Source organism: Vigna unguiculata, chromosome 6, assembly GCF_004118075.2.
Source record: "Vigna unguiculata cultivar IT97K-499-35 chromosome 6, ASM411807v1, whole genome shotgun sequence".
Taxonomy (NCBI): Eukaryota; Viridiplantae; Streptophyta; class Magnoliopsida; order Fabales; family Fabaceae; genus Vigna; species Vigna unguiculata.
This window is the reverse complement of record NC_040284.1, coordinates 4,421,539-4,565,717: the sequence shown is the minus strand read 5'-3', so window position 1 is coordinate 4,565,717 and position 144,179 is coordinate 4,421,539. Positions and strand designations below refer to the sequence as shown.

The 144,179-nt window shown below is 34.6% G+C and overlaps 4 protein-coding genes, 1 long non-coding RNA gene and 1 pseudogene across 10 annotated transcripts in view; 5 read left to right on the top strand and 1 right to left on the bottom strand.

Moving 5' to 3' along the window:
- Positions 1 to 25,683: 25,683 nt before the first annotated feature.
- Positions 25,684 to 36,203, top strand: LOC114188315 (annotated as a pseudogene).
- Positions 36,204 to 44,825: 8,622 nt separating this feature from the next.
- Positions 44,826 to 46,162, top strand: LOC114187467. Its single transcript, XM_028075728.1, has 2 exons — positions 44,826 to 45,413; positions 45,895 to 46,162. The coding sequence occupies exons 1-2, from the start codon at positions 44,988 to 44,990 to the stop codon at positions 45,985 to 45,987; spliced, it is 519 nt and encodes a 172-aa protein (XP_027931529.1). The 5' UTR covers positions 44,826 to 44,987; the 3' UTR covers positions 45,988 to 46,162.
- A 1,553-nt stretch (positions 46,163 to 47,715) lies between these two features.
- Positions 47,716 to 84,624, top strand: LOC114187892 (transcriptional adapter ADA2a-like). Of its 4 annotated transcripts, none has more exons than XM_028076293.1 (13): positions 47,716 to 47,849; positions 48,678 to 48,718; positions 48,809 to 48,987; positions 53,201 to 53,266; positions 53,402 to 53,527; positions 53,614 to 53,686; positions 54,862 to 54,922; positions 55,001 to 55,059; positions 55,177 to 55,227; positions 74,745 to 74,961; positions 82,407 to 82,617; positions 82,852 to 83,142; positions 84,283 to 84,624. In XM_028076293.1, exons 1-13 carry the CDS (start codon positions 47,791 to 47,793, stop codon positions 84,472 to 84,474), a joined length of 1,626 nt encoding a protein of 541 aa, XP_027932094.1. In that variant the 5' UTR covers positions 47,716 to 47,790; the 3' UTR covers positions 84,475 to 84,624. The 4 variants fall into 4 exon arrangements, with proteins under 4 accessions (XP_027932094.1, XP_027932093.1, XP_027932092.1 ...); XM_028076292.1 differs by having other exon boundaries at positions 55,153 to 55,227; XM_028076291.1 differs by having other exon boundaries at positions 55,144 to 55,227.
- Positions 84,625 to 87,814: 3,190 nt separating this feature from the next.
- Positions 87,815 to 89,186, top strand: LOC114188809. Of its 2 annotated transcripts, XR_003605459.1 has the most exons (3): positions 87,815 to 88,004; positions 88,130 to 88,181; positions 88,371 to 88,607. XR_003605459.1 is itself a non-coding variant. In XM_028077453.1 (2 exons), exon 2 carries the CDS (start codon positions 88,387 to 88,389, stop codon positions 88,894 to 88,896), a length of 510 nt encoding a protein of 169 aa, XP_027933254.1. In that variant the 5' UTR covers positions 87,967 to 88,181; positions 88,371 to 88,386; the 3' UTR covers positions 88,897 to 89,186. The 2 variants fall into 2 exon arrangements, 1 of the variants encoding a protein (XP_027933254.1); XM_028077453.1 differs by having other exon boundaries at positions 87,967 to 88,181; positions 88,371 to 89,186.
- A 44,384-nt stretch (positions 89,187 to 133,570) lies between these two features.
- Positions 133,571 to 135,106, top strand: LOC114187213. 2 transcript variants are annotated; one of them, XR_003605211.1, is made up of 3 exons: positions 133,571 to 133,834; positions 134,207 to 134,259; positions 134,345 to 135,106. It is a non-coding gene; the product is annotated as an uncharacterized LOC114187213 (long non-coding RNA). The 2 variants fall into 2 exon arrangements; XR_003605210.1 differs by having other exon boundaries at positions 134,207 to 135,106.
- Positions 135,107 to 142,557: 7,451 nt separating this feature from the next.
- Positions 142,558 to 144,179, bottom strand: part of LOC114187186 (nudix hydrolase 2-like) — a 2,737-nt gene continuing 1,115 nt past the window's right edge. Inside the window, exons 4-9 of the mRNA XM_028075349.1 lie at positions 144,073 to 144,179; positions 143,914 to 143,991; positions 143,788 to 143,838; positions 143,673 to 143,707; positions 143,471 to 143,579; positions 142,558 to 143,069 (exon numbers count right to left, since the gene is read on the bottom strand). The exon at positions 144,073 to 144,179 is cut by the window's right edge and continues 31 nt beyond it. Coding sequence (XP_027931150.1) covers positions 142,878 to 143,069; positions 143,471 to 143,579; positions 143,673 to 143,707; positions 143,788 to 143,838; positions 143,914 to 143,991; positions 144,073 to 144,179 — 572 coding nt within the window. The 3' untranslated portion in view covers positions 142,558 to 142,877. The remainder of the gene's footprint in view (positions 143,070 to 143,470; positions 143,580 to 143,672; positions 143,708 to 143,787; positions 143,839 to 143,913; positions 143,992 to 144,072) is intronic.

Below are 144,179 nucleotides of genomic sequence, written 5' to 3'. Positions count from 1 at the left end.
TGATATAATAAATGTTGTGTTTCAAGTTCTAGCTTGTCTTTGCCTATAAAATTATATAGTGTGAAACTTTATATTCAACCTACCATATTTTGAACACAAAAGGTTGTGATAAACTTTTTATGAGTTATGAAAGAAAAAATGAACGACATTTAAAATATTTCAAAGTGTGGAGGTGTCTTGTAAAGGTTAATATACCTTTTAATGGAAAAAATCTTTGGTTATTTATACTAATAAATTTCTAGAGATGTTTCCTTCAAATGATAAATTATCTAAATTTTTTTGTGATACCTCGGGAACTGTTTTGCCATCTAGTGTAATATTATTTGTATTTTTTCTAGTTATGACAATATGTCCAATTTCTTGAGATTATTGAATGATATATATTAATTTAAATTGGATATGGATTCTAGTTACACAAGATCACCTACTGGTTATGGTTATGTTTTGACCTTGGATGGAGGTGCACTATCATGTAAATATGTTAAAAAGTTGTTGTCATGATCTACTATGCAAACATAAATTATTCCTATTTTCAATGCATCCCGACAATCAAATTGTTATACTTAAAGTTTCTAATAAAAATGTCAATGAAAATTTGACATATGAGAATGAGAGACAAATATATTAGAAACTTAATTACTCATGGTATTGTCTCTTTTGAATTTGTCAGATTAGAAAGAAATATTGCATATCTGCTTATCAAAGGGTTGATGCATCAACAACAAGTATTTGAGTCGTCGAGGGGAATGAGATTATAGCCCATAAATTAGTTGTAACAATGGACACTCATCTCCACATGAATGGCGATCCGATGGAATGGAGTTCAATGGGTAACAACGAAGTTGTTGTTGACTAAAGTACACCAAATAATTTGATTAAATTTTATGTCTCATTCCTATGGCGAGGTGTACTATAAATTGTGACAATAATAAGGTTGAGGAATGTACATTATTATGCTTATTTTATAAAATACCTCTTAATAAACCCAATGGTTGAGGTATGTTCATTATTTTATAAAATATCTCTTAATAAACCCAATGAAAATTATTGTAGGGGTGTGAGTCACAAACCACCCTTTGAGGGTTTACCTAGTGAGTGTGATGGTGGGGCCGCCATTGTGAGACATGGGCAAGTCTCTAAGTGACACTCATGAAACAAGATACATGCACAAGGCCGTAATGTGCACCCATTGATTATAACCTATAATGAACACCAATATATTGTATGTGTTATTTACTAAAATTCGGTCACAGGGAATGTAGCTCAAGGCAATTAAGTCTCTGCATTTTCTTGAGTGGAAGTTTATAAGCACTAGGTTTTTAACTTGTAAATGACAAAATTACTAACACAAGTTAATATTCAAGCACATCATAAAAAAATTGTCATGTCTTTGTGATAACGATGTCATTGACGTGATCAAATTAATACTACTAAACTATGGCAATGCCAGTATTGCTAAGATAGTAGCCAACAAAATAGAAAAGGTAAAGTCAACCCTAAGTTGCCTCCCAACGAATATGGAATTGATTTCTAACAAATTAGTTTTTATAAAACTATAAAAAAGTTTTAGTCAAATAAATTATATTGGAAAAAAAATAGTAGAAGAAAATAGATTAATTCCACTGCTTTTTCAAAATAGATTCATCATCAGTTATCTAGAGATTATTGCTCAATTAATTATTGTTTTAGATTTGCAAATTAATCAATGTAAAGTCTCAATTAATTTGTTGGTATTCTCACTTTTAACCAAAGTACAATCTTAATTAAAAGTTAGAACTTTTAGATTACTCACAGTAAATTCAACCAAAGTACAGTCTCAATCAAATTTTACTATGCCTAATCATGTCTATTCTTTTATCTGCTCACCAAATAAAAAGCTTACTTAATCAAAGTAAAGTCTTTACTAATTTTAGTTAGAGTAAATACCTTTAACCAAAGTAAAGTCTCAATTATTGGTAAAAACACATTTAATCACATGAAAGTTTCTAAATAAAATCAAATATAAAAGTCTCGATTAAATTTAAAATCCCTTGCACTTATATGATCAACATGCATATAAATTTAAACACTTCGCTTATTATCTAGCATGTAAAATCATTACTTTTTACGTGATTCAAATATAAAAGACATAGAAGAATGAAAACCACAACAATAATAAAAAGAGCAAACAAATTATTTCATTCTAACCTCAGAATTCATAATGAAATTACAGTCGAACCAACCCAAGAAGCTTAGTCCTCCATGAAATCAATATAACATCAAAATAAAATAAAAAGTGCAGAGAGAGAGGAAGAAATTAGGCCCCCCTAAAGGGTTCCTAAACTCCGATGCTCCGAACTTCCTTTTTCTGCTTCCCCTTTGTCTTTTTATATAGGACTTGAATTTGGCTTTTATGTTGCTAAAATCTCTCAAATATATTTTAAAATAAAGATAAAGATAAATATTATTTATCTTTATAGTGATTATGAATATTTAAAAATATTTGGAGAGATATAAACTATTTGACAAATATAGTTGGTTGAAAATTTATGATATAATTAAATAAATTAATTACTTAAAGATATCTGATAAATTATTACTAACCAATATTTGCATTAATTTTCTAAATCAACCCTCTGCAACTTTGTAGTCCAAATTTGCAGGAAAATCCAAATATATCAATATTTGCACTTTACCTCCTATTGTTTAACTAGTTGACTAAATTTGACTAACTTTGACCAATTGATGCAATGAGGGTCTGACACGTGGAATCCCTTTCTCTCTCCTAAAGTAGGGTTTCTGCCGCAGTGGTGTGCTGAAACGTGAAGCTTGGATGGCTTCCTTTAGAACATGTTATGTTGCTGCTTTGTGGTGAATCCAACGGAGAAGATCGTTTCGTGTTCTGCTGTAGTTATTATTCTCTGACGAGGGTTTCTGTTAAGTTGTTTGTGATGGTGTAACATGTTTCTACGTGCACAAGGAAGCTTTATCTTTGGCGAGTGCTGCCATTGTGGTTCACAATGCTGTAGTAGAGGTTTCGTGTTTCTGATTTGTGCAATTTGAATGGAGGTGTTGTGCATCTTCTCTGGTCCTCCATCTCAGGCTGATATTATCTAATTAATTATCTAGAAATCTCTTTTAAATAATCCAAAAGATTTGAGTAATTTTAAGAATATTTGGTAATTATCCTCTATTTATATTTTCAGATTATTAATCAACAAGTGAATTTTGCCCAAAATTCCAATTCAGCCCATGCCATCCTGCAGTCTAAATTTTCAGAGAAATCCAAAAGATGAATAATTGCATTTTAGCCCTCTTTTTGACAAAACTTGCAATGTTTGACCAACATTGACTCGTTGACTATCCATTGAGAGATTGCCACGTGACAAAATTTTTCTCAATCCCAAATTAGGGAATCCGCTGTAGTGTACGTGTGGTGGTTGTCTCATCTTTGTTGTATTCATGTTGGCTCGATGATAGTGTTGTAGGTTGCTATCGTAGGTGCGTGAGTGTTGCGTGTGGTTGACATCGTGATGGATTTGTTGTAGGTGCTGCGTTTTCATTTCTGGCGTGGTGGTAGTGGCAACGTGCATGTTTAGTCACAAATTGATGCAGGAACACAAGCTTTGAATGGTGGTATTTTATGGTGCTCGTTCTTTTAAATTTTCCCGCGTTTTGGGAATAATAATATATTTTATTTTATTTTCTTTCTTTTTTTATTTAAATTTGTAATATTCCTTAGGGATGTTATAAAGGTTTGTGCGCATTCTGGTGGAGAACGTTGAGCTTTTATGTGGCGTAAGGAATTGTAGTGGTGTTGAACGATGGTGGGTCTCTACATCGCGTCTTCTGTAGTTTGTTCACGCTTCTGGAGGAGTACAAAGTCTGCCATGGATGGTGTGATTCACTTCGTACTGACATTCTGATAAGGTTGAAACAGAGAGGTATGTGCACAAGAGAGAAGAGGAGAGAAAATACAAAGGAGGAAGAAGAGAGTAACACAGAATGAGAGAAAGGAGTAGTTACGAAAAAGAAGAAAAGATTATAAATTGTATGTTCTATGTGTTATAGTTCCTATTTATAGGAATTGACAACTGGTATAACAAACGAAAACTAACAGAGTTATAATAATGTCCCCTCCATGAAATAAACCTTTTCCTCAAGGTTTGAATGAGGGATAGCGTTGCTTAATATCATAAAAAACTCCCAAGTGACATCTTTAGGCAATTGATGTTTCCATTTGACCAGGATTTTCGTCACTGGCAAACCCCTCTGTTTGATAATGATTCTATCAAGAATTGTTTCAGGTTCCTTATCGAAAGTTGTGTCTTGCACCTCGTTGGAAAGAGATGTGGCAGTAACTATTGCTCCCACATGTTTCTTTAATGGGGAAACATGAAAAACATTGTGTATGCGAGATGTTGTTGGAAGGGCTAACTTGTAGGCAATTGTCCCTACTGTGTTCGTCACTTGAAAAGGTCCATAAAACTTTGGAGAAATTTTCATATTAGGACGTTGAGCGACAAAGATTTGTCTATAAGGGTGGAGTTCAACATAGACAAGGTCCCCTACAGTAAATGTTCGATCTGATCGATGTTTGTCTACGCTATGTTTCATTCGGTGTTAAGCTCTTTGAAGATGAAATTTGAGAATTTTGAGCATTTCTTCTCTTTTGACCAAGCTGCGGTACACCAAGTCTATATTGGATTCACCTAGTAAGTATGGAAGGCCAATAAGGGGGTGGCTTCCCAAACACTATTTTGTATGGGGTAATGTTTATATAGGAATGATTGTTTGTATTATACCACAATTCAGCTAAAGGTAGCCATTTACTCCACGGATATGTGGCGTCAGAACACAAGTGTTCTAGTTTATTTATTTAAAGGAAAGCCTAAACAATGACCCAATTTAAATCTAAACTACAACCTTCCATGCATCAATTCATATTTTGTATATTTCTTTGGCACATGTGAATAAAGTGAAAAGCCCATGATTGACTTTATCAATGGGCTTGTTGATGCATTTGGGCATAGGCTTGTTGGGATCACATCATCCACTCCCCCTTGAAGAGGATTTTCCCTCAAATCTTGGTGTTCATCATCCATGGATCCTATAAAAGGAATTAAATGAGATATATTGAAAGTGGAATAAACACCATACTCATAAGGAAGATCTAATTGATAAGCAAGATTATATCTAAAGTAGAGGACAAAAGAAGGTCTTGTTGTTGTTGAAAGTTACTTGAAGATGAACAAGACCTACTTCACAAAAATAATTTTATGTACTTTGAGTTGTCTCAAACCTAGTAGGCAACATTAACTCAAAGTATGATTTTGTAAAATCTTTTAAGGAGTTTTAAACAATAGGAAGGAAAATTGGCTTGAAAAACTCAGCAAAAGTAAAGTTTGGGTTGAAAAAATGAGAATGTTTGATTAAATGAGAAGAGTTAACAGATTTGAGCATTCCCTTTAAAATTCCTGATTCAATGAGAATTGTGAGGGTGGGAGGTGCCTTTAGTAACACTCCCTTCTTGAGTAGGATTTATTTTTCCTCTTTCTCTTTCTTCTCAAGCTTTACTTTTTCTCTCTTTTCTCCCAATGCCCTTTCAGATTCTTTCCTTTCCTCTTCCTCTCTATCTCTTCTTTCCTTCTCCCCTTTCTCTTTTTCCAACTTCTTTGTATCCCACATCCAATCTCTGAATGATATTGGTCATATATCCTCCCTAAAGAATGGAATGTCACTATGAATGGTTTGATGCAACTCATGACTACCATTGGTGGAGCTCCAAAGGTGCACGTCGAACTCAATGGTGCAGCGGAAATTGGATAAATGAGTGGTGGCAAGTTTTGAAGGCACTTGCAAGCTATGGTAGGTGAAAGAGGTGATAAGATTTCCTAACCAATGCTAGCCTAAGGAAAGTGGCTAGAGGTAGAGAAAGGAAATCTCTAGAAAGAGTGACTCTAAAAGGCAATAGAAGGAGGAGTGATCTCAACTCAATTAGAATCTATTGCATAAAATTCAAGAGTGAATACAATGCTGAAAAATTCTGGCTTTTATACTCAAGCCATTACACATGAGGAATCTCGACCCTTGGATAAGAAGGAGAAAGCATCTTGGCCTTTGATGCTAGGTTGGAGAAGAAGGTTTGATCTTGGCCGTGAGATCCTAGCTAGAAAAGAGAGCCAAGTCTCCTTGCCCTTGGATGAAGGTGTGATGAATCCATAAGCTCTCCTCCCTCACACCATGTGATGCTCTCGACCAAGCATAGCAAAAATTGGGTCGAGCCCAATGAGTATCTCACAATCAACATGTTTTTATGTCTTATGCATTATTGAAAGCAAAGCCCAAACAATGGCCCAATTTAAATCTACACTACTAGATTTACATGCACTTCAAGTCTTTGTGATCTCTTTGGACCATGTAAATAATGTGAGAAACCCATTGAATTTGTGATCATCTAATGGGAGGCCCTTTTGAATCTTCTTCATCATTGATCTTGTAATTGGCCCTTTAAGTGGGCTTGCACTTGAAATGGAGCTTGAAGGTGCATTTGGGCTTGTTGGGGTCACATCATCCCCTCCCCCTTGAAGAGGATTTGCCCTCAAATATTGGTTGCCATCCTAATCAGCTACAGTACCTGTAAAAGAAACGAAGTTAGTGATATTAAAAGTAGGATGCATCCCATATTCAGCTAGAAGATCCAATTGATAAGCATTATTGTTGATCTTCTTTATGATTTGGAATGGACCATCACCACGGAGACTAAGTTTGGATTTTCTTAAGTGAGGAAATCTTTCCTTCCTTAGATGAAGCCAAACTAAGTCACCTACATTGAATGACCGAACTCTTTGACCCTTGTTTTTAGAGTTTGCAATCTTTTCCATTTGGCATGAATTTAACTTTTAACCTTCTCATGAAAATCTTTGATAAATTGAAACTTAGAAAGCCCTTCTTTATGAACAAAGTCAAAAGAAGTTGGAATAGGCAATAAAGTGAAGATGATCCAGGATAGGATGCGAGCTACCCAGAGTAGACAAAAGTCTTATGTTGATAAAAGAAGATGACCATTAGAGTTTGAGGCTAGAGACCACGTGTTTCTCAGAGTGACTCCAACCCATGGTGTTTGAAGGGTTCTCAAGTCAAAGAAGTTGACTCCAAGGTTCATTAGGCCGTATCAGATCACTCGGAGGATAGGCCTAGTGGCGTATGAGATTGCATTACCGCCGCACTTGGCGAACTTGCAAAATGTCTTCCACATGTCACAATTAAGGAAGTACATTGCAGACCCTTCACACGTATTAGAAGCGGACGATATCCAAGTTCGGGATGATCTGACGATGGATGCCGGACCAGTACGGATCTTGGACTCACAAGTCAAACAGTTGAGAGGGAAGGAGATAAGGACGGTGAAAGTTCTCTAGGATGAAGCAACACAGGAGATGACCTGGGAGATGGAGGACTTAATGAGGCAGTCTTACCCGCACCTATTCTTTGGTAAGTTTAAATTTTTGAGAACGAAAATTTTATAAGGTGGAGGGAATGTAAGACTCACGAAAATTAAATAATTAAATAAATAATTATTAAATGAATGCGGGTAGTGAGAGCATTTATGACATTAAATGCTAACTTTCATAACGTGGAAAAGTATTAGCTTAAGTGATTAAGAGTACTTACTGATGTTGAAAGGACTTGGGTTCGAGTCCTATGTAACATCCCTAAGGAATATTACTTAAATAAATAAATAATTCAAGAAAAATATTTAAAAAGTCAAGATATTATTATTCCCAAACGCGGGAAAATTTTAAAATATTTACACACGCGCCAAAATTATAAGATAGTAACCTCAGCATCACCACTTGTATCCACATCTGCTCCCGTGTAACGAATCACACGGTCATAAATAAAAATAACATATATACATATATGTATATATGTATATATATATATATATATATATATATATATTAACATAAGATAAATCATACACCCATCTAATTCAACCTACTTATTTCTTAGCCAAACCTTAACCCCAAGGCTTTTCAGCCTTCAAATCACACAAATGGTTAGCCTTGGACTCGTGAATATGATGTTTACACGAACCAGCCCACTCGTAGTCCTGCTCTACGCATCACCCAGACCGCCTGGCGGAACGTCCCCACCGCCAGGCGCCAAACGCCTTCCAGAGTCCCTATTTTCCAGACTCCGCTTGGCGAAACACACCTTGCCGCCATGCGCCTATGCAGTACATGGCCTCTCACGCTGTTGCCATCGTCTGGCAGTTAACAGCAGCCCGCCAGGCGCCATACCAGAGACACTTTGCTACTGGTTTTGGCACTCCAATTTAGTTGGTTCCACCATTCCGATTACTTTATGGTACTTTTCACATTTGTTTTCAAGACCCGCTAGCTATCTAATCATCCCACCATCAATTTAGTTTCCTATATCTCAATCATAGATTCCTTTATTCTTACCACTTGATTCACAAAAATCTCCCTTCACTCATAGTTGTTCAACCAAACTTAAGAAAATTGCCTAATCCCCCCTCCACTGTACTTACTCAATTATGAGCAATCTAATTCCTTCACCACCTTAGGCTACATAACGCATATCAACTTAATTAGTTAACTCCACAGTCACATACTTCTATACAATTCCAACTCCTATGCTTAACCAATTTCATACATCATTTAACATCCAGTCTTTATCAATTGATTTGACCCCAACCCACAATTTCACAGAATGCACCAATACTACTTCTTTCTCATTGTTCTGTTATGCAGATTAATAATCCATTCCTAGAGTCCATTAGTTTCTTGACTTCAATCATCCTAATTACATCCTTGTGACTATCATATTGTCTCTATCCCACTACACTCCTTCCTTTATCAATAGCTTCTTATTCATGACAATTTCATTCACCACTTATCCTCCCGTCAGTTTTCCTCAAGTCCAATTAACCAAACCCACCAGATCAGACCCGCAACGCCACTATCGCCTGGCGACCAATGAGATGCCGCCAGGCGGCACACCAGAATATGGGTAAAACCCAGATTTTCTACACTCGCGTAACCCCCTTCCCGTTCCCCTGGACCTGTTTATCTCGAACACTACCACCAAAAAATTATCCATGCAATACTTTCACAGTTCAGCTATTCCAATCACCGCTCAAAGATCGTTAATTTTACTCGTTAGGGAAATTATTCATTCTTAACATGAATTCCTCATGTTCCCTTCTTCATTGTTAACCATATTCAGACCATACAACAATATCATATCATAATTAAATCAAACAACTAAAACCAAAACGAAATGGAACATCAACGTATCTCAGAAATTCACCAAAACAACGTCAAACCTCGTGCTCTACCTGGCGGATTACAACTCACAGCCAGGCGCCTCATGGCAGAACCCAAAATTTGGGTTAAACTGATGTGCCGCTTGGCGGCACCTTCATGCTCGCCAGGCGATTTTTGGGCGAAAACCCAGAATTTTCGCGAAAAGAGTATAATTCAGCACATGTTTCATATGGTTCATTTCATGCAATTCATAATGCGTTAATCATGAATGAAAACAAATGAAAACAACTCCCCTTATCTCGAATCCTCGCTCCAAATTCGAATTGAACGTGTCCCAAAACCCAAAACGCTCTTGTTCTTTGTTTACTCTCCAAAGACTGGTTTTCCACTCCAATTCCTCTCTACAATGCGTGCCAATTGCCAGAACCTCACTGCCCAACGTTCACACCACTATTTCAGGTCTCTCTCTCTGTAATTCCTCTCCCTCTCTCTAAATTAACTCTCCCTTAATTACCCTTTACACCCTAAAACGAATTTTAATTAAAAAAATGGAGATTAAGGCTAATCAATGGTTATTAACCAAGTGTTTTCCAACCCTTAAGTTACCTCTTTATTGGCTGCTAGGTTTCCTAAACCCTTCATATTCATGCCAAAAGAAAATTTGGCAAAAAGAGAGTTAATTCAACAAGGTTTGAACCCACAACCCATCAATTACCAAGTCAAATGCATAACCAAAACAACCAATTCATATTTGTGATAATTCCTACCATTTTAGGATTTTATTGTCACGTCAAGCATTCAAGTATATCACATAAAAATGCATAAATTAAAATATCGCACAATTGGCATGCATAGGACTCGAACCCAAGTCCTTTCACACAATCAAGTACTCTCAACCATTTGAGCTAGTACTTTTCCACGTCATAGTACTCTGCATTAAATGCCTTAAAGGCTTCTATTACCCGCATTTATTAAATAATTATTTAATTAACTATTTCATTTTCTCGGGTCTTACATCCTATGTGTGCCAATTGTGTATTATTTAATCATATTATTTTCGTTTATAAATATTGGAGCATGATAAGAGAGTATTAATTTCTAAATCTATAGAAATTAACATGAAACATGTATTGGTTGAATTTGTTATGCACTTGCTTGGACATTAGAGGGTTATGTGTTCAAACCTTAGCTTAAGCAAATTTTCTTTTTGCTAAAATCTACTTTGGCATGGATGTGAAGGGACACCGAAACCCTAGCTGAAAGGAGGCAGCTAAAAAGGGTTGGGAAAAACATCTCCTAATGAGTCTTGAATGCCAATTAAACCCACCTTAAAGCCAATTTTCGTTTTACCTTCATTAAGTCTCATTAAGGCAAAACTTAAGTGGGGATTAGGGGGGAGAGAGAGTGTGTTAGAGGTTGTCCAACTGTGAGTATTGGGAGGGGGAGAACTCTGAACGTGTGGGCTGAATTGGGAGACTCATTGCAGTGGGTTGGAGCTAGCTTAAGGGGGGTTCACGTTGCCAACATTACAAAAGGATTTCAGCATTGTTTTGAGAACTAATACTAGGTTATGAGAGCTATCCTACTTTCTATGTGTGAATTATATGCTTTTTGGTTGAATAAACATGATAATGATCTTTGCTTTGAGTGAAAATCCCGAAATTGTTCGCGTTTTCTGGATTTTTCCAAAAACCGTCTGGCGGCACATGAACTGTCGCCAGGCGACACATGTGATTTAACCCAGTTTTCTAGGTTTCCCTATGAACCGCATGGCGGCTGAGGCTGACCTGCCAGGTGACGTATATTGCGTTTCCCAGTTTCCTTATTTTGGTTGGTTTGTCAGTGGTGTTGTGGTGTTTAAATTTGGTTTTATTGTAAGTATACTATTGGCAATGATGAATCATTATTTACAATTATTATTTGGTGGAAATTGCATGAATTCTTGAAAGAATTTGGGAATTAGGGTTCCTGTTGGGGTTGGTGATAAATAAGCATGAGTTCTACCAATGATTGATGTGCTGATTTTATAGAAATGATGTTTATATGAACAAAACATGGAAAGCATCTTGACCTTTGATGCTAGCTTGAAAAGAAAGCCAAGTCTCCTAGCCCTTGGATGAAGGTATGATGAATCCATGAGTTGTCCTTCCTTGCATCAAGCATAGGAAAAAATTGGGCCGAGCCCAATGTGTGTCTCTCAATCAACATGTTTCTTATGTCTTATGATTATTGAAAGCAAAGCCCAAAAATGACGCAATTTAAATCTACATTACTAGATTTTCATGCACTTCTTCGAGTCTTTGTGATATTTTTGGCCCATGTAAATAATGTGAAAACCCATTAAATTTGTGATCGTTTAATTGGAGGCCCTTTTGAATCTTCTTCATAATTGATCTTGTAATTGGGCCTTTAAGTGGGCTTGCCCTTGAAATGGGGCTTGAAGGTGCAGTTGGGCTTGTTGGGGTCACATCATCACTTCCCCCTTGAAGAGGATTTGCCCTCAAATCTTGGTTGTCGTCCACATCAGCTATAGTACCTGTAAAAGGAACTAAGTCAGTGATATTAAAAGTAGGATGCACACCATATTCAGCTGGAAGATCCAATTAATACGCATTATTGTTGATCTTCTTTATGATTTGGAATGGACCATCTCCACGGAGACTAAGTTTGGATTTTCTTAAGTGAGCAAATCTTTCCTTCCTTAGATGAAGCCAAACTAAGTCACCTTTATTGAATGACCGAACTCTCTTACCCTTGTTTTTAGAGTTTGCAATCTTTTCCATTTGGGCTTGAGTTTGACTCTTAACCTTCTCATGAAAATCTTTGATAAATTGAGACTTAGAACCCCTTCTTTATGAACAAAGTTAAAAGAAGATGGAAGAGGTAACAAGTCTAGAGGAGTGAGAGGGTTAAAGCCATTAACAACCTTAAAAGGTGAGAGTTTGGTGGTGCTATGGACCACTCTATTGTATGCGAACTCAATGTGGGGAAGATACTCATCCTAAGATTTATGGTTCCCCTTAAGCACCGCCCTAAGCAATGTGGAGAGGGATCTATTGACTACCTCTATTTGCCCATCAGTTTGAAGGTGACAGGAAGTAGAAAAAGAAAGTTTAGTTCCAAGCCTAGACCACAAGGTCCTCCAAAAATGGCTAAAGAACTTAGTATCCCTATCAGACACAATTATCTTGGGTAATCCATGAAGATAAACCAATTCTCTAAAGAACAACTTTGCAATGTGGCTTGCATCATCTATTTTGTGGCATGGAATAAAATGTGCCATTTTTGAAAAACGGTCCATAACCACAAAAATCGAATCAACACCCCTAGAAGTCAATGGAAGCCCTGGGACAAAGTCCATGCTAATATCCTCCGAAGGGGTGGAAGCCACAAGCAAAAGAGTATACATCCCAACAGGCATTGCGCTAGACTTAGCATGCAAACAAGTCAAACAACTAGCGCAATGTTTTTGAATACCCCATTTCATGTGGGGCCAAAAGAATTTCTCTTTAAGCATTGCCAACGTTTTGGCGACCACAAAATGTCCCATAAGTCCCCCCTCATGCATCTCAATGATTAAGAGTTTACAATGAGAACCACATGGAATGCATAGGCAGACTTCTTTGAAAAGATATCCATTTGAGATATAGAAGTCACCTTGGGACTTAGTTAAGCAATTAGAATAAATATGAGCAAAGAAGGGATTTTCACTATATAATGCACATATATTGTCAAATCCAAGAATTTGAGATCCAAGTTTGGCTAAAAGAGTATATCTTCTAGAAAGTGCATCAGCCACAACATTGGATTTTCCTTTCTTGTATTTGATTATATAAGGGAATTGTTCTAGAAATTCAACCCACTTTGCATGCCTCTTGTTAAGCTTGTGTTGGCTTTTCAAATACTTGAGAGTTTGATGATCAGTGTGAATTATAAACTCTTTAGACACAAGATAGTGTTCCCAAGTATGAAGAGCTTGCACAAGGGCATACAACTCTTTGTTGTAGGTGGGATAATTACGAGAAGGGCCATTGAGTTTTTCACTGAAGTAAGCAATTAGATGGCCTTCTTATAATAAAACCGCACCTACTCCAACCCCAGAAGCATCACATTCTAGCTCAAAAGTTTTCTCAAAGTTTGGAAGAGCTAGAACTGGTGCTTGGGTGAGTTTAGCCTTGATCTCATCAAAGGCGTGTTGTTGCTTATCACCCCACACAAAAGGTGTGTCTTTCTTGACGAGTTCATTGAGGGGTGAGGCAATAGTGGAGAAGTGGGGTACAAACCGTCTATAGAAGCTAGCTAGCCCATGAAAGCTACGGATGTCCCTAACATTCTTTGGCACGGGCCATTCTTGGATGGCTTTGATTTTCTCGGGGTCAACATGAACCCCACTTTTATTGACCACAAACCCAAGAAAGATGACACTCTTTACACAGAAAGTGCACTTGTCTATGTTGGCATAGAGTTTATGGTCTCTAAGGAGAGAAAGGAATACCCTAAGGTGTCCTAGATGAACTTTGAAGCTATGGCTATAAATTAAAATGTCATCAAAATAAACAACCACAAACTTCCCCAAACAATCCCGTAGGACATGATTCATTAGTCGCATGAATGTGCTAGGAGCATTAGTTAGGCCAAAAGGCATGACTAACCATTCATATAGACCAAATTTAGGTTTGAAAGCTGTTTTCCACTCATCACCTTTGGCAATACGAATTTGGTGATAACCACTCTTGAGGTCTATTTTTGAAAAAAATTTGGCTCCATGCAATTCATCCAACATATCATCTAGTCTAGGGATGGGGTGCCTATACTTAATGGTAATGTTGTTGATGGCCCTACAATCACAACACATGCGCCATTTGCCATCCCTTTTTGGCACCAATAACACGGGCACAACACAAGGACTAAGACTCTTTTGGACCCATCCTTTCTCTAACAACTCGGTCACTTGAGTCTCTATCTCTTTAGTCTTAATTGGATTTGTCCTATAGGCTGGTCTATTAGGTAGACTAGCCCCTGGGACAAAATCAATCTTGTGCTCTATTCCTCTAAAAGGTGGGAGGCCTTGGGGGCCATCCTTAGGGAAAAGATCCGCAAATTCATGGAGCAGAACACGGACAGAAGGAGGTAGATCCTTAAGTGAAGGATGTTGGAGACATGTAAGGACATCATGACAAAGCAAAAGGTAGGAATGGTGTTCTACATGAAGAGTTTGTAAAAGAGTTTTATGATTGAGAAGCACTTCATGATGAACATCCTTAGAAGAAGAGACTTCCTCTACTTTTGTCTTAGAATCCTTGGATAATTTATTAGAGTTGGTGGAACTCTCTTCCTCCCTCCTAGCTCTCATTTGAGCTTGGTCACTAGCAACTTGAGTAGGAGTGAGGGGATGTAACACAAAAGTTTTAGAATGATGTTGGAGGGTGATCTCATTGGTATGGCCATGGTGTGTGGTTTTACGGTCAAATTGCCACGGCCTACCTAAGAGAATATGGCAAGCTTCCATTGGAATTACATCACATAAAACTTTGTCTTTGTACTTTCCAATAGAGAACTTAACCAACACTTGATGCTTGACTTCGAGATCCCATCTTCATTAAGCCAATGAAATTTGTAAGGTTTGGGATGGGGTAACAAAGTCAAGTTCAACTTCTCAACCATTCTTGTGCTACAACAGTTGCAACAAGAGCCACTATCAATGATCAAAGAACAAGTATTGTTCAAAACGTTACAACGAGTATGAAAAATGTTTTCTCTTTGATCATTAAGAGGAAGGGTTGGCTGGTTATTGAGAAGTCTCCTAATCATTAAGAGAGACCCTTCTTGAGCATATGAATGAAGTTTGTCCTTAGATGACTTGTCACTATAGGAGTCACTAGAGGAGAAAGATTCTTCATAAGACTCCCCTTGACTGTTGTAGAGGTCTTGGCCCTTTAGCACAATAGTGCGCTTGGTAGGACATTGTGATGCCATATGACCTCTACCTAAACATTTAAAACACTTGATCTCACAACCTCGCTTGGAGGTCTCACCCTTATCTTGACCTTTTGTTGCGTGTCTATGAACAGTCTCCTTTGCATGAGAAAAATCTTTCTTTTGAAAATCAGATTTTGAAAAAGAGATTGAAGAATCCTTGTGAATAGGTTTCCTCAAGAGTTGTTGCTCAACATTGATGAACATTTGAACAAGTTCATTTAAATTTTGATATGGGAGCAACTCAACTCTATCTCTTATGTTGTAGTTTAAACCACTCAAGAACCTAGCAATAGTTAGATCTTTTTCCTCATCTATCCTAGCCTACAAGATGTACAACTCCATTTTTTCCTATATTCCTCCACAGACATGGTTCTTTGTTGGAGCCTTTGGAGTTTATCCATAAGCTCTCTTTCGTAGTATGAAGGAACATGGCGAGCATGGAGGGCCTCTTTGAGATCAAACCAATATTCAATCTTGAGAAGGCCTTTTTTTCTCTTTTGGATGACAAGGGTTGTCTACCAATTTAAGGCATGACCTTGGAAGCTGAGGACAGCAAGAGAGACACGTTTCTCTTCCTCAACCATGTGGCTGTCAAACAGTTGTTCAACTTTTGTCACCCAATCTAGATATGCCTCAACATTGTCTTTTCCATGAAAGGGAGGCAAGTCGATTCTTGTTTCTTTGGGGTGAGGAGGAACATGCCTTTGTCTCCTAGTGTGAGGAGATTACCTTGGAAAGGGGCATTGTAAGTCCTCCTCCTCGCCACTAAGATCATGGTGATGTCTTGATGGGGGGTGAGAAGATCTAGGAGAAGCACGGTGAGTGTGTGGAGGATTCCTTAATTGCTCAAATATGAAGTGCAAATTGGCTTCCATGGCAGCCATTTGAGCCTTGATGTCACTCACCTCTTTGGTAAGATTGTGAAGCACACGAGTGGAAACATCTCCCTCATCATTTGCACTAGTGTTATGTTGTGTGGGTGGTGGTGAATTTTGTTGGGTTTGCACCCTTGCACGTGTAGCCCTTCTAGTCCTCATGATTGACACGATCTAGAACTTTAGACAAAGTGTGAATAAAAGTTTGAAGAACACAAGTGAACCTCCAAGTAGACAAGGTGAGACTAAAAATACCACTTAATAACCAAGGCCAATCCTAGCCAAGGCACACTTGTGCAAGTTTGAAAAAAAATTTCACACAATGGCTAAGTGCTAAATGATGAGAATCACTAGACACTAGTTCACAACAAAGAACAAAGAACAAAGAAAGCTATAAAGCACTAAAGACGGACCCTTAATTAGCCAAAATATGTAGAGACTTTGGTCTCAAAATTTTAAGCCATTAAACAACATGAAAACTTGAATATAAGCTATGTGGCCTAATGTAAGATGAGAAAGCACTTAGAACTTTAAACACACTTACAATTAAAAGTGAATTACTAATGGAAGACAAAGGTTCTAGTTAGGAGATGGGATTGAACACCTTGTGGTTCCCCAAGACACCTAAGTAGGCCAAAATTACAAGTTTAAAAGAATTAAAATTGGTACACAAAAATTAGGCAAAGAGGAGCAACCCGAGAGCACCAAACTTTTAGTGAATTTTGGGTAGAAAAAGAGGCACAAAGCATGCTCCAAATTGACCAAAATAAGCGACCAAACTGTAGAAAAACTAATAAACTAAAAAGATGCAACAATTACAAGCCACAATTGCCAACAAAAATTCTTGAAATTGTTGTTTGAAGCTACTCCCGAGGCCAACTTAAACCCCACAATTCTGGACAGCAAAATTGATGCACTCCCGAGAGCACTTGTAGTGCCAAATGAGGCCTTAGTTGATGGCTTTGAAGTATACACCAATTGGAGGAATATTTGGACCCTTTGTGAACGCAAAATGCAACACCAAACAGCAACAAAACCTGGCCAAAATAATGAACAAAAACAGCAAACAAACTATGCCAAAAGCATTGGTTAGCTCTCACTCAAGCAAGAAATTGAAGGCTCAAAACTTTTCAAAAATTGGTGAAGGTGAGAGGAAGAAAAACAAGCACACTTTCTAGAGTTTTACTTCTCAACCACCACCTAAAATGCTACCGTATACTAGCAACCAATTCGAAAATAAAAATCACTTAATTCACAACCTTGAGGATGGAAGCCAACATTACTTGCCAATTGAAATGTGTAACACAAGAAAAGATAATTAAGAAGGCTAAACCACATTGACTATGAGTTGACAAGACTGAATTGAATATGCAAAAAGGACAATCAAGAAATTAAAGCATGAAAGAAAGGAAAGCACATCAAAAGGAAACCTAGAATGAATTAAAAACTAAAAATAGAAACTGCAATGCTCATAAAATGCTTATGGTATTCATTGCATGTGTGCTAATACGAGGGAACTAATCCACTCCAATTGAAAGCAATTTATGGCAATATGGAATACACACATAAACAAGCAAATGTATAGAGCAAGAGCACTGAAATGTTGAAGCAAAACACACCAAAAATGCACTAAACAGTGATTTTCCCAAAAACACAGCACCCGAAAACGCTGACAGATGCCTTAACTTAGAAGATTTATCATATTTTTTGTACTGGACATATTTGAATGATTCTTTTTGCTATTTTTTCTTCCAGATGTTAAGAAAATTAAGCAAAAATCAGAAAGTGATTCGGTGCTATGAAACGTTCCAGTTACATCAAACAAGAAAAGTGTGCGTCAGGACACAAGTGAAAACAGCAGCAGATTTGCAGTGAAAAACGTAGAAAGTTGCTTCTACTTCGAAAATTTGGCTAAAATTCAATTCTCAACATAATTGAATGATTCTTGTTGGAGAATTTTCGTATATGACTTAGCTTTTCGAAGCAACAATCAAAGTACAATTTGGTGCACGGAGTCACTCGTGACACTTCTCAAACAGAAGGTGTGCAAAGTGAAAGTGGAAGATGTTCAATGGACAAATCAATTTGATTTGGAGCTTGATTATCATCTAGAATCAAGCATAGATGAAGATGAACATCTAGGACACTCTAAGGCACAAACCAATCGGTGAAATGGCATTAAAACAGTGAGGAAAGCTAACTCAAACATCCACACGCATAGCATGAAGCTTCATTGCGTTTTTGAGTGGAGTTTGGCACGGTTTCGCTCAAGCAAGTACATAAATTGATTGTAAACGGTGGAAAATTGAAGAAACATGTAAAAAAAAACATTAACAAGACTTAGAACACAACTTGAATGCTGGAAATGTAAAATAAAGAAGAATCACTGAATAAAAATGACAAGAAACACTATAGAAGCAAGAAAATGGTGTTGAAATTTAAAGGAAAACTAGTAAATGATGTGAAGCATAACATTGAAAACACTTTATCTCTCTTCATTCATTTAGTTATTTTATCTCTTTCTTTTCTTTTTATTCACATGGTGCAGTACTTGGTGTAATGTTTAGTTTTCGTGATTTAAAATATTTTGGGGCAGTGGGTTCTCTTAGGGCGAGTTTCGTTTCTTTATTCTCTCCCATATTTGTCTCTTTCGAAAATTTTATCTCATGATCCATGGAGTCGTTTTGAATCAACATCAGTAGAGTCGTTTCTTCATGTGCGCATGAATCATGGCTCATGTTTGGGTGCTTTATGGGAGATATTTATAAGCATAGTCGTTGATTTATTCACTTTATACGTGCATGAGGGTCACATTATGGTTGTGAAAAGTGGTATTTAGGTCTCACACAGGTCTTCTTTACACTTACACTGAGTTGTAGTAACTTTCATCACTTTTATACTACTTTATACGATTTCAAGTTTAGTTCCAGTAGTTATGTTTTTAGGTGCTGATTGCATATGTGTGCATAGACAATCTAGCTTAAGGTTTGTGGTTTTGTTTTAAAGTCCAAAACATGCATATTATATCTTTCATGGTGCAGAACTTACATTGGTTTGGTGGTGTAATTTAAGGTAGTGTATAATGTAAGGGTAAAACGAAAGCATGAGGAAGTGTAAGGAGTGGTGCAGTATGAGAGAGTGTAAGGAGTGGTGTAGCTTTACGTAAATGCATTAGTCACATGCACATTTAATTTGCTTTCTTTCTCTTTCTTTCTTTATAACCACCACACATAGATGTTACTTTTCTCTTTCTTACTTGCTTACACTTTCACGTAAAGGTTTGGTCACGTAGCTTTTATCTTTTAACACATTATATCTCATTTTAGATGATTGGTAGGACCCACATGAAAATTCTTTTTCCTTGACTTTGGGATGCAGACCCACACTTATGTTTAGTTTTCTTTCATCTTATGTTTGCGTGCAATTTCATAGTGCAAAGTTGCTTCATTTTTTTCCTAGCCATGGATCCCACTTGTTGCTTAAACATTCAACTCTTCTCCATGGGTTTTCACAATTAGTTTCAGGTGTAGTATATGATTTAGTTCACGTAAACCAAGTTCAGTTCACGTAAACCAAGTTCAATTCACGTTTCCTTTCTACCATATATAAAAGCTTGGATTTCTCTCTCTTAATATGTAGTACCTTTTTAGTTGATGGAAGAGAGATGTTCACGATGGTGGATAGCCTACGCAGAGGTAGAATACGTGAGGTCCTGGAAGCCATCGTTGCCATTTAATGGCCACCTAGGTTCTTCTAACGTGGGGGCATAGTCACGTTACTTTTCTTCTCCATAGGTATAACATTTATTCTTTCTTTTAGGTTTGCAATTATAGTATGGATTGATTTTAAGAATGTGTTCGTAGGGATTATTTTTCGTTATTCTTTTCTTAGGAACAAATGTAGTTATGTTTATCTACGGTTATGTGTGGTGCAATACATGCAAGTGTTTATGTTTTAATGTTTTGTATGAATGGTGTGTGAGTACCATGATTTTTGGTACCATTGATATATGTTGATTCAGTTTGTTTATGATATATTTCATGTATGTGATTGGTGGTCCTTCTGGAATTTTCATGGGTTGCATGGTATGGAGTTTAAGTGGTGGTTTGAGGATAGTTACTTGCGTGTGATGTTATGTTGGTGTTTAATGAGTGTCACTCGTTGAGTTCATTGTATGAATGTATTATTTGATAAATTCATGGGTTTATGTTATGGAACTTTATTTTCCATGCATGATGTAGTGTGTGTATTTGGTTGACAATATGTAATCTTCATGTGTTGCATATTGGGAGTGTTTTGCCTTGTTTAAAGACTCTTGTTGGAGTTAAGTGTTGTATGAGGTTTTTCGTACTTAGAGACCCAGTTATGACTCTTTCGCCTGTGTGAAGTAGTAATAGAGGATTGGTTTGAGTGTTGTACTCTCTCGCCTGTGTGAAGTAATGGAGAGGGGAAAGATGTTTCACCTTATTTCTGCTTGTTGCAAGTATAGTGCCTGGTGTACGATGCATCCACGTTTTTACTCATAATTCCTTAAGGAATAAGGGAGACAGTCTGACTACAATAATGGGACACATCAAACCATCTATTTCTAGGAAACTAGATGTTGTTGTAGGGTAAAGGCCGCAGAAAACCAAAGCTTGATTATGATCACTATGTTTAAAGATTTTAAATGAATGCGATGGTTTGTTGGTTTGATGTGGTTGTTTGGACTTTGGGGGTTGTGTGTTCAAAATAAAGTTTGATTATGATCATAATGCTTAAGTGTTACTTGAATGAGATGTTGAGTATTATTTGTCATGTTTCATTTACGAAATTCTTTTATATATCATTGTTTATGATTAGCTTACCCCTATTTGTTGTTAGTGTGTTTGTTTTATGTGCAACGATCATATAACGTGTGTGTTATACGGGAGCCGATGATAATGTAGATGTTTTTGACAAGGAGTAGATTGGCGAGAGGCTGGGATGAACTCGGGAGTTCTTATATTTATTGTTGGTATCGCGCAGCGGAATATTTAATCTTTGGTCAAAAACCAATAAGGGGGTGAATTCCATTTTTATAAGTCTTAACAGGTTTTAAAATTTTTCTCAAAATTTAAATGATTAACTTAAAATCACAGTTACTTTAAATGCAAGTGCAGATAAATAAAAAGGTTAAGGGAGGAAGATGCACACTGATATTTATACTAGTTCAGATCAAAAGACCCTACGTCTAGTTGTTAATCTCTTAAACAAAGAGATTAACTCAATCACTATAATAATCAGATTACAATAGATTATAAAAGAGTAAGGATTAGAAAACACCTCTCTTGAACCACAAGAGATGAACAAAAAAGCTCCCCCTGAATCACACAGAGGATTACCAGTTTTCCTAGCAACAGCGCAACACTCAATCTTCTAAGAAATCACTTAGAAAAAGTTATCACTCACTCACACTAGGCTTTTCAAAGCTATATTTTAAGAATCTCACAGAGCAACACTTTGCAGTCACAGCACAAGAACTCTGAATCTTAAAAAGGTAGTTGTAAGTTTGGAAACTGAGTTCTATTTAAAGAGGTTTTCGCAGGCTGGGTTAGAAATGAAGAGTTTAGCTAAAACTGCCAAGGATAATCGATCACCCAAATTGGTAATCGATTATCTCATGTACAAATTTGAACAAATATTTTTATAACTGCCAGTGGTAATCGATTACCAGAAATGGTAATCGATTATTTCAAGTCGTTTTTCAAGAGCCAAGTTATAACTGCCAGTGATAATCAATTACCATTCGTGATAATCAATTATCTTAAGTGAGTTTTGAAAAATAGAATTTTTTTGAGTTGGTAATCGATTATTATAAGTTGGTAATCGATTACCATACTGATTTTTGCGAAAAAATGAGTTTCTCTCAGAGGAGTTGCGAGCTGGCTGTTGTTCTAATAATTTTGCACCTAACTAGAAAAAGCACTTAACTAGAAAAAATTTAAGTCTATTATAATAAGAATCTTTAAACGTAAACTATATTGTCTTCAATATCTTCAAGTGTTTTCGTCAGTAGTACATGAGGGGCTCACATAATAGTGTGTTTCACTTCCTTAAGTTTTTGGGTTTCTCTTCTTTTTCGCTTTACGTTAAAGTGCAACCACTTTGGGGTCAATAGCTAAGTCCTCTTTCTTGGATATAATTCCATTTGGTTTCACTAGCTTTTCATACTTTTTGTTTGGTTTTATTAATTGTCTTATATTTTAATGTGTTGGTGACCATTGATGAGATGAGAGTGTTGTTTGGCTTTATTTTTTGGCTTATATAATGTGATGATTATTTTGTTGAACGCGAGTTATATAGCCATAGTTTCAATGTCAATGGTATGCCTTTTGCTTGGTTATATGTAATATTCTAGTTGCATGGTTGTACAAGTAAAATGGTGGCTTGGTACTTTAGTTGTTTGTTACTTCTTTTGGTTTGGAAACCACTCGTTGGGTTCGTTGTATGAATGTATTGTTTGATAAGTTGATGGGTTTAGATGTTATGGAACTTTTTTTCCTATGCATGATGTGGTAGTGAGTACTTTGTTGGCAATATGAAATTCTCATGTGTTGCATGTTGAGGAGTGTTTTACCTTGCTTAAAGAATCTTGATGGAATTTATTAGTTTTGAAATGGTGATTTTAGCCAAGAAGGGGGGGTTGAATTGGCTTTATAAAACTTTTTCGAAAGCTTAAACCTCTTTTCAATTGAATCTAATGGACTGGAAAGTTTGGATGTAAATGCAGCAGACCAGTACACTTTCAGTCGATTAAAATATAAAACAGCAGACTAATTTGTTCTTGAAGCTATAAAACAGTCGATTAAAAAGACAAATTATTCGGCTAAAATACTGGAGAATTATGCAGAATGCAGAATTCACAAATTCAACTCAAACAACAATCTTTTACATACAAGACTTGTTCCGATCAATGTTTTTAACAAGTATATAACCTCAGATTACACAAGAACGCATTAAATCACACCAAAGATCAAATTGCTTAGTTTTCTTGAGTTTTTAAAGAGTTTCAAAGAGAGTGAGATGAGGGAAAGAGAAATGCACAGCTATTTTTATACTGGTTCACTCAATCATAGATCTAAATCCAGTTTACTAGGACAACCTGAGCCTGGTGTCCACTATATTCAAAAGTTTTATAAATCACACACCAATATTACACTTTTGAACAACAAAACTCACAAGATTTTTGACTCACACAAAAATCTAGACACACACCCTGCAAGAATCACACTTATAGACCTGAAATCACATCAAGTAAACCAACCAAAGGCACAAGAACATCCAAACTTGATGGTGGTTGTCCCTAGCCAACCATACATGTGTTCTTCAAGCTACTCACAAGCCAAAATGCCTCCAAGATCAACCAAGATCTTCAAAAACGAGTTGTAGTTGTGTATTGCAGAGAGAGTTTTCCAGAGATGAATGACAAAGTTTCATGCTCAAAAACTCATATTCGCATCTCTGCTCGCGAAAACACAGCTTATATAGTTTAGTTTAAGTGAAAACAGTCCATTGAATTTTTCGTACAATCAGCTGATTTCACCTGACTTAAGTGAAATCAGTCGATTGAAAAATAATTCAACTAACTGAATGCATTCATACCAGAAACTATATACATCAAGCCTTTTAACTTGTTAAAACTCATTTTAACAGATTAAAAGAGACACACTAAGGCACACAAGACATCTAACCTATGTCATATAGCCTACCAACATGATATAACCCTAACACATTACATTTAACATGTTATTTACATATTTAACACACTAAAACTTAATCTTCAAGTGGATCTTCATCAACCTTCATCAAACACCTAAGATCTTCATGCACATGGCTTTATCAATTCTTTGCTTCAAGCTTGCTTGTGCCAACAATCTCCCTCTGAATTGATGAATCCAACATCCTCGAGTTGAATTGATGAGCTAAGATCCATAGAGAAACCTAAAAAAGCTTTTGCATGCAAGATACCAATATTCCAAACATACAACCAAGAAAAAGTGCACAAGCATACATACATATCACATATGCATATCTCTCCCTATCACTAATAATATGATTTAACTTCAGATTTTGGATTAAGTTTGTAGTATTATATGATTCCAATAGATTTATTTCAGGTTTTCCAATTTTTACACAATTTTACACATTTTAACTCATTTTTCTCCCCCTTTGGATATATCAAATGAAAGTAAATGCATAGATCATTTTGGAAAGATGAAAATTTTCATTAAAGCATTAACATAGGGGTGTATTAGAGCAACTGATACGAATACAAACACACCAGAATGAAAACAAAAATGAAAGATACATCATGAAGCTAAAACTGATATAATCAGTCGATTGAAATGAGAAAAATAACCGATTATAAAACTGAAACAGACAGACAGACAAAATGCAGCACGAAAATGCAATGCATGACCTATGAGCCATCCCCTTCACTCATTCCTAAGGTTGTCTCTGTTGTAGACATTAGAGAGAAGGTCATGAACATTATGCAGCTGGTCATCCAAGTCTTGGAACCTTGTTGTGCAATAAGCATGATGTGCATTTTGTGCCATGTTGAGGTCTTGAAGCTGATTGAGAACCATTCTCTCAAATTGGGAGTATGTAGGTCCAGTATTATCATGAGGGTTATACAGTGCAATTGCCATTTGTTGTGGTTCATCTTCCTCCTGGTTTCCTCCACTAGTTCTCACTTCATGGTCATTTGCTCCAACTTCAATATTAGCACCTTGATCTCCTTCAACCAGCTAAGTATTGCCAATCTTGGTGAATCCCATCTTATGCATATTCAATGTTGAAACATAATTTAGAAGTCCAGTAGACTCTTCAAGCTCTCCTTCCATATCCACACCAACATGGTCAATGAACTTGGAGATGAGCACCGCATATGGAAGCTTGAAATTCGTGAGCCTCTTTGCCTTCATCATGTGGTCACAGATGGTGTATGTCCAGTCCACCGTCACACCATTTTGAATGCAATACATCACCTTAAGGTCACCTTCATTCAAGGTTGCATGATTATTTCCCTAAGCATGATGATTTTGGTCACCACTATAGTTAGCAACCTTTCCTCCATACGAAGGCTTCCCACATGGAAATATCTAGTTTGCCCACCTTGATTTCGCACACATTGGTTGCAGTATTGCACTTTGTTGAATTCATTCACTGCACTAGTTTCACCTTTGCGGACTTGCACACCTCTTTGCCTTAGGCCAGCCACATCCTTCCATGTTTGCCTAGTGATTTCCATCTTCACACCTTTGACACTTGTTTTAAGAATGCCATTGTTGAATTTGAAGTTGGCATAGAACACCTTCACCAAATCTGGATACACCTTGCCCGAAAGCTTAAGGAAAGTCTTCAATTTTTAAGCTTTGAGATGTTGCTCAATCTTGCCAAAGTTTTCTACCATTAGCCATGACATGTGAATCACCTTAGGAAGGATGATTTGCTTCCTATTGATCTCAATTAAGAAGGTTTGAATTCTTTCTTCATGGCCTTCAAACCATACCTCAAGCCTTCCTTGATTCATGGCATTTGGAGAGGATGAAGTAGGTGGGGTGGAGCTTTCATCATCTGAGAGGGTTGTTCGTGATCTTCAGGCAGGGTGAAATGTAGGTTTGGCTCTTACTAGCAAATGAGAAAGCCAATGCATGATGCTTATCCAAGTATTTATAGAATCAACATGTTGATTTTAAGAATCAGTCAATTAAATTGTGCAGATTTTTTGGTTTCAATACAGTACAGGAAATCACAGCCAATTAAATATGAGGGAATTTGTATTAGAGATATAGTGATATGTTTCCCATACGTTTTATGAACAATCCACTCACAAACAGTTCACATCTAATGCATGCTCATTGGAAATCATGTAATTTAAGCACTTTATGGTAAATACAATCTGAAAAGTTGATTTTAGCTTATGTAATAATTGTTATATACTACTGCTACAATCCAAAAACAGTCATGTGATGCATACTTTGACTGGGTCAATCAATTAAAATACTTTCAAGTGAATCCACATCAGGATAAGTGATTTTAACACATAAAAATATAGAGTTAGTCGACTAAAACTGTACCAGAAAACTGATTTTTGGTGCAGTGGCAGTTTTAAGTGAAATCTATGTGTTAAATTTGCAGTTTTAGCTGCCTAAAAATTTTAGATTACACAAAATTAACACCAGACCAATTTAAATCAAATATATGTGTTGTACCACTTGTGCTTTTCCTATCCAATTTGCATCTTGCATAGTCAAAATCTGAAAAACCACTAAGAACAATGTTAGATTCATTAGGATACCATAATCCAACATTAGTTGTTCCTTTCAGATACTTGAGAATCCATTTTGCAGCTTTGAAGTGTGATTCCTTTGGATTGGATTGAAACCTAGCAAGCAAACACCAAATTGTATATCCGGCCTACTAGCGTTTAGATATGGTAAGGAACCAATTAACCCTCTATATTGTTTTGAATCAACTTGGTTTCTAGCTTCATCTGTATCCATAAGGCAGTTTGTAGCAATTGGAGTGGCAGTCTCTTTGCAATCCTCCATTTTGAAATTTTTCAGTAGGTCAAAATAGTATTTTGACTGGCTTCAAAATGTCCTATGCTTGAGTTGCTTCACTTGCAGCCCTAGGAAGTAGGTTGGCTCACCCATCATAGAAATCTCAAATTCTCCCTACATAGTTGCAACAAACTCTTCACACATGGAGTTATTATTTGATCCAAAGATTATATCATCTACATATACTTGAACAAGTATTACATCACTTGCATGCTTTCTAATGAAAAGTGTTTTATCAACAACACCTCTAGCATATCCTTTAGATAAAAGAAAATTGCTTAACCTCTCATACCACTATCGTGGTGCTTGTTTCAAACCATATAAAGTCTTTTTCAGTTTGAAAACATGATTAGGATAGATGTGATCTCCAAAGCTAGGAGGTTGTGATACATACACTTCTTCATTTAAGAAACCATTCAAGAATGTACTTTTCACATCCATTTGAGAAAGTTTGAAATTACACATGCATCCATATGCTAACAATAACCTCACAACTTCTAGCCTAGCTACAAGTGCATATGTTTCATCAAAATCAATACCTTTCTCTTGATTATAACCCTTAGCAACTAGTCTAGCCTTATTCCTAACAATATTACCATTTTCATCCATTTTATTCCTAAACACCCATTTTGTTCCAATCACATTCATTGCATCAGTTTTAGGAACACGAGACCACATATCATTTCTAGTGAATTGATTAAGTTCATCTTGCATAGCAACAAGCCAATTACTATCACATAATGCATCATTCACATTCTTATGTTCAATTTGAGAAACAAATGCAACATGTTGAAAGAATGCAAGCTTGCGTCTAGTGGATACTCCCTATTCTATGTCACCAATTATGTTGTCCTTTGATAATCCCATGGGTTCAATCCACTCCTTGTGTAAGTTGTTGTCTACAGCTTTTTCAATCAACTGAATTTCCTTTTCAGCCGACTGATTTCCTGCAGCAGATTCCAATTCTGCAGCAGTTTGCTTTTCCTGCACTAAATATTCTTCATCTGCAATCTTAGGCACATGATCTTGCAATTTTGGGTTAGTTTCAACAAATACAAAATGCATAGACTCTTCAACAGTCATCAATCTCTTATTATAGACTCTATATGCATGACTTTGTATAGCATAGCCTAGAAAAACACCTTCATCCGCTTTTGAATCAAATTTGCCAAGACTTTCTTTGCCATTGTTTAAGATGAAACACTTACATCCAAATACTTTTAGGTGACTTAAAACAGGCCTCCTCCCTTTGAAAAGTTCATAGGGTGTTTTCTTCAAAATTGGCTTAATTAACACTCTATTTAAAACATAGCAAGCAATGTTGACTGCATCAGCCCAAAAATACTTTGGTAGTGAATTCTCATTTAACATAGTTCTAGCTAGTTTCTCAAGTGAACTATTTTTCCTTTCAACAACACCATTTTGTTGTGGGGTTCCTGGTGCAGAAAAATTATGCTTAATGCCATGCTTTTCACAAAAGTGTTCAAACTTTTCATTTTGAAATTCCCCACCATGATCACTTCTAATAGACATTATATTGGAACTCTTTTCATTTTCTATCATCTTGGCAAGCCTTTTAAAAGCATGAAAAGTGTCCTTTTTGGCAACTAAGAACAAAGTCCATGTGTACCTAGAGAAGTCATCAACTATGACTAATGCATAAAGATTGCCACCAAGGCTCATGGTTCGAGATGGACCAAATAGATCCATGTGAAGCATCTCTAAAGGTCATTCAGTTGAAACAACATTTTGGGGTTTCAAAGAGACCTTGGTCTATTTTCCTTTTTGACATGCTTCACACACTCTATCCTTCTCAAACTTGAGTTTTGGTAGTCCTTCAACCAACTGTTTTCTATTTAGCCGATTAAAATGTTGCATGTGTATGTGACAAAGTCTCCTATGCCATAACCAAGTGTCATCCTCTTTTGTAAGCAAACAATAGATGTTGAATGATGCATGATGTAGATCAAGTTGATATAGACTCTTTTTCCTATCAAAACAATACTACCATATGCATCATATATATAAAGCAATTATTTGGTTCAAACATGACTTTAAATCCTTTGTCACATAATTGACTTATACTTATCAAATTAGGTTTCAGCCCTTCTACCAACAGCACATTCTTGATGTTGAAAGAAGATTCATTGCCTATGACTCCATTTCCAAGGATTCTTTTGTTGTCTCCATAGGTTACAAATCATTTTTCCCTCAATTCCAACTTTGCAAATTTGGTCTTATCTCCTATCATATGCCTTGAGCAGCCACTATCTAGGTACCATAGATCTTTCTTTTCCTGTTTTATGACCAGCAAAACAACATAGTATTACATGGTACCCTTTGATAGTTTGGGTCCAACATGGTTATGCCTTTCTAGATCTTTTTGGGATCCATTTCATAAATCCCTTAGGTACATCATACTTTCTAGCATAGCAATTCTTAAGAACATGACCTTTCTTCACACAGTAGTTGCAAGAAATGAAGGGCATATCATTTGGCTCACTCTTGGAAAAGAAACTAGAGAACTTCTTGGATTTCTTTTCATGGATAGGTGTATAACCAAGTCCAACCTTTCCGAAAACTCAATTTGAGAGCCAAGAACAGCTTCCAGGTTTGCTTTTCCTTTTTTGAACTTTGCACATGTTTTCAAAAGATATTTCACTTGATTTTTCAAAGTAGTGCAGTTTTCACAAGGTTTTATAGCCAACTATTTTTCATAACAATCGACTGAATTACTATAAATCATTTCCAAATGTTCAAAATCAATTTTTAAGTCGATTGTTTCTAATTCTAGTTCGCTAACTTTATTTTCTAGCCAGCTGTTTAATCCTTTTAAACGATTCTTCATGACAACAATTTTGTTTGCCTCACTATGCAACTCTTCAAATTCATGCAACAATTGGTAATAGTCATTTTTATCCTTAGATGACAAGGAACTTACTTGGCTTGATGAGGATGATTCATATCCGGCCATGAGGCATAGGTTTGCTTCCTCACTTCCTTCTTGAGATGAAGTGCTTGTTGAATCATCATTGTCCTCCCAACCTATGTAGGCACGTCTTTCCTTGCCCTTTTTCTCCTTTTTCCTATCATCAACCTTCTCCTTCTCTTTGTTAACATTAGGACATTCAATCTTAATATGTCCTTGCTTTCCACAATTATAACATGAGAATTTAGAGGAATTACTTGAATCATTTTGTTTAGAAATGTACCTTCTTTGATTACCTTTGTTGCATTTCCTCTTGAGATACTTCCCAAACCTCTTGACTAGTAGATTCAAGTTCTCATTGTCACTTGATTCAGTAGCCTCTTCCTCGGTTTCATCACTCTTCTTAGAGCTAGCCTTCAAGGCTATGGATTTTACCTTTTTCTCACTGGATTCAAGCTCACTTAGCCTTTGCATCTCAATCTCATGCTCTCTTAGCTTGCCAAACAATGCAGTTGTTGTGATGATGGATAAATCCTTGGATTCAGATATGGCAGTCACCTTTGGTTGCCAATTTTTATCAAGACACTTAAGCACTTTGATGTTTAGCTCCTCTTTGTTAAATTCTTTGCCTAGACCCATGAGATGGTTGACTATCTGAGTGAACCTCTTTTGCACTTCAGTTATGGACTCTCCTTTTTGCATCTTGAAAAGCTCATACTCTTGAATCAAGGCATGCTTCCTTGCTCTTTTCACTTCATTCCTCCCCTCATGTGTAACCTCTAGAACATCCCACATTTCCTTTGCATTCTTGCATTGGGAGACCCTAAAAAATTCATCCATACTCAAAGATGAAGTGATGATTTTCTTGGCATTTCAATCATATTGAGCTCTTCTCCTTTCTTCATCAGTCCATTCACTTCATGGCTTGTCCACCTGCTTATTTTCATCAATACATTTAGGAGTATATGGTCCATTAACTATTGCATCCCAAATTCCTTTGTTTATAGATTCAATGAAAATTTGCATCCTTATTTTCTAAAACTGATAGTTTAGGCCACAAAACAGAGGTGGTCCATGAATAGAGGCACCTTACTTTCAACCATTTCAAAAGATTTTTTTATTAAACTTGAATACCTTTCAAGAACCTTGCTCTAGATACCAATTGTTAGTTTCAAAATGGTGATTTTAGCCAAGAAGGTGGTGGGGGTTGAATTGGCTTTATAAAACTTTTTCGAAAGCTTAAACCTCTTTTCAATTGAATCTAATAGATTGGAAAGTTTGGATGTAAATACAGCAGACAAGTACACTTTCAATCGATTAAAATATAAAACAGCAGACTAATTTGTTCTTGAAGCTATAAAACAATCGATTAAAAAGACAAATCAGTCGACTAAAAAACTAGAGAATTATGCAGAATGTAGAATTCGCAAATTCAACTCAAACAACAATCTTTTACATACAAGACTTGTTTCAATCAATGTTTTTAACAAGTATATAACCTCAAATTACACAAGAATGCAATAAATCATACCAAAGATCAAATTGCTTGGTTTTCTTGAGTTTTTAAAGAGTTTCAAAGAGAGTGGGATGAGGAAAAGAGAAATGCACACCTATTTTTATACTGGTTCACTCAATCACAGAGCTACATCCAGTTTACTAGGACAACTTGAGCCTAGTTTCCACTATATTCAAAAGTTTTACAAATCACAAACCAAGATTACACTTTTGAACAACAAAACTCACAAGATTTTTGACTCACAAAAATCTAAACACACAAGATGTATAATGTGTGTGTTATACGGGAGTAGATGATATGGCAGATAATTTTGGCATGGAGTAAATTGACGAGAGGCTGGGATGAACTTGAGAGTTTTTATAATTTATTTATTTGTTTTAAATCAGATACTAAAATATATGTAATTTTCTTTTGTTTGCAATTGTTATTTTAATTTTTTAGAACTATGTAATTTAAATCAAATTAAAAGTTTTTTTATTAGTACATTTTCAATGATAATCCTTTTCCCCTAAACGCTATAATTTTCTAACTTTTCGTGACATCCCAAAATTGGGGTGTTACAAAGTCCATTGCACAAAAACTTCCTTCAAAACTCCTTGCTCAATTAGAGATGCATCATTGAAAATCTACATTATGAACAATTTGAGTTAACAATCTTTTAGTGATAAATACTTAAGATGTGATATATAAATTATACATATTACCATATCCATGAGTCAATAATGTTTGCAGATATAAATTTATGCATGTGCCTCATGGTATAATATCCACACTCATAACTCCTCAGTTGACGTGAGCACTACAAGTTAAATTCATATAATATCATAAATTTGCTAATCTAACTAGACAAAGGATAAAATATCTAGGGGCCTACACCACTATCTTAACCTCTTTAGTGGGCGCAGGGACTCGACCAGTAGCATCTCGAACGTCTACAACCACCACCCTTATTATATCATTCACAATGGTTTCATGGTGTATGATTGATGCCAATGTACACATTTTACCTAAGTTAGCCAAATAATATTTGTAAAATAAATCACACAATATAATTAGGCTAAAAAAATACAAGAAAAACAATATAATTAGATAAATTACATAAAGCCACCAAGCACTGTAAGGAATCATTAATGAATAACTCATATGTTTGCCTCAACAGTGGAAGAAGCCTCTTCAGGGGGAACATCACAACCCCCCTTTATGCATATACAAATAACAGAAGGCTATTAAGGGGGATTACAAGGTTGAGCTGAGGGAGCAACTAACTTCGCTCTCATGTGTGCTAACAATTGTGCCCTCATATCAAAGTACTCCTTCTTTATCTCCATCTTAATCTCCCATCTCATTTGCTCTCTCTTTTCTTCTTTGATAGACATGATAACTTCCTCATTGATATTTGTTTTACGATGATGAGTTGATGGTGTAACATCCTAGGCGGATGTTACTTACTAAAAGAAATTATAATTTAAAATAAAATAAAATTCAAACAATAATGTTGTTCCAAAAAACGTGGGAAATTTAAAATCCTCAACGGTGGTAAAAAAATAATTCATAACAACTTATTGCAAACTTGAAATCCAAGAAAACAACTTAAAAGAAAATTACAAAGTTTATTCAAAACAAGTTCCTTAAATAAAGTCCAATATTTATCCCTCTCTATGTCCTTATGCATTGTCATCCTTACCTAGAATCACATAAATAATGATAAATACAACTCACCCAAATCAACTTAACCATTTTTCTCATTTAAAAAAACATTATACCATGTCACCCTAGTCTCATAACCTATATACACATTCTCACTCATAGTCTTAGGGATTCCCTATGCTTCCATGAACCTGCCTGCTCGTGGTCAAACTCTACGAACCTCCCTACTCGTAGTCTAAATCAACGAACCTCATCGCTCATAGTCTAACATGTGTGAACACCACCTGTTATGAACCTCTCTGCTCATAACAGCCTTAAGTGTGAGCACGAAACATACGAACCTCCACATCCGTATCCATCATGCGTTTCCAACTCCATTATGAACCTCCCCGCTCATAATTTATCCAAGCATATCTGAAACCAAAGACCATCGTCACGAAACACGCAACACACAAAAAAATAGCGACCTTCCCTTTGAGCATCCCCTGGCATGGCCTAAGCACCGCCAGGCGATGTTGTGCTACAAATAGCATGGAGGTTTCACAATGCCGCTGGGCACCACGATTCACTGCTAGGAGCTACACCAATAACGTGATTTTACTAGTTTAACCACTTCACATCAGATTCTAACACTCTCTAATCATTACCAATCCACATTAAAACACCAAATTGGGTAATCACACAATTCAACATGGTTCATATTACACCTCACAAATCCTATGTATAATCATGAATAAGCACTCACACATTCACCATTTTGAACCATGCCCACATTTGAATTCGACCATAAGTTAATCCTAATCATAGTGACGCTAAGACAACAACCAATAGTACATAATCTCAATCAAAATCCAAGGCTTAACGCAATTAGTAGCTACAACCACCCCTTCCAACCAAACCCTCATGCAACCCCAACATTAACATCAACACTTAGCCATATAATTTCACCTTACTCTCAAATTAGGCAACTCAAAAGAGGAACTCCAAGTCAGAAGTCATGTTCTACAGAGAACTTATGCAAAGTCATAATTTAGCTAAACCTCATCTACACTATTTTTGTATTACAATTCTTCTAACCACAAATCAACCTTAAGATTATTTCATGCATTACTCGCCACTATAGCATTATATCCAATGTATCACTAGTCCATATTCATAAACCAAATGGCCCAACAGAATCCCTAGCCCACAACCATCACAACCCAACTCAAAGTGCAGTTGTGCACTGGGTTGTCGCTTGGCGGTAAGTTAAGTACCGCTAGACGGTGCTTTAGATTTTGGGAAAAACCTAGATTTTTGTGCACTTGTGAGAAACCCCAATTTTCCCAAAGACGCAATCTAGTTATCCAAATTGCATAAAACCACATCAAATCACGTTTTTTGGCATGCATACACATCAATAAATCATGCCATTGGCAAATCACCACACTTGAACTTTGCCCCTCATGTATCAAATTCATCCCCCAAGCCCTCACATGAACCCCTTCATGTTCATGCACACATTCGATCATTAATGTATCATTAACAGTAACAATTATCAGTAATCATATTGCAACATACATTCAACAATAATAGAGAACTTCACAGGAACCCAAATTATTACAGAATCCATAAAAAATCGCAGAAACTAACCCATTCAGCTTGTGTCGCCTGGTGGGCCTTCATCGCCGCTAGGAGGATTATAGGCAGAAACCCAGAAAATGCGGAAATAGTGAAAAATGGAAAGAGAAAAGGCACTCATGTTTTAACTCATTACGGAATACATCAAGCACGAATTTAAACAAATAGATACAACTCCCCTTATCTAGAATTCTTGTTCCAAAAGTGCTCCTAAAGTGATCCTTCTTGATTAGTAAGTGGCTTCCTTTTGCCTTTAATGACAAAACTCTCTTTAGCCCAGTACTCTTCTCAGGTCAGGTTTTGTGCATTAAAACCATCCCCTCGCTCAACTGTATCACAAGTGCCTCTTCTTCTCCCTAATTCACTCTTGTTCTTACTTTTCAGTCCTAAAATTAATTTAATAAATAAAAACAACGAAAATAAAGTTTAATTGCCATTACTTGGGAGTTTCTGTCCGATTAATTTCACTACCTCTACCTCTCTAGCTTACTTGAAATCAGTTAGGGTTTCTAGGTTATCCACAACTTGACAAAAATAATGCCACATGAAATTAAGAACTATTTAACACTAGGCAAGGTTCGAACTCTCATCCACCCAACTATTAAGCATATACACAACCATCCAACCAATACATGTTTCATGTTATTTCATGCACATAAACCAATACAAGGGCTCACCACATGTTTATGCATACTTGCAAAAATACAATAAAATCAATAACACACTAATGACATATGCAAGATTCAAACCTAAGACCTCTTAACACCACTCAACACGCTCAACCACTTGAGCTATCATTGTACCTTGTTATGATTAGCCCATTTAATTCCTATAAATGTATCTCCCATCCCTAATTATTTATAATTAAATATTTATTTATATTTAATTTCCCAGGTCATACAGATGGAGGACCAAACAATTGATGGATGCCTACATTTTTCCTAACACCACAAATACATCCAAGATGCTTTGGAAGACTAATGGAAATTGCCAACACAAAATTTTAAAGTTAAGATTAAAAAAATATCTTAATACACATCCAGATATAAATTATTTTGAGCTACTTACAATACGTCTAGCTACGCTTTCTGTTTCTACACATACGTAATCCCTTGATGGTTTTTTTGCGAGCTATCTTCAATTTAGCATGGCAAGGAAGACAAGTGCATAGTCATATATGAGGTCCCCTGGAATTAGAGGTGGATGCCTATTTCATCATCTTCTATTCCAATTTAACATAACCTCTATGAGACAATTTGTAGGGATGGACATTCTTTTTTACCAAAACCAATTCTAGATATTAAGCTAATTCCCAGTGAATAAGAAAAATTCGAAGTTTTTTTCCCAAAACCTATTTCCAAAGCTAAGCCAACACCAAAGATAATCCTTGTTGTTAAGCCTATTTCTATTCCACTTGTTAAGCCACAACCAAAGCTAATTCCCATTGTTAAGTCAATTCCTATTCTTAAACCCATTACAAAACCATTTGTTAAGACAATTCCTATTCTTAAACATGTTCCAAAACTATTTGTTAAGCTAATTCTTATTCTTAAACCTATTCCAAAACCATTTGTTAAGCTAATTCTTGTTATTAAACATGTTTCAAAACCATTTGTTAAGCTAATTCCTAAACCATTTATTGTGAAAAAGCCTATTCCTACCATTGAGTCTGAGGAATTCTTAAAACTAAAGTCTTTCTTCAAAAGGTCCATTCCTAAACTACCACTTGATCCCAAATTTAAGAAACCATTTCTACCCAAATTGCCTTTTTAGAAGCCAATTTTGGCTCCTTAAAATGATAACAAATTGTTTTCTCTACTTCCAACATTGAATCACACCTCTGATTGAAAATCAACAACAAACATTATTCTTGACTTTCTTACAATCTGAAAATCAACTAAATAGTAAAACGCTAAACAAAAGACGCAACGTAATGGGCATATTGGTGGCAATTGCTTTGTGTAATTTCTATCATCAATTAAGCAAACACGACAAACACGTTTACTGTGAAGAAAAGAATAGTGATATTACTAGGGGGAACGCGAGTGAGGCGAGAAAATGGAAGAATAATGAGGTGTGATTGTTGCAACGGTGAGAGACAAGTGTGGTGCGATTGAGCGACGACAAGACACAGGTGTGGCGCGATAGTCTTCCGACGATGTTGACACCAACGATAAAGAGACCAACGACGATGAGGCTAACGACGGCAAGACCAAACAAGAACCAACACGAAGGAAGGGAGAGCGACCGTGACGTGCAGGAGAAGAGAAAGAATGTTGAAGCACAAGAGAGCGAAGGAATGGAGGTAAGGAGATAGCGAGTTTCAAGTAGAAGGAGATAGCGAGCTTTTGCAGACTGTGTTTTACATGTTATTTTTGTGTTCGAGTGTTCTTGGATTTTCTTTCGGGTTTCTAGGTTGCTTAAAAACTTGTGGTCTATATATATATAAGCAACCAAAACAAATGTAAATACTTTTGATAGTCATTATGTGTATATTTCTTGAAGAGATGATTCTTTTGGTTTTTATCGTAGAACCCTAGTTCTTATAAAAGTTTGAGATCTTTGTGGAGAATCTTTATGGACTCATCAATCTGCTAGATTGTGGCATCTCCATCCTTGTCTTATTTTTGTGTTCTTCTCTTGATTTCTTTGTTTATGTTACAGGAATAATCAAATTTTTAGAAAAGATCGTACTCTTCCCTGAATAGAATCAAATGAGAAAAGTCTTTGTTGAAATTAAGCAGCAGAATAATTTGTTAATGGAAAAAAACCAAGAGGGAGGGTAAATTGGTTTATTAATAAAATTGAAACTTTTAAAATTTTTCCAAATTTTACCATTTAAATCAACCCTTAGATCCTTTAAACGCAAATAAAGATAAATTAAAGAGATATGGAAGAGGATTCAACATAGATATTTATATTGATTCAGATCAAAATATCCTACGTCCAATTGTTAATCTCTTTAATAAAGAGATTAACATAAACACTATAAAGATCAGAGTACAATTAGATTAAAGAGAATAAGGAAAAGAAAACACCTCTCTTGAAGACACAAGAGATGAAAGTAAACTTCCTATGAATAACACAAAGAACTTGACTAGGTTTCCTAGCAACAACAACAACACCCAATCTCACAAAAACCCCTCTTAGAAAAAGTTATCGCTCCACTCACACTACGCTTTTCAAAGATCTTTTAAGAAAACTCAGAGAACTCTTCACAAACATAGCACTAGAACTTTGGCTCTCAAAAAGGTAGTTTTACAAATGAAAAATGAGTTTTATTTAAAGCCATTTGAAACCTGAGTTAAGAAGTTGAAAAGCCAAGTATAATAAACAAAAATGAGTTCTATGATAGTCGATTATTCTAGTGCATTTTACATAAACAAAATTTTGAATAGATAATCGATTATCCATGGAGATAATCGATTATTCTAGTGGGTTTATGAAAAATGTTAGCTTAGCTTAGGATAATCGATTATCCAAAGTGATAATCGATTATCACAGCAAATTTTACAAAAATAAGAGAGTCCAAAAGGTTTAAGAGTATGTTGCTGATTTTAAGTCTATATAAGCTACTTTGACTTATTTACAAGATAACTTTAAACATTAAAACACTTGTCTTCATATTGTCTTCCAATTGGCTTTGATATTCTTTGTCATCATCAAAATCATGTTTTAACTTTAAGCTTGTCTTATGCTTTTGCGAACAATCTCCCTCTTTTTGATGATGATCAAAATAATATGTTTAAAGTATCTGTAATGTCCTACATCAGAAGTCTTACAAATATAATGGTTAAATTTCACCGTGTTTAAACTTTTCTCCCCTTGTTTTGATCATTAGAAAAAAAAAATTTGTTATGAGAAAAACTCCCCTCAATTAGACAATCATAAAGGAACAAATAGCTTTTTGATTTAAGATCAAACAATTACATTTATTAATATATTTAAAGCAGTTAAATAACATTGGTACACTCCCCTAAAGTTTTGTACTCATGTCATCATCTTCATTATTTTCATGAGTAAATTCTTCATCAAATCAATTTTCTAGATTTGAGATCCTAAAATCAAGCCCTCTAATTAAGCCATTAATCTCTTCATGTTGGGCAATTGAGAGAAGAAAAAATTATTCAAGTATTTGGTTCATGTTTATAATGTTTTCCTCTAAAGAAGAGGATAAGCCACCAGCCCCACTAGAGGAACCAATATTGGTGTTAACATGAGGGACAAGATCAGTGGGAGGATTTTCTTCATCTTCATTTTCAGATTGTGGCATAAACTTCATTTGTTTCAATTAGTTTTCTAAAATTTTGTTTGCATCAGTGGTGCGATGAAATTTTTCATTAGATGTGTTGACACCTTTGTACTCACAGATGTGATAGATAAGCAAGGAGTATGGTAATGGATACTAAGGGATTCGCTTTGCTCTAAGCATTATGTCTAGGATGACACTTGGCCAGTTGATAAGAATGTAATTCAGCAAAGCATAGATTATAATGAGGTCAGCTTCACTACATTGAGCATGATTTGTGCCTCGAGGACATAAAATCCAGACAATGAGATAATGCAAAAGTCGCTCATCCACTTTTAGATGTCCTGTCAACAATTTTTTGCCTATCTCTTCATTAGGTTTCCAGTGGAAAGACCTATAGGCAAAGATTATGTTAAACCCTTCAATTCCTACAGTTAGAATTGGAGAGGTGTCGTAATGAATGGGAAACTTAGCAACATTTTCCCAGATATAATCATCCAAAATGATATCCACTCCCTTTACCTTTGTGAAACCAACTCCATCTCTGAATTTATAGTTTTAGTAGAAAACTCAAACTAAATCAGGATAGATGCCCCTACATTTTTGCAAAAAACTTCACTACTTGTTTAGTGAGAAGAGCAGGAATTCTAAATCCATAGTTGATAAACCATTGGGATTTAATAAATTTGGGGGTGATGAGAGGCTTGTCATTCCAGAAAGTGATAAACTTTGATCTTCGCTCTTCATCTAAAAACCCACCCCTCAATTGAAGCATTTCGTGTGGGAGGTTGAGTTGGACATGAGGTAGTTCTTTCGCTGGTAGGAATTTTACTCGTGATTCTTCATCCATTTAATCTTAGCAACGTTTTGGAGAAAGGAGGTTTGGAGGTTTTTGAGAGAAAAAATAGGGTTCTCAAAATTTGATGTTTGTAAGTGAAAAATTTGGCCAGGATTTATAGGAAAAAGTCTCCAACGGTCATATTTAAAAATTTCAATGCAAATCTAGCCATTACAATGGCTTGTTTTCTAAAATTTTTTGCCTAACGACTTGAGATAATCGACTATCTAAAGGAGATAATCAATTATTGTTTCAAAACTGTTGAGAAACACATATTATCATAAACAGATAATCGATTATCTTAAGTGATAATCGATTATTCTAGAGAGATTTTGTAATTTTGGACAGAGGTCGAGATAATCAATTATCCTACTTGATAATAGATTATTCTAGTAGGACTTAGAATTTTTTATGAAAGCTGATAATTGATTATCTTTGGTGATAATCAATTATTGACACATTTTTCGGAATTTGAGAAATTTAAGTTTTTGCACTTTTATGACACTTCTAGTATTCCCAAATCTCTCCTAAGTTCATAAAATTTGTCTTTGGCTAAAGGTTTGGTAAAAATATCAGCTAATTAATGCTTAGTGTCTACAAGTTATCTTACTGGATGATGCATTATTAAGATCTATCAAGTAAATTTTATTATGTCTCATACCTTTTAAGGTGACTTCCTTAAAGTCCTTTTGATGAATGGTGCAGTAGTCACTCTCAAATATGACTTTGAGTCTTTTATCACATAGTATTGTGCTTTAATCCTTCCACAAATAACATATCCTTGATCTCCAAGGTATCTTGTCCACCAACATTACCAATTGCAAGTATCTTTCCTTTTATATACTTTCCATTTGGAACACCAAAATGCTTGATATTTCACTTATTTGAAGTATGACCCTTTTTCATGCAATAAAAACAAGTAGCAACACATGTATTCATTGAGTAAGCAGTTCCTTTTTCTACCCATACTCTACGAGTTCTTTTATAATCATTATTATTATTATTATTATTATTATTATTATTATTAGGAGCATATCTGTTTCTATTTGGATTCTTTTTCTTAAAAGTAGGCTTTTCAAAAATTTTATTTTCTAACGTATTTTCAAGTTGTTTTTCTAAAATATTTATATCAAACATATAACTTTTACAGGAACCACATTCAACAATTTCAATTTCATTGTTTTCTAAAATTGAAATTTTATTTTTTTAAATTTCTTCTCCTTTAAGAGATTTTTCAAATTTATTTTGTAACTCTTTAAAATCGGATTTTATTCCTGTGAGCAATATCTAATTTACTAGATTTAACAAACAGTTGTTGAAATGCATCATAATCATTTTCATTGCAAGTAGAACTTGCCTCACTGTTAGAAAGATCATGATCAACCATCAAGCAAAATTTTGCTTCTTCTTGATCAGAACCACTAAAGCTTGATGTACTTGAGGTATTATCCTCCCATGGTACGTATGCCTTTTCTTGAAAAATTTGTTGCCCTTCCTTTCTTTACTTTTCTTTGAATGTGGGAAATCTGCCTTGACATGTCCAGTTTCTCCATATCCATAGAATTTGAAATTTGAGGATGATCCTTGATTCTCCTTCTTATTGCTCTTGAATTGACTTTTACCTTTGGCCTTCATGAACTTTGTAAATTTCTTGATCAATAGACTCAATTTCTCATCATCATCATCAGAATCTTCTTCTTCTTTGTGCTTTTTGCCTTTGACGATCTTGGTTTTGAAAGCAATGTTCTTCTTCCTTTCAAGGTCTTCTTCTTCATTTAAGCTACCCACTTCAACCTCGTGCTCCCTTAATTTTCCAAATAGAGTCGTCATGGACATCGTTGCAAGATTTTGTGACTCTGTGATGGTTGTCACCTTTTGCTGCTAAGTCTTGTTCAATGATTTTATAATTTTTATATTTAACTCATCAGTGTCAAAAGTTTTACCTAAACCCGTGAGATGATTGACGATGCGTGTGAATCGCTTTTGCACATCGTAGATGGTTTCTCCTTGTTGCATACAAAACATTTTTGTAATCTTGGATCAAGGAGTTCTTACATGCCCTTTTTACATCGTATGTTCCTTCATGATCACTCGCAAATTTCCCACATCTCACATGCACTGGTGCAAACAAAAATCCTGTAAAATTCATCAAGGGTCAAAGCAAATGAAATTATGTTTCTAACTTTGACATCATATTGAGCCCGTCGATTTTCATTCGTAGTCCATTACGAAAATGGCTTTGGTTCCTGCACATCATCAACAACATTAATATGAACAAATGGACCATTTATAACAACATTCCAAATACCCCTATCAACAGATTCCAAAAATATTTGCATCCTAACTTTTGAGAAGGGGTAATTTTCACCAATAGAAAGAAAATGTTTATTGATAGACACACCCCAACAAAAGTTTGATTTTGTCTAACCATTTTTGAAAATTTTTGAAAAATTATCAAAGTAAGCTCTGATACAAATTGTTGAAATTAAGAAGCGGAATAATTTGTTAATGGACAAAAACCAAAAGAGGGGTGAATTAGTTTATTAATAAAATTAATACTTTTAAATTTTTTTCAAATTTTACCGTTTAAATTAAACCCTTAGGGTGCGTTTGGACGAGGCAATTCAAGAGGGTAATTCATTTATTTGAAGAATTTAAAATTCTTTGTAATGAAATGCTTTGTTTGGATAGAGAAATTAAAAAGCATTTAAAATGCATGCATTCTTTTGAAGTATTTCAATTAGCTAAATTAGAAGAAATTCAAATACCCTCAAAAAAGTTAGAATTTGAAATTCTTCTCACTCAACCTCACAGGCTGGGCTTCCCATACGATCCAGACGGATCGAATTGACTTGACAACACAAACGGGTCGAGCAGGCCCAACAACCCGGATGGATCAGACGGGCCCAATGACCTAGACAGACCGGGTGACCTGATGACACATACGGGTCAAGCGGGCTTGACAACTCAAACAGGTCGGTCAAGCTTGACAACCCACACCGTTCGGGCGGGCCTGACGAATAAGATGTGTCAAGTTGGCCCAACGACCTAGACGAACCAGGTTGGCCCGATGACACAAACGGGTCAGCGGGTCCGATGACCCAAATGGGACTGACGACCTAGATGAGTCGGGTGGGCTCGAAGACATAGACGGGTGAAAATGACCTAACAACCAAGACGAGTCAGTGGGTTTGATGACCCACATGAGTTTGGAGGGCCATACGACCTAGAGGTGTCGGGCAGGCATGACGACCTAGAGGTGTCGGGCAAGCATAACGACCTAGAGGTGTCGGGCGGGCCTGATGACCCAGACGTGTCAGGCAGGCCCAATGACTTGATTGACCCGTTGATCCAACAAGCCTAACTGACCAGATGACCTAGTCAGGCCCAACTGGCACGACGACCCCGACGACCTAGACGAGTCCAACGACCTTGCCAAGTTGGGTCTGCCCATCGACATAAACTTGTCGGGTGTGCCCGATGACACAAACGGGCCCGACAATTGAGTCGATTTGACGACCTATTGGGGCCAAGCCGGGCCAATGACCTAGACGGGCCGAGTTAGGTCGGGTCGTGCCGGGCCAGGTTGATGAACTTGACAAGCATGACTGGCAGGTATGGGCCGTCAGGCTTGTCTAGATCATCGGGTCGACCCAACCTGTCTGGGTTTTCTGGCCGGCCCGACCCGCCTGGGCGTTGGGTCAGACCAATTCGATTGGGTATTCGGGTGGGTCAGCTCAATCCATTTGGGTCGTCGAACCCGTTTCCAAATTTATCATGAACTTAAAACATAGTTAAGCCTAAAATAAATATTGTAAAAATTAAATTTTATCTCACAAGAAATTCAATTGTTTTTTCCAAACAAGAAATTGAAATGTAAGGTATTTTAATTTCTTTATCCAAACAAGTTATTTAGAAAATGAAGGAAATTTAATTGCAAGCAATTCAAATGCAAAGCATTTCAATTTCTAAGCATTATTGAAATGCCTCATCCAAACACAAGGGTAGTTCCTTTAAATGCAACAATAGATAAATTAAAGAGATGGGGAAGAGGATTCAACACAAATATTTATATTGGTTCAGATAAAAAGATCCTACGTCCAGTTGGTAATTTCTTTAAACAAAGAGATTAACTTAAACACTATAAAGATCAGAGTACAATCAGATTAAAGAGAATAAGGAAAAGAAAACACCTCTCTTGAAGACACAAGAGATGAAAGTAAACTTCCTTTGAATCACACAGAGAACTTGACCAGCTTTCCTAGGAACAACAACCACACCCAATCTCCCAGAAACCCCTCTTAGGAAAAGTTATCGCTCCATTCACACTAGGCTTTTCAAAGCTCTTTTAAGAAAACTTAGAGAACTCTTTACAAACACAGCACTAGAACTCTAACTCTCAAAAAGGTAGTTTTTACAAATGAAAAATGGGTTCTATAAAGCCATTCGAAATCTGAGTGAAGAAGCTAAAAAGCCAAGTCTAAAACTGCTAGGGATAATCGATTATCACTTATCATAATCGATTATTCTAGTGCGTTTTATAAAAACAAAAGTTTAAACAGATAATCGATTATCCGGAGTTATAATCGATTATTCCAGTGAGTTTTTTAAAAAAATTAGCATAACTTAAAATAATCGATTATCCTAAGTGATAATCGATTATCACAACGAATTTTACAAAAATAAGAGAGTCCAAAGGTTTAAAAGTATGTTATTGATTCTAAGTCTATCAAAGTTACTTTAACTTATTTACAAGATAATTTTAAACATAAAAACACTTATTTTTAGATTGTCTTCCAATTAACTTTCAGATTCTTTGTCATCATCAAAATATTGTTTTAACTTTAAGTTTGTCTTCTGCTTTTGTCAACCGTATTGGCATAATAAATCTTCATTCTATTTCAAATTTTAACATTGAAGTTTAATCACATTACCAAAGAGTGAAAAACTGAAAAAAAAAAAAAAAAAGAGATTTCACTATTTCCAAACGTTTCGTCCAACTAGGTTCCATCTCCTGGGAAGAACCATTAATAAAACATTTTTCTTCGAAAAAAGTTTAAACAAACAAAACTAGTAGTTTAGGACAAAAACGGTGGTTTATTCGATATAATCCGGTCATTTTAGCATTTTAAATTTAATAATTTTAAAACGAAAACCAAGTCAAACGTCCAAATCCTTAATTTTTTTATGGGTATAAAAGATATAGGTGGTTTATTTATTATGGCGTTATGTATTCTTTTATTTTTGTTACGTGAGGACGCAATAGTACTGGGGTAAAACAATGGAAATCACGTGAATGTTCTTGAATAGTGTTGTTTCGGGACACGACAGACATTACAATTCACAACGGTTACTTTGCGTGTCGTTGTGGGTGTTTCTCTCTCTTCCTTTTTCCCTTTACCCAACTTCAGAAAGCTTCCAAATTGGTGTTGGGCGCAAAGAAAATTCACATACCCATTTGTGTTTTGCAATGGAATCTCGAAGAAGATCGGTGAAAGAGAAAGCTCAAGAAGAAGAGGAAGAGGAACAAGCAGTGGTGTTGAAAACTACAAAAGTGGTGGAGTATTTGGTGCCAAAGATGTCAATTGAGCTTCTGTGCAAGTTTCCGGATAACTCTGCCTATGACTTTGATTACTCTCAGAGCACAATATGGTCCCCTTTGCTTCCCACACCCTGCAGTCCAATGAATTTGGATCTCATAACTCCAAAGAAGCTTTCTTATGAGATGGGTTTGGGAGCAAGGTGCAGTGTCAAGAAGATGGGTTCAAAGCTTAGGAAAAAGTTCAATCTCAACGTTCATTTCATCAACAAACATGGCAAGAGCAAGAACAAGAAGCTGTCTTCTGATTTCTCACCAACACCCTTCAAAGGTGCTTGCAACCCCATCATGAACAAGGTGACTTTTGTTTCTGTTACATTTTACTTTCGGTTTGAGGAAATTGGTATTTTTCTTTGTAAACAATCATGGAATTTTCAAACTGCCGTTCCGCTTCGTAAGCTTTGGTTGTTCATGCTTTATCTTAGTTTTTTTGTACTCGTTTTGTTACTTAATGTTGCACCTAAAATTAGATGAGTTGCAAGCTAAATAAGGAGTAAAAGTCGTCCAAGGTATATAAAAGTTGAACTGATAATTTATCTGGGTTTCTGGCATTTTTAATTTCATCGTAATGTTTTATGGAAATTGATTTTTTTTTATCCTTTATGTTGAGAAATCTGAAATTCTGAATAAACATGTGAAAAAATTCACAAACCTTCTGTTATGAAATTATTTTCCATACACTTTTTCATACAACTGTTGAGAATTTTGGGGATGAATGGGGCAAAATGTTGAATGTCATTATCTATTGGAAATAATTTGCGTTTTTGGTTTGATCCAGCGATGGGCAAGAGCACTGAAAGCTGCTTCTAAACAGTTCAAGAAATGGAAGACAACGAGAGACCCCATAGCCCATGTCATGCTACCCAAATGATGTTTTTTAAATATTTGCTCAATGTTTTTACTATTTTTTAATTGTGAGTTGGTTTAATTATTTTGTTGTTGTTGCCATTCATTTATTTATTCAATTTAATGCCGACATTAAGAAACTTTAAGTATCAAGTATTTCAGAGAATTTTGAAGGCTTAGAAAGTTTTCCACATCTCTAATTACGGGCTTATTGTTTTTTTCGGAAGAACCAACATCTATTTATTAGAAAAAATATTATTTATGGACTCTTCAAAATTGCTCACCCTATCAAACAGTATAAGAACGTTACTCTCGAATTTCTATAATCTTTTAGTTGGTTTTGTTTTCATTTAAGATTTGCAAGCAACTAACAAATAGACATATTCTACTTCGTTAGTTAATAGAGATATTGAACTTTGCTTTTCGGTTGTTCAGGTGACTAGGTTATCTCTACTTGTGGTTTTTAATTCTCAGCTTGTCATCATTATAGTGGTTCTTCAACTTGAAATGTTTTCGTTTCTTGAACAAAAATACTAAGGTTAATTGTGCAACAAGATATTTGAAGATTCCTTTTGGTTTTCTTTTATTTTTTAATATGTTTGGTTTCACTTCGAAAACATCCGAAATCAATTTCTAAAATTAATTCATGCTAATAAATTATTTAGAGACGTAACATCTCGAGTGGATATTACTAATTTAAAATAAAAAAAAATAAGATATAAAATCAAAATTACATTTATTATAATGATTTTTCCAAAATATGGAAAAATTAAAACATATTTTAACGAGTCCTAATAAACATAATTTAAACTTCAAGTTTACATCTCCAAAACTGATACTGAAATTGAGTTACATCGCTTGGCATAACGAACCTCACCACCAAGCGCCACACATCCCAATAATCCTCTGGAATTGTAGTTATCATAACTCCTCACATTAAATGTCATAAAGTTTTTCATTACCCACATTTATTAAATAATTATTTAAATTTTTCAAGTAGATCTTACAAGAGGCACCCAAAATCAAATTCTAAAATCATTTGTAGATAGAAAATTCACAAAGAAGCAACTCTTTCTAGCTTCTTCATCAACAAAAATTGATTTTCCCACATCAAATAGAATCAATTTTCTCAAAGTGTTTCCAAACACGCCGAGAGTCTTGTTCAAGTTGCTTGAATCCAATCCAAAGATTTGATGCATGATAATCTATTCAGACTTAAGAGTTTAATTATAATCTAGAATCACCAGACTATCCCTTGATTAAAAGTTTTGAAATTAACAAAAGCAAATAATTTAATCAAGGATGTCAATGAAACCAGTAGGGTACGATTAGTAGTTTCTCTGTACCTTACTTGTTCGATAAATATATGTACTATACTCGTTGGATAAATATCTGTCTCGTATATATCTAAATCACTCCACCTAAGGTGTAATAAAGCTTAATTACTAATTTTGTTTGAAATAAAGAAAAACAAAATTGGATTGTTTAAAAAAAAATAGAAGGATTAAATTAAATAAAAAATAATAAGAGGATCAAATTAAATTTTTTAAAAAATTAAAAAATTAAATTGAATCGAATAATAATAAGAAAACCATAGTGAATGAAACTAATAAATTAGAAGATTAAATTATTAAGTAAGCCTAGAAGATACAAGAGAAAAGAACATTAAAAAGAAAAAAAAAATGACCTCCGTATTCTGGTTTTTAAGTTATTTTCATTTATTTATTCTGTATTTCTTTTATTCCTTCAACCTTTTTTTCAAAATTTCACCTATTTTCTTCCGTATCGGAGCACCATTCCTTTTAGCGGCAGTAAGTGGCGTCAAGAAATGGGTCGCTGCCGTGCTGCGTCGGCGTCGGGCCCCGCCGACGATGACCCTAACCACAGGTTGCTTTCCTTTTTCGATTACTACGCTTTTGTTTCCATTTTCGCGTTTCCAACTTCCTCACTGTGAAATTAATCAAGCTTGGTGACAAGGGAAATTATTTACAAAGACAGGGTTTACAATGTCGTGTTATGGAACGTGCTTTGCAACTCTTTTTAATGCTATACTCGTGCTTTTTTCTTTTGTTTCAATTTTGATGTGTGGAATTTGGTACCATGAAATTAGTCAAGCTTTAAGTTCGATGGTCAACTTAAATTAATCGAGGGTTTCGAGTTTTTCACAGACTTGATTGACTGGACGTAGGAGGTATCATTTCATGTTCTAACAATATAGACAGTGTATTGTTTAATTGGTGATGAAGAGGATTTGGGTGTACCGGGATCAAGATTTGAGTTTGGAGTGACTACACACTATATTTATTAATCAAAGTGAATATACTGGCAAACATAAATGTAAGGAAGAGATTTAGTAGTATCTATGATCGTAATTTAAAATGTTGAGGAAACATGGATTTGTAGTATGTTTGGGCATCAGCTGTGAGACATACATGGGCACAGGGTCAAGATTTTGAATGAAAGGGAATCTATAAAAGCTTTTGTCAATAAGATGCTTGTTTTCAGGTTGATGGAAATGAGGAAAAAACTGGAAGTTCTACACATTGTCAGTTTATTTTTTTGCTGACTTAAAAGATAAATGTATACTATTTTTGGTCCTAGAATGTAGATTTTTGTTTGTGGGCATGCCCATGGATACATTGAAATTCTTCTTGAATGCTTCCTACTAGGTGCTACATATTTTTTGTTGTAATGTTTTTTTCATTGCTTTCTTAGGTTAAAGAGAAAAAGGGCTGCTTCAGAAACTTTACCTACAGGTGATTTTGTTATGATCACATCACATGGGTGCCCTTCTTTCCAAAAGGTCCATTAGCATATTCTTTAACACCTTTTTCTAAATGTGGTAGGCCAAGGTATAACTAATAGCAAGGTATCTCTTTATCACTGTAATTATTGTAACAAAGATATTTCGGGGAGGATTCGCATCAAGTGTGCTGTCTGTCAAGATTTTGACCTCTGCATAGAGTGCTTCTCTGTTGGTGCTGAGGTGACACCCCACAAAAGCAATCATCCGTATCGGGTTATGGTAAACTTCTTCACATTGTTCCTTTCCATATTTATGGTACTACTGTAACATAATTTGCATCTTCATATTTTACTAAGATATTGGCTGTGAATTCTAAAATTCGAGAAACTAAGAACTAAAGAGTTCTTCTGTCATCGATTTTCTGAATATCTCAACAGGTACATGTGGTACGGAGATTAGAAGCAGTTACAACTGCTAGTAACAGAGTTGACAGTTATTATATCAGAAAAGTAAACTATAATACCTGACATGACTGCTTTGTTAACAAACTGCTGCTGACATAACTAATTACAGTCTGCAGAGACTAATCTATTACTCACAACAGAAGCCACGACACTTAAGCTAATGTACAATCAATTATACCCTATTATTTTTGTTTTTTATTTATTCGAAGATGATAGTATCCAATAAAACAGTAAGGAAAAGGAAGAGATAACATGTGTATTATTTCAATAACCAAAAACCGGAGAGGTTTAGGGACCTCCCCCTCCTTACAAGACCTCTCCCTCTTTACTTATCCAAGCAAGCTTGTAGGGCTTAGCATAAAGAATGGTCTCTAAGCTAAGCTTTTCCACCAACCTTGTGCTAGCTACATTGGTACTACTTCCTCCATCAATAATTAGAGAGCAAACCCGTTTGTTAATTTTGCATCTAGATTGAAAAATGTTTTTTCTTTGAGTTGGCTCAAGCTCACTTTGATCTTGACATATCATGCACCTTAATAACATAGGGTCTTTCTAAAAATTTTAGTTTTGCTAGAGGAAGAAGATTCTTTTGAAAGAGAAAGGGGAGATGAGTGTTCACTTTCAACATCATTACTCTTCTTTAAGATCACGGTCCTCTTGGTTGGGCAATTTAAAGCAATGTGATTATTGTTAGGAGAAAGAGGCTCTAGAATGGAAAACTTATTCACTTTGCATTGTGTTTATTCATGCCATCAACAATACAATTTATAGGCTTACAATTTTCGTCCGTTGTACTCCCAACGACTATAAACGACTAGTACATTAACTACCCAACAGCTAGTGCATTAACTATCCAACGACTAGTACATTAACCACCCAACGGCTAATATATTTATGTTTATTAAAAAAACCCAACAATTATAACCCAAACATTTAAAACATTTAATGGAACTTGATCTTGAAGAAGTGGAATGGTGAATGTGATTTGTGACTTACTTTTACTTGGTGGTTCTTGATGAGAGTTAGAAGGGAACTTATCATGTTTCTTTTTATCCTTTCCCTTCCATGAGTGACTAAAGTAGTGGTTGGGTGAGTAACTCTTCCTTGCCCTTCTTTTTCTTTTCAATTGAATTTCAATCCTAAGGGCAAGTGTGAAAACATTTTCAAGAGTGGAGTACTCATACAACTCTACTTGGTCTTGTATGTCTCTCCTAAGACCACTCACAAATCTTTTTATTTTCTCTTTGTTAGTTTCTTTTATTTCAACCCTATGCATTTGAGACTCTAATTCTTTAAAGTACTCACTCACACTCATAGAACCTTGGTGAAGCCTTTAGAGCTTCAAAAGAAGTTCCTTCCTATAGGAGGGAGGAACAAATCTAGCGCGCATAAGAGTTTTAATGTCCATCCAAGAAGCCGCTGTTGGCCCTTGGTCATAATTCTTACAAACTTTATGCCACCAAGTATTGGCATACTCCAAAAATCCTAAAACTACTAGATCAACTTGTGCTTGATCCTTTACATGATTTTCATTGAAAATTTGATCAACCTTAGCTTTCTAATCAAGGAAGATTTTTTGATCACTTCCACCATAGAACTTAGGAATCTTTGGAGTTTGCTTCTCTTGTGATGGGTTGCACCTAGAATGCCGTCTTTTCCTAGTCTCTCTTTCTTGCTCTTTAGCTTCAAGCCTTTGAATGTGCTCTTGGATTCTTAGGTCACTTTGCTCCTTTTCTTTTCTCATTGTTCAAAGGACTCCTTCCTAGACAACTCTAAATCCCGAAACACTCTCATCAATGTATTGTTTTTGTTTAGAGTAGGTGCATTTGATGAACTTGTCATGATTCCTACAACAAATCATAACCAAGAAAGTACTTGACAAGCATCTTCGGGTCTTAAATCATGCATACACCAAGAAAGATCATAACCAAGTTAAAGTATGAAACTAATTAGACAATATCACCCAATTCTCAAGTATGAAAACTAGTAGCGTAACACCTAGTGAAAAACACACTTTTAGTTCACCAAGGAGCAAGGTTGCTCTCGTTTTTTAGGCAAAAATTGGTGCAAAATTTTCTTCTTTTACAACTAGTTTTATAAAATGGTGAGAAAGAGTTTTAGGTAGCTTGGACACTTAGTTCCTCAAGATTTAGGCCAAAATCAATTTCATGGAGTATACATCAAGCAAGACATAAAGTGAAAGCAACATTTAAATACTTGGAAACACAAGAACAAGACAACTTCAAGTTAACATATGACATATGACTCAAGCAAAAGTTAGGCACATTTAAAGATTCAACATGACATACACAAAGACACAAACATGTAGCTATCATGCATTTAAACTCATGGATTTGAGGCTCAAAGACTAAGCATCCAAAGACATGTTATCCAACCACATTTAGGAGCTTAAAGAGGTGCAAAAACCTTAGCCAAACTGCCACAATAGAACCTGAAAACGCTGATTCACATATTCTTGGTAGATCTGACCTTTGCTCACTAATTTGATCATAACTTTCTCCGCAGAACTCCAAATGCGTTGGTTCTTTTTTTTTTTCTGGAAACTAGACTCAAAGAGCTTTCTTTGGACACCGAAAACATAATTTTTGGACCGCTGAGTTGGTGCAGTTTAATGTTTTAAAATCGTCACTTTTTTTTTGCCAACACTGTTTTTATGTGTCATGGAAGTGGATTTGAACCATACTAAGATAGCTACAACAAGACAAGGTTAGTACATTAAAAACACCATATTCAAGATAACCTAAGCTCTAGATACCAAATGATGAAGGATTATCTTGTTTCTTTTTAGAGTTATGAATATGGTAAAGTTGTTTAAGAAAGCTTTTTGAAAATTTCCACTAGACATTAAGATAGCATGCTATCTAGATGTGAAGGTTTCTTTCACAAAGCTCATGAGAAGAAGATGATGGATTTCTTCAAAACAAAAAGGAAATGGAAAGCACATAAACCATAGAAAACCTAGAACAATTAAGGAAGAAGGAAACATAAAATGGAATGGAAAGAAATGGTAAAAATGTGAGAAGCACGCCACTACAAGGCTAGGCTAGAAGCCATGGCAACCTTGAAGATGAGTGGATGTGTGCCGCCACTTGCTATGCAAGATAAGGCTTAAAAGTATTCACTCCCTAGGGAGGAAACTCTCACAAATGGTTGAGACACAAGAGTGTTTTTTACTTCAAAATGTTCAACAACCCTTTTACATGTCTAGGAGCACCCCTTATATAGAAGAGTTTAGGGGTCTCTAAGCAAATAAAAGATACCTCATGATGTCTCTACAAAAACCTAACCCTAGCTTCTAGAAACTACATCAAATAAGGTTACAAAAAATGAGAGACAAAAGAGCTAACTATTGTGTGTGCAAGGCTAATTTCGTTCTACCACAAAAGGAGACAAAGAATGTGTCTCATATGTCTCCAAAAAGTGGCCAAAGTGTGCTAAAAACAAAGGAGACCAAAGGTACATAGGTACACTTGTTTTATGCCTTTTACTTTATGCTTTATGCCTTTGCTTTACTCTCTCCTCCACATCATTTATGCTCCCCATTCACCATGCGCCACCTAACATTGCTTTCTTACTCCTAATTAACCTACAAAGCAAATAAACATAGATTACCATGTTGGCTTAAGTAAAGTCAACTATATTCAACAAGTTAAACCTAGTCAAAGGTCAACAAGTCAACTAAAGTTGATTCAACTAAGTCAACTTAGGGAATCAAAAATAACAAACACAAATGAAAGAGATGAAGGATTAGTGAACTTCCTCTCTAAACATGCTTAGTCTTTTTTAAGCATGTGCCTCCATCCTTAGTTGGGGTCAATCCTTCATCAACATAGAAGACTAAGAGACTACAATTAGGACCCTAGGTGCAGAACTAGATACAGCAGTAGGAGGTTTCCCACACTCTACACCCTATACATAGGCTTAATGATACTACATAGAAGTAATAATTCTAACACAACATATGTGCATCCAATGTCAAATTTTACATTATTTTCTTTTCGGTACAGGATAATCTATCTTTTCCACTTATATGTCCAGATTGGAATGCAGATGAAGAGATCTTACTTCTAGAGGTATGAGATTTGAGTACGGGGAAGACTCCTTGTTTCTTTTTCTTAACGTTAAACTGTATCCTAAATGATTTTTGTCTTTTTATTACATATCGCATGTTATGTAAAATTATGTTTCTAAATGTATTTTTCTCATAGGCTATTGAGATGTATGGATTTGGGAATTGGAATGAAGTCGCAGAATATGTTGGAACTAAAAGCAAATCTCAGTGTATTGACCACTATAATGTTGTATATATGAATTCACCATGTTTTCCTCTCCCGGTAAGACAACTTGAGAACTATGTCACGAAATTATTCATGCAACTATCATTTGAATGCATAATGTAATTGTTCATATGCGCACCCAGGATTTGTCTCATGTTATGGGAAAGAGCAGGGATGAATTGTTTGCCATGGTTAAGGGTCATGAAGCCAAAAAAGGTTTGTTTCTCGATAACTAAAAGTCATAATGTTTTGAGATTTTGCATGCAGAACTTGATTAGTTTGTTTCTATTAAGATATTAAATGCATTACTAGAAGTTGGTAAAATTGGAGGAACCTCCAAATCATCCATAGGTAACACCACCTTTGCTAGCATCTTCATTTTCTCTAACTTCAACTAAGATGTCTTCATATGAATCATCTAAACTTGAACTTGCTTCAATTTCCTCCATAGTCCATTCATCGTCAGAAGTCAGATCATCCATGTTGTAGTGCTTTCCTAACATCCTTCTTCTTCGTCAATCTTGAATTAGCCATTACAAACACCACGTTATTCATGGTCTTTTGCTATAGACGATTCCTTTTTTTGGTGTGGATCTAAATAATTACAAAATTAATTAACACCTTATAGTAGCCTCTAAAAAATAATTATAAAATCACTGTCATGAATAGGAATTCTTACCCTTTACAAAAGCACTCCAGTTATGCTCACATATGGATGAACTACAAGGCAAACTCAATACTCTAATTGCAAATGTTTGTAATTTTCGATGTTCATCACCATATGATTCCTTCCATTGTGATAGATTTTTTGTTTTGAGTGCACTTTGAGCTATTGGACTGCCAAAAAATCCAGATTTTGGGCTTGAAATTCTCAATTTGGGAGTTTTGTTTGTGAGGATTGTAAACAAGATCATTGCTGTCCTATGTAGAAGGGAACTAGTAGAGGCCATGGTACTAGTAGAGGACTTTAGTGTTCATGTCTTGTTAGACGACCTGCCGGTTATGCTAACAGGACTATGTGACACCAATTTTTTGAGGTGTTACATATCTTAGAAAGTATATATTAACCTTAACTCAAACTCACAATACTCACTTAGTAAAGTGAGATTTGTATTTACTTACATATTATAATTTGATTAGGTTGATGTGGAATCTCTAACAAGATGATGTCTATTACATGTATTTGGTCATTTTTAAACATTAAGTTCTTTTATAAACATCCAAGCACTAAGGGAATACACCCCTTAAAAGCTAGTTGTTTTGGGAGAGAAGCAGATACTTACATCCTCTACTAAGCATCTCATATTAATGTGGGACATAGGCACTCCCATAATACTCAAGTCCCTATTATTGTTCTACATTTTAAAACCCATTACATGTTATTCTTGCAGAATTTTCTCTAACTGCTGAGCTTATGCTGAAAGAAGAAGCTCCCTTCTCTGATGTAGTAAGGTACAATTCACCCTTTTAAATGTGATTATTTGAATCAATCATTTATGAATCTGCCAATTCTTTGGTGCAACATCTCAGTTATGAAGAAACAAAGAAGGTAGAAATCAATAATCTAGAAATCTCCAGATTAACCTCAGGTACTATCATATAGTGTGATAAAAGTCTGTTTTTATTATTTTGTACTGAAATTTTTATTGGTATAATTTATATGCATGATATGGGTTCAACATGTGGAAAATCTTGCTCAAGTACAGTTAAGAACTCTTCCTACTTGAGCCAAAGTAATGATGATGTCAAGGTTGAAGGTATGTTTTCGGATGCTGTGTGAAATACTGCACTTCATTTTTTGTTGAGTTAGTATTTCTTTTGATATGTTTATTGCTCTTGACTGAATGTAAACATTCGCTAGTTTAGAAATTTTGAATGACTACCTCCAAATCCCTAGTTTGGACTTCATATTTTAAAAGTATATTTAAAGATCAATTTTTTTAAAATATTATTCTACTATAATTTGTGCATTGGGTGATAATTATATAGATAAAAATAATCAGGAGCTTTTGTTATTAGAATAAATTGTACATTATTTAAGGGTTGATTTACTCTAGAACCAATTTGATGTTACCAAACTCTCAACCAATATGAAAATATTTCACATCCCTAATTAGGGGTTTGATATAATTTCTCAGCAAGTTCTAACCTCACTAGACTATGGGATAGTAAAATTTTATACACCCACAACATTGCTTTGGCCTTGAAAGTTAAAGTTGTTAGCTGAAGAGCCTGGTTTATATGTTTTTAACACTTCTTTTCACACTATTAAATATTGGGAAAAACTCCCCCTTAAGATGGTGCATATAAGTCATATGTACTAAAGCGTGTTACAAATATAATTAATTCTCGGCTCCCTTCAAGAGTTAGTGAAAATATCTGCTAACTGATCATTTGATTCAACAAACTCAATCTTGATGTCTCTAGATACAATCTTTTCTCGAATGAAATGACAGTTAATCTCAACGTGTTTGGTCCTCTCATGAAAAATAGGGTTAGAACTGACATGAAGTGCGACTTGATTATTACGTATAAGTGTAATTTGAGTGACATCTCGAAGTTGTAACTCTCTGAACAATTGCTTAAGCTAAACAAGTTTATAAGTGGCTGAGGCCATAGCTCTATACTCTGCTTCTGCAATAGATTTCGCCATAACACTTTGTTTCTTGCTTTTCCAAGAAATCAAGTTACCACCAATGGAGACACAATACCCGAAAGTAGATCTTTTATCAACATTTGAATAGCAAACAATTCTTGTATGATTATTGAAACCATATAACAAACCTTTTTCAGTAGATTATTTATTGTACTTTAATATAAGATGACTACATTCCAATGATCTTGACATTGAGAATTTAGAAATTGGCTCACCTCACTTATTGCAAAGGAAATGTAAGGACGAGTGACTATAAGGTAATTTAATTTTCCAATCAATCTTCTATATTGCTTAGGATCTGAAATACGCTCCGCCTGATTTGGTAGGAGCCTGGTATTAGGATCTATGGGTGTGTCAATACTTGAGTGATGATAGAAAACTGAATGATCGACCTCACTTCAAGTCATGCCAAATTGTTGAGCAACGCTGTTAAATTTTTCAAATTAGGCCCTAGGAGACTATTTTAGGCCATATAAATATTTGCGAACACGATATACAATTCCTGAAGACTCCCCTTGAGCTACAAATCCAGGAGGTTGCTCCATATAAATATCTTATGTTGAGAAGAAAGAGAATAGGGTTTGAGATTAATCTCCCTTGTGTATAAACCACACATAGGTTAATTTATTTATAATAGAGAGATGTACAATTAAAAGAGCAATTGAAAAAAAAAATAGAGTAAATAGAAGATATTGTTTGATATTGTGATTAACAATATCTAACAATATCTTAATATTATCAAACAATATCTAACACTCCCCCTCAAGCTGGAGCATACAAATCGTATGTGCCAAGCTTGTTACGAACATAATCAATTTTAGGCCCGTAAAGACTTAGTAAAAATATCTGCTAACAGATCACTTGAGTTAACAAACTCAGTCTTGATGTCTCCAGACATAATCTTTTCTTGAAAGAAATGACAATCAATCTCAATGTGTTTGGTCCTCTCATGAAAGACAAGATTAGAGCTAATATGAAGAGCAGCCTGATTGTCACACACAAGTGTCATTTGAGTAACATCTCCAAATTGTAACTCTCTAAGCAATTGCCTAAGGCAAACAAGTTCACAGGCAGTTGAGGCCATAACTCTATATTCTACTTCTGCCCTAGATCTTGCTACGACACTCTGTTTCTTACTTTTCCACGAGATCAAGTTACCACCAATGGAGACACAATACCCAAATGTAGATCTTCTATCAGAAGGAGATCCTGCCCAATTAGCATCTGAATAGCAAACAACTCTTGTATGGTTATTAGAACCATATAACAATCCTTTTCCAGGAGATCTTTTAATATACGTCAAGATATGAATGACTGCATTCCAATGATCTTCACATGAGAAATTAAGAAATTGGCTTACCACACTGACTGCAAAGGAAATGTTAGGACGAGTAACGGTAAGATAATTCAATTTCCCAACTAATCTTCTATATTGCTCATGATCAAATATAGGCTCCCCCTGATTTGGTTGAAGTTTAGTATTGTGATCCATGGGTGTATCAACAAACTTTGAACTCACCAACCCAGTTTTCTCCAAAATATCTATGGCATAGTTTCTTTGAGATATAACAATACCATCTTTGTCGGACTGTGCCACCTCAATACCCAAGAAATATCTAAGTTTTCCAAGATCGTTGGTCTGAAAATAATCACAAAGATGTTTCATCTGAGAGATGCCATGGTTATCACTACCGGTAAGAATGATGTCATCAACATACACTATTAAGCAGACACATCCAGCACTTGAGTGAAGATAAAAAACTGAATAATCTACCTCACACCGAGTCATATCAAATTGTTGAACAACATTGCTAAATTTTCCAACACAAGCCCTTGGACACTCTTTTAGGGCATATAAATATTTGCGAAGACGACATATCTTCGGATCTATCCCTGGAGATTCTCAAACCAAGAATTTGCTTGGCTGAACCAAAATCATTCATTTCAAAATTTCCTGAGAATTGTGTCTTCAACCTGTCAATTTCCATCATATTAGCACCAACAATCAACATGTCGTCAACATACAAGGCAAGAATGATATAACTGTAAACGTATTTCTTCACGTAACAACAATGATCTTCTTCACTTCTGTGAAATCCTGAGTTCTCATAAACTCATTAAACTTCTTGTACCACTGTCTCGGTGTTTGTTTCAATCTATACAAACTTTTATGAAGCTTGCATACAAGATTCTCTTTGCCTTGTACTTCAAAACCTTTTGGTTGTGCCATAAAGATTTCTTCCTCAAGATCCCCATGTAGGAATGTAATTTTCACATCTAACTGCTCCATATGAAGATTTTCTATAGCTACTATACTCAAGATAATATTGATGGTAGTCATGTTGACGACAGGAGAGAAAATTTCTGTGAAGTCAATTCCTTGTCTCTGTTGGAACCCTTTCACTACGAGTCTAGTCTTATATCATTTGTTGCCATCAGTTTTTTTTTACCAATAGACCCACCTGTTTTGCAAAACCTTCTTTCCTTCTGGAAGCTTGGTTAAAGACCATGTCTTATTCTTCTAAAGAGACTTTATCTCATCTTCTATTGCTAGCTCCCACTTAATAGATTCATCTCCCTGCATAGCCTCAGCAAAATGCTCTAGCTCACCAGCATCAGTCAACAACAAGTAATGCAATGAAGGAGAGTACCTTTCTGGTGCTACAACTATTATGCTATATCTTCTAATCGGTATTTCAGGAGTTACTGACTCTACTATTTGTTCATGTTCTGACCCAGACTCAGACTCAAACTCTACATCTGTATTCTGCCTTCTGTTGACTACATCACATTTTTAAATTTCTTCTATGATACCTGCTCTAACTGTTTATTTGCATTTGCAAATTCGGCAGTCCTGTTTTTATAGAACATGTTTTCATTAACAGTAACATTTCTACTTCTGATAATTTTCTTATTTTGGTCATCCCAAAACCTGTAGCCATACATGTCAGATCCATAACCAATGAAATAGCATCGCTTTGTCTTAAGGTCCAATTTATCTCTACTATTAGAGTTCAACAAAATATATGAAGCACAACAAAATACTTTCAATGTGAAAGGTTTACCTCATTTCCAGACCATACTTCTTCCGGTAACTAATAGCCTAAAGGAACTGATGGTCCTTTGTTTATGAGATAGGCTGTTGTGCTTATTGCGTCTGCCCAAAATACCTTGGGTAATCCTGACTGGATTCTCATACATCTTGCTCTCATTTAAGGTTCTGTTCATTCTTTCTGTCACACCATTTTGCTCTGGTGTTCTTGGAACCGTCTTGATCATTCTGATCCCGTTCTTTGAACAAAACTCTTTGAATTGACTACTGTCATATTCTCCACCATTATCAGACTTCAAACTTTTAATCTTTAAACATGTTTGAGTCTCAACCTCCTTTTTCCACCTTTTAAACACAGAAAATACATCAGATTTATTTTTAAGAAAATAAACCCATACCTTTCTTGTAGAGTCATCAATGAAGGTTACGTAATACTGTGAACCTCCAAGGGATTTCTGATGGGGATCAAGTAGTAAGCATTGGGCCGGAAGAAAGGATTGTCCAAGAAGCAGCCACAAAGCCCAAAGAGTGGATTGTTTACAAAAGAAAAGGAAAAAAATGAGCTGGCAAAAAGAATTAGTTATAGAGAGAGAATAGAATCCCTTTATTAAGGAGGTACGAGAGTAGTGGGGGGAGGAAAAAAAGGTGTTATGGTTGGACCGAGTAGTTGTTATGCTACTCTGCAAGGAGCTGTGCTCTGGGGTATTAGAAAGACGTATCCTTTCTACTACATCTTTTTTGTCGATTTCAGCGATAAATAATACTATTACCGTATCTATTCCACCTTTACCTAGTTTTTTTCTATCTTTATATTATTTGTTGGTGGCGGTCTGCATCAGTGGTCCGACCTGCCCTGTGGATGCCCCCGAGGAAGAAGACCGGCAAGAAACAGACCGTAGATGACAGCGATTCAACGTCGGAGCCACCGGAAACGGGAATAGCCATGGATTCACGTTTAGATATGTTGGAAAAAGAAATGACCAACCTGAAATATTTCATGGATGCTATGCGTCTTCAGGCGCTCGAGAATCACAAGGCAATGGAGACTTTACGGGTAGAGAATGCTGACAATCAGTCAAGGTTGTTGGAAATCCTTTCCAAAAATGTGGGTGGGTCATGGCGAACTGACAGCGAGAATTCGGGGAACCTTATCCCGAAGATGGATAAAACCCCAGACGGTGGAACCAAATCATCGATGCACACAATGGGTAGCAGTGGTCGAGGCCCAAAGAAGTTATAGGGTGCTTCACTGGATGAATTTCGACAATCTGTCAAGAAAGTGGAACTTCCCATGTTCATGGGAGAGGATCTTGCAGGGTGTATAACTAGAGCGGAAGTTTACTTTCAAGTGCAAGAGACTACCGATGAAGTTCGCCTCCATTTGGCGCATCTATGTATGGAGAGAGGAACCATCCACTTCTTTAATTCATTGATAAATGAGGAAGAAGATTTATCGTGGGATCAATTCAAACAAGCCTTGTTGGATAGATATGGCGGATTAGGTGAAGGGAATGCTTATGACCAGGTCACGGCTTTACGACAAACAAATGACGTTGAACAATATATTTAGGATTTTGAATTTTTGACAGCTGAAATACCCAAAATTCCTGAACAACAATATTTTGCCTATTTTCTGCATGGATTAAAGGAAGACATAAGGAGGAAGGTACGCAGTTTACATGCTTTGGGCACGTTGTCGAGGGCTCGTCTCATGAATGTAACGAGGGCGGTGGATGCAGAATTGCAGGGAAAGGACAATGTCAACCCTACACATGGGAGAATTGCCTCACGTGGTGGGTCCCACGCCACTATGAGGTCTAATTTCACATTTCCTAACAAACCTTCACATACCAGTGATAGAGGTGTCAAGCATTATGGGTCCGTTGGAGATATAAGTGGACTTGGGCCCAACTCAAAAAACGAAACGTTTGACCGACCCAAGAATGGCCCATGCGATAGAGGGGTCAAGCATTTATCCTATGGGGACTTGTTAGAACGAAGACAAAAAAGCTTGTGTTTTAAGTGCGGCGGTGTGTACAGTCCGCAACATATTTGCCCTGACAAACATTTAAAGATTATGTTAGCAGATGAGTTGGACGATAGTGAGGATGACCCAGAGTTGCAGAAGGGCAAAGAGGCTGCCGCAGACCCGTATGATGGTGAATGCAGTACCCTCAGTTTACAATGCCTTTCGCAGCGGCAGGGGGAACAACCACAAACCATGAAACTCGAGGGAAGGATTCACGGGATTTGAGTCTGCGTTTTGGTGGATAGCGGCGCAACACACAACTTTATCTCAAGAAAATTAGTGCAGTCAATGGGGTGGAAGAAGGAGCCCACGCCTAGCATGCGCATTTTGATGGGCGACGACCATCGTGCTGACACAAGCGGCATATGTCGTAATCTCCCGATGGAGTTGGGTAGGTTGCAGTGTGTCTTGGATGCTTTTTCATTTGATCTACAAGACATTGATATGGTGTTGGGGATTGCGTGGTTGACTTCTCTAGGAGAAATGGTGGTGGATTGGAAGCTACAGACCATGAAAATAAATGTTCAAGGTACTGCAGTACTTCTACGCGGAATTTGGGAACATTGGACCTCTTAAACAGCACTGCATGGCTTGGTTGGTAGCAATTCAAGGCAGGTGGATGGGCTCATGATGCGCCTTGATATTCGTCGCCCAAAGGAAGAAGAAGATCGATTAAGCCATCTTAATGATCAACAACGAGAAGAAATCGATGCCATCTTGGATATATTTGTGCAAGTGTTCCAAGAGAAAAAGGGGCTTCCACCCATACGCGCCAAGTCACATTGTATAAACTTGTTTCAAGGACAAGGTCCAGTGAATGTTCGTCCTTATCGTTATGCACACTACCAGAAGGATGAGATAGAAAGGCAGGTCAAGGATTTATTGGATAATGGAGTTATAAGGCATAGCAATAGTGCTTTTTCCAGCCCGGTCATTCTTGTTCGCAAGAAGGATCAATCTTGGCGCATGTGTGTTGATTATAGGGCACTGAATAAAGCAACTATACCTGATAAATTCCCAATTCCAGTGATAGAAGAATTATTGGATGAGCTCCATGGGGCCAAATTCTTTACGAAATTAGACTTGAAATCGGGGTACCATCAAGTGCGGATGCGAGAAGAGGATATCCACAAGACCGCTTTTCGGACCCATGAAGGACATTATGAGTATCTTGTAATGCCTTTTGGCCTAATGAATGCCCCATCGACATTTCAGGCTTTGATGAATGAGGTGTTCCGGGGGAAGCTTAGACGGTATGTGTTGGTCTTTTTTGACGATATTTTAGTCTATAGTCCAAACTGGATTGATCACTTGAAACACTTACAAGAGGTGTTGTCGGTGTTGGAGCAACATACGTTTTTTGCAAATCAGAAAAAATGTTGGTTTGCTCAAAGATGTGTGGAATACCTTGGCCATATTGTCTCTGGAGAAGGAGTGGCAGTCGATCCAGCAAAGGTGCAGGGAGTTGTTGATTGGCCGGTTCCTAAGAGTGTTAAAGGAGTTAGGGGGTTCCTTGGGCTGACTGGATATTATAGGAAATTTATTCAAGATTATGGGAAGGTGGCGAAACCTTTAACAGACCTTACAAAAAAGGATGCTTTTAAGTGGACCGCGGAGGCACAAATGGCTTTTGAAGAACTCAAGAAGAGGGTAACCTCAGCTCCGCTATTGGCCTTGCCTAACTTTGCAGAAGAATTCGTGGTGGAGTGTGATGCATCGGGGTTGGGGATCGGAGCCATACTCATGCAAAATAAACACCCAATAGCTTTTTTCAGCAAGGCTTTGGGAACAAGAAATCTGAGCAAATCAGCTTATGAGAAAGAGTTGATGGCAATTGCTTTGGCTATAAATCATTGGCGTCCTTACTTGTTGGGCAGAAAATTTTTGGTCACTACAGATCATAAAAGTTTGAAACAATTATTGCAGCAAAAGGTCATCACAGGGAGTCAACAAAATTGGATGGCTAAATTGTTAGGATACAACTTTGACATTATTTATAAACCGGGAAGTGAAAACAAAGGGGCGGATGCTTTATCTCGGAAGATAGACGAGGGAGAATTGCGAGTGTTAACACATTTTCCAATGTGGTTGGATTGCCATACTGTCCTTTCGGAAGTCCATAATGATATTAAGCTTAAGGAAGTTATTGACCAGATCAATATGGGAGAAAAGGAGGCGGCGAGATTTGAGTATAGACAAGGGGCTCTTTTCTACAAGGGCAGATTGGTGCTTTCCGAAAATTCTGCTTGGATCCCAAAGTTATTGGAAGAATACCATTCAACCCCTCAAGGCGGACATTCGGGGTATTATAGAACATACGAAGGATGGCAGCTAATTTGTACTGGAGAGGCATGAAAAGAAGAGTTCAAGAGTATGTGCGCTCTTGTGATACGTGCCAAAGGCAGAAGTATCTTGCGACGTCCCCATGAGGGCTCTTGCAACCACTACCCATTCCGGCGCGAGTATGGGATGATATTTCGATGGATTTCATCACGGGGCTGCCAAAATTCAAAGGGTATGAAGCTATATTTGTCATAGTGGACAGACTATCTAAATATGCTCATTTTATTCCGTTAAAACACCCTTATACTGCAAAAACTTTGGCTGAGGTGTTTGTGAAAAAAATAGTGAGGTTACATGGTGTTCCTATCTCAATTGTGAGCGACAGAGATCCCATTTTTATGAGTCAATTCTGGAAAGAGTTTTTCAGGTTGCAGGGCACGACTCTAAACATGGGAACAACTTATCACCCACAATCGGATGGTCAAACGGAAGTCATCAATCGCTGCCTCGAGACATACCTGCGTTGTTTTGTGACTGATCAACCTAAAGAATGGTGTCATTGGCTACCTTGGGCGGAGTATTGGTACAATACTACATTCCATGAGTCCACACAAACCACTCCTTTTGAAGTGGTGTATGGCAGGAAGCCCCCATCGTTAATACGGGGATCTCAAGGGGAAATACGAGTGGAAGTTGTTCAACGGGAGATTTTAGACAGAGATGGGGCTTTGAAACAGCTCAAACACCATTTACAGAGGGCTCAGGAGCGTATGAAAAATCAGGCTGACCTTAAAAGGAAAGAACGCAATTTCGACATAGGAGATTGGGTGTTTTTGAAATTGAGACCTCACAGACAAAAAATTGTCCTATCCAGAATTAATGCCAAATTGTCTGCAAGGTATTATGGGCCTTTTGAAATTATTGGTCGCGTGGGAACTGTAGCTTACCGCTTGAAGTTACCGGAGACAGCTAGAATTCACCCTGTGTTTCATGTGTCTTTGCTAAAAAAGGCGATAGGAAACTACCAAGTGCAGTCTGAATTACCTACAGGCTTGGGAGGAGATTGTGTTGACACATGGGTTCCAATCACAGTGTTGGCTTCGCGAGTAGTGGTTAAAAAGGGTGAACAAGTAAAACAGTGGTTGATACAGTGGGCTGCAAAACCAATTGAAGAAGCCACTTGGGAAGATGTTGTGGTCATACGTAGCCAATTTCCTCATTTGAATCTTGAGGACAAGATTACTATTAATGGAGGGGCCAATGATGGGGATCGAGTAGTAAGCATTGGGCCGGAAGAAAGGATTGTCCAAGAAGCAGCCACAAAGCCCAAAGAGTGGATTGTTTACAAAAGAAAAGGAAAAAAATGAGCTGGCAAAAAGAATTAGTTATAGAGAGAGAATAGAATCCCTTTTATTAAGGAGGTACGAGAGTAGTGGGGGGAGGAAAAAAAGGTGTTATGGTTGGACCGAGTAGTTGTTATGCTACTCTGCAAGGAGCTGTGCTCTGGGGTATTAGAAAGACATATCCTTTCTACTACATCTTCTTTTTTGTCGATTTCAGAGATAAATAATACTATTACCGTATCTATTCCACCTTTACCTAGTTTTTTTCTATCTGTATATTATTTGTTGGTGGCGGTCTGCATCAATTTCACTAGAGCTGGCCCCCAAACATCTGTATGCACTAGTTCTAGTCTTTCAACTTTAGACGACTTACTTGTTTTGGAGAAGCTAACATTTTTTTGCTTTCCAAAGATACAATGTTCGCAAGGTCCAACGTCAACATGCTTCAAGTTAGGTATTTTACCTTTTGAGACCATGAGCTTCATTCCTTTCTCACTCATATGCCCAACCCTCTGATGCCACAAAGAGGAATTGTTGCCAACTTCTGCAACTGATATCATATCCTCATCTGCAATCATGTAAAGAGATCCTTGTTTCTTTCCACCTTTTAAACACAGAAAATACATCAGTTGATGCATCTGAGTCCATAATCCATGAGTCAATAGAACTATCTAAACTACATAATAGTGCAGGTTAAAATACTCCGTTGGTCCTCGTTTTTGTTGCAGAATCTCAATTTGGTCCTCATATTTTTATTAGTCTCAATTAGGTCCTCATTTTTGTAAATCAGTATTAATATGTCATTTCCGTTAGTAGAGAACTAACACCGTTAAGTAGGTGCCACGTGTCAATTCCTCGTTTTTTTGAATTTTTGAATTTTTTTTTTGAATTTTTTGAATTTTTTTTTTAAATTTTTTAAATTTTTTTTTAAAAAATATTTATGCCACGTGTCACTTCTGTAATGTGCCACGTGTCAATCTAATATGGTGACACGTGTCAAATTAATGTATGAATCTCAATTTGGTCCTCATATTTGTTAAATTGATTTGATTTGAGTCCCAACTTTTTTAAAAAAATTTCAATTTCGGGCAATTCAAATTTAGACCAAATTTTACTTTTATATAATGTTATGATTATTTTTATTAAAATTGATATTTTTATTAAATATTTTAATAATATTAATTATATTTAATATTAAAATTTTAAATATATTTATTTTAATTTTTTATAAAATTATTTTAAAATTTTAAATTTGAATTTATAAAATTGTTATTTTTAAGCCAACTCTAAAATATTGTTGATATTGAATATTATACAAATATTTCGAATATAAATTTATTAATTTATATATTTATAATTTTAAAATAAAATTTAAATAAAGTTTAATGTAAAATATAAATTTAAATAAATTAAATGTTGTTAAAAATATGTAATAGAAATATCACTTGTAATAAAAGTATCATCATTACATTTATAAAAAAATAAAATTTGTTCTAAATTTGGAGCATATGAAATTAAAATTATTTTAAAAAAATTTGGGACTGAAATCAAATCAAATTAACAAATATGAGGACCAAATTGAGTTTCATACATTAATTTGACACGTGTCACCATATTAGATTGACACGTGACACATTACAGAAGTGACACGTGGCATAAATATTTTTTAAAAAATTTTTAAAAAAATTTTAAAAAAATAAAAAAAAATAAAAAAAATTCAAAAAAATTCAAAAAAATGAGAAGCTGACACGTGGCACCTACTTAACGGTGTTAGTTCTCTACTAACGGAAAGGACCTAATTGATACTAATTTACAAAAATGAGGACCTAATTGAGACTAATAAAAATACGAGGACCAAATTGAGATTTTGCTACAAAAACGAAGACCAACGGAGTATTTTAACCTAATAGTGAATCTTTAATTTCATCAGTTGTTGCATTTGCTGATTGATCATCATCTTGTTTCTTATTGTTGTGCTTCCTTGGAGCCCTACATTGATTTGTAAAGTAACCCCTTTTCTAACAATTTCAACAAGTAATATCTTTCCAGAATTTTGGTTGTGATCTCCCTCTGTACTTTGATCTGCCTCGGCCTTGATTACGACCTTTCTAGCTACTTCTTCCTCTAGTTTCAGTACTCAATGTTGAACCAAAACTAGAATTGAAAGATTCCCTTGAACTTTTCCTGCGAACATCTTCGCTTAAGATCAAGTCACGGATGTTATCAAGCTTCAACTTATTATTACTTGCAGAATTACTAACTGCTGTAACAGTTGCACTCCAACTTTCCGGAAGAGATAATAATAAAATTAATGCTTTCACCTCATCATCAAATGTTATCTGCACCGATGTCAACCGTGCAATAACTGTATTAAATTCACTAATATGATTAGTAATCGAGTTACCTTCACCCATTCTTAGGTTGACTAGTCTGCGAATCAAATACACTTTATTGGTTGCAGATGACTTCTCATACATATTTGACAACGCCTTCATCAAATCTACGGTTGTGTTCTCGTTCATGATGTTGAACGCAACATTTTTGGCTAATGTCAACCGGATCACACTGAGTGTCTGCCGATCTAACAAATCCCATTTTGGCTACGCCATTCTGCCCTATTAAGGGTAGATACAACTTCTTCTGATACAGGTAGTCCTCTATCTGCATCTTCCAGAACCCGAAGTCACTGCCATCAAACTTCTCAATCCTCACCTTCCCTTCTTCCAATGACATTGCTCTTGCTTCTTTTGACGAAAGCTCATGCTGCTTTTGACCAAAGCTCCCACTACTTCTCTAAACTAAGATTCCGAAGAAGAAAAAGAAACCAAATCTTTTCTGATGTGGAAGATCAAACAATGCTGCAACCACAAAGCATATTAAAAAAAATGGCTCTTGATACCAATTGTTAGGAACAAGGCAATAAAGGAAAGAATAAGGAGAGAAAAATAAATGACACAAGAATTTAACGTGGTTCGGCTTACAATGTGTATGCCTAGGTCCACGACTACACTAGGGAGTATTTTTATTTCTGGTGTATCTCAAACATTACATAGGGTCTCTTATATAGTAAAATAGAGAACCACATCTCACAATTTTAAGCGATGTGGGACTAAATCAAGCACTATAATACTAACAGTCGTGCCTTTGTACGACATTCTGCCTCAGTATGGCCATATCGTTGACAAAAATTGCAGTGAGGATGTCCTCGCCCACCCTAGTAGGAAGATTGGGAGTAAAAAGCAGAGGAATTGGTTGGAGGTACGGGAGAATGACCAAACATGTGACGAACTGAGAGGCGAAGTAACTATTCACTAACGGTGTCATAAGATGGAACAACCGTGCCAGATAAGATTTGATTGAAGATAGAATCAAACTCAGTAGGAAGTCCAACTAGTGCAAGAACCATAAAAACTTGCCACGTTGTTCAGCATGTTTGACTGCATCATTAGTGAAAGGCATGAGCAATTCAAAATCAGCAATTAAGTGATCGAGCTCACCAAGATATGTCTGTATATCATTATTTTCAAGCTTCACAATGATAAGGTTGGAGACAACATTGTAAAGGCAATGAACATCATTGGAGTATACTCTCTTGGCTTTGTTCCAAACATCATAACAGGTAGTAAAAGCGTGGTATTCAGAACCAAAGAATGCTACACAAGGATGCATCAATTTGTATCCATTGGGCTTGATAATTGTTGAGAATAAAGAAATTAGGGATTGAGATTAATCTCCCTTGTGTATAAACCACACATAGGATAATCTATTTATAATAGAGAGAGGTACAAGTAAAAAGAGTAACTGAAAATAAAAAGATTAAATAGAAGATATTGTTTTATATTGTGGTTATCAATATCTAACAATATCTTAATAATATCAAAGAATATCTAACACCTCCCCCTCAAGCTGGAGCATACAAATCGTATGTGCCAAGCTTGTTACAAATATAATCAATTCTAGGCCCCCGTAAAGATTTAGTAAAAATATCTGCTAACTGATCACTTGAGTTAACAAACTCAGTCTTGATGTCTCCAGACATAACCTTTTCCCGAACGAAATGACAATCAATCTCAATGTGTTTGGTCCTCTCATGAAAGACAGAATTAGAGCTAATATGAAGAGCAGCCTGATTGTCACACACAAGTGTCATTTGCATAACATCTCCAAATTGTAACTCTTGAAGCAATTGCTTGAGCCAAACAAGTTCACAGGCAGCTGAGGCCATAACTCTATATTCTACTTCTGCCCTAGATCTTGCTACGACACTCTGTTTCTTACTTTTCCACGAGATCAAGTTACCACCAATGGAGACACAATACCCAGATGTAGATCTTCTATCAGAAGGAGATCCTGCCCAATTAGCATCTGAATAGCAAACAACTCTTGTATGGTTATTAGAACCATATAACAATCCTTTTCCAGGAGATCTTTTAATATACGTCAAGATATGAATGACTGCATTCCAATGATCTTCACATGAGGAATTAAGAAATTGGCTTACCACACTGACTGCAAAGGAAATGTTAGGACGAGTAACGGTAAGATAATTCAATTTCCCAACTAATCTTCTATATTGCTCAGGATCAAATATAGGCTCCCCCTGATTTGGTAGAAGTTTAGTATTGGGATCCATGGGTATATCAACAGACTTTGAACTCATCAACCCAGTTTCCTCCAGAATATCCATGGCATACTTTCTCTGAGATATAACAATACCATCATTAGACTGTGCCACCTCAATACCCAAGAAATATGAGTTTGCCAAGATCTTTGGTCTGAAAATGGTACTAAACTTCTACCAAATCAAGGGGAGCCTATATCTGATCCTAAGCAGTATAGAAGATTGGTTGGGAAATTGAATTATCTTACTGTTACTCGTCCTGACATTTCCTTTGCACTCAGTGTGGTAAGCCAATTTCTTAATTCTCCATGCGAAGATCATTGGAATTCCTCCAGAATATCCATGGCATACTTTCTTTGAGATATAACAATTCCATCATTAGACTGTGCCACCTCAATACCCAATAAATATCTGAGTTTGCCAAGATCTTTGGTCTGAAAATGGTGACAAATATGTTGTTTCAACTGAGATATGTCATGGTTGTTACTCCCTATAAGAACGATGTCATCAACATATACTATCTAGTAAACACATCCAACACTCGAGTGTTGATAAAAGACAAAATGATCTGCTTCAAACCGAGTCATACCAAATTGCTGAACAACATTGCTAAACTTTCCAAACCAAGTCCTAGGAGATTGTTTTAGGCCATATAGGATTTGCGAAGACGACATACCATCCCAGAAGACTCCCCCTGAGCAACAAATCCAGGAGGTTGCTCCATATAGATTTCTTCTTGCAAATCACCATTGAGGAAAGCATTTTTAACATCTAGTTGATAAAGAGGCCATTGTTGAAGAGCAGCCATGGCGATAAATAAACGAACAAAAACCATTTTTGCCACGGGAGAAAAAGTATCTTATAATCTAATCCAAAAATTTGAGTATAACCTTTGGCCACAAGACGAGCTTTGAGGCGATCAATAGTACCATCAGGTCCAACTTTGATAGCAAACACCCACTTGCAACCAACAACAGATTTCCCAGATGGCACCGGGACCAGTTCCCAAGTTCTACTGTTATGAAGAGCACTTAATTCATCTGTCATGGCCTGACGCCAACCAGGATGGGCTAAAGCGTCACAAACAGTTTTTGGAATGGTCACAGAAGAAAGAGAGGAAAGACATGTATAAAAAAGTAATGACAATCGATGATAACTCAAAGCAATATAATGGGGAGAGGGATTACGGGTAGAACGCATACCTTTTCGGAGGGCAATGGGAAGGTCAGACTTAGGTGTCAGAGCCGGAGGAGACAGAGTAGTTGGCACTGGAGTGGAGTCACATGGTGGTGGTTGTGATCGAATACGGCGACTATAAACCTGAAGAGGCTTTGGAGGAGCAGGTGCCTGTGGAGCAGGAACCGAGGGTGTAGAAGACACGGTAAGAGGGTCACAAACAATAGGAACATTAAAGGTATTAGAAGAGTTGTCAGGATTGGATGGAGTCAGAGGTGAAGATTGACTCTTAAAATAAAGGGAGAACTCATTAAAGGTCACATCTACAGACACAAAATAACGGTTAAGAAAAGGAGAAAAACATTTGTATCCTCTTTGTGATCTTGTGAACCCTAAGAAAACACACTTATGTGATCTAGGAGAAAGCTTGTCAAGACCAGAACTAAAATTATGAAGAAAACATGTAGACTCGAAAACTCTTAAAGGTAAGGGATGAAGAGGTTCATGAGGGAATAAAATGGAATGAGGTATGTTATTCTTTAAAACCGAAGAAGGCATACGATTAATGAGATAACAGGCAGTAAGAATGACATCACCCCAGAAATGTTCAGGAACCTCGCCATGAATTAAAAGAGTGCGAGTGGTTTCCATAAGATGTCTATTTTTACGTTCAGCGACACCATTTTGTTGAGGGGTATAAGCACAAGAAGATTGATGCAGAATGCCGTGAGAAGCCATAAATTGTTTGAAAGAATGAGAAAGATATTCACGACCATTATCACTACGCAAAACTCTAATAGAAACACCGAACTGAGTTTTAATTTCATTAAAAAAAGATTGAAAGATATGAAATAATTCTGAACGATGTTTCATTAAAAATAACCAAGTGCATCTGGAATAATCATCAATGAAAGTAACAAAGTATTGAAAACCTAAAGTATCACGGCTAGGACCCCAAATGTCAGAGTGAACCAAGGCAAAAGGGGACGAAGCATCACATGTGACACTACGAGGAAAAGAAGTACGAGTATGCTTGCCTAATTGACACGACTCACAATCCAAACAAGACAACTTGGACAAGGCAGGGACAAGCTGTTGTAACTTGGCAAGGCTTGGATGACCTAATTGAGCATGAATAAGAGAGGGAGACTCCATAACTGCACCAACGTGTGTAGAGGGACGGAGATGATAAAGACCATGAGACTCATATCCTGTACCAATCACCTGTTTCGAACTCCGGTCCTGTAAACAGACAGAATTGTTGGTAAAAGAAACAACACAATCAAGAGAACGAGTTAGGCGACTGATGGACAAGAGGTTAAAAGGAGACCTAGGGACATAAAGAACATTATCAATGGTTAAAGAAGGAAAAAGTTTAACAGTGCCAACACCATGAGATGAGACTTTAGAACCATCATCCAGTGTAACAGAAGGTAAAGGATTAGTAGAGGATAAAGAAGAGAATAAAGATTTGTTACCAGTAATATGATCAGTGGCTCCTAAATCAAAAACCCAAGGACCAGGAGAAGAAGATTGAGTCAGACCAACAATAGATGTACCTGTGTGAGCAACAGATGTAGTGGAACTAGAAAACTGTTGATCCTTATACCATTTGAGAAATTTGTTGAACATAACAAGTATATCGGATGAAACAGAAGAGATTTCAGAACTGAAAGAGGCAGCGGAAGACGCCATGGAGGAACTGGAAGAGACGCGACTTCGAATGGCGCGTGAGGGACGATTAGAACTTTATGGTCGCCGGTCGGAACTAACACTCCGACGATGACGACTCGACGGTGACGGTGGTGGCGGCTCCGACGGCGGCTCTGGCAGCATCTCCGGTGACGTCTCCGACGGGCGGCATCGACAGTGGCGCCGACGGCTCTGGTGGCAGCAGCGGCGGTGGCGGCAGAGGCAGAGGCAGCAGTAGCAAAAAAAAAAAAACCTTAAGCTCTAGATACCATGTTGAGAATAAAGAAATTAGGGATTGAGATTAATCTCCCTTGTGTATAAACCACACATAGGATAATCTATTTATAATAGAGAGAGGTACAAGTAAAAAGAGTAACTGAAAATAAAAAGATTAAATAGAAGATATTGTTTGATATTGTGGTTATCAATATCTTAATAATATCAAAGAAAATCTAACAATAATTACTTGGAATGTCTTTTGCCTGTTTGGTCAAGTGGTCGGCACGACCTTGACCTTGAAACCATAGGTGGACAGCAGTAGCCCAAGAGCCATAGTTGCTCGTCCTGATCAATTTTTCACATGGAATCATCGGAACATTGGTAAAAGTAACTGTAGATGGGGTACTTGATTGTGAGCTTTCGAAAGCCATGAGAAAAGTACCTGAAATGGGCTAAAAACGGGCCACCTGGGTGTGTGGAAGAAGGTAGAGGGTGTGCCGGCAAGTGGGTTGTGCCACAACAGTGAGAAAAAAAAACAAGCAGAGACATGCACATGAGACGGACACGTCGAGAAGAGGCCGCACGTGTAGTGGCAGATCGGAACAAAGAACAAAGCGTGGTGGTTGCCGAAGGAAGACGTTCTTAATCGCAGCAGCAGGGCACCAGAGGAAAAAGAGCTCGGTGAAAGAGCAAAGGGGCACACAGTGGCTGTGGGTACTGTTGACCTGAAAAAAAAAAAGGCCAATAATGCAAACCATACAATATGTATTTATACTATTGAATAGAATCAAATAAAGGCTCATAATAATATAGAATCAATCACTTTAATTTACGAGATTATTTAACGGTTGATTTCCTAGAAATTTATAACCGCTAATTATATTCTAACAAGGCCAATATGGTTGCATAACAGCCCTGAAGAATTTGACTACCATAAGTTTTGAATGACTCTGTTTCCATTTTAGTAAGTGGGATTATGTGTAACTCAACTCTTCAAAATCGGATTGTAAGATGAAATTTGTCCTCACTTATATATTATAATCTGACTTTATTCCTAGTTGATATGGGATCTCCAACGAAATATGGGGTTTGGTTAGGTAGGTGTATGGGTTTGTCTACGAAGAGTTTGTTAGTGTTGCATCAATAGATTATCTCTAGTATGTTCTAGTGTCTTGCGGCTCATCTCACTCCTTTAATTAACCACTTGGTCTATCTATTGTATAGACTTGGAGGATTAAATACCTTGATAATTGACACCCGGTTACATGCGTAGACAACCACATTGAATGATACAATTTGCATTGCTAGTACTTGAATTTAGATATGATAAAAAAATCAGTGAGTAGTTTTGTTCAGTTGATGTATATTGTATTTATATATATGTATGTTGTCTGTGTGTTGAAAATAAAAGAGTACAACAAAAAGGAAAGTTAGATCCTAGAACGCTTAACCCTAAGGCTAGGTATATGAAAGCTGTACAATACAAGAACAATCACGCTTTTAACACTCCTTGTGAAAAATTGTGTAGGCAGTAAGCAATAATTATGGAATTACTTTTCGTGGTCTAAAACGTAAACAATACATTGGTTTTCAAAGGAAAAACGAAATCCTCCTGAAATAAAGGAAATAAATCTCCAAACATAAAGACTCTAAATCTTGGAGCAAATCTACCAAATAAACTCTTAATCCCAGTCCCTTAAATTTTGGGATTTCTTACAAACAAATCTATGTTTATTTCCAATAAATCCATGTAGAGTAAATGTGCAATACACACCCGTATTTCAAACATATACCAAATTCAATTATGATATGACAAAAAATACAATAACAATCACAATTTTATCACTAGTAAATTGAGAACTATTTAATGCATAACAAATGATATGCATGTGACTATGTATTCTGTGTATAACGTATTACTGGTGTTACTCAATTAACTGTTTGTGACAGATATTGTATTAACCAAATTCTGTTTGGATCTAATCTCTCACCAATGTTCTTTTTGACATAGGCATTTTCAATACGAAGCCAACTAATAGTAATCCATGAATACATCTTAACCTACATACTTCAAGTACTTATGACATATGATATGTAAATGTTTCATAGTTTCAAAGAAATAGTTTGTGTTGTCAGCTTCTTGCTCAGATGGGAAATTAAGAAATATAATTTTTCATTAATATGTGGAAAGTATTTTATTTAGGAGAGTCTCGGAGCATTGGAGAGAAGAAACCTAAATTATCAGGGGAAGACATGCTTTCTATCACAGAGTTGAGTGGATACAGTTTTAAGAGAGAGGAATTTGATGTTGAATACGACAATGATGCTGAGCAAGTGTTGGCTGATATGGAATTTAAGAACACTGATACCGAAGCTGAACATCAAATGAAACTTCACGTGCTCCATATCTATTCGAAAAGGTACGTCCGAGTACCTACTGTTTTTTTTTTTTTCCAAAGAAAGAAAACTTCTCACCTTTTTGTATAAAGCAAAACCATGTAGGTTTTATTAAATTATTCTTAAACTGTCCCATTGTCTTTGAAATTCTCTTGGAAGAAATTCTAATTGTCAATTCTATGTAATTATTAAATTATTCCTATATTTTACTTTCTTTTCTATTAGAATAAAACTATTTGTTTATAAAGAGGATCGTGACATAATTCTATTTGTGCAAATTTGAAGATTGTTTAGCATCCAAAATAGTGTCTAATCTTTACCTCAAGATTACCTAATCATGAGTTGAATATTGCATCTTCATTGGTTTCTACTTTATCTATTTCTTGCTTAGTTATTCGTTTTTAGGAATATGAATGAAATCTCATCTCACTTAGGAAATTTCCTGAATGTGCATTGATTTATTTTTAGCAAAAATGATTGCAAAGATAATAATTAACAAGTTCTATTTTCAAGATGTTAGATATTGTTAGTTACAATATCTTATGTTAGTTACAATATTATGTCTACATGGGCTTAGTCCATATTTTCATTATTATAAATATATTACCCTATGTGTTTTTGCTACACAAGAAGAATCAACCATGTACCTAGTTTTCACTATTGTAGAAAAGTTTGATGTTTGTTGGGTCAATTGTTCCCATTATCGGGCCGCTATTAGATCACCTATTAATGTTTAGTCCTACATTCTAAGATGTATATGCATCAGTGTGTGAGAGGTGTGTTGGAAGTCACAAATTGACTAGAGATAAAGCTAATTTACAATATATAAGAGATGCAAAGCTCACCTTAAAAGTTGATTTTATGAGATTAAATTAGACTTAAAGTCCGTTTCTTAACATGATAATCCCATACATAGTTTTTCACTATATTTAACATATTTAAAAACTCTAGGATCTAGGACTATGAATATGGACAAATGCAACACATCCATACACCCGACTAAGAAGACTAGAAGGAAAAGGAACAGACGGATAGAAGGAAGACATTGTCCTTATATAATATAGAGAAAATAGGGTTTGAGATTAATCTCTCTTGTGTAAAAAATACACATAGGGGCTGTATTTATAATAAAGAAAATATGGGCTAAGCCCAAAATACATATGAAGAAGAATCACAATAGAAATAGAAAATAAGATATTAATGATATCTTAACACTCCCCTCAAGCTGGTGCATACAAATCGTATGTACTAAGTTTGTTACAAATATAATCAATTCTCGGTTCTTGTAAAGACTTAGTAAAAATATCTGCTAACTGATAACTTGAGTTAACAAATTCAGTCTTGATGTCTCCAGACATAATCTTTTCTTGAATGAAATGACAGTAAATCTCAATGTGTTTAGTCCTCTCATGAAAGACAAGATTTGAACTAATATGAAGAGCAATTTGATTGTCACATATGAGTGTAATTTGATTACCATTTTGAGCAACTCCTTAAGCCAAACAAGTTCACAAGTGGCTGAAGCCATGGCTCTATATTCTGCTTCTGCATTAGACCTTGCCACAACACTTTATTTCTTGCTTTCCCAATAGATCAAGTTACCTCCAATGGAGACACGATATCCGAATGTAGACCTTCTATCAGAAGGAGATCCTGCCCAATCAGCATCTAAATAACAAACAACTCTTGTATGATTATTGGAACCATATAACAACCCTTTTCCAGGAGATTCTTTAATGTACTTCAGTATACGAATGACTGCATTTCAATGATCTTCGCACGAAGAATTACGAAATTGGCTTACCACACTGACTGCAAAGGAAATGTCAGGAGTAGTAACTGTAAGATAATTCAATTTTCCAACTAATCTTCTATATTGTCCGGGATCTGACATAGGCTTTCCTTGATTTGGTAGAAGTTTAGTATTGCGATTCATGGGTATGTCAACAGATTTTGAATTCATCAACCCAGTTGCTTCCAAAATATCCAGTGCATACTTCGTATGAGAAATAACAATACCATCTTTGTCGGATTAAGTCACCTCAATACCCAAGAAATATCTAAGTTTTCCAAGATCGTTGGTCTGAAAATAATCACAAAGATGTTTCATTTGAGAGATGCCATGGTTATCATTACCGGTAAGAATGATGTCATCAACATACACGATTAAGTAGACACATCCAACAGTTGAGTGAAGATAAAAAACTGAATAATCTACCTCACACCTAATCATATCAAATTGTTGAACAACATTGCTAAATTTTCCAACACAAGCCCTTGGACACTCTTTTAGGCCATATAAAGATTTGCGAAGACGACATACCAACCTAGAAGACTCCCCCTGAGCAACAAATCCAAGAGGTTGCTCCATATAAATCTCTTTTTGCAAATCGCCATTAAGGAATGCGTTTTTAACATCTAGTTGATAAAGAGGCCACTTTTGAAGAGCCGTAGTAAACAAACAAAAGCCATCTTCGACACTAGAGAAAAAGTATCACCATAATCCAACCCAAATATTTGGATGTAACCTTTGGCCACAAGACGTGCTTTGAGATAATCAAATTTAATAGCAAAAACCCACCTATAACCAACATCAAATTTCCCAAACAGTAATGGGACAAGTTCCCAAGTTCCACTATTATGAAGAGCACTCAGTTCATCGAGCATGGCCTGACGCCAACCAGGATGGGCTAAGGCATCACAAACAAATTTTTGAATGGTCATAGAAGAAATAAACGAAAGACAGGAATAAGAAGGTGAAGACAATCTATGGTAACTTAAAGCAATATAATGAGGAGAGGGATTACGTGTAGAATGAATACCTTTTCTGAGGGCAATTGGAAGGTTGCTCGGTGGAAGGGGAGACTCCGTTGTCGAATCCGGAGGAGACACAGTAGTTGGCACTTGTGGCAAGTCACTCGTTGGTTGTTGAGGGCGATGACAGCGACTATAAACTTGAAGAAGTGGTGGAGCAGAAATCGACAGTGTACAAGGCACACTTGGAAGATCACAGATCATAGAAATATTGATAGGACTATGAAAATTGACGTTATTAGATGGAGACTCAATGGAATGAGAAGAACTTTTTCAGTAAAAGACTCATTGAAGGTGACATCTGCTCAAACAATATAGCGGTTAGAGAAGGAGAAAAACACTTGTATCCTTTTATGGATCGCGGAAACCTTAAAAAAAGACATTTGTGTGATCGAGGAGACAATTTATCAAGCACAGGATTAAAATTGTGCACAAAACATGTAGACCCAAAAACCTTGAGAGATAAGGGATGAAGAGGTTCATGAGGAAATTAAGTGGAACGAGATATTTTATTATTTAAAACTGAAGAAGGTATGCTATTAATAAGATAACAGATAGTAAGAATAGCATCTCCCCAAAAAGACTGAGGAACCTCACCATGAATTAAAAGAGTGCGAGCGATTTCAATAAGATGTCTATTTTTCCGTTCAGCCACCCCATTTTGTTGAGGTGTATATGCACAAGTTTGATGCAAAATGTCACGCGAAGCCATAAATTGTTTAACAAAATTGGAATGATATTCACGATCATTATCACTTCGCAAAATTTGAATAGGAACACCAAATTGAGTTTGAATTTCATTAAAAGAAAATTGAAAGATATGAAGTAATTCAGAACAACTCTTCATTAAAAATAACCAAGTACACCGTGAATAATCATCAATAGAAGTAACAAAGTATTGAAAACCTAGACTAGATGCAACACAACTAGGTCCCCAAATGTCAGAGTGAACTAAAGCAAAAGGTGACGAAGCACTGTGTGCGACACTACGAGAAAAGGAACTACGACTATGCTTGCCTAACTGACACGACTCACACACTAACTTGGACAATTTGGACAAGCCAGGAACAAGTTGTTGCAACTTGGCAAGACTAGGATGGCCTAACTGAGCATGAAGAAGAAGAATGGCGGAGATGATAAAGACCATGAGACTCACATCCAGTGCCAATCATCTTTCTCGAACCCCTATCCTGTAAACAAACAGAAGATTGAGTAAAAATCAAGAGATAATAAGTTAAAAGGAAACCCAAGGACATAAAGAACATTATCAATGGATAAAAAAGGAAAAAGATCGATAGTCCCAACACCATGAGCTAAAACACGAGACCCATTAGCCATTGTAACAGAGGGTAAATTATCCGAAGAGGACAAAGAGGAAAATAGAGATTTGTTACCAGTAATGTGATCAGTGGCACCTGAGTCGAACGCCCAAGAACAAACAGACGAAGATTTAGTCAGACTAGCAAAAGATGTACCTGTGTGGGCAACAGAAGTCGTGGAACTAGAAAGCTTACGATCCTCACTCCATTTGAGAAATTCATTGATGATAGCATATTTGTCGTGTGCGGAAACAAATGAAGGAGGATCTGTAGTAGATGGTTGTGACGGAGGATTAGTGTGAGCAACAACAGCAGGTCAAGGAGGAGGATCATGTAAGGCATAACATTGATGGATTTTGTGGCTGAACTTGCCGCAATGGTCACACTTGTGACGCCTTTTTCTGGCTTCCGTGAGCGGTGGCGATCATCACGTTGAGATACCAAAACAGAGGAATCATTGGCATGGACAGGTGGAACAACGGAAGGTTAACAAGGCACATGCAAAAGGGTGGAACAAGTAGAGGTAAAATTGAGTAAAATAGTAGAACCAAAATCTGATCACGGACATGGGAATATTTTTCAGTAAATCCGTGTAATATCACAACCATGAACCGTGATCGTTGCTCAATTTCTTCAACAGGAGTAGAGGCAAGAGGTAATATTCATTAAATTCATGAAAAAGATCACTCACCTTACTCACATAATCTGCCACAGGTTCCTGAGTACGAAAAGCAACAACATTAAGCAGGTTGTGACAAACACCATATAGACGCTGAGTGTGATTGGTGTACATTAATTTCGCCTGTTCCCAGACTTCATAAATTGTGTCGTAGGCACAAAACAGTGGTTTCAAAGAACCGTGAATCATATTCTTGAGAACCATGCATAAGTGAGCATCAATTCTCTTCCAACGAGGAAACTCAGTGGGATCAACATCAGTCACTTTGAGGGTAAGATGATCAAGATACCCCTGACTCTCAAGCCAAAATTTAACGTCGGACGCCCAAGTTGAATAATTCTTGCCATCTAACTTATCAATGGGCAAGTGCACATTGACATTTGGAGGAAAAAAGGACGAATCAAACATGGAGGCGACGGAAGTGGATGAAGCAGCAGCGGAAGACGCAATGAAGGAGAGAGAAACCCTAAAAATTGAAAGTGCGCCAATGGAAACACGAAGCCCAGATTTGGAAAGCCGAGTATAAGGCGACTGCAGCGATGGTGATTGGCGTCAGAAACAATGTCGCACGTGCCGCCACTCACGGCGGTAGCGGACGACGGCATAAACAGTTGGGCAACGTGTGGGACCTCTGATTACCATGAAACCAAAAGCGTATGAGTCGCCTGGCTGAGACGATAACAACTGTGTGGTCGTCGATCGAAACTGGAGCTCTAGTGACGGTGACGGCGGCGAACGACGGCGGAAGATCCTAGCTCAACTATTATGTGACAATCATAGTGTAGTGGCTATAGCAAACAATCCTGTTTTTCACAATCTAATTAAACACATGGAGATTGATGTTTTTTTTCGTCCGAGAGAAGATCCTAGCTCAACAATTGATTGTTTCTCATGTTCCAGCTCTTGATCAGTGGGCTGATGTGTTCACGAAGGCCCTATCTTCTACACGCTTTGCTGTTCTTCGCACCAAACTTAATGTGAAGCATTTTTCTGTTGAAAAATCTTCAACTTAAGTTTGAGGGGGACTATTAGAGAATTAGAATAAAACACTATATTTTGTACAGCTATATGTTTTATACTGTAATATGTTTAGATTTGTTGACAGATGTAAAGGTGTGGTTACAGAACCACTTACCTATAAATACTCTAAGAGTACACGATACAAAATAGTTTTTTCATTCTCAATAAAATCATTATGTTCATTTCTCTTCTTCTCTCTTCTCTTCTGGTTATCTAAGAAACAAAGTGGACAGCGGGTCTAAAAGATGCAACATCGACTTCATATGGACAGAATTAGTAACAAGCTGAAATGGAACACAAGCCACTAGAAGAATAAACATCACATAAATGAGAACATTAATGAAGATTTTCAATTTGCATAATCTTAGAGTAACAAGTTAAACATTGAGCTAAAATGAACATACATTCAATATTAAACCAAGAAAAACATTAACATATGAGAGTTTTCTTAAAAAACTTCAATCTAACCAAAAAAATCAACTTAAGTACATTGATAGCCCTTGAAAAACACCATGGAGCTCTTGAAAAACACAGCACCGACACTGTCCGTTCTAACGTTCTGAAAATACAATACTCCCTAGAAAAACTCTTTTCTTTATCCTCTATCCCTCAATACAACCGGTGCTTCCAACAAAAACAGCAGACTTTATAAGTACCAAAAAGTGCTGATACGAGCTTTTTTTTCTTCTTGTGCGAGTGTATGCTACTACTGCAAATTGAGGATTGTGATTCTGTTTTGTCTGCTGACTTGGTATGAGTGCACTGCCCTAGCTCAGCCTCCTTGGGTTATCCCTTGTGTAGCCCAATTTTACTAATTGCACCAACTTTGCTAATTGCACCAGCTTTCAAAGAAAAGCTTAAGTTGTCTTTGTCCCTTCCAACTGCCTCCAACTTCCAACGTGAACTGCAACTAGACCAGAGCTCCAAAAATTATGTTCTATTACTCGAATTAAAGCTCTTTGAGTCTAGAATCCAACACAACAAACCTCAGCTCAATTGAAAATCTGTGGACAATGTTATAAGCAATATAGTCAGCAAAGGTTAGAGCTGCTAGAATGCAATTTTCAGCATCAAAATTCAACTTTTACACTATTTTAAATTTAGGTCCTAAATTTCCTAAAATGTGCAAAAACTAATCTAAGAATAAAAGAGACGAAAATCCTAAGGTAGTATAAGCCTATGAGAGTATAGATTGAGTTATCACATCTAAAATATTAAGTTATAATAGAATGATCTTTATTGCTATGAATACATCATATATATATATATATATATATATATATATATATATATATATATATATATATATATATTCAAAACATTTGCAATTACACAAGAGTTTAGTGGTTACATCTAACCTTAACAAAAATGGGTTTATCTCTCCATTGTCATGGAGAGCACAAGCTCTTCATATAGAATAAAAACACTTAATGTAATTAGATCAAGGATATAATCAAATTCCTATGATTCAACAAATATAATTAGATCCGAATGATTTAGGAATAATTTTGTTACACTTTAATTGTAATATGCTAAATATGGAATTAATAAAATATGATTGCTGAAAACATTGATTTGGTTTAACTGAACTGCAGTTTTTAAACAACCCTGCATAAGTATATGATACTTTGTATAGGTTAAATGAGCGGAAGCGAAGAAAGCATTTTGTACTTGAAAGGGAGTTACTTTATCCTGATCCTTTTGAGAAATCTCTCTTGCCTGAAGAGCTTCAAATATGTCAGCATTACAAGGTCTTCATGCGGTTTCACTCAAAAGAACAACATCAGGATTTTCTAAAAAATATTATTGAAGAACTCAGACTTGTCAGAAGAATACAAGATTTACAGGTATTACATTCTTTTACACAATATGATGATGTCACCACCCTTTATCTATAGATATAGTAGTTACTTTCTTTTCTATTGCTGTATCCCAAAAATGAATTTGAATGAAAGCATTTTTACAAGCATAGATATCATTTTACTTTATCTATAGCCATGATCAAATTATACTAATTTTAGCAAAGTCTGTTAGGTTTAAGACTAAAAGTGTTGTACATTTCTATTTGAAATATCATGTAGGAAGCTCGAATTGCTGGCTGTGTAACTGCTGGTGATGGTTATCGCTTTATCGAGCAAAAGAGGACAAAGGAAGCTGAATCAAGTTCCTGTAAAGAAAGTGGTCAGATTGGAACCAGTGCCAACACATTACAGAGGCCAAATAATCTCAAAGGAGAACTTGACAGTAGCCCACGGGGTCTTCAAAAGGGGACTGCAGCACTATTTGCTGATTCCGCCATACAAGCCATCACAAAGTCGCTAGAAGAATGGGATATTAGTGGATTTGCAGGAGCTGAATTTCTATCTGAATCGGTGAGAATTCTCTCTTTCTATGGCTTTTATTTTTACAATTTTGACTGAACTGTAACTTTGATCCCTTTTAATTTTTTATATGTTATTTTGTTCTCTATTTTTTCATCATTTTAGTTTTCATATTTTATAAATTTTACAATTTTAATCTTCCAGGAATTTGACTAAAATTACGAACTTTCTAAAATCTGTTAGATGGAAATTATGGAGAAAAATATCAGGAGTATAGAAAGTTCTGATAAAGAATGAAAATGGTATCAAAATTATAGGTTAACATAAAACTTTTTGGAGGGTCCAGCTTCGAGGAACGTGCTTTTCCATTTTTTTCATTTTTTTCGTGGGTGGTGTTTTTGTTGGACTCATCCCACTTTCCTCAATACACATGTCAACAAGCGACAAAGTGCGTATTCGAAAAACTTCAAATAGATGCCATTGTCATGATGGACACATACTAATAATCTAACCCTGGACATCATTTTTTATTGGGGATGCAAATAAAGAAAAACGTGTGAAAACGGTGGAGGAGAAGGAATTTTGGGGGAGAAGAAAAATGGTGCTAGAAGAGGCTGGGGTGTGGTTTTTGATTTCAGAACACCCAATCCGGAAATTATTTCCAAATTTAGAAACATCTTTCAGAATATTCATTTTGGAAAAATATTTTACATTTTGGATTGAGTGTTTTGGAAGATATTTTTTTCTGGAATAACTATTCTATAATACAATTTTAAAACACAATTTGGATTGGGTGTTCGAAAAGATATTTTCATATTCGAAAATATATTTTGGAACATTCAACTAAAATATATTTCCGATTGAGTGTTCTGAAAAAGCATTTTTCAAATTCGGAAATTTTTTTAAATTTCCAATCCGAAAAATAATACAAATAAGGAGTAGTGACTTTTATTGCAATTTTAATAAGAGGTAGTTTGGAAATTATAACTTTTTTGGAGTGCACGAAGAAAAAAAAAAGGTGCAGGAAGGAACACCCTTAGTATAGACCTCCAAAAGGGTACAACGGGCCAGTCGGACCCTCCTTAGGCTCATCGCATCTCTAGTCTATTGGATGAGGTAGATGGCTTTGTCATTCTATGTCGGAAAGGAGTGTTCCATCTTATTGATTTTCTGAAAATGATTAACGTGCAGGAAATAAAACTTTGCAATGAGATCAGAATACTGCCGTCACACTATCTCAACATGAAGCAGACCATTTCCTTAGAAATTTCGAAGGGAAGTGTGACCAAGAAATCTGATGCACATAAACTCTTTAAGGTAGAGCCAAGCAAGGTTGATAGAGTCTATGACATGCTTGTGAAAAAAGGAGTTCTGCAAACATAATCAAACGTAATGTAATGAATATAAAGCTGGCTATTTTTGTACATCTTTCTTCCCTTTCTCCTTGACCCATGAAATGTGCGGAAAATAAATGTATTCTTTTAGTAAGAGTTTTGTGCCTATTTTTTTAGTGGATAGCACATCCGATGTCAAGTCCTCTGTTCATTAGCGATCAATTTCCCCGTTACGTACCCTGATGAGGATAGACCCATCATACTAGCTAGTTAAATGCTAAATTCTTATTTAATAAAAGCGATTCTACAGGACAATCAATATAAAAGTTATATTATGATTCCATGTTAAATTGCAAGTTATTTTGGCACTAAGATATGATCTCAATTTACATGTTTCAAATTAAACACTTATCAAAGATATGGTCCTCTCCATCCAATTCATCCTACATATATCACATGGCTTGGATGATCATATACCAATTGTTGTTAGCTTATACATTTTCAAGGAAAGTTCGAGGAGATTCTTGTCGGGGTTTCGGGCTTCTTCTCGTCTAGGAGTGGTGCGAACCCTCGCCCAGGGTATTCTCCGAGGTGTCCAAGATCGACCTCTATTGTGTCGCCTACAAGAGGGTGATTCATCGTTGAACGTCGAGTGTTAGGTGCATACAATGGGTAGAAGGGTCCTCCAGTCTAGACGAGATTAAGGGGAGGTCTTCCACCCTTTAGATCAACTAGCTTTTGGTTCAACATTTTGAGACCGACCTGTTATTGTGTCTGCATTGCAACAATCTCGTTGTCATGGCGTTCGTGCTCTTGCTAGTTTTCATTGCATCAGATTTTGAGTTTGACCTTGTGGGTTGTCATCGGATTATCTCATGCAAGAGTTGAGCTTGGCTCAAAGCAGTGACCATAGAAGTGTAAGGCAAGGGCAAAGTTTTACTAGGGCCTCATGGTGGGTCCCAAATGTTCTTACTTAGAACTTGAGGGGAGCCTTGGATAAGTGGCAAGATCTTGATGGCTTTGATAGACCTTGATGAAGTGCTTTTGAGGGTGGAAACATAGGTGAATGAGTGTGTATTCCTTGAACAATACTAAATGTATTTATAGAGCTTTTTGGGCCTCAGATCCATGTGGTAAAATAAGCAATGTATCAAACAATATCAGTAAAATAATAACTTACCTCAAATAAGCAATAATAATAATAAAATGACACCTTACTTGATATAGCAAATACCTTAATATTTGGTATTGAGGAATGTCAATTCCTAATTAAACTGTCGAGATTTGTCATAGCTACCATTAATATGTGAATATTTCCTTTGATAGGTATATCTAAGATTATTTTGCTGCTTTTTTTTTTTTTTGTAATGAGGCTAATTCGGCCCCATAGCTTAGCATCATCTATTAGGTTGGGTAGGTATAATAGTGTTAAACATTATAATTTTTAAAAAAGAATTATAATTTTTAAAAAAGAGTAGAAATATTTAAATGTGAGAAATAAAAAATATTTAAATGAAATAAATCATTTGAAGGTGAATATAATTGCATAAATGTTGTGCTAGGAAGAAAAATATCTTCGAGATACGAATGAATTTTATGACAAGTCAAACAATTAGAAGAAATAAACAGAGACAATACTATTGCAAATTTGTGTTTTGTGTTTTTAACTCGCCTTATATGTCTTGGTTATCCAAGAAACGTAGCATATAATACGCAATGACATTTTTGCAATTCTTGCTAATTTTTATGCCTTGATTCACCATACATCCGAAGCAAAAAAAATGCTTTTATGCCTCGGTTCTCAAAAAATCGGTGCCAAAAGACCATCATATGGCCTCAATTTGGGACAAAATAGTAAAAATAACCGTCGTCAAATACCCTTTCTACACTAATGCAGGGATATGGCGGGATAAGTATTATGGTAGGTATGGGGACACTCATGAGACAAATATGTACATCTATATCATCATCTCTATCTACATACCCAATTGAAAAAGTCAGATATTCTCCATACTCATACTCAATCAATGCGAAAATTTCTTATCAAAACAAACACATATTAGAACAATACTCATGGAGCGCGAGTTTATTTGTCAGGCCCAGAAAGCACATCATAATTATAGTTACAATAATAAAAGAAAGAAAAGGATATTAAACAATATATGTGCATCTTATACGGTGACTTTATATAACAGAAAAATATCTCTTAATTAACAGAGTTGTATCTCTCAGAATATTATTGATCTTTCGGGATTTTTTTTTTATGGAGGACTAAAATATATTAATTTTTTACGTTAGCATTATTTTAGAAATAATTATTATTTTTTCTAAGTCGTTGAAGTACCCTCCTTATAGAATATTATTTTTTAAACCCATAATTAAAATTATACTTTGATAATTATGTTTTGAAAAAATAAACTATTTAGTAAATATATCCACCAACCTTAACCTTATGGAGTATCATAGTTTGTGTCGGTGAGTGACGTCAAATCTCATTATAATATGCTGATAAAGAACTTTGATTAAAACCAATTTAAAAAGAATGTATAAAATATATAAAAGGATTGCAACATTTTAAATTCAGCAATTTTTATTTCTGCAAAAGTAGCTAAAGTCGTTCCACAGTTCCCTTGGTGGAGTCTTATTAGAAACATTTGGTTTTGATCAATTTCTTATCCAAAAACTTTATGACTATAATTTATCCTTTTAAGAAAAACAACTGCCAAATGTGTAGTAGGCTTTTAAAACTTGTTGACATTCCAATTTCTAGAATAGTCAAATTTTATTCATGCTGGACCTAGAAAATTTAAGTCAAGATTAAGAAGAAAAAGAGAGGTTCAAAGTAAAGCTCCAAAAATAAAAAATGAAATTTAGAAGTGTAACAATTTATTGTTTACTATAAGATATGCTGTGATAGTTTTTTTCTTTTTTAATCAGCAAATATTATAAATATATATAAAGAGGCACTTTAGAGGTGCCTCAACCCTTAAAGACATGTTGTGATGGATCTTAATGAAGAAGACTTTTGATATTTCAGGTTTAATCAAGTTGTGATACATTAATAGAGTATTTGATTCACATTTTTAATACATAATTTATGAGCAATGCTATTTTGCATGAAACACCCAAATAGATTAATGAATAATACAATTCACCCAATCCAATTGGTTTGTATTCTCACTTACAAATAAATAAAATTGAATTGTAGCAGATTTACAAATACAATAACAGTTACTTTTATAGTTAATTTTTTTGGTAAGGACAAAAATTGTAGGTTGAATTATTGATAGATGAAGAACCCTAGTCCCTTAGGGTAATTTTGTTTTTTATATAGGGAACATCTTTTTACTTTACATAAAAAATTATGGCATCGGATTTGGAGAGGAAATGCCATGTGGTGAGCTCAGATATCTGCACATGGCTTCTCTTATTTCTAGCCTTTAAACAGTGATTAAATAATAAAATTCTGAGTCTAATTGGATCAAATATTGAAGAGAATAAGTGATAGGGTAAGCCACTTAACTGTTGTTGGTTTTTTTAATTCTGAGCAGAACTCGGGAACTGTAAATCTACATTAAGGTAAGCCACTTGCCAGTACTAGGCCTTGTGAAAGATAATAAAAACAATTGTTTAGTTTCATCTTTTCCTTCTGTTTTTGAAATCTAGTTTTATACTTTTGTTTTTTGTTTTTTAATTTTGCTTAGGATGTGAACAACTCAAACTTCGTCTTCAAAACCTTTAACCCTTGGTGAATGGGTAAGTGAATTTCTCTTTCTGTTACTTATCAGTCTTAATCTCAAGAAAGAGGCATCTGAATCACTGAACTAAATGCCAGGGTTTTTCATTCCTCTTGTATTATTTGACTAACTATTTATTTATTTATTTATTTATTCATTCATCGATTGATTTATATGCTTTTTGTCCTCTGATGGGGTGGTGGAAAAGCAAAGTAGCATACGAAATGCATTTGCTTTCATGTTTTTGCATATTGAGGAAGCTAACACGGTCATGGAGGATGGCTCCCCTTGCACTTTTGCTGCTTTTTTCCAGTTACAGACTGGTTGGAGTAATATTCTTGTCTCTCATCTTCACATCTCTAACACTGCTTTGCTCAACTATTGTCTTCATGTGGAAGCATGGAAGAGAAAATGTTGTCCCAACCCGAATGCACAACCATGAAACTGTGAGACATGTGAAGGAAAGTGATGATGTTAGTGATGCAGATCACACGCCCGATTGCTCAGATGGGACAATTTCTGATGAAGACAGCCTCATAGAGATTTCACTTCCAAGTGGACACTTTGTGGGGCATAATCAGAGACCAGACTCCAACTTCTGCACTTTGCAACAGAAGAAGAGGGAATTATCAGCTCATGAGACCCTCATGGAATTGTTGGCAGAGTTCAATGAGGAGGAAAACCTAATTGAGATTGACATAGCCATGGGTTCTATCAAGTGCTCAAGCTTTTGAAATATAAGCATGATCATCATCATATATACATATATATTTTGTTGCCAATGTTTTTTTCATCCACCTAATTCTTATATCTGGTTTGGATTGTTTGGGATGTAATTAGGTTGTGATCTTAATGTTTTAAGTGCTGGGGTGGTGGAGCAGCAGTGTTAATTAAAATGCTTCTGTTTCTGTTGTGCCTCACAAGCTTTGGATACTCATTAAAGTCATTGTATTATGACCCTTCTTTTTGACTTAATGCTCTTTACAAAAATCAATATGAATTAAAGTTCGACAAAGTTGGACAATGTTTGACCCTTGCAGTTTCCTCTTTCTTTTCCCTCCATATCAACAATCATCATTTCCACTCTTCTCTTCCATCATTAAAAGATTAAATCCCAGTTTAGATGATTTTTCTCTTAAAATTAACCTCTTATATTTTATGAATATATGTTTTCTTTTGAAGCTGCATATGATGCTGAAATAGTAACAGATAGAGTTAAATTAGGAGTTATTGACTACAAAATTGTTCATCAAAGTCATTAATAATTTAAGAGTTTGGCATTAGTTGGTGGCGTTAATTAACAGACTAATAAAATGACACTTAAGTCCAATTAATAATACGATTAATTCATAATAAACGTTATTAGACTTATTATGTGAAATATACCCAGAGTTAATAACTGATCTTTTTATCTTGTAAAATATGGACTAATAAATGAATAAACATGCCCATATCTTAATTAATGTTCTTAAAAATATTTTTAATCTTTTTAGTAAAAACGTGAAATGAATTAGTTAATAAATATATCCATCTAATATAGATTAACGTTTTTTATAAAAAAAAAAAAAACTAAATTGTTTTTTTTTCTTTCTAAAAATAAAAAACGTTAAATAACCTGTCAGACAGATCAATCTAACCTATTTAATTAACATTGCTGTAAAAAAGAACTAAAATAAACTTTAAAAAAACATAAAACATCTAATATTTTTAAGACTTAATATACTAAAACATTAAAATAAAAAGAACTAAAAATAACATTTGTCCTAATTATTTTAATTATAATAATAGCTAACTTAATTTGATTGGTAATAATGGTTAAATAGCAATGCTACCTCATCAAACTTTTATTATGAAATGTTATATTTTTTATTAGTGCAGTAATTGTTATTTGGTTAGCTGTGTCCTGGTGATTTAAGTTTTCTTAATTATTTCAGTTACTCACATGTTGATGAATTCAATTGATGCTACCGGTTATGCTACTGTTACGTTAATTTAATATTGCACTCGTTTTTACTACATTCAAGACAACTTTCGGTTAATTTGTCTTTTACTTATGTTGTGCATGCAACAAGAACAATAACCGATAATAATAATAATAATAATAATAATAATAATAATAATAATAATAATAATAATAATAATAATAATAATAATAATAATAATAACTAATAATAACTAATAATAACTAATAATAACTAATAATAACCAATAATAATAATAATAATAATAATAATAATAATAATAATGGGGTACCATCACTAAAAATTTTAATTTTCGTTCGTGTTCTTTAGCGGAGGTTATAATAACCTTCACTGAGAAATAGAAGTGCAGGAGGGTTTTCGAAACTCCTGACAAGTGGCAACGGTTGTTCAATAAACCGCAATAAAATTTGTCGTATTTTGCTTTTCAACCTTCTCACACTCCCTCTATTTTCAAAATTTATCGTATTTTGGTTTCCATCTTTCACCTTCTCTTTTTTTCTTATTTTTCATCTTTTCTGTTTTCTCATTTCACTTGAACTCATCTATTACTATATTAAAATAGGTTAAAATACTTTGTTAGTATTTATTTTTGTAGCAAAATCTCAATTTGATCTTCGTATTTTTATTAGTCTTAATTAAATCCTCATTTTTGTTAATTAGTATCAATTAAGTTTTTTTCGTTAGTAGAGAACTACCACCGTTAAGTAGGTGCCACGTGTCAACTTCTCTTTTTTTTATTTTTTTTTTATTTTTTTTAAATATTTATGTCACGTGTCACGTCTGTAGTGTGTCACGTGTCAATCTAATATGGTGACACGTGTCAAATTATTTATGAATCTCAATTTGGTCATCATATTTGTTAATTTGATTTGATTTGAGTCCCAAATTTTTTTAAAAATTTTCAATTTCAGGCACACCAAATTTAGACCAAATTTTACTTTTATATAATGTTATGATTATTTTTATTAAAATTGATATTTTATTAAATATTTTAATAATATTAATTTTATTTAATATTAAAATTTTAAATATATTTATTTTAATTTTTATAAAATTATTTTAAAATTTTACATTTGAATTTATAAAATTGTTATTTTTAAGCCAATTCTTAAATATTGTTGATATAGAATGTTATACAAATATTTCGAATATAAATTTATTAATCTATATATTTATAATTTTAAACTAAAATTTAAATAAAGTTGAATGTAAAATATAAATTTAAATAAATTAAATATTGTTAAAAATATGTAATAGAAATATCACTTATAATAAAAGTATCATCATTACATTTATAAAAAAATTAAATTTGTTCTAAATTTGGAACACATGAAAGTTAAACTTTTAAAATAAAATTGGGATTGAAATCAAATCAAATTAACAAATATGAGGACCAAATTGAGATTCATACAATAATTTGACACGTGTCACCATATTAAATTGACACGTGGCACACTACAAACCTGACATGTGGCATAAATATTTTTTAAAAAAATTTAAAAAAAAATTCAAAAAAATTCAAAAAATTCAAAAAAAAACGAGGAGCTGACACGTGGCACCTACTTAACCGTATTAGTTCTCTATTAACGGAAAGAACCTAATTGATACTAATTTACAAAAATGAGGACATAATTGAGACTAATAAAAACATGAGGACCAAGTTGAGATTTTGTTACAAAAACGAAGACCAACGAAGTATTTTAACCTCTTAGAATATCGGTCTATCTCTTCAAATCTTCATTTCGCAAATGTGCCCTAAAATATCAATATATCTCTCTTGAATTCTTTATCTTACAATCTGCGAAAAAAAAAATTGAAGCTCCATATCGTTATTCAAATTGCACTTCCAATTGGTTATGGTTTTCCTTTGTCTTCTTTGATTTTTTAAAAATTATTTTTCACTTTCCCAAATTCTCACGTCTTGGATCACTTCTCTGTCCAACTCTCGAGCTCTCAATGAGGTGCTTGTTTTTGTAGAGACTTGTTCTCAAGTGGTGCATTTTCCTTCAAGATCTATAATGCCCTTGAGACCAACTACTTTGCACGTTTGGTGCCTCTGGTCTCTGTGTCATGGGTTCGCTGTTGCTTTGGTGGTTCGTGGTTAGTTCGCTAGTTCGGAGCTCCTTCGCATGTTCATGGCCGCTTCAATTTTAATTGTGTGCGCTTTCATGGTTCATCTGTGTCTTCTTCTTTCTTATGTAAATGCATTTTTTGTTCTGTTTTTGGAATTAGAGCATGAAAATGAAAATTTTGGATCATTTAATTTGGGCATAGCTATATGCATTGATTTCATTTTATAGTTTGCACTTTATAAGGTATCTTAAACCTGCCACTTGATTCACATTCAACTCTGGAAGGTATCTTAAACCTGCTACTTGATTTTGGACCTTTGGACAAAGCTATATGCACTTGATTCATTTTATATGGTGCAACATAATAGGTTTCAGGAATAAGTTCCTAATCATGTTCCCAATCAGGTTTGGGTACTTGTATAATAGCATAATTAGGTGACTAGGCATTATCTTGCTATTAATTGTTTCTAATTACAACTAGAGGTGAGAATTTTGATGTCATACTTTTTCTTATTTTCTGGTATATGATAAAATATGATTGAGTTGAGGATGGTTTTTTCTCACAGATGTTGTTGTGACTGAGGTTTGCAATGAGTCAAAAGAGTTGTCATCAAGGTATATTTGTTTTTTGTGAAATAGAGGAAGCAATATAGTTTCTGAATTTTTTAAGTACATGTTATGTTACTAGCAGTGTTCGGTTTCTATACTAACACAAATATATGTTGAATTTTCTTTTTCTACAAGACAAAAAGAATGTCAATAAAAATTGGACCAAGCAACTTTGCTACAAGAAAGAAGAAAAATGAAAACCATTACATTTAGTTTTGTTCATAAGCCAAATTTATTTTAGAAGAGTTACAAGTCAATTTTTCCCGTGCATGAATCAATCTATGGCCATTCAAATTATGAACAGAGGGTTATGGGTACAATATACATTTACCTAATGATTTTTTAATTGTTTTGAGAAGCTGCTTTATCAATTATATTTGTATTACAAGTAGCATGAAATTAGATTAAATTGTAAGTCTTTAAATTAAGCATTCAATCGATGCTAAGTGTGCTTATAATATAATTTAAGGTCAAAAGCTCTTTATGATGATCGTGTGTCAACTTATTGTTCACATTGTTGTGTCTTCCACATTATAATAATAATAATAATAATTATTATTATTATAATAATAAAATTATTATTATTATTATTATTATAATACTAGTAATAATTAACTATATATAGGTCTTCTACATTATTGTTGCCTCGTATATGTTTTGAATTTACTCACACACACCATGGGTCTGTTTCCACTTTGAGAGATATATACTGCTAACAATATTTAATTAGATTTCATGCATACTTTATATCTTTATAGTTTAATTCCTACGCCAACATTTATTTTTTAATACATTGTAGTCCCAAAATTCCAAAATTGTAAAGACCTAAAAGCAGCACACTTAATGGTCGCTAGTCTTTTTGGGAGTTTGGCTCATGTTACTTGCAAGGTAATGCCCTTAAATATGATATCTATTTTATTGCTTATATTTTAGCTAATTCAGGTAATTTTTTTACTGAAATATAATTAACTTTAGGTAAATTTCCTTGCAATTGGTTGAGGTAGTAGAGGGATACAAAGCTGGTTTTTATTATATCTGTTTATATCAAATTTAGTTTGCGAATTGTCATGTTAATTATAAGATATTCTAAAACATTTTCATTTTCTGCATGTAGATTCATTATGAGACAATGAACCCTAAGATCTGTAGAGACTCGAAAGAGAAAATTGATGCTTTGGTTGTAGGGATAGGAACTAGAGGATCAATAATAGGGCCTGGAAAATTTCTCAAGTAGAAAAACCCAGACATCAAGTTATATTTGTTTTCTTAGCCAGGTTTGGAACCAAAATCTTTTTTCCCTTCTTTGACTATCTATAGATTAATATCATGTTATATTTAAGCATCACTGGTTGTTGCTATTAATATTGGGACTCATGTTACCACTAAACAAAAGCTTAGTGGTTTTGGTTTGCAAATTCATTTTTATAGGTATGGTGTTATCGCTATATTGTTCTTCTTATTTGAATCTATGCACGACTTGGATCAAAAGCTTAGAGATATGATTTTTTATTCTTTTTCCCCGATCTTTCATTTTTAATTGTTGGTACCTAATGATGCTTTGTGTTGTGTGATCGAGTTCACGGAGCTATGAACTTCTGACATTTATAAAGCTAAACAATGATGTGTCTTAAACTTGTTTGTATAGTTCTTCACTATTGCTTGATCCGTTTATTTGCAGGGAACATATCAAGTAGCTGTTGGGTATCAGAGTACCAGCACAAGTACTCACAACTAAAATACAAGATGAAAATAAAGGAACAAAAATAGATAATAGGCAACAAATATAATTTATTCAAGGAAAGGAAAAATTACATATCATTCTCTCTAATCCAAGGAGAAAACAATGACAACCCCTCTCTTGGAAATAGGAGAAACTAATACAAGGAGAACCTTAAAGGAGAAACTAACTTTCTCTCTTAAAGGAGAAACTAATATTCTCTCTTAATTCTTCTCTCAAGCAAGTAAAGTAAAAGGAATAGAAAGGGAGAGACTTTTGGGACGATTTCCTAAGGAAACACTGGACTCCTTTTATAACATTAAAAGTAAGCCCCAAAGTAAGTTCCCATCGATGTGGGACTTCTTTTCTCACAGTAGCTAAATGGCACAAAGGTTGCATTGAAGATACTTGACAAGGACAATTATACGAATCCTGTCTGACTGCATATGTCACTACTTTTCACTTTGATTTTTGGTCTCAAAGATGACCCGAATTACTATTTTTTTTCTGTACTTTCTTACTCAATCTTGGCTCTAATTTTTCACAATATCAATAATTCACTTAGAAATGCTTTCAAACATGAGCTCACATTATTAAAAAGGGTACGGCATCTCAATTTGGTCTAATTTGTTGGAGTTGTAACCCAAAATGTACCTATGATGATTGAGCCTGAGTAACAAGCTAAGATAAGCTTATCCTTTTTTCCCTCTTTATCCTCAGAGAGTAAGCTTCTCGTATCATTGTATATAACTCACTTTTCTTTGATTATATCAACTTTGTTTTTCCAGGGTGATTTGGCAAGCTATCTACAAAAGAAAAGGGTGTTTGTCCCTATATAAAATTCTACGTTTTGCTCTAAATGTAGCTAAGCAAGTAACCATTTCAAGGAACTACACGGTTCTTTGAAAACAGTCATGCCCTTTTCTTACTTTTATTGTCTCTTTTACGGTGGTTGATTTCTAAAAGGCTCCTAAAGTCTTTTTCTTAGCTTTCTAAATTTACAGTGTACTAATTGATTACAAGTTTATTGGAAATTCTACTAGATGATTTATGTAAGTTATCTTGAAAATTTGTTGTTGGCAGGGGCATGAACTATTTCCATGAATGATTTAAAGTCAAAGTAAGATCACTGTGCATCATGTCTTTATTTTGTAAATATGGATTCTTCTTACTTGTAGAAGAGAGGTTAGAAACATTGGAACCAAATTGGATTAATTTGTATAAATAATTTTGTTGTAATGTAAACAATTTATTTCTTTCTTGTTTTGCATTAGGGTTAAGTCTTCCATCTTGATTGGAACATGTTTAATTTGTAAATGTAAGTGTTTTGATGGCATTGAAGTGTTTGGTACCATTTTTAGAGGGTTATCTAATAATGTTTCAGTAATTTTTCTTTAAAAGTACTTTTTCGTGAATGTTTCAACTTTTTGAAATAATTAGAAACAATAAAGATTACGAAATTAATGAAACAAACTTTGGTACAATAATGTTCGGTTTAATAAAATCTTATTATGAAATGTTTAGACAATCTAAAAAAGTATAATACTGTTCACGTGAAGGCAATAGTGGGGGTTTAAAAAAATCTCAGGCAGTAGTGAGGGTTTAAAAAAACCTCAGACAATAGCGGGGGTTTCAAAAAACCCCAGGCATTAGTGGGGGTTTCAAAAAACCCCAAGCATTAGTGGGGGTTTCAAAAACCCTAAGTAAGTTGTGTTTTTCCAAGGGTTGCTAAAAACTCCGGTAATTTGTTAGCAACGCTAACTCTTCTAGGGGAATTGCAAATTTTTGGTAAAGCCATTAGTAGGGGTTAAAACCTCTAGAAACGCCAAATATAACCCCCACTAAAAATAATTATTTTTTTAGTGCATACACGTCCGAAAGCATATTTTGGCTACCTGAGTTGAGATATACTTAACCTAAATATATTTAGTTAGAGCGACATCATACATCATACCAGCCAAGTATTAGGCAAAGTTATAATCAAGGTAATTAGCCAAGTAGATCAAGCCTATCCAAGTAATAACCCATAAACATTGTATAAATAACACAATACACGAAATAAATTAATTGCGTTCCATTATTACAACCTTTAATACTCTCTCACGTACTTGGATGACTTAAAGCGTTAGAGTGTCTTCTGCAGACACACCCCATTCGGTATTGGAGAGACGAGAACCTAGGTCATCTCGACACAAAGATGTGAGGTTGGAGTTTGGAGTACGCGTGGAGAGTTGGAGAAGATCTTTAAGTACATATTTGGCTCTACATGAACATTGATAAGTGTCTAGAATACGTAAAATTTCCATATAAATTTGACATTTATCATGCTTTAATTGCTCATATTTTGTAAGTAAACAACCCAATTTAGCTTAGCATTACACAATGAGGTAATAAAAAGAAGAAAAATAAGAAATTGATGAATTTTTTATGATTTTGCAGCAATTTCTCGAAAAATTAAAACTGATGTAACTAAGCCACAAAATTCACGATTGAGCTCTAGTAAGGCGATCAAGGAAGGATCTAGAATATGACTTTTGGAGCTAAGCCACAACAAAATGGTGCTCAACACTTAAGGAGGCGATGCATGGTTGAGCCACGAGAGAACGTGCTCAACACTTAAGGTGTAAGACTCGAGAAAATTAAATAAATAAATAAATATCTATTTAATAAATGTGAGGGCAGGAATCCCTAACGTGTGCCATCAACGTGTTAATTTAATTATTTTAATAATATGTTTGACCATGGCGTGTGATAATATAATCCTAGATGTTTAAGAATTATCACAAAACATGAATTGGTTGAATGGTTGTGCAATTGTTTGGTAATTGAGTTGTGATGGATTTGAATCTTTGCTAGCACAATTTAGCCTTGACTTATTTGTGTTTTATTATTATTTTTTGGTTCTGCAAAGTTAGGGAAAACCTAGAAACCCTAGTAGCCGTCAGAGAAACCAAAGAGGCATGAAATAATTTGTTACGGTGCATTTTCGTGTGGCTACCAAGCGGGAGTTTTAGAACCCTAAAAACATAACTTGGGAGAGTCTTAGAAGGTTGGAACGAGTACTGGAGATCAAAGGGGAGATCAACTATGGTGCAAGGAAGGATTCTAAGAGCACTTTTGGAGTGGGAATCCAGGTTAGGGGAGTTGTGGTTGCATTTTATGTTTGAATTATATAATTGTGAATTTTATGAATGATTGTGCACGCTTTTTCTAGAGTTCGTTAAGTTTTTGGAAAATTCTAGAAATCGTCTGGCAGGCCTTCAAAGCCATTAGGCGACGCATGTTGAAATTATCCAGTTTATGGGTTTCTGCTTTGAATTGCCTGGCGGTGATGAACTGCCGCCAGGCGATGTGCGTTAGGATGCACTATTTTGATGTTCGTGGGTTTTCTGGAGATTTTAGGGATCGCTAGATTCTTTGGACCATGGTTAACAATGTGAGATATAAATTGTGTGATGTGAACTCGTGATTAAGGCAATTGGATGAATTGATGATTTCAAGAATATGATGTTCGTGCCAATGTTGGGATTAAAATTGTATGAATGTAGCCTAATAGAGTGTGTATGAATGTTAGACACATGATTAATTGAATTTTCGAGCAATTGAATGAGTGGATCACGTATTTGGATGCTTGGGATGCGAGGAATAGGTATCTTTTCAAGAAAAACATAGTTTTTCATATTTTCGCGCAGCAGGGACCTTCGGGCACTAGTTTTATATCGCTAGACGTTAGGTTTTTTACTTTTAGATGTTGGACGCCACCAATTTTTCTTGTATTCACAATTTTTGTAAAATTGCATATTTCGGTTCGTTAACCGTTTGATTTGGGTAAAATTTTGACAGGTGATCTAAAACATGTTTTTCTTTACTTTGAACGGTGGAGATGTGAATGGGTGGTTTGTAGCTAGTGATATATGTTACTCATGATTGTTGGTTTGAATTCACTAAGAGTATGATTAGTAGTGGATGCTTAAGTGTGCTTAAATGTTAGTATGGCCTTGATTGGTGAATGTGTGTGTGTGTGTGTGTGTGTATATATATATATATATATATATATATATATATATATATGTGTGTGTGTGTGTGTGTGTGTGTGTGTGTGTGTGTGTGTGTGTGTTGTGTGTGTGTGTGTGTGTGCGTGTGTGTGTGTGTGTGTGATTGATGAGTATGTTTTTGGTAGTACTTGTTGAGCCATGTTGAATATATAAATCTATATATATTAGCTTGAATGTATGATGTTATAAGTGTGTGAAAAAGGCCATTATTGATGATATCATTATGACCAAGTGTTGCATGATCATGATGGGTTTTAGGCAAGTCTAGGAACATGATAATCATGCTTTAAATGTAATGGGATTGCAGGGGCATGCGGAATAAGTATATAGCTTTGATGGTGTAATTTTGCAATTGTATCAATTCGAGTATATATGAGTTTAAATGACTAAGTGTTGATGTTGACAGAAGGAATTTGTAAAAAGGGGGTTCTTGTACCTACTAATTGAGGTAAGACTTATGTTTTGTATAAATAAATGAGTTATGTGTCTATTTCCTTATTTTTTTTCATAATTTCATATGAGAATGGTTTACTCTTGGGTTCAAATTGAATGTTGGCATTGATTTAAGATGTGAGCATAAATGAATTTATAAAGGGATGGAGATGTGCTTATACTTGAATGTTGCATATGAGCTGCGATGTTGTAAATTTAAGTATATGAAGTATACGAATGCATATTTCAGTTTCTTGATGTTTAAGAATTTAATGGTTGGATGCTAGGAACTGAATTAGAATACCTAAAATCAGTAGTGTCACATTATTAGTGTAGCGCTTGGCGGTGCAGAGTGAACCACCAAATGATTGTAGAAAACAGGGAAGCCTTGTGTATCATGGCGCCCGGTGGTGTTGTGGAACCGCCAAGCGATCTGCACTTTTGCCTAACGACACTTAAGATGTGTTAGGCGATACTACAAGTGGCAAGGTGCGTTATGATGCATTTTGCATGGCTTGTTGTGTTGGTTTTGGTTTGGGATATGCTTAACCATCACGAGCGGGTAGGTTTGTGATTGGTGTTGGAATGTGTGATTAATATGAGCGAGGAGGTTCAGATTAATGATACTCTCGTGGAAGGATACGATCGGGGAGGTTCGTATGTTCTGTGCTCACACTTGAGAGTTGCTACGAGTAGGGAGGTTCATTGCTAGATGGATCACGCTTGTTGGACTATGGACGGGGAGGTCCATAGAGTTGGACTACGAGCGGGCAAGTTCGTAGAGTTGGACCATGAGCGGATAGGTTCGTGAAAGCATTAGAATCCCTAAAAGCATGTTTAGTGTGTACTGATCTAGTATAGGTCAAGTTTTATGAGATTGAGAGCTTTACACGACTAGGGTGATGACTTTAAGGTAGAGACTTGTTGGAGCATTCCTTGAGTTATGGCTCGGAATGACATCCCTTGAGTTGTGGCTCGAGATGGAGGGTAAACACGTGAATTTCCTTAAGTTGTGGCTTAGAATGGTATCCCTTGAGTTGTGGCTCGTGCGGAGGGTCTCCACTTGATTGAGCAATCATAGGTTGTGGCCAATGATGTGCTAATCTTGTGTCGAGAGTATGAATGTGGTTCTTATTGGGAACTCCACTTGGCATTACGAAGTGTGGTCCGTAACATGATATTCCCACACGTGTTTCTATGAGTTATGGCTTGTAGATGGTGGAACCATAAGTTGTGGCTTGTGGTGGCAAGTGTCATTCGATGTGCGAGAGCAGACGATGTTTCAGATGGAACTGATGATGCTTAGAGCCGGAGAGGGGCTAGCTGGGGAAGTTTTTATGGAGAATTTTAATAGTTTTATAAACAGTTATTTTACTAGATCATGAATTTTGTAATAGATGTTGAACCTTATGTAATTTGAATTATGGCGCGTGCATAACGGTTTTTGAATTTTCTACATTTTGGGAACGAGTATTAATAATAAATGCGTTTTGTTAATCATTATAGTTTATTTTATTTTAAAATAGTAATATCCGATCAGGATGTTACATAATGTGGTGCATGGTTAAGCCACAAGAGAATGTGCTCAACACTTAAGGCGTTGCATGGCTAAGACACAAGAAAATATGCTTAACACTTAAGGCGGTGCATGGTTGAGTGCCAAAAGTTGGACTGAGCATTGTCAAAAAATTTCTATAAATAAAGACCTTGGGTTCTCATTAGAAGCATTGAGTGGAGACCCAAAAATGTAGCATTATGATAGAATGGGGTTTGTGAGGCACGAGGGAGGTGCTCTTAGTGTAAACCTTATGTGTAGATATTGCTAGAATTGCATTGTAATATTCTATGAGTAGTTGAACTCCCTCGTGTCCAAGTTTGATGTGATCAATTCTGATTCTATTCACTTCTACTTCTTAGGTATTTATCTTTGCTTTCGATCAATTGTTTGTGATTTGATTTATGCTTAATGATGACTTATCACTCATCTATTTAACTAGTTTAGATTGAGTTGGGAAACTGATCTCAAACTGTGGTCCAATCAAATCATCATACTTGTATTGATGCTTATTTAAGTAGTCAGAGGGGATGCTGGAGGACAGAGTCATGCACATTAAAGTAAGGATTCGTTCTACCATGAGTTGAGGAATCACACTAGGTTTGGAGCCCTTAGGTTCTAGTGTATCAAGTATGAACCTAGATGTACATAGAAAGAGTACTCCCAAGACATTAAATGATTTGCATAATAAGTAAACAAGGTGGTAGTAATGCAGTAGAAGAAAATGAGATGAAATCAATTCATAGCCCCTACTCCACTCAATCTATCTATGAACTACTATCTATTTTTACTTCCACTCTTTATAAAAACCAAAAACCCAAAAATCAAACTACCAATATACTTGCTAAATCCTTGTGGATACGACACTTGTTGATACTACTACGTACCAGTACAGTTGCTGGGAAATGATTGTTGTGAAATAGTCATTAAACATTTTGACACCCAACGTAGGGTCGAGATACACTTTGTGAAAAGAAAGATTTATTGGGTCTACAAGCAAGATGGCAGGGGTTCCCCTTCCAAACAACTAGAAATCCCTTACCATGGACTAGTATGGCTCAAATTTAGCAGCATAACTTTACCAATCTCAAAAGTGATTTTTACATGGGTGGATCACCACTATCTATAACTAAGGAAACGCTAGAGGTGTCTCCAAAAGGGAGAGTAAAAATCCTAATTCTTCAAACATGGAAACCAAGGAAGACACATATGCCAATGGTACCTTGTCGAGTGGCAATAACATGTGTCTCACAAAAAAGAAAAAAGAGAAATTTGGAGACCACCCCTGTTAAGGGGGCCCACAAGCTTCTAGAAATATTTTCCATGTGGCAAGATCTCTCCTACAAGTGGTGCACAAATGAGAGGCTTGGGAGCAACCTTGCGCACTAAGCTGAGGTAAAACACTAAACTTATGTGTTTCCTTAGGACTCATCTCCTCTAGGCCTAGAAACCTACACTACATGCCCAAAAGAAAAAGGCTTGGATCCACCTTCCATGGATGAAGCTCGCCTTCCACAGATAAAGTCCATCCACATATATGCATTTGGCCATTGTTATGGCGTTTGCCATCAATAGTGGTAAAAAATTACAACAAAATATACCAAACAGTAATGTAGCTTAAACTAGAAACACAAAAAAAAAGAAAAGCAAAACAACTAACTATCAATTAAAAAAAAACTAAAAACAACAAATGTGAATTGAAAAAAACTTTGTTTAGAAAACTAATGAAGAAAGAAATAAAACTAAACTAACCTACACTAAAACAGCAAGCTAAATTCAAATTTTTTCCTTTTTATGTAATACAACTATTTTCTACTATGCTATTCACTATACTATATTTACTATTTTAAATCACACAAACTAAAGAAAATAACAACATTCTACTTCTAAAATTGAAAACAAAGGTTGGAAGTTGATTCTGAAGTGTTGCATTCTCACGCTCAATAGTTTTTCTCAATCCGTCCATGCTTTTTCTAAGATGATTTTGCCAGTCACTCTATTGCCGTTACAGCAACACCTTATCTAGTGAAGATGTTTTCACGTATGAAGCAACATCAATTAACCCTATAGTAGAATCTATGACAGCTTCTAGTAGCAACAGTGGCTTCAAATCAGCAGCTATAAATGAAGATTGGTGTGAATTGCTTGAACAAAATTAGCACCAACATTAAAAGTTTCATTTAGATCAAGATAAGCCTTAAAATCAGAACCAACAACTTTAGAATCATGATCATCGACAACCACAATTGAATCCTTAAGACTAGCATTAGCAACAACAAAATCAGAATTAGATTGCTCAAATCATAATGAACATCAACATCACCAGCATAAAAAATTGGAAAATCATTTATGACACAAATAGTTGTAGAAACTAGAATCACAAGCACATGCAGTAAAATTTTTTGAAAGCTTAGATAAATCAAAATCCATACCTACGTTGTTTTTAGATTCATGTCGTTTTTCTTCTTCTTTCAATTCTGGAAGTGGTTTCAACTTCAATTCTTCCTCCTCTTCTTCAATGACATGTTGCATGATTTCTGTAGGTTTTTCAAGTTGCTCCAATAGGTCCAAATGCCTTTTCTCTTTACTTTCCACATGGAGGTCCTTTTCTTCAAACTACTACACATATTCCTGTTGTTTCAACTCATTCATCTCAATAGCTAGCTATCCAATTTGGGTCTTAAGGTCTTGAGCAGTGGCCACCACATTCTGTTCAACTTGTGCAACCATCTGACTCAATCTATCAGTTATTTGTCTTATGATCTCTTCAGCTAAGAGGCCCGCATTGTACTACACCTGTGACTGCAAATGTGACAAAAGAATTGTTATAATATGGTTCAAAAAGTTATTCAAAATGTGGTTCATTAGAGTGATTATAATATGGCTCAGAAAATTAGGGTTGTTGTTGGAAAAATTGTGCCTCACAAGGCTCTAAAGGCTCATCAAAATATGGTTGGAATGATTGTTCATTATATGGCAAAGAAAACTGCAACTCCCTTTCATCGCAATGCTTGTCAAAATTTGTGGAGCAAGATTAAACTCAGAATAACTTCCATATGCAAAATGATTATAAAAAGGGAAAGACATTATAAGCAAAGAAAAGAAAGAAAATCGATCAAAGAGACTCAATGGCATGTCTTCTTCACCAACGATGCCATTTTGATAATGCAAGTTTGGTCGCACAAACTTGATCAAACAAAATCTAAGGTCAACATAGGTCAATCCAAGCAACACAAATCCAATGAGTTCATTGATTAAAATTTATTATTTTGTACTTAAAGGCTGGCAGATTTGAACAACTTAAAAACAGAGAAAAGTAAAGACTAAATTTAAATTGAAGAGGCAAATAAAGGAAAACTATAAAATGAAGTTGTAAAATGATTACATTAGACGATACAAAACAAAGTATCAAACAATTAGCTTGAGAACTAAACTAGAACAGTAAACCACAAAAATAAACTGAAAACTTAAACTAAATAAGCTTGAGAAATGGAAAACAACAGATTTATGGAACTACATAACAAAAATAAAACTAGAAATAACGTAGCAGAAAAACATAATCAAGCTTAAGCAGTAACTACACAGTAAAATGAGCTTAACTAGGAAATCAAAGACATTATACTAACTAAGATTGATTGCGAAAACTCTTAGCTAATCCAAGAGTACCATGGCTTAAACCCAAACTTAAGTGAAATCCATTGTTTGAAAACTTAGAAAAAAAAAGTTGTTGTTCATTGGTAAAAACTCATTTAATCACATGAAAGTTTCTAAATAAAATCAAAGTCTAAATTAGATTGAAAAACCCATGGACTCATACAGTGGTGGAACTTGATCAAAAATTTTAGGGGGGGCAAATTATATTTGTTATATATAAATTATTTTTTTAATTAAAAAAAATTAATTTCTTACATCATTTTTTATTCAAAATAAGCACTCATGACAATATAATCCAAACAATAATATATATGAAAGAGTAATATAAAGTTTATCATCAACAATAATATATAAAAAAAAAAAACAAAAGTTATCTTTAGTCAAAATGCTCCTCCAACTTTTAAAACCTATAAAAAAACATTCAAAAAGTTAAAACATGTTAACGACAATCAACTTATTGCCAATTAGAATTCAATAAAAATAAACTCAATTACATGTAACAATGAAAACAACTGAGTCAGGTCGTCCGCTTGGTTTTTTACTAAAAAGATAGCACGGTAAGCAATATGTAGCATCTTTTAATGGTGAATACTCTAACCATGAAGCAAATAAGCTAAACCATGTGTATTGAAATCTTCTTGGATGATCATCTTTCCAGACAACGGATAATTTTCTAGATGCATTTGATATGGACCCCATTTTAGATAAGCCATTCGTACCTCATCAATTTGATTTGGTGGGTATTGTCAGATTTGAAGAGGCTTCCCCAGATCACGTTCTAAAGTATTTTCAAATTCATTATATGTAACTTTAGGAACCTTAAAGAGAGTTGTTTTTCGTTTTCTTCAATATTTGGATTATCATGAAGTTTCTCGATTTTAGACGATGTAGATGCATTTTTTTCATCTTCATCACAAGTCTTCCTCTTGAAAAAAGAATCTATTCTTTTACTCTTTATCATATTTTTTCTAATATAAATTTGTCAATTCTTTTACAAAAAATAAAATAAAATTATGAATACCTCAAATTAAATCTTAGAAATGCTTTCAAACATGAGCTCACATTATTAGAAAGGGTACGGCATCTCAATTTGGTCTAATTTGTTGGAGTTGTAACCCAAAATGTACCTATGATGATTGAGCCTGAGTAACAAGCTAAGATAAGCTTATCCTTTTTTCCCTCTTTATCCTCAGAGAGTAAGCTTCTCGTATCATTGTATATAACTCACTTTTCTTTGATTATATCAACTTTGTTTTTCCAGGGTGATTTGGCAAGCTATCTACAAAAGAAAAGGGTGTTTGTCCCTATATAAAATTCTACGTTTTGCTCTAAATGTAGCTAAGCAAGTAACCATTTCAAGGAACTACACGGTTCTTTGAAAACAGTCATGCCCTTTTCTTACTTTTATTGTCTCTTTTACGGTGGTTGATTTCTAAAAGGCTCCTAAAGTCTTTTTCTTAGCTTTCTAAATTTACAGTGTACTAATTGATTACAAGTTTATTGGAAATTCTACTAGATGATTTATGTAAGTTATCTTGAAAATTTGTTGTTGGCAGGGGCATGAACTATTTCCATGAATGATTTAAAGTCAAAGTAAGATCACTGTGCATCATGTCTTTATTTTGTAAATATGGATTCTTCTTACTTGTAGAAGAGAGGTTAGAAACATTGGAACCAAATTGGATTAATTTGTATAAATAATTTTGTTGTAATGTAAACAATTTATTTCTTTCTTGTTTTGCATTAGGGTTAAGTCTTCCATCTTGATTGGAACATGTTTAATTTGTAAATGTAAGTGTTTTGATGGCATTGAAGTGTTTGGTACCATTTTTAGAGGGTTATCTAATAATGTTTCAGTAATTTTTCTTTAAAAGTACTTTTTCGTGAATGTTTCAACTTTTTGAAATAATTAGAAACAATAAAGATTACGAAATTAATGAAACAAACTTTGGTACAATAATGTTCGGTTTAATAAAATCTTATTATGAAATGTTTAGACAATCTAAAAAAGTATAATACTGTTCACGTGAAGGCAATAGTGGGGGTTTAAAAAAATCTCAGGCAGTAGTGAGGGTTTAAAAAAACCTCAGACAATAGCGGGGGTTTCAAAAAACCCCAGGCATTAGTGGGGGTTTCAAAAAACCCCAAGCATTAGTGGGGGTTTCAAAAACCCTAAGTAAGTTGTGTTTTTCCAAGGGTTGCTAAAAACTCCGGTAATTTGTTAGCAACGCTAACTCTTCTAGGGGAATTGCAAATTTTTGGTAAAGCCATTAGTAGGGGTTAAAACCTCTAGAAACGCCAAATATAACCCCCACTAAAAATAATTATTTTTTTAGTGCATACACGTCCGAAAGCATATTTTGGCTACCTGAGTTGAGATATACTTAACCTAAATATATTTAGTTAGAGCGACATCATACATCATACCAGCCAAGTATTAGGCAAAGTTATAATCAAGGTAATTAGCCAAGTAGATCAAGCCTATCCAAGTAATAACCCATAAACATTGTATAAATAACACAATACACGAAATAAATTAATTGCGTTCCATTATTACAACCTTTAATACTCTCTCACGTACTTGGATGACTTAAAGCGTTAGAGTGTCTTCTGCAGACACACCCCATTCGGTATTGGAGAGACGAGAACCTAGGTCATCTCGACACAAAGATGTGAGGTTGGAGTTTGGAGTACGCGTGGAGAGTTGGAGAAGATCTTTAAGTACATATTTGGCTCTACATGAACATTGATAAGTGTCTAGAATACGTAAAATTTCCATATAAATTTGACATTTATCATGCTTTAATTGCTCATATTTTGTAAGTAAACAACCCAATTTAGCTTAGCATTACACAATGAGGTAATAAAAAGAAGAAAAATAAGAAATTGATGAATTTTTTATGATTTTGCAGCAATTTCTCGAAAAATTAAAACTGATGTAACTAAGCCACAAAATTCACGATTGAGCTCTAGTAAGGCGATCAAGGAAGGATCTAGAATATGACTTTTGGAGCTAAGCCACAACAAAATGGTGCTCAACACTTAAGGAGGCGATGCATGGTTGAGCCACGAGAGAACGTGCTCAACACTTAAGGTGTAAGACTCGAGAAAATTAAATAAATAAATAAATATCTATTTAATAAATGTGAGGGCAGGAATCCCTAACGTGTGCCATCAACGTGTTAATTTAATTATTTTAATAATATGTTTGACCATGGCGTGTGATAATATAATCCTAGATGTTTAAGAATTATCACAAAACATGAATTGGTTGAATGGTTGTGCAATTGTTTGGTAATTGAGTTGTGATGGATTTGAATCTTTGCTAGCACAATTTAGCCTTGACTTATTTGTGTTTTATTATTATTTTTTGGTTCTGCAAAGTTAGGGAAAACCTAGAAACCCTAGTAGCCGTCAGAGAAACCAAAGAGGCATGAAATAATTTGTTACGGTGCATTTTCGTGTGGCTACCAAGCGGGAGTTTTAGAACCCTAAAAACATAACTTGGGAGAGTCTTAGAAGGTTGGAACGAGTACTGGAGATCAAAGGGGAGATCAACTATGGTGCAAGGAAGGATTCTAAGAGCACTTTTGGAGTGGGAATCCAGGTTAGGGGAGTTGTGGTTGCATTTTATGTTTGAATTATATAATTGTGAATTTTATGAATGATTGTGCACGCTTTTTCTAGAGTTCGTTAAGTTTTTGGAAAATTCTAGAAATCGTCTGGCAGGCCTTCAAAGCCATTAGGCGACGCATGTTGAAATTATCCAGTTTATGGGTTTCTGCTTTGAATTGCCTGGCGGTGATGAACTGCCGCCAGGCGATGTGCGTTAGGATGCACTATTTTGATGTTCGTGGGTTTTCTGGAGATTTTAGGGATCGCTAGATTCTTTGGACCATGGTTAACAATGTGAGATATAAATTGTGTGATGTGAACTCGTGATTAAGGCAATTGGATGAATTGATGATTTCAAGAATATGATGTTCGTGCCAATGTTGGGATTAAAATTGTATGAATGTAGCCTAATAGAGTGTGTATGAATGTTAGACACATGATTAATTGAATTTTCGAGCAATTGAATGAGTGGATCACGTATTTGGATGCTTGGGATGCGAGGAATAGGTATCTTTTCAAGAAAAACATAGTTTTTCATATTTTCGCGCAGCAGGGACCTTCGGGCACTAGTTTTATATCGCTAGACGTTAGGTTTTTTACTTTTAGATGTTGGACGCCACCAATTTTTCTTGTATTCACAATTTTTGTAAAATTGCATATTTCGGTTCGTTAACCGTTTGATTTGGGTAAAATTTTGACAGGTGATCTAAAACAGGTGATTTGCAAGACTCAATATTTTAAGAAAACTAATAACTTCTAAATGATTAGCTTCCCTTACCTTAGAGTAGATTCCTAATCTTGCTCTTCTCTTACACAACTTCAAAGCCTAAAATAGCTCTATCTACACAAAGAAGAGTTTGATCAACAATTAAAGCATGATTTTATGATCTCTAACAGATAGAGATATGCCTAGAGCATAGAAAAGCCACATAGAAGAGGAAAACAAAATTGCTTAAAAAAAAGAAGGGAAAAAATGAACTTACTCACAAGAAGAAATTGCTCAGTCCAAAATGTTCATTAACTCTTCAATTTTGTCGTAATGCAATTTAATTTTGAAAATAATAAGGAAATGATGATGAAAATTGAGATAAAAATAAAATGAGAGAAAGAAATGGAAGCACGGAAGAGAAAAACCAAATAAAAAAGTATAAGAAATTATAATAGAGAAAAAAAACGTGATTTTTAAATTTAAAAAAAAATCCAAATAAAATTAAATTAAATGAAGTAATAATATATAAATAAAGTAATAATATATAAATAAAATAATAATATATAAATATATTTTTTTAAATATGTAAAATTTAAAATAAAATAAAAATCAATTAATATAAATAAAATAATAATATTAAATATTATTTTTAAATAAATAAAAAAAAGGAAAAAAAAATGGTTGGGGGAGCCATGGCTCCCCTATGTCATAACCTTCTTCCGCCAATGGACTCATATGATCAACATGCATATAGATTTAAACACTTCGCTAATTAGTTACCATGTAAAATCATTATTTTTTATATGATTGAAAGATAAAAGACATAGATGAATGAAAACCATAACAATAATAAAAAGAACAAACTCTCAAAGCTTAGCACTTTATGGAATCAAAATAAAAATAAAAGAAGAGAGGGTGGAAAGATAGAAAGAAATTAGCCCCTAAGGGTTCCTAAACTTCGAAGTTTTGCACTTGTCCTTTGGTCTAATTATATAGGATTTGGACTAGGCTTTTTTATTGCTAAAATCTCTCAAATATCTTTAAAATAATCATAAACATAATTTATCTTTGTAGTCGTTATGAAAATCTAAAAATATTTGGAGAGATATAGCCAATTTTAAAACTACTTGACAAATGTAGTTGGTCGATAATTTATGATATAATTAAATAGATTAATTACTTAAAGATATTTGATAAACTATCACCAACTAATATTTGCATTAATTTTTCAAATCATTCGCAATCTCCTCCCATTACCTTTTAAATAATCCAATATCTTCAAGATATATCTGTTTGTTGTGGGGATCTAAAAATATTTAAAAAGATCTTGCCATATTTAAAAAGAATGGGAAATTTTTATCTTTTGATATTTTATGATATAATTAAATAAGATAATTATTTAAAAATATCAAATAAGATATTTAAAGATATATTTTCTCCAAATTATCTTTTATCATAAATATTTATGAATTATCGAAGCCTTTTTTTGGAAAAGGATAGAGAAAACTACAAGGTCCATTTTTTGTTGCCTCTTCTCTTTTCTTGGCTTAGCCAAACTTCTTTACTTTTTCAAGCTTTTCTCGCCTTCTTCATGCAGTGCTTGGCTTGGATTTTTGTGATTTTGATAATTTCTTTTCTTGGATTTATCTTTAAGGTGCCATGAAGCTTTAATCGATTTATTTCCACACCTCTACGAGCTCAACTTAGCTACAACTGAACTAACACACTTCAAAATATCCACAGAACATTTATGCAACTAAAACTTTATTCTTATATGTCTCCAAAAAGTGGCCCAAGTGTGCTAAAAACAAAGGGGACCAAAGGTACACATGTACATTTGCTTTATCCCTTTTACTTTATGCTTTTTGCCTTTTCTCTCACCTCCACCTATGCTCCATATCATGTCCTCTTCTCCACTAGGGTTGCGCCAGATCATCCACCACAATTAACCTTACTTAAATCTACAAAACACATAAATAAGGATTAGCATGTTCGCTTAAGTCAAGTCAACTCTAGTCAACAAGTCAAACCTAGTCAAAGGTCAACAAGTCAACTAAGCTTTATTCAACTAAGTCAACTTAGGGAATTTCAAACATAATGATAATAAAAAACATGGATGAAGGATTAGTAAACTTCCTTTCTAAACATGCTTAGTCTTCTTAAGCATGTGCCTCCTTCCTTGGTTGGGGTCAATCCTTCATCATCCTCCCCTCCTTGGAGAGAATTTGTCCACAAATTCTTTAAGCCTTTGTAGATGGAGCTTGACTTGATTTAGGGTAGGATTTGCGCCTCCCTTTTATGAGCTCTTGTTCCATCCTTTCTAAGAGTATTACTCCTAGATTTGGTTAGGCCATCCCTCTTTTCTAGATCACTCTTCCTCTTTTGCTTGTGCTTTGGGGCTTCTTTTTTGGCTTGGGAAGAGAAAGAAGGGTGATACACATCTTGCTTTGGAAAACTTTTTTTGTAGGAAAGTAACACCTTAGTGAAAGCTTGCCCCTTTTCTTTTTCTTCTTTATCTTTTCTTACTATATTCTATCCTTATTAACTTCTTGAGGTGATAGAGGTAGTAAAGTGTTCTTTTTCCCATTTTTGAAGAAAATGTATTGGTTGGTATGACCCTCATGTAAAGTTTGTTTATCAAATTGACATGGCCTACCTAGTAAGATATGTGTGACTTCCATGGGAACAACATCACATGAGACCTCATCTTTGTAGCTTCCTATAAGAAGTTAATTAGGACTTGTTTATTAACATCTATTTCTCCCTCTTTACTTATCCAAGCAAGTTTGTAGGGCTTAGCATGAGGAATGGTCTCTAAGCTAAACTTTTCCACCAACCTTGTGCTAGCTACATTGGTACTACTTCCTCCATCAATAATTAAAGAGCAAATCTATTTATTAATTTTGCATCTAGATTGAAAAATGTTTTCTCTTTGAGTTGGCTCAAGCTCACTTTGATCTTGATCTATCATGCATTTTAATAACATAGGATCTTTCTCACAAATTTTAGTTTTACTAGAGGAAGAAGATTCTTTTGAAAGAGAATAGGGAGATGAGTGTTCACTCTCAACATCATTACTCTTCTTTAAGATCATGGTCCTCTTTGTTGGGCAATTTAAAGCAATGTGATTATTACTCAAACATTTAAAACATTTAATGGAACTTGATCTTGGAGAAGTGGAATGGTTAATGTGATCACTTAGGGACTTACTTTTACTTGGTGGTTCTTGGTGAGAGTTAGAAGGGAATTTATCATGTTTCTTTTTATCATTTCCCTTCCATGAGTGACTAAGTAATGGTTGGGTGAGTAATTCTTCTTTGCCCTTCTTTTTCTTTTCAATTGAATTTCATTCCCAAAGGCAAGTGTGAAAACATTTTCAACAATGGAGTACTTGTTGGCAAAAGAAAATACAAGTCTAATGCTGAAGCAAGATTTTGATGATGATAAAAGAAGCCTAAAAGTCATCTGGAAGTCAATTTGAAGAACATGTATTTTAATGTTTAAAGCTATCTTGTAAATAGTAATTAGATTAGTTAGAATCAACATGCAAAGATCAAAAATCTGATATTTCTCGAAAAATCAATGTGATAATCGATTATCACTTAGAATAATCGATTATCCTGAGCTGAGTCAATTTTTTCAGGAAAGCACTGGAATAATCGATTATCACCTCTGATAATCGATTATCTGCTCAAAACTTTGTTTTCAGAAAATGCACTGGAATAATCGATTATCACTAGTGATAATCGATTATCCTTGTCAGTTTGACCGCGGCTGTTCAGTTTTTGACTTAATTTTTGGAACCCCTATTTAAGGAACATCAGAGTTACTTCGAACTTACCTTTTTGAGAAGCTAGAGTGCTAGTGTTGTGACTACAAAGAGAGTTATCTAAGTTTCTTAAAAGAAGCTTTGAAAAACCCTAGTATGGGTAGAGCGATAACTTTTCCTAAGAGGTATTCTAGGAGATTGAGTGTTGCTGTTGTTGCTAGGAAAGCTAAGACCAAGGTTCTCTGTGTGATTCAGAGAAAGGTGTTCATCTCTTGTCTATTTAAGAGAGGTGTTTTCTTTCCTTACTCTTTTATTATCTGTTTATAATCTGATATTTGTTAGTGATTTAGTTAATCTCTTTAGTTGAAGAGATTAACAACTGGACGTAGGATCTTTTGATTTGAACCAGTATAAATACTCTTGTTCAATCTTCTTCTCTATCTCTTTATTTCATCTATTATTGTGTTTAAAGAAATTAATATTTAATTTAAAAAATTTTGGAAAAATTTTAAAATATTAATTTTATTACTTAAAACCAATTCACCCCTTCTTGGTTTTTGTCCAAACGCTTAAACATTCCGCTGCGCGATACCAACAGTACTCATACAACTATACTTTGTCTTGTATGTCTCTCTTAAGACCACTTACAAATCTTTTTATTTTCTCTTTGTTAGTTTCTTTTATTTCAACCCTACGTATTTGAGACTCTAATTCCTTAAAGTACTCACTCACACTCATAGGACCTTGGTGAAGCCTTTAGACCTTCAAAAGAAGTTCCTTCCTATAAGAGGGAGGAATAAGTATAACGCGCATAAGAGTTTTAATGTCCATCCAAGAAGCCGTGGGTGGCCCTTGGTCATAATTCTTACAAACTTTATGCCACCAAGTATTGGCATTACTCCAAAAGTCCTAAAACTACTAGATCAACTTGTGCTTGATCATTTACATGATTTTCATTGAAAATTTTCTCAACTTTAGCTTCCCATTCAAGGAAGATTTTTTTATTACTTCCACCATAGAACTTAGGAATCTTTGGAGTTTTCTTCTTTTATGATGGGTTGCGCCTAGAAAGCCCTCTTTTCCTAGACTCTCTTTCTTGCTCTCTAGCTTCAAGCCTTTGAATGTGCTCTTGGATTCTTATGTCACTTTGCTCCTTGTCTTTTTTCAATTGTTCAAAGGACTCCTTCCTAGACAACTTCAAATCCCAAAGCAATCTCATCAATGTATTGTTTTTGTTTGGAGTAGGTGCATTTGATGAACTTGCCATGATTCCTACAACAAAACACTTAAAGCCGAGACAAAATAAATGGATTAGGGGTTTGACAACATGAAAATCGAGACCAATTCTAACCCAAAATGCAACCCAAGTGTTTAGATCACACTCCCAAAGTAACAAGGCAAGGGTAGCACTCAAAATCCATCAAAGGAGTGAATAAAACACTTTTAAAAACTTGTTCAAAACCATTCAATTGCAAGACAAGTGGCTCGGCCACAACACCCCAAGAGTTTCAAGAAAAGAAAACTACTAAGACAAAATAAAGAACACCTGGTGACAAGCAAGAAAAGCACAAAAACAAGGAAAGCGAAACTCTAAGATGGGAAAATTATGTGACAAAACTTTAACAAGACAAAAACAAGAAAAACACATGTTTAAAGACTCTATGGAAAATACTTGACATGCACTACCAAGTCTCAAGTTATGCATACACCAAGAAAGTTCATAACCAAGTTAAAGCATGGAACTAATTAGCCAATATCACCCAATTCTCAAGTATGAAAAACTAGTAGCATAACACCTAGTGCAAAACACACTTTTAGTTAAGCAAGGAGCACGATTGCTCTCGATTTTTAGGCAAAAATTGGTGCAAAATTTTCTTCTTTCCACAATTAGTTTCATAAAATGGTGAGAAAGAGTTTTAGGTGGCTTGGACACTTAGTTCCTCAAGTTTTAGGCCAAAATCAATTTCATGGAGCATACATAAAGCAAGACATAAAGTGAATGCAAGATTCAAATACTTGGAAAAACAAGAACAAGAAAACTTCAAGTTAACATATGACATATGACTCAAGCAAAAGTTAGGCACATTTAAAGACTCAACATGACATACACAAAGACACAAACATGTAGCTATCATGCATTTTAAACTCATGGATTTGAGGCTCACTAACTAAGTATCCAAAGACATGTTATCCAACCACATTTAGGAGCTTAAAGAGGTGCAAAACTCGTAGCCAAACTGCCACAACATAACTTGAAAATGTTGATTCACGTATTCTTGGCAAATCTGACCTTTAGTTACTAATTTGATCATAACTTTCTCCACAGAATTCCAATGCATTGGTTCTTTCTTTTTTCTAGAAAGTAGACTCAAAGAGATTTCTTTTGACACCAAAAACGTAATTTTTGGACCATTGAGCTGGTGCAGTTTAATGTTTTAAAATCGTCATGTTTTCTACCAGCACTGTTTTTGTGTGTCATGGAAGTAGATTTGAACCATTCCAAGATAGCTACAACAAGACAAGGTTAGCACATGAAAAACACCATATTCAAGATAACCAGGCTGTGATACCAAATGATGAAGGATTATCTTGTTCCTTTTTAAGATTATTAAATATGGTGTGAGTTGATTAAGAAAGCTAAGTGAAATCCCCACTGGACATTAAGATAACATGCTATCTAGATGTGAAGGTTCCTTTCATATAGCTCAAGAGAAGAAGATGATGGATTTATTCAAAACAAAAAGGAAATAAAATGAACATAAACTATAGAAAATTGAGAATAATTGAAGGAAGAAGAAAGCATAAAATGTAAAGGAAAGGAATGCTAAAAATGTGAGAAGCACGCCACTACACGGCTAGGCTAGAAGCCATATCAACCTTGAAGATGAATGGATGTGTTCTGCCACTTGCTATGCAAGATAAGGCTTAAAAGTATTCATTCCCTAAGGAGGAAACTCTCACAAATGGTTGAGACACAAGAGTGTTTTTACTTCAAAATGTTCAACCCTTTTACATGTCTAGGAGCACCCCTTATATAGAAGAGTTTAGGGGCCTCTATGAAAATAAAAGATACCTAAGGATTTCTCTACAAAAACCTAACCCTAGCTTGTACAAACTAGGTCAAGTAGGGTTACAAAAATGAGAGACAAAAGAGCTAAATATGGTGTGTGCAAGGCTAATTTTGTTCTAGCACTAAAGGAGACAATGAAGGTGTCTCATATGTCTCCAAAAAGTGGCCCAAGTGTGCTAAAAACAAAGGAGACCAAAGGTACATATGTATACTTGCTTTATGCCTTTTACTTTATGCGTTTTGCCTTTTCTCCATATCATCTCCTCTTCTCCACTAGGGTTGTGCTACATCATCCACCATAATTAACCTTACTTAAACCTACAAAACACATGAATTAGGATTAGCATGTTGGCTTAAGTCAAGTCAACTCTAGTCAACAAGTGAAACCTAGTCAAAGGTCAACAAGTCAACTAAGCTTGATTCAACTAAGTCAACTTAGGAAATTTCAAACATAATGACAACAAAAAACATGGATAAAGGATTAGTAAACTTCCTTTCTAAACATACTTAGTCTTCTTAAGCATATGCCTCCATCCTTGGTTAGGGTCAATCCTTCATCACATTAACAATTCTCCCGTCATCCACCCTATTCTCTTTCTAAAGCGAATGCACAATCTCCTCAGATCTTCAATTGAACAAAATCCTCAATTCTTAATGAAACCCTAAACCCAATTTTGACCAATTTCTAACCCTAAACCCATCTAATTAAAATTAAAAAGGGCACTACAGTAAAATAACGACCACGTTATTCAATAGTGCACCACATCATAGTAAGAGTCCACGCTAGACACTGTTTTGTTAACTGTTTTGACGGAGTTAAGGAAAAGGACCGAATTGAACGGAATTTGCGAAATTTAGGACCAAATTGAAAAGAAATCCTAAAATAGGACCAAATGACTATTTAAGCATATATATATATATATATATATATATATATATATATATATATATATATATATATTCATTTAATTTCTAAACATCAAACTTGAAAGATTAGGATATTTACATGATGTAGTATGACTCAAGCATAAATTGGACCTTAAAGAGTTACGTGATAAGTTTAGTATAAGTGAATTGAGACTCAATTCAAAATCTACTCTTATATAACATATTGTATTGTACTTTTATTTTTGTGTATATAAATAATTTGAATGATAAATTTATTATACTTTATTTATTAGATTATTTGGAACTTGAATTAGTTTTTTAAATCTTTTTGTTATCTTCTAAAGTTAAGTTGATAACCAAAAACTATAAATATTCTTATTGAAAATTTATCTGGTTGATAAAAGATAAATTAGTCTAATCTCCGGAGCAGGTGCAAGCTTTGATTTGTCAGAAAACGGAAAAGTCTACCTGTAGATACTCTAACACTTAAGTCAATAAGGAGTATTTTGCAAGTATGAGAGTTAAAAATGAGTATCAAATTAGATTACTCTTTGTGATTTGGGGTATTTATAGGGGTGTTAATATTTCATCTTTCACTGATTTTACGAGTGTTAATATTTCATATAAATCTCACACCTAGATCTCATGCTTATTGGGCCATTTTGGGCCTAGCAATAATAATATATTTTTGGGTTGAGTATGTACATAAGCCTCTTATAACAAAATATTATGTGAGGAAATTTATGAAGAGTAACAGTGTAAGTGTCACATCACAAAGTTAACCGTCACACTTAACTCTATAAGGTCTCCATTGAAAACTTTTAAAATTTTAAAGACACAACAGAGGAAAAAATTTATTAGAAACTCAATTGAAAGTTTTCAAATTTATTAGTGATTCAAGACATAATTATGCCTAAAATAAATATTATTAAAATGAAATTTTATCTCATAAAAAGTTCAATTGCCTTATCCAAACATGAAAATTGAAATGTAAGATATTTTAATTTTTTTATCCAAACAAGTTATTTAGAAAATGAAGGGAATTTAATTGCAAACAATTCAAATACAATGAATTTTAATTTCTTTGCATTGTTGAAATTATTCATCCAAACACAAGGCAAAGGTTAAATCCTTGAGGGTTTCTATCAAATTGTACATATATACTAACCAATTAAACCCAACCCTCAAGCTAAAGGCCTCTTCACATCCCTTGATGCATCAATACCTGCATCATCCTTTGCTCATACCACATTAGTGATCATAGCAAAAAATAATAATAAAACAAAAGACAAACAAGAACACAAGCAGGGTAAGCTAATTGAATAAAATGATACAAATGCATTATAAATATTCCATATGCATATAATTTTCCAAATTCAAAATATATAGTGAATCCACACAACATGTCATATTATGAACCAACTCTTCTAGACTCAATATTATTTAGATATGTGCTTTTATGTTAGACTAGTGAAGTCATGCACATGTGATGATATAACCTACTCTACCGAGCTGCTCAACCAAGCTGCCACTCATAGGTTAATCTCTTTCACAGTCATAAGAATAATTGAACCATCCTTGTGAAAGAACCTCCTGCCACTCTAACAACCTAACCATTCTCCTCTACGTGAGTATGAATAGCTAGTAAAGTTCATGATAGCTTCACAAAATGGAACAGTCCTAATTGTCAAAGCACACCCTAGTGAAAACACATTACCAATGGGATTTCCTCCCTGGGAAATACCCTAAAAAGGTTCAAAACATAACTTTATCATATACATTCTTTACCTCATTTTCATATTCACATATCAGTAGTTCCATCTCAAACATATACATACACAAAGTACATAAAAAATGTGAAAATCCTTTATGTAACCACAAACTTCAAAACAAATATTGTACCGATCAAAATGAAGATTCACGTGTCCAGGATTAGTTGTCAAAATTTCAGCTCGATCCAATGGTTAATGAAGTGGGGATCTTCATTTTACCAAGAGAACGCATACTAGAAAGTTGGGTGGTGCTTGATGCCCAACCCTTGGAACACACTGACTTCTAGTGTCTGGCAGTCCAAAAGTGGCGCCCGACAACACCAAATCAGTGACCTAGCGCCCAACGGCATTATAATGGTGCTCGTTGTAACATCCTAGGCAGATATTATTAATTTAATAAAAGAAAATAATATTTTAAATAAATCGGCATTAAATATTCTTCCCAAAGCGCGGGAAAGTTAAAACATTATTATTCGTGCGCAATTCAAATTCATACTTTAACCTTAAACATTACAAAATCCAAAGTTCCAAAACCATAATTAAACCGATTACAAAATATATAAAATGGTCTTTAAAACATTTCCCAAGCTAGCCCTTCTCTGGCTCTATGCATCATCACCGTCACTTGCAACATTATCTGCTCCCATGTAACAAGTTACACGATCATCGCTAAACACAAGCAAAAAGGGTGAGCTCAGTATAATTACACTTGCATAGAGAATTTTATCGTCAACCCCTCACCCAAAGCATTTTAACTTATCCTAAAACTCCTTATGAGAACTTTTACCCTTATGCACAAGCAATCATGGCTTTCCACCATGTTCATCTAGATTTTACACACTTTGACAATGACCTTAAGATGACACATGTTGCCATGAGCCTACCACTCGTGGTCTAACCCCTACGAGCCTACCACTCATAGACTAACACGCGTGGAAATATCACGTTACTAACCACCATTCGTAACAACCAAGTGGAACTAACCAATACGAACCACCATCTGTATTCTCACACAGGATTCCCAACATCACCGGCCTACCACCCGTAAGTGACAATCAAGTGGAGCTAGTCCATACGAATAAGCATCTGTATTCTCACACAGGATTCCCAACATCATTGGCCTACCACCCGTGAGTGACAATCAAGAGGAGCTAACCAATACGAGCCTCCCACTCGTATGCTCACACAAGATTTCCAACGTCACCGGACTACTACCCGTGATCGCCACGTGTTTACATCCATTACGACTCACCACTCGTAAATGGGTCCCAGCATGTCTTATACCCAAAGTCATTACCACAAGTCGTGTAAAACTCTCAATATCATCAACCTAACCTATATAAGATGAATACATACTCAACCTTGGTCTTAGGGATTCCATATGCTTCCACGAACCTGTTCGCTCGTGGTCCAACTCTACGAACCTCCCCGCTCGTAGTCCAACTCTACGAACCTCTTCATGCGTAGTCCAACTCTACAAACTTCCCCATTCGGAGTCCAACTCGTGTGAACACCTGCTGAACCTCCCCGCTCATAGCAGCCTCAAGTGTGAGCACGGAACATACGAACCTCCCTGCTTGTATCCCCACACAGGAATACATCCAATACGAAGCTCCCTGTCTATATTAATCATGTGTTTCTAACTCCATTACGAACCCTCCTGCTCGTAATTTATCCAACCATATCTAGACAAGATCAACAAAATAAACCATGCAAAACGCATCACAAAAGCCCCCTGCCCATGCACTACCGCCTAGTGCAACCTAAGTGCCGCTAGGCAAAATTATGTTGCAAACCAACTAATGGTCCCAGCTCACTGTCAAGCGCCACATGCTACAAGGCCTCCCTGGTGTTTCTTATCGCTTGACGGTCTACTATGAGTCGCCAGGCGCTATACTAGTGGCGTGACAATTGTTAGTTTATCACCCTCAAGGCAGGTTTTAACACCTCAAACAGTTAAGTTACACATCCAAAACTCAAAATATGATCTCAACTTGACTTAACAATGCACTCCCAAATCTCATATGCAACTATCATGTATATGTACACATGCATTCACAAATAAGAGCATGCCAATGCTCAAACCGTACAATATTAATCATGTTTTTTAGGAACACAAACCAGGAACCAATAATGCCATCGAACTCATGCAATGTCATAGAAGTACCTCAAACAATTCCTAGAATTATTCCCTTTAACCCAATCTCTCATGTCAACCCAAGCTTTAACATCAACACAACGCATTAGTCTCTCGATGGTTGACTTAGGCCCATTTTATCTTGACATTTTATGCATTAGAGTTACTCCCAAAACCAGAATTCATGTTGAGCATGGAACTTTCACATAGTCATAATTTAGTAACCCTTATCTGCACAATTTTCAATATTACAATAAATCATGCCAATGCAATTTTAGCACATCCCACAAATTTATCATATGCATTGGATTCCCAACAATTTAATACACTTGTCCATATATTAATGCATGCGTAAACCAAGTGACGCATAACAGAACCCTAACCCGAAACCCAAAATAGCCCACCAACCAAGGTTGTTGGATAATGGTTATCGCTTGACGGTGAGCATGTACTGCCAAGCGGTGCATCAGTTTCTGGAAAAATTCGTAGATTTTCCTGCGTATGCGAGAAAATCCACAAAACCCTCACATGCATAAGCCCCTTATTCCTTTGCACACAATTCACCTCAATTATATTTCCACCATTCTTACATGTTCAATTAAACAAACAAACATAATAGCATAACAATTACAACATGGCCATCACGTTTCCAATTCATTCCCAAACCCCAAAGTTAACCCTCATGTTTGTCCAATCATCAATTCACCAATATAGATCCAACAGAGGCATTTCCAAATATTTATAACATGAGATGATCATTCTAAGATAAGGAATTGATTACAACACCCAAACATGCTACAAAACTCAACCAAACGCAAAAATCTACCAATGTTGCTCGCGCCGCCTAGTGAGCCTCTAATGGCGACAGGCGATTGTTGGAAAAACCCAAAAACTAAGTTCAAAATAGCTTGTGTCACCTGGCGGCCCAAGAACACCGTTAGGCGATTTCTGGGAAGAAACCTAGAAACACGGTTTTTAGCACAAAACGGAAGTGGAAGAGGCTATCATGCATTCAATGTACCACAAAACATACTTTGTGAAATACACATAGGTGCAACTCCCCTTACTTGGAAATCTCGCTCCAATTGCACTCCTAACACTGCTCTTTGCACATAATTGATCCCCTTTGACTCTTACCACTTAGCACTCACTTTGGCCTCACCTCCATACAATTACCAAGCAAATGCATAACCAATAAACCAATTCATGTTTCTTGGCATTTTATTCACACAAGGCTTTATGATTTCGTATCTTGTAATCATGCATGCATGAAAACAATTAAATAATAAAATTAATAAATTAATAGCACATACAAGACTCGGACCCAAGTTCCTTCGATATAAACAAGTACTCTCAACCACTTGAACTAGTATTGTTCCTTGTTATAACTCTCCGCATTAATTACTATAAAGATCCCTTCAATTGTGTTAACACTCGATTTTGTCCGGACAAATAAATTGGTTTTCACAAAAAAATTTAAAGAAAAATAGTAAATAGTGAATGATAAAAAAATGGTTAAAAATAAGTGGAATTAAATATATAAAGAAGATGTTTAAAAATTTGAAAGAAAGTTAAGGAGGAATTAAGAAAAGAAAATATTTTTGGACCTTTTTTTGGGCCCATTTTTTGTTAAAAATGTTAACTTTTTATTCCCTCACACCCCATTTCTATTCCTACCCCTCTTTTCCGAAAAAAAAAAAAAACTAACAACATTTAAAAAAAAAATGCCCCAACGAACACCTAAGGCACTTTCTCACACACCTCCTTTCACTATTCACCCACTTTTTCTCTCACCTCACTTAAATTCACTCATCACCGCACCAAACCCTCTGCTAGAGATGGCAAATAAACCCGTCCCCGTGGGTATTATTCGAACTCGTCCCCGTTTTGACGGGGAATCCCCGCATTGATTAGGTATGGGTATGGAAAATTCCCGACTTTTTCAATTGGGTATGGGGATGGTTATGGGTATGTACATATCCCCACCATAATACCCGTCCCCGCCATATCTCCGTCATCATTTAAATTATTAACATATTCACAATTAATTAAGTAACCATATATATATATATATATATATATATATATATATATATATATATATATATATATATATATATATATATATATATATATATATATATATATATATATATATATATATATATATATATATATATATATATATATATATATATATATATATATTTCTCAATTTTTTATTTCTTCTAATTATTTGGGTTGTCATGAAACTCATTCGCATCTCCAATATATTTTTCATCTTATCATAACATTTATGTAATTATGTTAAAATGATGTATGTCAATTACAAATTTTTTATATCTCATATTTGAATATTTCTATTATTTTTTAATATTTTTATTTATTGTATATTTTCTTTTCACATGAGTATGTTCAATACTCTCAATTTAAGTGTTTAATAGCCTAAATCTTTCATTTACTAGGTAATATAAAAAATATTCTTTACTTATTTTTATTAATTTTTGTTTCATTTGAAAAGCTCTTTTGTTTCGCTAAAACAATTATTTTTCAACCATTGAGTATATATGTTGATATTTGAAAAGTGTTCTTAGATGTCTAAGGTATTTTTCATCTTATCATACCCTTAATTATACATTCGTTTTCCTTTGTGTGATTTTTTTCAATTGTTTCTCAAATTGTTTCTAAGACATACATTCGTTAATTTTTTAATATTTTTATTTGTTGTTTATTTTCATCATGTAAAATACTATTTCAGTATATTTTATCTAATTATTTTTATTTTTTAACTCATTATATCAATCATACTGTAATTTTTCACTATAATTGTATAAATAACTTTTATTTACTACAATATCAAAATTTAATGTAATTGTCATGAATATTTTTTTATCACCATCCAACATATATTGGAGTTCAAAAGATACAATAATCATGTTAAATTTGTTTTATTATGTTTATTATTTGTTATTTGCGTCATTTTGATTAAGTGATATATTATCATTTTTATTAGTGTATAAAAAAGAGATTAATTAGAATTTAAAAAATTGAAGTAAACAAACATTTAAAATATACTTTGATTTGAATATTTGTTTTCCTTTAAATTTTTAAAAAAATATTTTTAAATTTTATCAACTAGGTTTCATTAATGTTTGCAGTTTGCAAATTTAATAAATGTTTTAGTTCTCATGAAATTTTATTTGGTATTCCAATCTAAAATGTAAACAATTATAATTTATTTCAAAGTATTTGATATCAAAGAAACAACCATCCTTCTAATATTGAATATTTGATAATATTATGTTTCCTTTACCGTAATTTTTTATTATTTTATAAAAATTAAATAAAATATATATTGAAGTTAGTATGGAAACGGGTACGGGTATGGGTACGAGATTATATCTGTTACCCGGTGGGGATGGGGATGGGATAAAACTTTGATACCTGTTGGGTTTGGGTATGGGTATGGGGATGAATTTTTTTTACGGGAATGGGTATGGGAGAGTGAAACCCGTCCCCGCCCCGCCCCGTTGCCATCCCTACCCTCTGCACACACTACACTCTCTTCACAACCACATTAACCCATGCATGCACCTCTCACACACTCTTGTTCTTATATAGCAACTCACAACCTCACTGCACATACTGCACTCTCTTCACACATTACCTCACAAGCCAGCACCACATTCACTCACTAACTCTACGCTCACCCACGTACACTAACTAATCTAACTAACCACTAACTAACTAACACTACGCACAACACCTAACTAATTCCCTAACACCTGACGCTTCATCATTCTAAAAAAAAAAAACAGAACGCATATAAACCCAAATATACTCAAAACTCTCTCACGGCATAACCCATACCAATCCACGCTTCATGGGTCTCCTTCTTCCTCTTCACACGATTCCTCCATATTCTCTAAAACCAACACAAAAACACTCTCCATCATCACCAACTCTCTGAAATCCTCACGAGAAGGAAACCCCAACGAAGGGACAGTCCTCTTTCCCAATTTTATTCTACCTTCGAGTCTCCTTATCTACCATAACGCACAACCTCGCGGGAGAGCCATCCGAACGAACCAGAAACTGTCGCTGTCATTGAATCATTGTGATGAACCTTCAAACACGAAAATGGAGAGGAGAAGGTCCATGGTTGCAGCGTAAATGGAGCTGAAATGGAATAGTGAAGTCAAGTTTTGAAGACCCTTGAAGCAATGAAGATGGAATGGAGATGAAGCCTACAATAGAGGCCAATTCTAGGGAAGGGGGCTAGAGGAGTTTAGAGTAGAAACTAGTCTAGCAAGTGTCTTTTGCGGTAATAGGAGTGAAGTGCTCTCAACAACAAGGCTATTACCATTCAAAAGTAACCAAATAAAGGAGTAGAATGACCCAATTTATAGGAATCATGGCTCCCTATATGAAATGAAGATGCAACATAAAATGTAATGAAAATGTAGCTTGGAGGAGAAGCTTTATTTGTGGGCGTGAGATGCAAAGCAGAGTGGGATCAAGAGCCATGTGGACACTCACACTCTACTTGCCTTGTTCCGAGGAAAGCAAGCGCACCAAGCAAAGCTCCAAGCTCAAAAATGCACTCCAAATTTTAGCACCAACATGAAAAGTGATCTCCACTCTTTGCCTCCAAGCTAATCTCGACCCAATTTAAAGGCGAAACAACAAAGTACTTTAGCATTTATTCTACAAAACATGGCCTAACATGTGACCCAAAATAAAATCTATTCTAATGGTTTAATCATGCATCCTTTTGTTATTGGGCCTCTTGGTGGGCTTTGGGCTTGAGATGCATGTGGGTCATGGATTGGGCCTTGGTGTGGATTTATCATCCCTTCCCTATTGAAGAGCATCTGTCCTCAGATAAAAAGGGTTTTTCAAGGCCCACAACAATTGAAGTTTGGTTCCACCAAGATCAAAAATATATTTGAAATAGTCATCAAACATAATTTCAATAAAATCAGAAAGACCATGCAGTAGATATTGATAGAAAATGTGTGAAGAAGAGATTAAAGATGGGATTACTCCCTTTGGAAATTGGGTCTTCATGGAAGGGAGTGTAGAAGGATGGAAGACTACTTCCCTAATCATGATTTCCCTTTTTGCTTTTAAATTTCTCTTAAACTTTACCACCTTGGATTGACTTTCAAACTCTTGCTCTTGCCTTAGTTTCTCTTTCTTCAAATTCTTTTCTCTCATTCTCTTCTTTGGCTTTTCTTAATATCTCATTTTTTGCCTTTTCTTCTTCATCTTTTTTCGTCTTCTCATTTTTCTCATTTTCCTCTTGCTCTCTTTTCTTTTTCCTTTTAAAAGCTCTAAGCTTTTCAAGCTTTTCTTTCTCTCTCTTATGTTGTGCTATCTCTCTTTCCTTACTCAAGAGCTAGTCTAGGCGTTTTTAAAATTTTTTTCTTGACGAAAAAACTTGGCAAGATTTTGGATGAATGCGTCACCTATGTCAATGAAGTTTTTTATCCTAGACTTTTGTTCTTAAGTTATCCTAAATGAAGAGGGAATAAATTTTTTCCACATGCATGCTTTCAACTCATAAAAAGTATTAATGTCGGATTCTCTTCCATTCTCCACTTTAGATTTCCTTTGATGCCACCACTCACGTGCACGTCCTACAAATCTAGAAATAACATGCCTAAGAATGTCAGATTGACTATATTTATAAAACAAAGGTTGCACCAACTTCTCTGTATCCCACATCCAATCTCTGAATGATATTGGTCATATATCCTCCCCAAAGAATGGAATGTCACTATGAATGATATGATGCAACTCATTACTATTATGCCTATGCAACCTAGGACTATATATGTAGAATATGTACTCATGGTGATTGAATGAACTTAAGAACTTGGATAAAAGTGTGGAAGAGGAAATCAATCACAAGTGGACCTCCAGGTTAGGCGAGGTGAATCTTTAAGACTACTTAAATACCAAGGTCAGTCCTTGCCAAGATACACTTGCAAAAGGTTTCACGGATTACACAATTGTCTAAGTGCTAAGTAAATAGAATCACTTGAGGCACTAAGTACAAAACATGCAAACAAGACTCAAAGAAAGGAAAAAGATTAACACTAAAAACAAACCCCTAAATTGGCAAAATTTTAGAGACTTTGGTCTCACAAATCAAGCCACTATGCAATGTGAAAAGATGAATATAACTATGCGGCCTAAGACAAGGGGAGAAAGAACTTAGAACTTTCAACACTCTTACCACTAAAACGTTGCACTATTGGTATGAAAAAGGCTCTACTTAGCATATGGGATTGAACACCTTTGGCTCCCCAAGACACCTAAGTATGCCACAAGTTACAATTGAGAACTTTAAAGTAATTTTTGGTGCTCTAATTTGGTACTCAAAATGAAGCAACCTCAAAACCACTTAATGTCTCAAATTTGATGCTCAAAAGATGCAATTTCTCAAACAAGGAAGCTTCAAAATGGTACCAAATAAGATGTCCAAAAGAAGAAGGAATTGAAACTAAAACAACAAGCAATACAAATCCAAAATGTGCTACCAATGTGCTGCCAATTTGCACAAACTCGAGAGCTAATAGCTTGGCTTGTAGCCTCCTTTTGATTGAACAAAGATTACCACCAAGTAAGGCACTTGTAAAGCACCTTAGGCCACCAAATTGAGGTGTAAAAACAACAACAAATAGTCTCGGTTTTAAGGAAAAACAACCACCAAACCTGCTCCAAAAAAAATAGCAAAGAAAAACTATACCAATCCAAGATGTTAGCACTCATACTCACAATGAAATATGGCTCAAAGCTCACATAATTTTGGAAGTAAAAGGGAGGAATCACTAAAGAATCAAGCAAACTAAAGTCTACCTTAAAGTTCACCTCTTAAAATGCTACCACTAGAATGAAAATCATTCATAGAGCTTAATCTACACAATATCAAAATGAACACAAGGCTAACAAGCTTGAAAGAAGCAAGGAAATAAAATAAGAAAAGCTAATTAAAGAAGCTAAAGCATGTGGAATTAAAATGAAACATGACTAGAAAGAGAGCCAAGAAATGAAAAGCAAAAAATTAAGGCAAGAAATAAAGGCTAGCACAAACAAAAGGAACCTAGAATAACACTAGAATAGAAGAAGAAAATTGAAAACAGAGAAGAAAAAGTGCTCAGAAACAATCACTATACTCATTGCAATTTTGTGCCAAATTGAGGAAATAAATTTCACTTCTAATGAAGGCAAACTCAAAGCAATATAGAGTACACAATCAAGGAATCAATTAGAAAAACAAAGAGCACTTAAAAGCAGCACAAAACACACCAAACAACACTAAAACAGAGAATTCTCGAGACCACTACGTCAGAAAACATGAAAATTTGCCTCAACTTCTCGGATATTTCATTTTTTTGTACTCAACATTTTTGAATGATTTTTTTTTTTTGTATTTTTCATCTTGATGTTATCTAAATGAGCCAAAATCCATAATAAAATTTGGACCATGCAGTGAGTCATGATAAATCTCAAACAGTAGGTGTGTGTGCAATGAAAACTGAAAAACAGATTGAAGCATAATTGCTCATGGAAATCGCAAGATGTTCTTTGAAAATTCAAGATGAATGAACTTGTTTTTATGATCTAAAATCAAGTATGAATCATAGAAGCACATCTTAAACACTCAAAAACACAATCCAATCGGTGAAATGGAAGAAAAATATTGAGACCATTGCCTTATACATCTAGAAGCATCCTTTGAAGTTCATAGCTCTTTTTGTGTGATGTAGGACGTGGTTCTCATCAAGCAAGTGCAGAATTCAACAATATGAAAGAAAATGAAGACGAATTACAGTGCTTAAACATGAATTAAGACAAAACACAACATAAGGAACTGAAAAATAAAAGATGCACTAATTAAAATGAAGAAAAACAACAAGGAATCAAAGAATAAATGTTGGAAACAAGAAAATGGAATCCTAAAAACACATTTACACCATTGAAGCAAGGAGTACTACAATTTGAATCAACAAGATTCATGTAGCCTCAATGACGATCTATAGAAACAAGAAAAATTTGAACAAGACAATGGAGAAGAAGAGAACAACACGGAAACTGAAGACAAACACAAGTATGGACCAAGAACCTTACCTAAACTAAAAGTATGGATGCACCAAGGTTTGTATGGCTCTAGATACCACTTGATGAACCTTCAAACATGAAAATGGAGAGGACAAGGTCCATGGTTGCAGAGAAAATGGAGTTAGAATGGATGAGTGGAGTCAAGCTTTGAAGGCCCTTGAAGTAATGAAGATGGAATGGAGATGAAGCCTAGAATAGAGGTCCATTCTAGGGAAGGGGGCTAGAGGAATTTAGAGTAGAAACTAGTCTAGCAAGTGACTCTTGAGGTAATAGGGGTGGAGTGCCATCAACAACAAGGCTATTACCATTCAAAAGTAACCAAATACAAGAATAGAATGACCCCATTTATAGGAATCATGGTTGGCCAAATGAAATGAAGATGCAACATAAAATGTAATGAAAATGTATCTTAGAGGAGAAGCTGGATTTGTGGTCGTGAGATGCAAAGGATAGTGGGATCAAGAGACATGTGGACACTCACACTCTCTTTGCCTTGTTCCAAGGAAAGCATGCGCACCAAGCAAACCTCCAAGCTAAAAAATGCGCTCCAAATTTTAGCACCACCATGAAAAGTGATCTCCACTCTTTGCCTCCAAGCTAATCTCGGCCCAATTTAAAGGCTAAACAACAAAGTGCTTTAGCATTTATTCTAAAATGTGGCCTAAAATAAAATCTATTCTAATTCTACAATCATGCATCCTCTTGTTATTGGGCCTCTTGGTGGGCTTTGGGCTTCAAATGCATGTGGGTCATGGATTGGGCCTTGGTGTGGATTTATCATCCCCTCCCTTTTGAAGAAGATTTGTCCTCATATCAAAAGGGTTCTTCAAGGCCCACAACAATTGAAGTTTGGTTCCACCAGGATCAAAAATATAATTTGAAATAGTTCAAACATAATTTTAATAAAATCAGAAAGACCATGTAGTAGATATTGATAGAAAATGTGTGAAGATGAGCTTTTAAATTTGAAAACTTGTGATATTCGGACCACTTCACAAAAAGAGTGTCTTACACTTTGACATTAAGTGATTTTTGAAAATAATTTTAAAGTTAAAGTGTGTATTAGCAAAATATGTTGAGGAGTGTAAAATAATGGAATGAGATGGATAACAAAATGGTTGAGAGGGAAACAAGACAAAAGATGGAATGGAAAAGGAAGAAGAGATTAAAGATGGGATTACTCCCTTTGGAAATTGGGTTTTCATGGAAGGGAGTGTAGAAGGATGGAAGACTACTTCCCTAATCATAATTTCCCATTTTGCTTTTAAATTTCTCTTAAACTTTACCACCTTGGATTGACTTTCAAACTCTTACTCTTGTCTTAGTTTCTCTCTTTCTTCAAATTTTTTTCTCTCATTCTCTTCTTTGGCTTTTCTTAATATCTCCTCTTTTGCCTTTTCTTCTTCATCTCTTTTCCTCTTCTCATTTTTCTCATTTTCCTCTTACTCTTTTTTTTTCTTTTAAATAATTATTTTTAATATTAGGTATTATTGATTATCATGTTAAGTCTGGGACTTATTTGATAATTATAATTCTCATTTTCTTAAATCAAGTTTGATTATCATGTCTAGTCTCGGACTTACTTGATAATAAATGTTTTTCTTAAATAAAATTTGATTATCATGTCTAGTCTCAGACCTATTTTGATTATTAAACATTTTTTTTAAAATATATTTTAATTGTCATGTCTAATCTCGGACTTGCTTGATAATTAAATGTTTTTCTTAAATAAACTTTAATTATCATCTATAGTCTCGGATTTGCTTGGTAATTAAATTTTTCTCTTAAATCGAGTTTGATAATCATGTATAGTCTTAAACTTGTTTGATAATTAATTATTTATTTAAATAAAGTTTGATTATCATGTCCAGTCTCGGACTTGCTTGATAATTAATTATTGTTCTTAAATAAATTTTTATTATTATGTTTAGTCTCAGACTTACTTGATAATTTAATATTTTTCTTAAATAAATTTTAATCATCATGTCTAGTCTTAGACTTGCTTAATAATATTTCTCGAATTCACTTAATAAATAATACTTATACATTAAAATTTTAAAAAAAATAAGATTAATCAAATTGAAGTTTATAATAATTTGTTTTTAAATAAGATCTATGTAACCCCGATTTCCCATTTTGAATGAGAATACATAGGAGTAAGGTCAAACACCTTGTCGTGTCCAAATATAAAATTTAAAAAATGTTTTCTTCATTCATATTAGGATGTTTTGTTTCACTTTTGAAAAAAACAAATATTTTAAAACTACATTGGTTTCACACACTTAATTAAAGGGAACCGTCTTAGGACAGACGTTTGGGGTGCTAATACATTCTCCACACGTAACCAACTCCCAAACCTGATCCGATTTTGCAAACCATTTTTTTTTAGGTTTTCCATAGTTTTCCAAAATTATGGTGGCGACTGTCATTTATTAAATTTATATTTTAAAATGATGTTTTTTTCATGTTCACCGTCTCGTCGCAATTTTTTTCGGAGGTTGCGACAAATTGCATTTATATCAAATAAATATTTATTTAATTATTTAATTTTCCCGAGTCTTACACTCGTCGCTATATCAGAAACAATAATTTGCCTTTTTTTTGTTTTTAAGTGATTTGTACTTGTATCATCCCTTTCGAGATGCCACGTGTAAATTTTTCAAACTTCAAAACGCAACCAATGATACCATCCTATTAAATAGGAATTTTTCAAATAATTTTAGTGCAAAACAATACTTGTCGGAATATTAATCTAAAATAACTTTATTCCTCAAAACAAAACGTGGATCAACCCACCAACTGAGTTAAACTATCAACATAAGTCTTAATAAAAATCCTTCAAGTTCAAAACTTGCAACAACTAATTATTACATTTATTTAAAATAAATTTTCAAAAATTTAAAGGAAAGTCCCCAAAAGCATTCCCACGAGCTCCTCACATCTAAGCTTCTTCAATTGTATTTACGTCATCATCTACTCCCGTATAACCTAAGTTATATGATCATCGTAGGTGGAAATCACAACTACAAACATGCAATGGTGATCTAACCATGTCACATACCACATAACAATGCATATCAATATACAACTCACCTAACATCATCATAATATAACATCACTCGTTCGAGATATCAACTACCACATGTTCTAAAAATCACAACATGTACCCAACAACATATTACCACCAAGTAATATTAAACGAAAAACATGATCACATGATTAACGACTCAACCAAAACTCACACGTAATTTACCAAAGATGTCACTTCCCATTACTCTCACATCGAGCCCCGACAAAGTATAACTCTTCCCATTACTCAGATCAAGAGCCCTGACGAAGTATACAACTTTCATAATTAACCACCCAACCAAATCTCATACACAATTTACCAAAGATGTCCCTTCCCATTACTCTCATAGCAAGCCCCGATGAAGTATACAACTTCTCATTACTCATATCAAGAGCCCAAATGAAGTATACAGCTTTACATTACTCTTATTGAGCCCTTGCAAAGTTTACAACTTCTCATTAATCTTATCGAGCCCTGGTGAAGTTTGCAACTTCCCACAACTGATATCGAGCCTTGACGATGTGTACAACTTCCCATTACTCTTATCAAGAGCCCAAGCCAAGTGTACCTTTGGTACAATTGTAAAAATACTTTTCACAACATTCATATCTAAGTATACACTATCTCATCATGATCAGGCATTAATCAACAATCACATGATTATCCACTTGCATGATCAATAAACACACAGGCACATCAAGGCATCATCCTCACATGTATCATAACACATTAACAACATACAATCCTCATCATGCCCAACATCCAATAGACTACAAACTAAGCCTATCACAATTTTTCACAACAAAATACCAACACAATACTACCATGAAAAACTAGAAATCATGTGTGACATATAACTCCAACAACATACCTTCAAACTAAGATCACACCATTCAAACTAAGGAACGACATGTTATGGACCAATTGTCAAAATTTCAGCCAAATCCAATAGTTAACGAACTGGAAAACTCAGTTTAAAGAAAACTGCGCAAACTAGAAAAAAAGTAACGCCTAGCACCAAAAGCCAGCACTCAACGCCAGACATCTCGTAAAGCAGGTTGCTCAGTACCCAGAATCAACACTCAACGCTAGACCTCTCATAAAAATGCCTAGAACCATTGCTTAGTGTCCAATGAGGCGCAAACACACCTAGAAATACGAAAAATAATGTATTTACATTATTTGGTCATCTTAAGGCACACAAACATCATGGAACATTAAAATTCATTCAACATACACACAATTTCACAATATTCTAATCCTTACCTTCCAAACTTCCATTTCGTGCACCGATTTCACCAATACAACACCACCAATGCAGTCAAGCACTAAGCTTAACCATTCCTTAACACGGCCTCATGAACTTTTATTATTATTGAACTTTTACTACACCAAAAAGAATCCAAAACAATTACACTCCTTAGAAAAACATATTCGCTTCATACACCTTTCACCAAAAATAAATCAAAATTAACCCAATTAATTTCTAGCTTAAATGCAACTATATGCCTCACAATTTAATTCCAACTTCCCTCATGCATCATTCCTCAATCTTTATTTCACAAAATTCAAGCAGAATAGTGCAAAAGTTTGTCTTCTTAAAAGATATCACTTAAACCATCAAATTTGAATATTCACTCATAGAAAGAATGCCACATATCTTTAACCCTATCATAATTCTAGCAGAAAAAAAATATAGCTTCCCTTACACTTCCATGGTGCCCATACCACCCAATACATGTCCATCAACACAATAATACACCAAAAACACAAACTTCTTTTACTCCCAAAAAGAATCACATGCGGTGAATAGAAGTTTTCCAGAGAAAAACATTATTGAAGGTTTACTACAACATTTTTTACTTTAAGAAACATTAAATTTGTCTACAGGTAGAAAAGTGTTGCCTAAACATGGAAAAAAGAACACTTTTATCAGCGTAGTTTAATGAGTATCAAAGGTAATTATTTTCAAGATGTAGATAATTTATACCACATTTATCTAAAATGTTGCCTAATATATTAAAACGTTGCTTAAAATAAATTAAGAAATTTTAATTTTAACTAAAAATTTATAGACTCTGAAAAATGCCAAAAAATAATTTTTCCATCTTATTGAAAAGTATATACTGCGCCAAAACTAAAAATACAAACTAAGACACCCTAAAAACTAAATACAAAAGCTTATACTCTGCGACCAAACTAAAACCCTGAAACACTTTTCATTTCCATCCTACGAACTGCATTGTAGAAAACGTAAAGCCAATGTCGCCTAGTCTTTCGCTTTCGTCGTGGTCACTGATTGAAAGAGCTCAAAGTCGCGCTTCTGGCTCTTCGTGGTCGCTCTTAATCATCGTTGGGTCCCTTCTTCGAGGCAGCTCTTCAACATAGTCTCCTTCTTGTCGACGTTGGTGCTCTTCTCATCATGGTTGTGCTTAAGTAAGTATATCACTCTACCTAACGCTCTTCTTGGGTACATATAACTTAGATTTTTGTTTTTGTGAGTTAATTTTATTGAATATTGGTTTGATTTTGTATTTTGTCACTATCCCTTTTTGTGTCTATAATCTAGGGTTATTTTGTTTGTGTTTGGATTTTATCGTTTGATTCTATTGGTTTTCCTTTTTCTGTTTGTAGTCTGGGTTAATTTTACTCAATCCACCTATTTGTTGAAATAAAGTGATATAGACAAAGCATACATGTGCACAGTTGTGGTTTTTCCAGTTAGCTTTTAGTCTTGACTTTGCTTTTGTATAGCTTTCAGTTTGCTAAAATTGACATTATTTTACTAATTTGGTTCAAACTTTGTAGGAAATAGTTCTCTTTGTGAGAATCTGATTGCTATTGAAAATTAGCAAGTTAAAGTGAGTGAACAATCTAACTTTTTAGATGACACACTTCTCCAATCCTCGAAGAACTAATGAATGATTGTATATTTACGTTTTTTAGTGATAAAATTTATACTGCAACAATTACCCAAGCAAGGTTAGTTTTTTCTCTATCATTGGACACCCTATGCATTAGTGATTTGCAGAGTATCTGGATATGAAACTATAAATGTTACATGTTTGGTTCCTTACTAAATCTCAAGTGCATTAAGCATTCTAGGGTTCAATATCTTCCGAATACCCATCCCTCGTTTTATAGATAGAATTATGCTATAGGGCTTTCGTGCTAATTGAGTGTGAATTGATTAAGTAAAAGAAATATCTAAATACATGTGATCTTGAATTTTGGCTTAGAAATTAGTGTCGCTGGATCACCGGAAGGAAAGTCAACAAGTAAGTCTTTAGGTCATGGATATATAGTTTGGCTTTTGATGACTTATTATATTTGTTTCTTCAATGCATGTGGTGTGTATAATTTGTTTGCCTTTCCCTCATAGTGCAATTTCTCTAGATTAAGATTTGGTCCAGACTTGGTGAATATTATCAAGGAAGCCTCAAGCAAGATTTTGTGAATTCTTCAGTTTGCAAGTAATATATATATATATATATGTCATTCTCTCTTATTGACTCCTTCAATATGGCATTGAATCTTATTGTGTATGCAAGTACTGCCCATATATAATCCTTGAGACGTGGATTGACGCCCACATGTAATATTTGAGACGTGGATTGCCTGTTTTGATTCTCCCTCTTATATTCTTTTTCTGATTATGGCCATCTATTCCCACATGGCCATTAGTCATTACATATTCATATTCTTTTATTTGTTTCATTTGTCCTTTTTTATTTTTACTTGTTAGTACATGCATATATTTACAACTACATTTACGTTTAATACATTTCTAAACACCTCTGAGCTATGTCAACACCCACCCAATTTTGTTCGGCTAAATAAATAATAGAATAAATAATAATAATTTGTTTTTTCAAAAAAATAAAAAAAATAAAAAAAGTAAATGATTTTTTTCTTTGGTTATTTCTTTGTCTAAATAATAATAATAAATAAATAAATAAAAAGATAAAAAGGAGACTGTTTTAATTTTTTATGTATTTTCTTTTGTGCTTAGTTTCTATTTTAGTCCAAAATACTCTGTACACCCACACTGTTTTTTCTTGCAACTAACAGCAGCCCAAAATTTAATTTTCTCACCCTCACTCTATGTTTTGTCGTTTCTGCTCCAAATCAAGAAGTTAGTTTAATAATTAGAAATAGGATTTGTTCTAATATTTAGAATCATTTACTCTGATTTTATGACACCTCCCTTTCCAGATGAGGAAAATAATAATATGTTTATCAAAAATATCTTTTTTCTTAATAAGACGAACCTTTTTACGAGATTACATTAGATTTAATTTGTTGTGTATATAAACCCATCAAGAAAAAAGAATAGAGTATTTTTTTTCCTTACCTTAAGAGACCTCTCTTAGAAAAACCCAAAACCGACGGTTCATCTTGATCTTGAGTTCTTTTCCATAATCTTAAGCACCAAAACCCCACTCCCACATTTCCGAAATTACTCATTCAATCACCCCTTCTTGCTGCCAGCTTCATCGAGAGGTTTGTTTTTGTGGCAAATTTTGTTTGGTGCGTTTCTTCCGGGGAAGAGTATTGGTAAAATTGTATTAATCTTCATCTACATTGAGAATGATTTGATTTTGGTCTTCGATGTTTTTACCGTAGTTGTTAGTGCATACATGATTTTTCCAAGCCTATAACCATTTAATCATTTGTTTTATTATTTAAAACCCTTTAAATCTAAAAGCTTGATTGAATTCAAAGTGTAATGGCAATTTTGAAAAGTGACACAAGTTTAGTTGTATTTTCTAATTCAATCAAAATGATGATAAATAGGTGGGTCCTGTTTTTTAAGTATATGTCTGTATATCGTTCATATATTTGAAAAAGAATAATACATTGATGTGGGTTTTGGTGCTGAACGCTTATATTTTAAAATGGTCCATATTATAATCAATTTCTATAATGACTTTCGTTTCTAAGTAAATAATTAAAATTCGCTTTTAAAAAGAAATACTATAATGATTGTCCACATCAACTTAGTATTTTATTCTCTTTTTTTTGTTTTTTTAAATAAATAATAATAATAAAATATGTTTTTAAAATCATCATATGCATCGGTCTCGTATTTAATGTTTTTGTTTTATTCAACATATTTCCGAAAATTTAAAATATCAACATTTCACTCAAAAAAAAAAAATAATCAAGTTTTTTTCAATTTCTTTTTTTCTAAAAGTTTTTTAAAAGAACTACGTGACTCTGATTCTTCATTATGAATGGAGATAAGTAGAAGCAAGGAGTAATCCTTGTTGGGCCCAAAAAACAATTTTTTTTGTTTCTTTTGAATTTTCTTTGTCTTCTTTATTTATCTATTTATTTATTTTTTATTTTGGAAAATAAATATTTAAAGAAGAGAACATCCATTTATATTTTAATTAAAGATACTGTCTTATGATAGACGTGGTAGGGTGCTAACACCTCCTCTATGCGTAACCAACTCCCATACCTCAAATCTGTTTTCGTAAACCTTACTCTTTTTTTTATGGTTTTCCATAGTTTCCTATAATAACTATGATGACGACTCCAAACCTCTTTTTTTTATCTTTGGTTTTTGGTTCGTCGTCGCGATTTCGATTACGACAAGCTATAATAATCATGATTTCTTGGTTCATTTTTACTGCTTTTTTAGAATATAAGGACAGGTCAATGAGACTAATCCTATATGCAGGAACTTTAATTTTAGTACTCTGTATCTTTTTTATAAGCAAACGTTTTAAGAGGGAAAACAGAGTTACAGAAGCAAGATGATAAGAAATCCTCAAAAACTGTCAAGAATAAAAGGGGAAAAAAAAGAAACATGTAACAACATGACAATCTCTCTACATCTACCAAAAGCACCAAAAAGAGCATTAGTTGTATAACATCTTTACTTTATATATTTATTTACATGCTTTTTCTTTCACTTTGTCTTGTTCTTTTCAATATGACGGATAACCCAATGATAAAAGAAGACTATATATAGATGAATTACTGTCTTTTTTAAGTCACTTTGAGAGAGCTTTATTTCTTTTTGGAAATTCTTTGAAGCATAGATGTTTGGTGTAGGAGGAATATAAGCAAATGTCAATTTCTTTATTTTCCGTTTTCTTAGCTTTTTATAGCTATATGTCAAATACTTATTTTCTTACTTTTTTCTTTTCGTGTATTTGCTTTTTTGTATATATATTTTTTTTTCACAAAAAATGGGCAATGGATGGTCTTAATTAACGTTGCCAAGGGAAGTGCTACCATGCCACCTGATTTGTCTAAGTATCCTGTTGATTTTGTTGCTATCTCATTTTGTCTACTTCGAAAACTAAAGTTTTTTTTTGTGTTTTTGTTAGCTTTTTGGCTATCCAACTAGGCTTAGAGAACAAGAGATATGGGTATTCAATATGAAATTTATTTCTCACATATTAGGAGCTATTAGTTAACAACCCACCAACTACCTAACTAACATAGAACAACTAAATTATTTAAGACACTCCCCTTAATTCATATTAGTAGTAGACAATACTCTTGTCTTCTCTGTAATCAGCTTGAATTTGTCATCCTTTAGAGGCTTTGCTAAAATGTCAGCCATCAGTTCAATAGTATTACAATATTTTACCTCCAACTTTCCTTTAGTGACTTGATTCCTTAGTAAGTGAAATTTTGTCTCTATATGCTTGCTCCTTCCATGAGCAATAGGATGTTTAGCCAAGCTAAGAGCTGTCTTGCTGTCTACTAGAATCTCCATTAAACACACTCACAAACTAGAGAAGAAAAAGGAAAAAGGACAAAAGATGGGTACTAAATCTGAAATTTATTTCTCAGTCATATGTATGACCATAAGGAAAAAGGACAAGAGATGTTATTACACTACTTCAACCATATTCTGAATTTTGTTGCCATAGGTTCATGCATATTATCATGTAGTTTTAGATATTGCACCATCTAATTCTGCATTTATGCTATCAAAGTGCATCTTGCATCTCCATTCCTGCATAATTAAACGAGTTGCTTATCATTGTGTTAATCATGATTTCACCACTCTACATTAGTTTTCAGTTCTGCACCCATTCTGCATTAACATGTTCTGCATTCACACTTGTAAAGTGACCATGATTACACGTCTGTAGTAGTTAGGTGTTGATTTTGTGCTTTAGTTTCTTCCTTTCAGTTGTATGAGTTAGAGCATGATTCATATTTCCTTATCACTCTTGGATTGAGCAAAGCATGGGGTTCTTGTGTTAATACGAGGAGTGGACTTGCATTATTATTGTTTTAGTAGTTGGGACTTGCATTATTATTGTTTTAGTAGTTGGGATTTAGGATAAATTGAACTTTTTTTCTTTTGTTAGAAAATGTTGATGAAGATCAAGAGGATGAAGATTGATAAAAAAACTAAATGTTATATAAAGATGAAGATGAAGAGGAATGAAAGTGTAGTCAAGATAAATTATACTTTTTGTTTTCTTTTTTTTTGGATAACATGATACTTTTTAATTAGTTGTAAATACTTTTACTTATGAAACGATAGACAACATTATAATACAATTTTGCAATATATGAAAATTTTCAATTCCATTATATATTATAAGTGTCTAATTTAATTTATTATATTTTATTTCTACTATTTTAGTAGAATAAATTTATTTTAATTATTACCTTTTAAATAAAATTATTTATATCTCATTTAAAATAGCATTGTCTAAATTTATAAATAAAATTAAAATTATATTTTAAAATTATTTTTCATGATTCCACTTTTATAAGTCTTGTTTAAACAAATTTATTTTGTATCACCACACTTTCATAAATGTGACCTATAGAAATAAGCAATACAATACAAAAAAACCCGTTGAATTATATTGGTATGGAATTGTTGCATATTGGAAAATCTTAGGCAACATTTTTTAATTGTTGCATAGTAGGCAACGGTTTTTTAAATTGTTGCATATTAGGCAATGGTTTTTTAATTTCCTGGCCTAAACAATAAAAAATTGTTGTCTCTAGTATAGGCCATGACTACCTATACAACGACTATAAATTCGTTGCCAATTCGTCGTTTAATGTTAATAAAAAATTGTTGCCTCTAATATAAACAATCACGTAACAATTTATATATATCCTTTCATTTAAGCAAAATTGAAATTGAATAACTTTTGTCATGGGTCCATACTCATATGCACACATGAGATCAATATCAGAGTATATTGTCATTCAACTCCAAAATAATGCATTGAAGTATGTAAATGACCATTAAATTATTTTAGTTCTAGGTGCACTAGCTCGTTTAAACTCTCATATATCCATCAAGATGTGATAATGCATATCTTTGAATTTTTATATCAATAAAAGTTTGGTGAATTGAATGGTATAACTCTCATATTGTGTTTAGGATTTGTGTGTGAATGGGGAACGAATGATGGCATTGTGTAAATCGGATACATGGAATGTGCATGCAGAAGTTATCAAAGTAAAGAAAAAAATTATTTCCATGTCATTATCCACAATTTTTTGAATAAAATGTGATATTATAATAAAATACTTAATGTAGAAAAGGTATAAAGTGTCAAGATAACACTCCTTAAATGTATTTCAAAATTTAGATCATAAATGCTCATGGTAGTATGAGTAAGATGATTGACACTAATAATGAATTATCTTTACGCAAGGTAATCATAGTATAAAATGTGGAGACATGATAAAGTTTTACCTAGATTTCATGTGCGCCAAATGTTTTTACCAAAAATTTACCTAATTGATCAGAGATAAATTAGTCTAATCTCCAAAACAGGTGTGAGCTCTGATCTACAAAAAGGAGGAAGTTCACTTGCAAAGACTCTAACGCTAAGTCAGTAAAGAGTATTTTTGTGAGTATGAGAGTAAAAAATGAGTATTGAATAAGATTACTCTCGATGACAGATTAACAAATATAATAACTAGATTCAGAGTATTATAAATTGAATTATGTTTATATTATCATAAATATCATCTTTACCTCGGTGTTAATATTTCATATAGATCTCACACTTGGATCTCATGTTTATTGAGCCGTGTTAGGTCTGACAATAATAATATTTTTTGGACCGAATATGTACAATAATCTTAAAAAAAAATATAGGATCTTTTTTCCTACACCTCCAAGTATTTCTTCTGCACCTCCAAAATTTCTTTAAATTCCCAAAATACCATTTGACCATTTAAAGAAACTCACGGATATAACACCACCAAAAATATTTCTGGAAGTCAAAATATATCACCGGAAGTCGACTTCCGAAAGTCAAAAATCATTATCGGAAGTCGACTTCGGAAAATAAAAAAACATTACCAGAAGTCGACTTCCAGAATTAAAAAAATTTAGTCAATTTTAAATATTTTTAATTCTTTTTAAAATTTATATTTTCTAACTTTTATTTTATTTTTTAAAACACGTATTAAAAGTTATAAAACATATAAATTTTAAAAAACTTACTTTAAAAAATAAAAAAAATAATAAAAATACTAAATAAAAAATTGAAAAATAAAATAAATTAAAATAATAAAATTTTAAATTTTAAAAAAAATAATATATATATATATATATATATATATATATATATATATATATATATATATATATATAAATAAACGAAAGTCAAAATCCGTTTATAAATATATATATATTTTATATATATATATATATATATATATATTTATTTTTTTTCTGTTTTTTTTTTTAAATTTTACTATTTTAATTTAAATTATTTTTTAAATTTTTTTATTTTATTTATATATTTCATGTGTATAATATTTTATATTTTATTTGAATTTTTTTAATTTTGTTTAAAATTTAAATATTTAATTTTAATCAAATTATTAAAATTTTTCAATTATATATTTTTTTTTTATTTTTAAAGTTTAATATTATTTAAAGTTTAATATTATTTAAATTTAATATTATTTTAATTTTACTTCTTTTTATATTTATATTTATTTTTCAGTATATTAAATAAAAATAAAATTATATATATAGATATTAATATTTTCAAAAAATATATATTAAGAAATATGAAAACATACAAAATAAATAAAATAATAAACTAAAAAATCATTAAAAGTTAAAAAATATAAATTTTAAAAAGAATTAAAAATATTCAAAATAAAATTTGTTTTTTGACTTACGGAAGTCAACTTCCGGAAAATGTTTTTTGACTTTCGGAAGTTGACTTCCGGGAATATTTTTTGATTTTCAGAAGTTGACTTCCAAGAATATTTTTTGATTCACTTATGGATGTCAACTTCCGGGAAATGTTTTTTGACTTTCGGAAGTCAACTTCCGGGAATATTTTTTGATTTTCGGGAGTCGACTTCTGGTGATAATTTTTGACTTCTGAAAGTCGACTTCCGGTGATACATTTTGACTTCCGGAAGTTGACTTCTGGTGATATATTTTGACTTCTAAAATTTGACTTCCGGTGATATATTTTGACTTCCGGAAGTCATATATTTTGACTTCTGAAAGTCGACATAATTCTGGGAGTGTGGTGTCTGCGGATTTCCTTAAATGATCAAAGGGTTTTTTGGGAATTTAAAGAAATTTTGGAGGTGTAGAAGAAATTTTGGAGGTGTAGGAAGAAAGACCCAAAAATATGATATTGACCCAACCCAATTCATTCAAAAGTGTTATGTTGGATGAAGTTAAATAAAAAAAGAAACATAAGTTAATTAAAATATTTTTTTTAATAAGTTAGAGACTGGTTCTGTGCAAATCTTACTCTATCCAATAAAAAAACCTTTATTAGAGACTAAAATGACTATTATTAAAGCAAGTTTAGTCATTTGGATTTAATATTTGGTAACTAAAATCATATTTTAATAAATATGAGGAACTAACGTTTATTTATTTATTTTAGAGTTGATTGAAATTGAAAATTATGAGCATAAATGAAAAATCATTTAATTCCATGAAAATAAATATTAAAAAAATTGAATCACCTTAACATAAGCAAATAATCTTAATTAATAAATTTGTCTCTTAGAAATTTACACTAATCTAAATAAAATAATAGATTAAATGTCAGTATTAATGTAGAAAGACAAAGGTTAAAACATGAAAAAATGACCAAAAATATATTTTAAAAATATTGAAAAAAGAATAAAATTCTTATTTCTTTAATTAATGGTAAACTATGAGATAGCAATTGATATTGTTATTACACTTGGAAAGATGACAACACTACACTTACTTCTTGACTCAATAAAGAACTAAAAGAATACAATTATGAAGTCCTCCTCCTACTTATGAAATGAACAAATATTGTAAATTGACAACATTAATTATTCCTTCCTCCCCTTACACATTTGGGAAGAGAAGAATGGTATGATTTGAACTTGTGTGGGAGTATAGATTTTATGTACACGCAACACCGAATTATTGAATGAAATGAGTGTGAAAGCTTGAAAATTTGGAAGAAAGTGAAAAGAAAAAATTTGTAGGGTTTGTGTTTGGAGACTAAGATGGTGGAGAAGCATCCTTCTTGTTGAAGTAAAAGTAGGATTTCTTGGGAGAGGAAGTGGAGGAGAGAATAGTGGAAAAACCATTGTATTTGCCACCAAATTTTGATAACCCTATTTTGGTGAGAAAGTCAAACACTTCATTGTCTCTCACAAATGGCTGGGCCATGTAATCTTCAACTGCCATCCACTGAAAATAAAATATCACATTACAATCATTGTTGCTTGTTTATTTTCCTTTTTCAATTGCGAAAAGAAACCTAAATATTTCTATTTTTATTTATGATTTCATAAATACCTACAAAAGTATAATCTCCTTACATTTTTTTAAAATATTTCTTTGAATATAAATATTTGCTTGTCATCATCACAAACAGAAAGTTATCTTAGAAATTTATGTCGATAAATTAACTATCTGGAAAATTGTTTAACATTATGAAATGGGTAGATCCAAAAGATTTATAAAAAAAAAAATAGGGAAATCCTTTCAGAATTCTTATTCAAAATTTTAAAATAAAAAAATTGTATTTTATAATCATTTGCAAAGGTGGAAGAAGTCCTTAATCTTGTTGTTTATGAATTGAATGCTACCTGAGCTGCTTCAATTTCTGAAACTTGTCTTTGAATCTCAAAGGAACGAGGTTGCAACATGCAAACAAAGAACAACTCTGATTTTCCGAAGAAAGCCTTGTGCCTTTCCCTGATACCAGAAAGAAACACAGAAAATTAAGGACATGATTAATAATTCAGTATTAATTTAGTTTAGTCTAATAATCCTAATCTCATGACTTACTTGAATGCTATGACCTCCACAAACTCTGTTTCTATCTGAAAGAAGAAAAAGAATTAGACACAAAAATGGAGAAAGGATTTAAAAAAAAAAATAAAAAAATACTGAATTAGCTTACTCCTGTTTCTTCTTTTACTTCCCTAATTGCAGCAGTGCAAATATCCTCACCCTGCAAACGGAATTCAGATTAAAATAATAATGAAGCCTAAAAATTGATGCTGAACAATGATATTTTTTAGCATACTTCATCAACGGCTCCAGTAGGCAACTTCCAGAATCCCGTGCCACTAAACCTGCCATTGCTCTCCTGAACCACAAGCACCTGTGAAACAATCATATTAATTGCATAAAAATACTGAAAAAGTTGTAATTAAAAGATGAAACGGATTACTGATTTGATTACCTCCTTCTTGGCATTGATGACAAAAGCACCGATAGCCACGCGGTGAGAAGCATTTGCAGGAAGTGTATCAGGAGTGTTGGCGATCCAATTCACAAGCATCAAGTAAT

What these genes read in the sequence shown, in the direction of transcription:
- LOC114187467 (XM_028075728.1), top strand. Translation starts at nt 44,988, where the DNA reads ATGGAATCTCGAAGAAGATCGGTGAAAGAGAAAGCTCAAGAAGAAGAG. An exon ending in GCAACCCCATCATGAACAAG is followed by an intron (nt 45,414 to 45,894) that starts GTGACTTTTGTT and finishes GGTTTGATCCAG; the next exon opens with CGATGGGCAAGAGCACTGAA.
- LOC114187892 (XM_028076291.1), top strand. Translation starts at nt 47,791, where the DNA reads ATGGGTCGCTGCCGTGCTGCGTCGGCGTCGGGCCCCGCCGACGATGAC. An exon ending in TTCAGAAACTTTACCTACAG is followed by an intron (nt 48,719 to 48,808) that starts GTGATTTTGTTA and finishes TAAATGTGGTAG; the next exon opens with GCCAAGGTATAACTAATAGC. An exon ending in AAGAGATCTTACTTCTAGAG is followed by an intron (nt 53,267 to 53,401) that starts GTATGAGATTTG and finishes TTTTTCTCATAG; the next exon opens with GCTATTGAGATGTATGGATT.
- LOC114188809 (XM_028077453.1), top strand. Translation starts at nt 88,387, where the DNA reads ATGCATTTGCTTTCATGTTTTTGCATATTGAGGAAGCTAACACGGTCA.